Source organism: Anarhichas minor, unplaced genomic scaffold (assembly GCF_050575085.1).
Source record: "Anarhichas minor isolate MPS153535 unplaced genomic scaffold, ASM5057508v1 ptg000030l, whole genome shotgun sequence".
Lineage (NCBI taxonomy): Eukaryota > Metazoa > Chordata > Actinopteri > Perciformes > Anarhichadidae > Anarhichas > Anarhichas minor.
In genome coordinates, this window is record NW_027466476.1 from 9504915 (window position 1) to 9619189 (window position 114275).

Sequence of the window (114275 nt, forward strand, 5' to 3'; positions counted from 1 at the left end):
TGAACAACGAATTCGGTTCTGGGTTTACATATTGTGTTTGGAGATTTCTAGAAAGAGTTGGTGTTTCAAGGACATGCATGCAGCGGTCTAGATCAGCATCCCGTATTGATTGGTTTAGCTCGGGGATCCAATCCGCCTACTCGCCTTTTGATGTTGTGAGCTCCTGGTGTGTTGTAGCACGGATGCCTTGTTGTAATGCGCTGCACATTAAGCACCATGTTTCAGCAACACTTTATACCTATCAGGATCAGGTTCACAGGGCTCTCCTGCCCGCCGGTGTTAAACGCAAGAGGGGAGCATCATCTTTGAAATTTCTGCTTTGTCACAAAGAAAGATTTTTACTTTTTTAATTAATGTTTTTTGAGGGGATGTTTCATGTGAAAATACAGACGTTTGGAGAACTTGTAAAGATTTCAAAGGGGTTCGGAAAAGTTAAGTAAAACGTGAAAACAAACTTGCTGATAATGACTTTTTTATGTTGACTACTTTTCATGTGGAAGTGTGTTTAGAATTTGTAAAGCGTGCACACACACACACACACACACAGCTGTGCAGAATAAAAAGACGAGCTCTTTCATGCAAGGGCGATATTGCATGGTGAGGGCAGGGGAGGGTGACTGTTTTGGAGGTGTGGGAGGGATGAAGGGGGTAATGGGAAGGGGGGGGGGATGTAGGGTCTGTAACCAGGGCCACCAATAATTTAGGGGGAGAGAGAGAGAGAGAGAGAGTGGACGGACAAGGGGGTGCGGCGAGGGGGGAGAAGTGGTCGTTGTATGATCAAAGGCTCAGCGAATTGTGTCACAGACAGACGGAGAAGAATGGCGTTGGATGGTGTGACTTGCATTTTGATTTCCTTTGAGAGCTGGGGTGGGGGGGGCGTGGGGGGAGTTTTTAGAAGTAGGGCCCTGTTTTGATCCCATTACCAACTGCTATCAGCTCACTTGTTGGTGGAGAAGAAGACCATAACCGGGAGTGACTGAGTTTCTTTAATGGTTTTTCTCTCGGCTAAACCTAAATTTTACGTTAGTGTTTTATCTGCCAAGTCAAGTTTGGCACCGTTTGTATTTATATGAAAGTCTTTAAAAGAATATGTTGACAAAAATATGAAACATTGGTGCCATGTTAACCTCATGAATAGAGGACGGAAAAATACAACTTTGACATTACAATGTCTCTTTGATTAATTGCGAAAAAACACCTTCACATTATCACAAATGTTTGAGTACCAAGAGGACGGCATCACATTAACAAGCATCCCATATGAGGAGGAACCTTCTCTACAGGTGTGTGTTTTTTGGTGGGGGTTGGCAGTGGGTGTGGCCAGCTTGAGTGACAGGTGGAGTTCAAATCCCCACCAGGATTTCATTGAGAGTGTGGCCTCTGTAACGGGATATTCATGTGAAAGCCCCCCCCCCCCCCCCTCCACCCTCCCAGGGGCAGTGCAGGCAGTGCAGAACAAGAGCCGCCCCCTTGTGGTGCTTCAGGGGCGCCGGATGCCCTTCACCCAGAACCCTGGGTACGGACGAGCAGGGGCAAAGTGGAGCACCGGGGTGTTTCCAGTGGGCTGAGCTTGTGCGATTTGGGGCCTAGCAGGGGAAGCTAGCAGTTGCAACACAAGAGGGGACAGTCTCTGTCATTTCGTGTGTGTGTGTGTGTGTGTGTGTGTGTGTGTGTGTGTGTGTGTGTGTGTGTGTGTGTGTGTGTGTGTGTGTGTGTGTGTGTGTGTGTGTGTGTGTGTGTGTGTGTGTGTGTGTGTGTGTGTGTGTGTGTGTGTGTGTGTGTGTGTGTGTGTGTGAGAAGGCACGTTTGCGAAAGCCTTTTTGCGCTCGCTTCCCTTTTGTGTGCACGGCCCGTAGCTTTGACCCACTTCACTGGATCGACGTCTTTCATCCAAACCAAGCTCCTTTTCCATGTCGCTCCCCATCCCTACATCCATCAAACGCCTACGTCAATATCTGATTACAAAAAAAAGAAGAAGAAAAAAACAATCCCTGTGGTGGAGATAATGGCTCAATGGCCAGCCTCTAAAATAACAACATGGTCCACAACAACAACACTGCCCCATTTGGAGTGCAAGAGCCCCCCGCACAATGGCCCAGTGTTCGGGGACCCAGGGGCGCAGGCGGGGCTCCCCGCTGCCATCCAGGCTGTCGGACAGGCAGGAGAGAGAGGTCACAGTCGCACAGCGAGCAGCACTTCCTGCTCCTGACTGAGGCATCGACAGAGTCAAGAGTAGGAGGGGATCCTAACAGAGGATCGATCCCTCTGTTTCCTCCCCAACAGCATGCTCATAGGGTGTCTCACACGAGATTCCAAATGTTACCTGTTCGGCACGCATGTGAACCGCTGAGTAATTACACAGTTTAACATTAACCATCGCAGTGTGAAATAGGTGGACGTTGGACGGTGGCAAAAAATGTGTATGAAGCCTTGTAGACGATAATCAAACAATAATAGGATCTGTATCTGCCCATATGGATCATCAGTGATCGTACATGAGTATAGGCGGCAACAAGACGTGATCAGGAATCTCTAAAAGTTATATTTACTTTTCTTTTGTTGTGATCTGATCCGTGCGTTTTCTGATCCGCTGCACCACTAGTTGCCTGGGATGTGCGTTATGCGTCAGAGACATTGTTGTGGTTTGTGGGAGGCGCAGGTCAGGATATGCAGGTTGAATGGAAGCCCGGCTTGGTTGTGCTCTTTTATCTTTTGTCGTTCTCTTTCATTTTGGCGTGAGCGGGAGAGCGCGCTCTGAAATGATCATACCAAATGTGTATGTAATGTATACCTCCTACCAGCCCTGGGCCAATATCTATCTCCCACATCCAGAGCTCTCTGCTGTGGGGGGAAAATAGCAGCAAAATGCACTATGAGTCTGTGAAAAGCAGGCGGACATGGTGACTGCATCCAGCGGATTAGTGAATAGCTGTTTTGAGTCAGAGTGGCCTTGCTTCCTGATGACGACGACCTCTTTGGTTTTTCTTTCTCACTTGTGTGACTGATCAGTTTTGATTCGAAGGACACGGGCTGTGATGGAACATTGGAGCTTAATGTTTGATGTTTGTCATGCTCGGTGTATGGGAGGCCTAGATGGTTCAAGGATGAGCATTTTTTTTCTTTGCTTTAACGATGCAATTCGTAATCAAAGAGAGAGTATGTATGTGCTTGTCTTTGGTCTTAAATGTTCTAACTTGGATACCTTGAAAGCGTGTGTTTGTGCTCTACATGCTCCACATTGGCACACGTTGTCCACATTCCTTCCCTATGACTCTTCCATGGTCCACCTGATTTGCGTTTGACCCCCTTACTCTTAGCTCAGTCCCTCGGGTCAGGGGCTTGACCCCTCTCCGCCTTGTGGCACTGAAGTGACGAGGCGCCTCCTGAATATCCCTTCAATTGGCCCGCTGCACGACCAACCTGCTCCCAACGTGATGAAGTGGGGTTCAGAGGTCGGGGGTCGACAGAGGGAGAAGGGTATCTCTGGTCATCAGCGGTGGCCCGGGGGCCGGAGCGGCCGAGGGCCCGGCGCCACAGTGCTGGCTGACTGGGGTGCGGTGGCCGTCGGGTTAATAGGATAAGTGGCCTGCGGGTCAGTGTGGCCCCCGTTCCAACGCTAATACAGGAGCTTGTCTTTGCACTGTTGCCATGGTGAGGAAGGGATCCAGGATATTTGGTACTCCACTTGGTTACAGTTTTAATCCGACCGCGTCTCGATGAAACCGTTCATCCTAGTCGCTTCATCCTACTTTTTGCTTTCATTTAGCTTCGTATGTTTCTGGTGTTTTGATGCGATTGTCGGCGTCATCCGTTAACTTCCCTCATGATACAGACGCCTCTCCGGAGTTCATACTAGCGCATACGCAAGATTGATGATTAGATGACTGTCTCTGGCACTCTCTTGATGTCAAAATGTGGAATACAGATACGGCTGTTTTTAAATTCTCATTCTGTGTTCAGCCCGTCTTGGCTACTCTCAACCTTCTTCACCGTCTTCCCACAAAAAGGAAGTGCTTTGAGATAAATGCTTCTGTTCTTCTTGCCGTTAAGGAGGCTACCATGTCCGTTTTGTTTTCAGGGCTCGGTGTTAGTGATGTCTGCCACCCTGTAGCGTTAGTCTTCTCTACACACATCGTCTCGGCTCTTTTTGGCACAGAGAACTGGGCCAATTTTAGCGGCCTTAGGTATAATGAGAGGACAACTCCAGATAGTCTGATAGACAATAATCCGACTGAATATACGGGCAGATCAAATGGATCCATGTAAGCCCAAACGGCACCAACATTCATCATTCGCAGCAGAACGAGTGGAAGCAGACTTAACGCACCTTTTCTTAAGTAGAAACTCTGTGAGAATGTGCCACGTCAGCGGATCCAATGAAAGCACATAAATCCCAATTTTGCTTATCTGCTGCTGTTCCTCGAGAGGTCTGGAGGGAACGCTGCACTGCCCATTTAGATCCTGCACGATTTTGCCGCACACAGCGAATACTTCAGAGGCGTCTAATGCTCTTAAGCTCTTATGTTTCATTATGGAAAATAGGTGACAAGTGGATTATAAATTGTTGCACTCCCTCAAATGAGGGGGGGAGCAAATCTATAAGCCGCTGATGCCAGGACCCTCTTAAGTCGATGCATCGTGTGGGGCAGCTTTTCATGTTCCCTGGAAACGCTCTGCATGCTTTTTCTTGTTGTGTTTAAATGTGACTTGCGTGACATGTCTTTTCAAAACCAGGAGGCAACTATTTAGAGAAACTGGCAACCGATTCTTGGCCTTTTTGTTTGCCGGCGGTGGCCATCACTTTTTAACATATAAAAAAAGTAGGGACAGCAAAACGTGCACCCCAAAAATAAATTTTTGAACATTTTTAATATTTGTATATCTTTTTAGCCAACGCTGCGTGTGCATTAGTGTGTGGACTCGTGCGTACAGGCATCTCTTTTGGAGATAATGTTGAAGCAAAATAAAAGATGTTTGTGAAAAGTTCAACTAACCCGTCAGCATCACAAACATTACTGCAAACGGATTCAACTGACAATGAACCTGAATGAAACGAACAAAAAGGAAACTCTTGGGAGGTATCTCTGGTCATCAGATAGAAAGTTGGACCACAAAGCGTTTACACGTATACATTTACATTATTAAGCGGACTTATAACTGCATTGTATCTTAATTACCCAAAGTGACTATAAACTGCAGCCATATTTCCTGTTTCTGCAAACAAAAGCTGATATAAATACTCACTTCTGTCTTCTTTCCAGATGCATCCTCTGGGGCTGTGTAATAATAACGACGAGGAGGACCTTTACGAGTACGGCTGGGTCGGAGTGGTGAAGCTGGAGCAACCAGAGCTGGACCCCAGCTGTCTCACCGTGCTGGGAAAGGTAAAGAAACCGCTTCTGTTTCGCCGCTGATATTCAGAAATGACTCTTGGGAAACGCTGCACAGCACAGATAGAGCAACGGATTAAACTCTTCTAAAAAAAAAAAAAATGGCCGTGCGCCACACTCACGAAACGTGACAAAGGGTGCTATATTTCTGCTGCAGGATGACATGATGCATTAGGGTGCGACTGTAGGTGAGTCATGCAATGAAATGAAAGAAGAAAAAAAACATCTTTGCTTTGTTATAAACAAACTGCAGTTTGGACATTTTAACTCCTCCATGCTGTGATTCTGATTGAAGTGCTGCTTCATTCATATCATGTTGACAGGTTGCCCATATTTAAGGTAGAAATACAGGCTATCTTTTCTCACATCTGCAGCCAATTTTCACATGAATACACTGAAGCGATGATAATTGAATTCACAGATCGAAGTACACAACAGCACTATCGGGCGTATTGAATGTTTTGCCATGAGATTTCTGGCTCGTGCAGACGGCGCGGTGATTCGTGTAGTCAGGCGGCCCCGTCCTGCTACTCTCAAGTTAAGGAAACGTCTTCCCCGTGTACTTAATTAAACCCTTTTTAAAAAATAATTAATCTTTGATCTTTTGTAGTCGCAGAGACAATTCACGGAAGGATGATTTGGTTTTATTTAGTTTCTCACTTCCCATCGCTGCGGGAATGAGGCTGAACTGAATCCCCTCCCTTGTCTCTCACCATCTCCCCCCCTGTCCCCATCCTCCCCTCCCTCCCTCCTTCCCAGAACCCGCTGGAGTCTCTGAGTGGTATTTTATCATGCTTTAATTAAGTGTTCCTCTTAATGGAATGTACCAACATTCCCCGGACGATGAGCGGGGGGGGGGTCGGGGGTGGCTATAGTCTCATTTATCCTGTGCATGCCCGGTGACAGAAAGAGAGCAGCCATTCATAATTTAAGGAGCCCTTGTGTCGTATAGACATGCTAATGGTGCACTTTCCTCTGTGAATGGTGTTGCTGCTACCTGGCTCATGCATACTTATGCTGAGACCTGAAAACTGACCTAAAGTTCGGGCACTCAAACTCCTCTTTGACTGTAACTAAGAATACATCACTGTCACGGGCGGCTGCCCTCACTGGTAAATGCTCGTTCGTAATTTGTTGATTACCACTTAACACTACTATGACTGTCATGGGAACAGTTAGTATGCCTGTAGGGCGGCAAGACTGCCGTTGGGGAGAGAAGAAGTGTGTGATTTTTAGGTGGTGAGCGTTTAAAAGGGGAACTCCACCGATTTCACACATCAAAGTGTGTTTACAGTTCCCGGGGAGGGAGTGCCAGTGCATACAGCATGTGGGCAGAAACGTACAAAGCCTTTTGTCCAGAGGGAGCCGTGTGAAGTCTGATAAAGGCTTGAGTTGCATTGTGGGTAATGTAGGCACCATGAAGAAGAATGTGTGGGGTAAAAAAGGAGGATATCTCCGGTTCTGCTACATCGACTACATCGCTAGCCACAGGCATGTAGTGTTAGCACATGCTAAATGTGTTTTATTGGACCGGCGCAAAGATTGGAGAGATTTTGGTGGACGGGCGACATGAATCGGCTACGTGGCATGCGCCTTAGCCAACTGAGCCACGAGGACACCCGGGTACCAGAAACCCATACCTTCCGCTCATTGGAACCAGTCAAAGCACAGCGCTAATGAGCTGGCCATTTTTCTACGTTCTAGTTCGATGTTTTGCTGAGGGACGGCTGTAGTGAGGATGGTAGGAACCTTGACCTCTTGGCCTCCCGCCAGCCTCCCTAACCTCTAGAACCACTCTGTTTCCTCTGTGTTTATTCCGCCAGCACTTTAATTAGAGGAGGGATAGCCCATTGTTGCATCTTGACAGACCCTCGCCCCGGGGCCCGAACACAGCTGGGTGCTTTGCGTTGGCACTGCCGCTTTTTGCCGGGGCCAGACAGTGCAGTGTTTACCCCCTGCCAGTCCGCTTACTCTGCCCTGCCAGCCAGGCCACCATGCCCAGTCCCAGTCCGGATACTATGCCCACTCTTACACACTCACCCCGTCTCGTCTGGCCCCGTGCTCGGCGAGCCCACGCCCCCCCTACCCGACTGGCCCCTGACTGAACCCAAGAGCCCACTCCACTTTGCTGCCACTTTGCCACCAACAGTGTTGGGGTCTTGTCTGGTCAATTTAGATTCCATTCAATTACAGGATCCCGGTGAAACGCACAAAACGGAATTGTAGGGGAGAAAAATGCTGTTTACGCCAATTCATGTCTAAATATAAAGTGTCTGGGAACACAAGGCCCCCAGCTGTGCTCAGGAGCCGGTCAACAAGTAGCAACGGGCATTCCCTCAAGGAAAGGGCTTGCCTTTTTTTAGATTGTCCTAATTGGCTTTTAGAGCAAAACTCGATTGACGAAGCATTTCTGGACAAAAAGGGAACACAAGAGCTAGACTTTCCACAGAGCTGCAAGTTCCTGCAGCTCTTTCCGTACCTTCAGGATTATGTTGACTAGATAAAGTTATTAATGCTTTAATGTTTGCAGTACATTCCCTTTCACGCCATTGATAATATATCTTTATCTAATATAGCTTTTACTAAATTATGCCGCTTAGTGACTCAAGGTTTTTTTTTTTTTTTCGACCGCTCTCGCTGCTCGCAGAGCAAACCAGTAAATATTAGCAGCAGAGGAAGTGGAGGAAGAGAGGTCGGTCATGCCGGGCCTCTGAAGTCCACGTGCAAACCTCACCAAAGTGCTGCTGTGTCACATATATGTACACAGTTTGTTCCTGCACTTCCTGTCTGGTTCCTGTGAGAGCTGCAGGGCTGTTAGACCCTTGACTTCTGTGTGCCACAGCTGTGGCCCCTCCCCCAACAGCAGCAAATCGGTTCCTACTGTAGCCGACTGCGTTTGAGACACTCTTTTGAAGTGGTGAGGCTGTCTGAGGTTGTGGTGTCATATATGAGGATGACACCGCAAGGTGCCCTGGTGCTAGTGGACCAGGACTTGCTTCTCTTTAGTTCCAGTGTCGCCTCCTTTTTTTGCGCGTTTGTAAATCACATCTGCACGCATGTATCCGCTCTCAAGTCGGAACTATTTACCGCGGTCAATAACATATTTTTGGTTGTCATTTCCTCCTTCGCTGCCTGACTGTCTCAGAACCGGGCCCCCCCCCCCCCCCCTCCCTTCTTCTCAACTCTGCCTTTCATACACATACACTGCGATTTTTGGCAGCTCCTCTGGAACATGAAATCATGCCACTGGCTTTCATTGGTGGTGGCCCAGGCTGGTCAGGGTCTTTGTCACCGTGCCAGTGAGATATCTCGTCTTTCAAGTACCCGCCGTGTCAGTGCAATGGCCTCACGGGGCCTTAGCATGCCGGCTTTTCCCCTTTCATCCTCCTCAGGCTCTCATGACATCAGCCCCTAACCCGGGGGGGGGGGGGGGGGGGAGGAGAGTTAGAGGACAGAGGAAAGGGAGTGAGGGTTTGGCTTCTCAAGAAGATGACGAAGGCGAATGGTGCTTTGGTGAGTGGGTGGCTGGGATTTGTGTCTCGCTCGGTACAACTTTTTTTTTTCTTTTTCTGTGCGCACATGAGCATAAAAATGCGACCCATCCTCCCACACACACAGCCCTGCAGCTTGTGTAAAGCAGGCCTCTTGGCTGGCACAGCATGTAAACCTCCCCGGTATGTGCTTGTTGTGTGTGGCCTGGCGCTGCCCTTGACCAGCTCGTCTCTGAACCGCGATCGGTTCCACCTTAAGCACCAGCCAAAGACAACATTTCATCGCAGCGGAGCGCAACCGCTACAAAGCACTCAAAAATAACTAAAGCAACGAGAAAACATCTCAACATCTTTATTGACATACATCCTCCCAGAAATAAAGCATGCTACTTCAAAGTTTTAGCCAGCGGCAGTGTATCCTGGGTGGAAAAGCTCTGTCTTTGACAAATATACAAACACAATCCCAAAAAACCCGCAGTTGCCATGGAACAATGTGAGATGGCAGAGGAGTGCGTCTGTGTGTCTCTTTCTACCGTGGCCCTCAAAAGTTGGCACTGTGGGACGGCAGGCCGGAGCAAACAGCTGTTGCGTCTTAGTGCTAAGTGGCTTTTGGACTCTAACCGTGTCTGGCATCTCAGCCAGAGCTGCAGAGAGGGTGCAGTGTGTGAGAGAGAGAGAGAGAGAGAGAGAGGAATGACGGGGATATTGAAAGTACACGAGGGCTACAAGGACGGTGTGTGCATGTGTGTGTGTGTGTGTGTGTGTGTGTGTGCGCGCGTCTGAAGAAGAGAGAGACCCCTGCATTAAAAGAAAGAAATGGCCACAGGCAGACGAGTGTGATATTGCGGGCGACTGGCTCCGAGCCTGCGGCCAGGTTAGCCGTCCTACACACTCAGGTGTGTGCTCGGGGTCGTCCCGAGGCCACGGCAATGCCAGTAGGGTGTCAAGCCGCAGGGCTTGTTGTAAAGGAGCTTCAATGCCGGACTGAACTGGCTGCATTTTGGCCCCACGTTTTTTCAGACGGCTTCTAACACGGCGTGCCGGCCTTCGCGGGGGAGGAACGCTGTCCGATCAGTGGGCGTATAGTAGTACATCTGCGTGCCAATTAGCTCATCGGCCGTTTATCAGTCTGGATAAGAAGAACTGGTCGGCTGGCTGATCGGCTTGTGTTGTTTTGCAGACTGCTGAGTGACTCACCGTGTCGCTCTCATCACTCTCTTCTCACTTCTTTTTTCCATGCTTTTTCCTTTAACTCCCTCCAAAGGGCCGTAGTGAAGCAGAGAGCCTTGATAAAAAGAAAGAAAATTGCCGTAGTTTTTCACTGCCGAGTCTCCAGAGTGTTTTGTTAAATTGCAGCGAAGCCACAATGGTGATTGATTTATAACGGTGGCTTTTGTTCGATACAGATGAAGCTTGTTTTTTTCTTTGCTTTTGCCCCGAGAGTTTTTAACAGAAATCTTTTCATAGCGGAGCCGTGGAGATGCAGGATATCGATAAGGCCGTTGCTCCCTATGCTCGTGCTGGAAATGATCGGGCTTACTTCCTTTCAGTTGAGAGCGGCAAATTGAAAGTCAATTTTGGGTTGTTTAAATGGAGGCGGCGAACATTGGCAGCTGTAGCGTGAAGTATAATGGAGGCTGTTGATGCTGATAATGTGCTCTGCCTTGTGAGATGCAGAAGTGTTCGCTTCACTTTCACTTAACTTCCCTTCTTCTATGAATGTCCTTCTCTGCCATTAAAAGACGCTTTCGTAACTTCAAATGCTTCCAGAAAGTATTTCTATCGCACATTTTGTTTTTCTTACCATGAAAACATTCAAAAAAGTTTATGGCGTTCAAAGTTCTCACATAGATTTCACGTGATTGAAATTGCATCCACACACTCAACAAAGTATCGCATGTCGATTGCATTCACAGCTTTTTTTTGTTAAAACTAAATATATTGACGTTGCAGGATCGAAAACCAACCTGCACAAGCTCACTCTTCAGCTTCCTCTCCACCTGCCCCATGCCCCAAACACCCGGAACAAACACTTTGAAATGTGGAGGGAGGAATAAAAAAAAAAAAAAAAAAGAGAGAGACGGAGCAGCAGGGAGAGGAGAAAAAAATAGAGGGGGGGGGGGGGGGAGCACTCAGGGGCCTGCCTCTCGGGCTCTCCTTTCATGTTTGTGTACGCCTAAACTTGCTGATATTATCTTGACCGCTCTTCCTGGCGGGGTGTCGGGAGAGGTTTCCACTGTGACCAGGCAGGGGCCTCTCTCTCTCTCTCTCTCTCTCTCTCTCTCTCTCTCCCTCAACCCCCCTCTCTCAGGCGGTGTTGGAACCCTCACCCACCTTCCTACCCCCCCCCCCCCCCCTAAAAAGTCCCTCTCTTAAATCACCGCTTCACCACGTTTCACGGCGCTTGGAGGCACCCGGGATCCCACTGCGCTGGTTTCCATGGTCACTGGGAAGCTCCTTGTGTCATGTGGCTCAAAGTGAGCCGTCCCTGGGCCGAATTACCCAGCTTTCAATGGGAGTCCAAATGACCATTATTAGACTTCACAGCTCAGGCCCCTATTTAAAGAGAGAAGAAAGGAGCCCCGGGGATTTAAGATGAGAGATGGAGGGAGGGAGAGAGAGAGAGAGAGAGAGACGGAGGGTGAGAAAATACAAGAGAGGAGGGGAAATGAGAGGGAAGTTGGAGTCGTTTCTTTTTCCATTTTTTCCCCACTTTCTTGCATTGATTTAATATTTTTTTGTTGTTCTTAATCACAATTATTTAAAAAGTCAGACACCAGCCACCACTAAAGCTCTCCTGTCCGTCGAACCGCACCCGGAAAAGACGGGGCAGCGCCAGGATCAGAAGATGAGCCGTGGAAAAAAAAAACTGTAAATTTCAGTAAAAGATGGGACCAGACGTCCTCCCACGTCAACCAAAGCCCGTCTCTCCTCCCTTCTTCTCCGTCTAAGCCCGTTGCTTTGTAGGGGAATGTGCCGGTGTGCATGAGAATCCTCGTGTCCCCCGCCGTGTCTGTCTTTAACGGTCCCGGGCCCACGGCCTGGCACAGAAGCTGGAAACTGAAGCCCCTCCCTCCCCCCGGTCGCCCCACACCGCTAATCTGATGCCTCTTTCCCGCTACAGACAATTCCTCCACTGGAAAGGGTTAGCGGGGGTGAAAATGTCATCCTGCTCTTGTGGTTTGAACTTTCTTTTATGCTCTGCCAGGAAGGCAAGGTTTGTGCCCAGCACAAGGAGATGGAGAAGTGGCAGTGTGTTGGGGGGGGGGGGACGACATCGGAGCTGCCCATTGCTCTGAGACAGTGAGGTAATGGAAGAAGAGAAAGATGGAGAGGGGGGGTGAATGATGGGAACGCACCTGGCAAAACCGGGGAGAGACATCGGCGTCGATAAAAATATAACGATGGAATGAGACATCTGATAGTCTTTTGTTATATAGACTTAAAAATATCTTTATTCATTCTTTGCATTAGAGAAATGTTTTAATGTTTCTTAGAAAAAGCTTGATCTTCAAAGTAAGTGGCTGTCGGATCAATGTAGGAGTCAAATGTACACTATTTCTATTACACCCAAATCTCTGTAGGAGGTCGGGTTGCATTCTGGGTAATGTAGGTGCCAGGTTTTGACAAGGAAGAAGAACTCATGGACATTTTTGGTTCTGCTGCATCGATTTTTTAAAAACCTGTCCACAAAAGGGCGGTGCTTAAACTTTTCTACTTACTTTTGCTCCAAGTTCATTCTGTCATCAAAAGGCAAAACATTTGCGCTCTATACTCCGGCTCTGACAGCGATGGGTGCTTTCAAAGGTGTGACACTCGGTCTGAAGGAGAGTTCCTCCTCCTTTCAAAGAGATAACGGACCCAGTCAGCTTCTCCTCCACAACTTCTGCTCATCCGCCCAAATGAAATGAGCAGCCAGATGTGAAGTCGGCCTCCTCTGCTGCCTCAATGCTAGTAAGACCGTACAGCGGGAGGAGAGAGGGCTGGAGGGCCGAGCCCCGACCCGCTCGGCCTGGTTTGTCCACGGAAAGACGGCAGCAACAACAGCAACAGCAACAGCCCTCCACCAGCAGCAGGATGGAGTATTACAAGAGAGAGAGAGGCAGCAACAGCAACTTCTCTTTCCATGCAAGCAGGGACACGGTCTCCGAAAGCAGCTTCGAGGCAGAGAGAGATTAGAGAAGAAAAAAAAAAACGTCTGACTGCAGACGAATTAAGGGAAGGAGAGAAGTGGCCGTTTACGGAGACGCCTCGGCTCCACTACATTTGGATTACAGTGCATGTTCACGCTGCAGCATCCTGGGTAAAAGGAGCCACAAATCCTGCTGTGCAACCGCATATTTATATACCTCTTTCATGTTGGAGTAGTTTTTATTTCACATTCAGAGATGTCAGTTAAACCCTTAATCGGGGTTAAATCTGTTATTTGTGGTTGAGGCTTCTGAAAGTGATGTTGATCAACATGCACGTAGATATGGATTCATTCAATCTGTCCGTCATGTCCGCTGTCGATGGCAGGTGCAGCTGTGTGTTTGGGTGTAGCGGGTGGAGGTGGAACTAGCTGGGGGTGTTTTTCAGTACATTTATCTACAGGCTGTGTAACTGCTTGCGTTTCATTCCTGCTGTACACAAATAACCGCTGCCTGAAGCTAATCTGTATCCTTTATAAGTCTATTTTTTTCTTTTCATGCTCTTAACTATACGGCCGTTGCGTGTTGGGCTCTTGCTGGCAAAACCGCCTGCGACCGACACGCTGTACTGCGCGTGAACGCACCGTGTGTAGACAACAGTACCTGACATTGAAGCCACAAAGGAAAGAAATATAAAAATACAAAATTCAAAATAAAGCAAACTGTAAGATTCAAAATGAGACGGCTTTTGTGTAAAACTCTCTCAAACAGCTCGACGTCTCTCAAACCTGCCTGACCGACTGTTGAAGAGAAACACTTAGGATTTGATCTGGGATGTGCCAGGAGACCTGCAGCCGGCATGAATCTAGTTTCACTCGTCTTCACGTTATTGTCTTCCTCCTCTTCGTCTTGACAGCTCTCATCTGATGGAAGATATGGTAATTTAGACTTTTTTCAATACCAGGAAAAGTTTATTTCACCTTCGGGTGATCCTCGGAGAGACGGGAAGCAAAAAAATGACATAAAAATTTCAGATTTTCCTTCTTAGTTTGAAAAAAAATGTTATATAGAAAAATATTTCTAAGCTCAATGCTGTTCTTTGAAACCGATTCACAGAGAAAACATGAGGGGCTTTGAGACTGACAGTAGATAATCGTATTAATTGATATTAGTGTTTTACGCACAATAATAATAATAACAATAATAATAATTGGACATGTTATCACTAATCATTTCTAACCAAGACTTCCCATCTCTTTCAACCAAACACCAGTTGAGAAGAAGCACTTAAAAAGTAGTATTCTTGTCTCTAGCCGGAAAGTTTGTTTGTTTTCCTGTGAATCACAAAGGGCCCGACGGTAAGAAAACAACATGGGAGGGGCGGGGAGGAAAAGTGGAGGAAATTGAATTAGCGGTTGTCCATTCCTCCGGCCCCGGTGTTTGGTCTCGCCAGGGCAGAGCAGTGGGGCGGCGGAGAGGCGAGAGGAACCAAAAGGCTTCTTCATTAGCGGCGGGCCGAGTCAATACGTTTGCGTCCGTGTTTGTGTCAGCGTGGCACAAAGACATAAGAACGTGGGGATGGGGACAGGAAGTGCTGCACGGCGAGCGAGACAAACGTGAAAGGAAGATTGGGACGATGTACAAATAGAAACGGCAGTGTTTCCTCAGAACCCCTCCTTTACGGCCGCATGACAAGCCTTTAAATGTTTCAGAAAAAGCTCAAGTAACATCATTTAAATGCATTTTTCAATCTCAATGTTTCCACTCAAACAGCGTTTGTATTGTCTGAAACTCTTCGATACCAGAGTCAAAACCGGTGCCAGAGTTTTAGCCCTGATATCGATACTGAAATATCAACATGTTTTGCAGTAAGAACATTATATACTACACTGTACAGATGTTCTTTGGGAGCATCAGTTCAGTGTGCAGTGCCCTTTTCCTTCATACTATTTAGTTCTCATTACCTGTCTTGTGATGGAAATGCAGGATACCATCTCATGAAAGAATAAGTAAAGAAGAGCATGAACCTGACATTCACTCGCAATTTTGGGTACTCTGTGCAAAGGACACATTTGCAGTTTTCTGTGAGTTTACAGTGAATATCGGGTCAGGATTCGGTAAAGTGCAGGAATTGGATAAAAAAAGGGAGACATTAGGGGTCTTCTGATGAGGGAGAGCTCCCCAGTACACCTCAGTCTCTCTCGAGCCTTTAATGGGGCCGGCTTTTTGCCAAGGTCCACTGACAGGCCCCCTCAGAGGTGCCCCCTCACACACACACACACACACACACACACATTTTGATAGCACAATTCTCTTGTATAATTCTGGTTATGCAATGGTGGGTGAATGGCCACCCCACATTGTGCGCTGAGGCAGAGACAGAATTGGAGGTGGGAGGGGGTCGCTGGTGGTTTCCTGGTTGGGAAAGATGAAGTGAAGAAGAGGAAAAGAAGGCCCAGTTGTCAGAAATACACGGACACATTGAGAGATTTTTTTAGCTTCAAAGAGACGTTCGATGGCGGTAGAAGCATCTTTGTGAAAAACCTCAGGCTTCCTCTCTGATCTGATGTGTTTGTCCTCCAGAGAGCTCTGGTTTTTCACTCCAAAGCCGACATTTACATCTTTTTTTATTTTTTTTAAAAGAGGCTTTTCGCACCAATCCGGAAGATGGCTTCTTGGTAAAAAAAAAACATCTCCCTCGTTAAGTAGAAATAGATCCAAAGGGGACCGGAGCTGTGGGCTTGTCATCGTTTTCTGTGTTTGCTCCACAACTCTGTCTCCCATTTGGGGATTTAAACTGGTGGAAAGATGATACTTCACCCATGGCAACTGATTTTCCCTCAGGTGTGTGTGTGTGTGTGTGTGTGTGTGTGTGTGTGTGTGTGTGTGTGTGTGTGTGTGTGTGTGTGTGTGTGTGTGTGTGTGTGTGTGTGTGTGTGTGTGTGTGTGTGTGTGTGTGTGTGTGTGTGTGTGTGTGTGTGTGTGTGTGTGTGTGTGTGTGTGTGTGTGTGTGTGTACACTGGCTGGTCATGTACATGATGTGTAGCGGCTAGAACGAAACAAAAACTATCCGTATCGGCCAACATGGCTCACCGATATTCACTTCCTTGATTTTTTTTTAAACTGATTCTGACACAAAACCGTAATACAACCTGAATCATGAGCTTTGTGTTCCCCTCTTAAGAGCCAGATCTTTTTTTTCAGGCATGGTGGAGACCAAAACGAAGCTAAAAGAAGAGTGAGCTTGGGTCAGAATCGCGGCTCCAAATTAATGCCAATGTTGCACCGCTGGATGTACCGACCGGCAGCTGTTTGCTAACACGTTAGCCTAAACGACATTATAAGCCTGTGGCTTGTGGTGGCTGTGTATCTGTGAGCATGTGTTCATGTTTGTCTGCCCGCTAGAGGTCAAAAAATCACTGAAAGCAGCTTCGACTTAAAGATGATCGCCTCACTGAACGCATGTTATCTCATAAAACGGAACTCCATAAACAGGTCTGCGTTCACTTCCTGACCCAACAGTTTGATATTAATGACGGTCACTGAGCTCGCTGAGAGCTTCAAGTGATTCCTTCCCCTGTGTGTTTATATGAAGGTGGCTCGAGGAGCTCCCCCGTCCTCCGCCGGTGTGACACACAAGTGGATTTTTTTATGTGCTTCGTAAACATGTTTTACTGCAGCTTGAGAAATGTCCCGGGACTTGTGTAAAAACGCTCCAGCCGGGGGGCTCAGCAGCGTTCAAATTAGTATTAAACAGGAATAAGGGAGAGTTCAAAAGTTTGGGAAGGTGGAGGGAAAAACTGAGCAATGACGAGGCATGTTTTCACTTTTCTTTACCTCGTTTTAATCTGCCATTTAGGTGTGGAATTTCTTGGCTGGGACTCAAAACATTGAATATGAGTGGAAAGGGATTCGTGAAGAGAAGTTATTAGCAGAATTAAGCTCAGCGAGGTTATTGGAGTTCACACTAAGTGTTTTTTGGGATGGTGTTCATGGGGGAACCGGAAAATCCTTATTCTGCAGTTGTCGAGACATAGCAGGTAGCAGATCCAGCACGACGAGGGCGTCAAACCAGTTGATTATAAGTCACACAGCCCATGCAGAGTATCTCAAGTATCTGCAAACACAATAAAGTGTTATAACAGATTAACCGTCTGTCAGTGAAGTGTTAACATCAAACAGAAGGACTTCGGGAAGGCGGTGAGTAATGCGCCTCGTGAAATGACTAAATCCTGAAACGTCAAGATAGCACAGACGACTTAATGTGCACGTACAGGAGAGTAAACGAGGCGGAGTCGCTTCCAACATAGTTTTCATTTCTTCCTCCCGCGGCTGCACGAGCTTGCAATGGGATGACGCACAGCCACGTCGAAAAAGTTCGCTTTTATTTTTGTTGAATGTAAATAATGTCTTGGCACACATGCCTGCTCTGAGAGGGAGCGAGAAAGGAGAGAAGAAGAAGGGGGGGGGGTGCGACCACATATAAGGAAAATCCATGGGAGAAAAGTATGCCTTTATCTTTTAATAAACCGTAAAGCCAGGAGGCAACATGAAATTACAGCATAATAGCAGTGGAGTCTTCTGAAGACTTAATTGCCTTAATTATGGCAGTGCAGAGAGAGAGAGAGAGAGAGAGAGAGAGAGAGAGAGAGAAAGCATGAAGTGGAGGAGGAGGAGGAGAAGGAAAGAGAGACAAAGGAAGCAACCAGAGGAGAAGAAAGTAGGACAGAAAGAGGGAGCGATGCGATAGAGGAGCAAGCGAGTAAACCGGATGTTGCAGGTGTAATCCAGGTGTGCGTGTGTCTGCAGGTGTAATCCAGGTGTGTGCGTGTGGCCTGCAGGTGTGTGCGTGTGTCTGCAGGTGTAATCCAGGTGTGTGCGTGTGTCTGCAGGTGTAATCCAGGTGTGCGTGTGTCTGCAGGTGTAATCCAGGTGTGCGTGTGTCTGCAGGTGTAATCCAGGTGTGCGTGTGTCTGCAGGTGTAATCCAGGTGTGTGTGTGTGCATGTGAGCACCCGACTCTCTGCTTCCCATGCATATGTGCATATTTCTGAACGTGAGCACACATCGCTACATGCATGGTGTTGAGCCGGTGTGCTAATATGAGAATCCTCAGTGAGTGATGAAAGGGAGCGCTATGCGCTGAGAAAAGTCTCTTTTCCAGACGAGTGAGAATTTCTCTCCCTCAGATCTCGGGAGCTGGCAGGCTGACTTGGGGATGCTAAACATAGCTTTCATTTTCCTCTGTGTCTAGACTGACTTCTCTCCGTGCTTTCTGCTGTGGGTTTCTTTTTTCGTTCACTCAGGGAAGATTGTACCCTGATTGTCATGCCTCCGAGCCAGCGGGAAATTTGTTTAGCCAGCAGTATTGTGAAGTACCTGTGACACAGTACCCCCCCCCCCCCCCCCCTTGTCTTTGCGACTGGACTACTAATTAAGCACAACGCATGGGGATGTTTCAACTGTGAGGAAAATATTTTGTGCACTTTTTGTAGAATTTCTAGTTGTTGATTAACCCTTCTTCCTATTCGTCCTCAATGGAGGAGCGTCAGATCCTTTTAGGTAGACGCGCACTGACACAAGAATGTAAAAAATCCTGTAACCAAAGCGGGTTTCTAAATGCAGAAGTATTATCAGCAAAATGTACTAAAAGTACTTATTCTGCAGTACAATGGCCACATACGTTATGATGAATTTGCATGTAGCTTTTTACCATTGTAGCTGGTCGAGGAGGAGCTGGTTTTGACTAAATTAAGTTGATTCCAGTGGTTCCAAACCCTGGGGTCACAAGATAAATCCGGCTAGGAAAGAACAAACAAAAGAACTACGCACATCTGTAGTCGTCCTTTAGACTTTTCTCAAATCTTTGCTGTTGTGTGAAATATTTGATTATTAAAATTTTTTGTGCTTCAAAATTTGGAACTTGAGTGCAAAGACTTGTGACTTGCAAAACCATGACTTGGTCCCACCTCTGGTGACAGGTGTGCTGTATGAAGCTCAAATCTTCTACACTGCTAGTAGCCTACTTTTCACTCCGACGGCTGAAAAAGTAACATTTTGAAATATTGGATTTCTAATAAGAAGATGACAAATGTCTTCTCGCATCGACTTCACCCCCTACGAGCTTAATGAACAAGGCGCTCTTGAAATTCCTGTTCGGTCCCAATGGAACTGGTATGAATGAAAGATTACATGTCCAGCGTGTTGGACCCTTACTTTACTTTATTTGAAAAGTTGCAGCTGAGCTCTGCCACTTGGCGTTGTAAAGCCAGAGTCGGTGAAGTAAACAGTGTTTCCTCACCCGAGTGTTAAAGTCTTTAGCAACATGACAAAGTCTCAAGAAGAAGAAAAAAAAAACATTAGTCACAAAACAAGATCCGAGGTTGTAGTTTTTCTTTTTCGACGGGGTTGGGAGGGAGATGTGTCATGCTTCTTAAGAGAGACAGTTTGCCTGTGGCTGCATTTTTGTTGTCGTCAGGCAAGTCCCTGCACTGCAGCGCAGGCCTGCCCGAGTGGAGATTCTTTAGGAGGGAGATCTCTTTCTTCTCAAAGCTTCTTACCGAGAGCTATTAATTATTAACTGGGAGAGCTAACATCAAAGGAGCAGACTAGCGCTGAATTAAATGGGGGGAGGCTGGAGCCTGGCAGCGTGGAGCAGAGAGAGAGAGAACTGGGTGAGAGGGAAAAGCCCAGAGAGATTTTCGCTCCGCTCGCTTTTGAACTTTCCAAGTACAGAAAAAAAAAAAAAAAAGTGAGAGAAGAAAGAAAAAAGCGCGATGTTAGTTTATGTAAAGGAGGCAGGACGAAAGAGAGAGAGTTGGACAAGCTTTTGAATGTGTCCGTGTTTGACAAGGCTTTCTCACACACACACACACACACACACACACACACACACACACACACTCTCGGGGAAAGATCGAATCAGTTTGCAGGGTTAATTAGCCTTTGATGAGCTATGAAAGTCAGATTCATAAACATTTTGTCCGTGGATTAAACCGAGGGGGAAATCTAATTGAGACGTAGGCTCGCGCGCACACTTCAGAGTCGAGATGTGTTTACGTTTGCCTGAAGCTGACTTAAAGTGGGATTCACAGAGTGGTGCATCTGCCACCCCCTTATATCAAAGGCCTTCTGTTAGTTTGCTTCCATGTTCCTCTTGCTGCGACTTGTCCGCGCAGCAGCAGTCCCACCAAAGGTACCTGCAGTCAGGAAGACCCACGCACGTGTGTTTGCATATTCTATCTTTAGTATGATTCATGACTTTGATTCGGGAGAGTGCAGATACCTCTGGTTCTGAATGACTTTAGCTACACATGCTACTTCTTGGACAGAGTTTAATCATTAACCTCTTTCTAAAGACTCGCGGTGCACACGGGGAGTACTAGCTGCTAGCTGCTGTAAAGTGGCAGAAACATCTGTACCGGAAGTGCAGGTGAATGAGTAAAAAAAAAAAACAATTTCAAAATAAAACTTTAAAATAATTGAATACATCAGGTCTTCTTGCTTAACGAACTGCTTTGACTAAGACGGGAGTAGTGCTGAAAGAAGTCCATTTACAGAAAAGTAGTAATTAACAAATTGGTCTTTTTCTTCAGTCGACGTCACAAACATTTGTTGTTTTTCTATCATTATGACTTGGAAAGTTAATGACTGTTGGTCAGTCCAAACAAGACCTCACTTTGGCCTCACAGGACCGGTGGTGGTCCTTCTATAGACCCAAACATCGGGAGAAATGATCGACAGATTACTGAATAATTGAGACAACCATTAGCTGCAGCTCTCGTCGCATATTAAAAGTAAATCACAAGGTTATGACAGACAGTGTATATATATATATATATATGTATATATATGAATATTAAGTAGACAAACATAAGACACAGAGGATTTCAAACCGGAGACGAGCAGTCGATGAACGGTTCGATAAGTATGAAAATGATGTCAATCATGTGCAGAAGTGTCTTGAAGCTGCATTCTCTCTAATGGCCATCAGGGGGCGACTCCAGAAGTCAGATTGTATAGAAGTCTATGAGAAAATGACTCTACTTCTCTCTTGATTTATTACCTCAGTGAACATTGTAAACATGAGTTTATGGTCTCAATCTCTATTTTCAAGTCTTCTTCAATACAGCATGATGTTCATTTAGTAAATGATGGTTTAATTTAGAGTCAAATAGACCATAAAGTAGGGTATGCTTTAGGGCGGGGCTACCTTGTGATTGACAGGTCGCTACCAGAGCAGTATACGGCGTCTCTACGTCACTCGCCCGCAGTCCTAATACGCTCACTTCTGTTCACCGGTTGCAAAAAGCCTGAATGGCAAACTCGAGGCTTCCCAAATGTCATCCACCAACCAATGGATGACATCACGATGATGACGTCCACTTCTCATAGATGGTCTATGGGCGCATCATTGTTTGCCACGTGTTTGCAGTGCTCTCTCTCTCTCTCTCTCTCTCTCTCTCTCTCTCTCTCTCTCTCTCTCTCTCTCTCTCTCTCTCTCTCTCTCTCTCTCTCTCTCTCTCTCTCTCTGTCCTCTGTAAGGGCCTGCTGACTGGAGCGATGACACTCTGGAGCCACTTGGCAACAGAGTCACAGCACTGTACATTGTCACTTTGATCTCCCCCACACACCCCACACCGCCCCTCTTCTCCCTCCAGTTATGATGAGCGCTGGCAAGAACCCAAGGGCACTCGATAATACCAGGATATGATTCCAGCAGCGCTATTTTAGATCATGTAGCGCCGACATCAAAACGTTGTCTAAATAGGGCGCCGTGAATCAAGCGGGGTGAGAACGGGTTGTAGGGGAAAGCAGCAGCTAAGATAAAGGAACTTTTCTTTTTCTTTTTCCCAGACGAGGGGAAGCCAATTTGGATTCTGCGAGGAGATACTTGTGCTTCTGCAGATCCAAGCGTTTCCTTTATCTCTTGCCTTTAGCAGAAGTCTTCAAAAGACCTCTGTGCTGTGACTCTCCCTGCTCTCAGATGAAAGAAGCTCACATTTTTTTAGCAGTTGGAAATCCACCGCAACTTTATTCAACTTTCCTGAGCGTGCGCAGCCGAATTCAACACCATGTCGTTGCAGAGTTGCAGCACATGCACACATTATTGGTTGTTGACACATTTATGCAAATGTAATGCTGTTGGCGTAACGCGGTGCAGGTTTACTTCCATTGACATGATGACTGCAGAGAAAGGGAGGCATGGGCCACATGTGCGCCCGAGCAAGTGACATCAACGGCTTGTTTACCTCTTTTCTTTCTCATTTGCTCATTCCAGAGGATCTGCACGTTTCACTCGGGCAGAGAACTCCCTCTAGTGGCCTGAATCTGAATGTGAAAACTCGCGGTTGACATTGTGATCACACATTCCCCAAACTCTTTGTTCACTCGTGCTGGATATAGCTAACGATTTCTTTGTCTTTCTTTTTTTTGTCTTGTGTTTTGCAGGCAAAGAGAGCAGTGCAGCGGGGAGCCACAGCCGTCATCTTTGATGTGTCGGAGAATCCGGATGCCATCGACCAGGTTTGTGCAGACCTAAAAAAAATGACCCAGGCGTTCACACACTCGCGTTTCAGCAACACCGAAAAGCTCTAATCTGTCTCGATCCGTCTATGAAAGACACTCGGCAGCATGCCCTTCTGACTGGCTGGCTGTGTGTGTGTGTGTGTGTGTGTGTGTGTGTGTGTGCTGTTTGTGCAAACAATGCTCTTTCTATCTTAAGTTCAGCTCAAAAGCTTGTTGGATCAGCCCGGCGTACTCCACCATTCTGGGCCTTTTGAGCTCAGCTTGTGTTTGGAGGAGTGCACTGCACCTCTTACAGGACTGCAAATGGATCTCCAGGTTCAGCTTTCACTAGACCATGACCAAACTCTGTTAAGCTCATAATTGCACAGGTAGCACACATTACCTCATCCCCTGAGACTCTGTGGATGTGTCTGTGGGTGCACATTTTTCGGGCAGCGCACACGGGCCTCGGTAAGAACAAAGTGCGTTTCTTGTCGCACACATCCGGACATTCCTCCTTCTTTCTTCCACTCTTTCTTGTGCTTGAGTCTTATGCTGTTAAGAGGTATAATACACAAGTTGCGCCTTTGTCGCAAGAATTCTCCTGTGGTATTCATCCTCGCCACGCCAGGTCTGGACTTGCAGGTTTTGTTTTTTTTCCCTCGCCTCCTCTTCTCTGCCGCTGGGTCGTAAAGCTCCTAGCTCAGAGATAAAAGGGATTGCGCACACACCACATGAAAGGCAGCGCTGGGCGGCTGTGTTAAATTCCCCCGAGAGGCTTTTCCAGTCTGAGCGGCCCGATCAGCAGAGACAGGACCCACAAGGCCGAGGGGCAGGGAGGAGGAGCTTAGCGAGAATTAAGGTCCCGGAGCTGAAATTAAGAGAGAAGCTTTATGAAGTTATGTACTCGACCGCCTTTTTCCTCTATTTATACTTTGTGCTGATTGTGGCTGAAACACTTCTGTTTTGTTTGTAACTTTCTTTAAACAGTAACACACACGTTTTTCTTTAATGGACTGATAGGTGTGCTTTTTCTTTAATGGACTGATAGGTGTGCTTTTTCTTTAATGGACTGATAGGTGTGCTTTTTCTTTAATGGTGAATTGTTTGTCGGAGGCCAAGCTGCTGCAGTCTTGGTGGAGTCATTTCTCAGATTCAAGCGAGAGATCAAACGTTTCAAAGTCTGTACTTTTGAACCGGAACACACAGTATTTCACTGGAGAACATGACGGCAGCAGAAGAAATAGAAATATGAATATCCTCGGTATTTCCCTTTTGGGCTTTTCAAATTACAGATTCCAAGCAGCAGACGAGAGGAGGAGTGAAGGAGGATGTCAACTGACTCAAAAGCCAGAGCATACTCTTCATTGACTGCTTCCCCCGGCTCCCTCTGGCAAACTGCGACCACAGTTTCCATGTCTGAAAGTTCCTTTTCTCTAGTTGGTAGAAGAGTTCATGGTCTTTGACTCCAACTTTGTTGATTGAGTGTGACTGTAAAAGACACACCACATATTTAAATCTTTAAAGGTACAGGGTGTAGCATTTAGGAAGGATCTATTGGCAGAGCTGGAATATAATATTACTGAGTATGTTTTTCTTTAGTGTGTAATCCCCTACAACCAAGAATCGTGTGTGTTTTCGTTAGCTTAGAATGAGCCGTTGACGTCTACATACGAAGCGGTTCCTCTGCACGGAGCCGGCTGCGGTGTTTCTACGGTAGCCCAGAACGGACAAACCAAACACGGGTTCTAAAGAGAGCCGTTTGTGTTTTTCTGTAGTTCTCCAACACGCTTGGCACACGGGGAGTTTCAGTTGGTTACAATCTGCAACCTCCCCGCTAGATGCCGGTTAATCTTTCACACTAGACGTTTATGTCTGAATGTTGAATTTTAAAGAGATACGCCACTGATTTAGTATTGCACATCCATAAAGTTGGGGGACTCACAAGCGCCATATATTTAAAAAAAGAATGGTCAAGCAGCTGAGATATTCTGACTTTTAATCTCCAGGATGAATGAAGCTCAAAAAACACAAGATCCTACATTTCCCATAATGCCACTTGAGACATTATACGACAGTTTTACCAGATAAACCAGATCTATCTTTGTGATACATTAGTGCGTCTGACTGTGTTTGATATCGTTTTCTCTCTGCTCTCCTCAGCTCAACCAGGTTGCCGAGGATCCTCTGAAGCGGCCGGTGGTTTACGTGAAGGGCAACGACGCCATCAAGCTGATGAACATCGTCAACAAGCAGAAAGTGGCTCGCGCTCGGATACAACACAGACCACCGAGGGTAAGCGCGCATGCCAAAACCTCAAACCGCGCTCCGTGTAGATGACGTGCGCGTCTGTGTGCGTGTGTGTGACACTAAACTGAGGCACATGGGAGGAACATGAGGAAGAGGTGAACATGTTTGTGAGGCCCACGTACCAAACGGCGCTGAGTTTTCAGATGTGAAGACAAACGAAAATTCCAGCTGTGAAATCTGACCCTTTTCCTTTCTTCTCCGCTCTCCGCGCACCCGAGGCCGAGCAACTGTTTGTTCTTCTTCTTTTTTTTTCCGCAGCACTGTGGGAGATTAATATCAGCCATTCAAAGAGCTGTTTGTTTGCTCTGAATATTCGATAAGAGGAGCGGCACACTTTGAGGTCAAATAACTTGACATAATGAAAGCCCGAGAGAAAGGACTGTCCGATAACAGACGTTTCTCCGATGAAGAATAAAACAATCTGTTCTCAGTGAGTTGTGAGCCGTGGTTTGGGTGCTGAATTCATTGGAAGTCATCACCCCCTTAAAGGGTAGTTCGGGTGTTGTGAATAGGGTTGTATCAGGTACTTCATAATCAGTGTACTACTACAGCAGATGAAGGTCGGCACGCCCCCTTGTTCAGATATTTAGAACATTTTCAGACGTGGAAGTGAACTGAAAGTGAAACCCATCTATGCTGTTTTTGAGTCTTGGTGCTCTGAGGAGAGCATAGATAAGTTTCACTGTCGGAGAAGTCTGTCTGCCGGCAAGATGAAGCGGTGAAAATATTCCAAGTGTAGCGTACACTTAAACGGATATTGATGTGTTTCTTTCATATGTGGCCACCATAAGTATTTCTGCTGCCCTCTTCCAACAGCATTACACAGCTTTACTCTCGTGTCAATACTCCTGCCCGTCATCTACTGTAGGTGATACAATGACTGTGGATAAGTACCTCTTACAACCCCACTTCCAAAACACCCCAATTATCCCTTTAAGTCTCCATCAAACATCAAATCTTCTCTTTTTCTTTGAAATCTGCAGTCGGGCCGCAACAAGTTATTTTCTCTGGTCCTCTGAGCGACTAACACAGCTAATGTCCCGAGTGAAAAATACCACCGTTATCCTTTTAATAGCCTTTTTTTAACAAATTGTATGTGACTATTATTTGACAAATTTGTGTTTGTGTTGCCCTCCTTCTCCACAGCAGCCCACGGAATACTTTGACATGGGCATCTTCCTGGCTTTCTTCGTGGTTGTGTCGCTGGTTTGCCTCATTCTGCTCGTCAAGATCAAACTCAAGCAAAGGAGAAGCCAGGTTAGTGTCTGCTCATCCAGAACAGAAACAACACGAGAGACTTTATTTATGAACCCCAGTTTGAGTCACATGGGACCCAAAGGGATGTGGGCCTCTTACACCAAAACACACGACGCCGCGCCTCGTGTTTTTTTTCCCGGTCGACGCGACTTGTTGTTCCAGGCGTTGGGTTAGGCGACGGTAGCGCTGCTGTTGATTGATTCCTCTCGCGTGTCGACAAAAAGCTCTCTGTGGAGGCTTATGTCGGGGCGCGTGAGTCAGGATTAGCATTTAAATAAGAGACACAGAGGTGTCATGACAGGGCAGAAAACCGGCAGCGGCATGCGTTAAAACAGGTGTAATCCTGCCTGCACACGCGCGTGTGTGTGTTTCTCTGTGTGTGTGTGTGTGTCTCTCTCTCTGTGTGTGTGTGTGTGTGTCTCTCTCTTTCTCTCTCTGTGTGTGTGTGTCTCTCTCTTTCTCGCTCTCTGTGTGTGTGTGTGTGTGTGTGTGTGTGTGTGTGTGTGAAGACTTCACACTTTTTCTTGTGTGTGTGTGTGTGTGTGTGTGTGTGTGTGTGTGTGTGTGTGTGTGTGTGTGTGTGTGTGTGTGTGTGTGTGTGTGTGTGTGTGTGTCACAACAGCGGGTGACTTGGTCGTGACTTCCTTTGCTGGTTAATTAAGAGAGCCGCTCGCAGCTGGGGCACATTTGTCAAATGTAACAAACCTCTCCTTCCTGATATGTGAAACATTAATGAACAACTTGTGGATTAGATATTGTTAACACAGTGTTAACGTTTCCTATCCAGTTCAACTGTAAACAGCAGGATGCTTTTGGGTTTAGTGACGGGTTCACAAGACTACAGTTAATTACACACTGAAAATGCAGATTTTTAAATTGTCGTGTTTCATGTCTTGTCAACCCTGTGATGAGAAATGACTTTCATGCCAAAGTTCCTTGCTCTCTTGCTGACCAGGATTATCCTTAAAAAAGTCTTCAATTATCTAGCTGTGAGGCAACACAAAGGAAGAAACGCCCCCTTTTTTGGAGTTAAGCCTGAGCATAAATAACTGGTTTACGTCAGGGCTGCAGCAGCAGTTCATGCAGCGACTGCTATAAATCCCAATGTCTGCTACACATGTGAATCATTGAGTTTAATCCCAATAAGTGGTTCTGCATGTGTCAACTTATATATCACCATTTCTTTTAATAAGTAACATTTTTCGGGGAAGCACGAAACAAATTAGAGATAAAAAGAGGCCAGAGAGAGTTACTAATGCATCAGTCAAACATTGCAACATGATGTACTGTGTCAAAGGGGGATAGTCTCAACACATGGCAACATCAGACCTCGTTTATTAACGAGCGTAAAGAGGAACACGGATCAAACGCTGCTGACGTGTAGGACATTAAACAGGATGTAAATGTTAGTTATGTCGTCTTAAAGTCATAATTTGTCGGTTTTGTTGGCTTTCATGTTGAATTCTACAGAGCTGTAGAGATATTCCCTGCTGACCCTGTCCCCACCTTCCTCCCCGCCACAGAGCTCGATGAACAGAATGGCCATCCAAGCGTTGGAGAAGATGGAGACGAGAAAGTTCAAGGCCAAAGGAAAGGGCCAGCGCGAGAGCAGCTGTGGCGTCTCCGATTCACTGAGCAGCAGCTCCACCTCCGACTGCGCCATCTGTCTGGAAAAGTACATCGACGGCGAGGTAAGAAGTGACACTTTGTCTTTTTATTTTTATTTGAATAAATGACTTTGTCTGCTTTGGGGACTTTCAACAATCGCCATCAAGTGTGCTGTTCTCTCCCAGTGAATACAAAGGTAGACACGTCTTGTTTTTATGTTCATATGTATGGAAACTACTTTGTACTTTGAAAATAAAACGTCTCAAGCGTCATCGCTGTGCTTACCTGTATTGAATCAATCGGGCTCTCGAGGGTTCATGAGGAGAAAAGGAATGTTTCTGCTTTTATTCTGAAATTCAAAAGCTAAGAGGATGTTGGTTAGAAAAAAATACAAAAATCCAGGTAAGATTAAACTATAAAAAATTACTATTAGCATCCAAGCAGTCCCCTTTTTTAATGTATAATTTAATTTAATAGTATATTTGTCCAAAAAAACCACCAATAACTATTATAAAAACAAAATAAGAGAAGTTTATGATACAAATGCATCAACCGTGGAGCATTTCAAGCAACAATTCTCCCAAGACACAAACACAGAAATAACAAAACAGCTTTTTCTCCAAACTCCACACTGTGTGCGTAAGGGGACCATGTGGGAGCCAAACTTCTAAACGGGCAGTGTGCTCATCTACCCACTGAGTTTGTTTTCTTTTCATTACACATTCTGTAGACATGAAACATAATGCAGTTCTGTGGACAATAGAATGGAAGTTCCCCTGATGTGCTCGGGGGACCGCAGGCCCGCGGTCTTCGGTGACGTTCTTTTCCGGCGCCTTTTTAGATGTTTAGTTCAGTCTTTTGAGAGCACCTGGAGAGATAACGGTACCCAGAGTGCACTGGGTTGGGATTACGCTTCCTGTTTTCCCACTGTGGCCTTCTTTAATCCTTAAAGGACTCATTGTCGAAATATGTATCCTGATGTTGGACTTTGAGGGTTTACTGTAAGAGCGTTGCTCATCCTCAACACATGGGTGCTGCAGGGACAAACCCCCCAGTGGGACATAGCTGGTGCATGTGTGTTTTTGTGGTTATGTCCTCTCGGTAAGTAGGAGAAGAAAACACAACAAAGCGTGGCGCCAGCATTGCACAGAGGAAGTGGCGGTATAAAAGGCTGAATGGCATCAAAGTGCTGTCTGAGCAGTGAACCAAGCAACAAAAGCTCGGGTGAAAAAAAAGAAAGTTGAGTCACATTAAGCCATAGAGTAACGTATTTATGGCAGTGAAAGAGCTCTCACTGGAGAATAATATTATAATTCATATTCCTAGCGCTCCTGCTGTTGTGTCTTGGAATTCCTCCATCTGAATACAAAGTGTCGCATTCTTTTCATATCAACCCACAAGTGTAAGCCTCCTGTTTGTTTTGTTCCAGAAAGTTTCGACGTTGTGTTCGTACTGTGGTGTGGCTTCTCTGTTGAGGAGTGTGTTTGTGGCGCGATGTAACGTTGGCTTCTTCTCAGGGGTAAAAAAACGTGACTTAAGATTCAACGACATCGCCACGACAGCTTTGCTGCCACCTTCTGGACATTCAGCCGCTCCCAACCACATATTTATTCACCATCTGAGAATCTTTTTGCTTTTGTTTGCATTGATTTACTTCAGTAAAAGTTCAATTCAAAACCTTTTAAAGACCCGTTTTAACTCCCTTTCCATACATTTTTTGAGTTCTTAGCGACACACTTTATCTTACATTTACGTGACATTGATTGTAAGAAAGCACAACTAAACAGTCCTCATTTGTGATAACTCCTTGGACCACTGTATCATTGCAGCATGAATTAAATAGACGAAGTGGGAACGAAGCACAAGAGAATGAATTGAGTGACTAAACGCGATGCGAGGTTTATTACAAAGAGTAATAACGGTGATACACACGAGCTAGAAACACAATCTTGTTACTGAAAACACACACAGACAGTATAGCATGATAAAAGGGTCATAATATAATGTCATAAAGATTGTCAACAAAAACGGACCATTAAAAAGAATCATAGTATAGGATGTTATAAACATGTCATTAAAGTTATTATAACAAAAACGTCCTCGTAAAATATGCCCTCAAATTTAATTAGTAAAATCATGGTATGGTATAGATATAATTTGTCATAAAAATGATAAAAGTCATAGTATAGAATGTTATAAAAATGAAATTAAAAAAGCACAGAAAGCCATAAAAACGTGTACAGATGTAGTGAACAGGCTCTACTTCTTGCCTTTAAAGTGCTACCAGGCGAATCAAAGATCCGTCATTTAACAAATAATACTTACAACATTTGACACACATATGACAGCCATCTCATTCTGTTTGTCTTCACAGTATTTGCTGCTATTTGTCAGTGACAGAACAGGTAGAGTCTGACCATTGAGTATTCCCCCCCCCCCCCCCCCACAGGAGCTGCGAGTTATCCCCTGTGCTCACAGATTTCACAAGAAATGCGTCGACCCCTGGCTGCTCCAGCACCACACCTGTCCCCACTGTAGACACAACATCATCGGTGAGTTGGTGCACAGCCTCTGATATCTACTCTGGTTATAAGAGAGACGCTCATGAGGTTACTCTTCATTTGGGGGATTCTCAACGTTACCTTCTTTCTTTTCTCAGAGCAAAAGAAGGGAAATCCAGGACCAGCATGCATGGACCCTGGCAACCCAGTCCACGGCCGGCAGCGGGTGGTGCTGCCGGTCCATTATCCCGGCAGGGTGCACCGTGCTGGCCAGGTGACCGCCTATCCGACCAGAACCAGCATGGACCCCCACGGCAACCCCATCACCATGCTCACTGCGGACCAGCACACTGATCCACAAGGTCTGTACCCACCCCAATCGACATCTGCCTTTCTCCGGAGCTACCACCCGGCCCTCCACCTGGACCACTCGCTCAACCCCCACCACTGCGGATTGGAGCACCGCGGACCCCCCGCCTACCCAGCACAGCCGCATCACGCGGCTTTCAAGCGGCCCAAGTTCCACGGCCGCAACTTTTCCCGCGCAGCCTGCTTCTCGCAGTACGAGACAATGTACCAGCACTACTATTTTCAGGGGTTGACTTTCCCTCAACAGCCTGAGGGTGGCCAGGGGCCCGCCATGGCAGGGCAGCTTGGTGCAGGAGGAGGAGGAGGGGCCCACAAGGGCCACCACAGCAGGGCCTTTCAGCAGGGGCTGTTATACCCCACAGTGGTACACATGGCGCCCGCCTCTTCTTCGAGGATCGGTGACACCGGCAGCACTTCTGGCCTGAGCTGTTACCACGGCCACCGCTCGGTGTGCAGCGGCTACCTTGCCGACTGCCCCGGCAGTGACAGCAGCAGCAGCAGCTCGGGCCAGTGTCACTGTTCCTCCAGCGACTCCATGTTGGACTGTACCGAGGTCAGCAACCAGGGCGTGTACGGTAGTTGCTCTACCTTCCGCAGCTCGCTGAGCAGTGACTACGACCCCTACGTCTACCGGAGTAAGAGTCCGTGTAGGGGCTCCGTTGGGGAGGCGGGGGCTGCGTCTTGCACCGCAGCTCCCGCCGAGGATTCGTCATCCCCACTTCCCTTGGGACACGACTGCCTCCAGCTCCCTCCTGGAGCTTCGGGGTATAGCTCGGGGGACCACCTCTCCAACTGCAGTTTGGAGCCCAACTACAGCAGTCGCTCATCACTGGAACCCAGGGAGAACGGCAACACTAGCACTACCTCAGCCGCGGCGCCGGAGGCTGCCGGAGCAGACAGGGGGAAAGGGGCGCTGGAGGAGTCGGGGGAGCTCGGGGCTGCGGCCTGTAGCTGCTGCTTTGAGGTGCTTCCTCCCAACGTGGAGTGCAAAGGGCAGGGCTCGGACCAAGCGGGGCCTCTGGCCACAGGACGCTTTCACAGGGGGCTTGACTTTCAGAGCTCAGCCTCCAAGAACTACTTTGCCCCCGAGCACATGTGCCCTTCCTCGGAGCAGGTGAGCTACGAAGGGCTGCCTTGCTGCTTCTACAAAGAGATGAAGGTGCACAGGGCCGCTGCGGGCCGCTACACCGAGGACTACGCTGTCAATGTGCAGTATGCTCATGCAGACTCGGAGGCCTGCTCTGGACAGGGCTGCTGCGAACTCAACCAGAGGATACCCATAATTCCCGAGGACACAGATTGTGAATTGGGCACAGGGGCAGAGACCCAGAGCAGTTTACTGCCCGTTGGTGTCGCGGTGGAGGCTGATGTGCGGACAGGGGAGCGACACGAGCTCAGGGAGGGTTACTTCACCTCGGGACAGTTAAGAGGTCAGCCGCACCCTCAGGAGGAGGAGGCCAGGGCTTTGTTTCACCCTCAGCTCTCTGCAAGCCCCACTGCATTGGGAAGCAGTACTTCAACAAGCAAGGACGGTCTGGGTATATGAACTTGAGCCCCGGCGAGAAGGGACTCAGTCAAAAGTATGTATTTGGTACCGAGTCAGTCAGTCAATCGTTAAAAACCCTCAGCTGCCTTGTTCTAACCTTGAATGTTATCATCTTCGATTGTGTGGATTTCTACTGAAGTAGGCTGTCGTTTCTAGACGGCGTATCAAGTTCATTCCTGTGGCCGCGAATGTCTCGGCACCAAACTGTGTTAGCGCGGCGCTGAGACAGAGCGATGCTACCGATATGGACGGAGGTGAACTGAAACTAGAAGTAGGTTGGGATGGGCATCTATTTACAGACTGTCTGCTGCCACCGAGGGTTAGGCCCCTACAGCGCTAAGCAATCCGGGCCCAGTTCTTGTGAGATTTCTTTTTCAAGAAAAAGAAATCTAGACTCCCATCTTTTGAGATTTTCTTTTCTCTACAAAAAAAAAGTACCTTCTTAATTCACAAACATCTACATGTATATGTGCACACATGAACACTGACTGCCTATAAAGCTTCAACCACCAACTCAAATAGGTTGTACGGACATAGCTAAACCAAAACAGAAAGACATGATTGTTTTTTGTTTTCTTTTCTTTTAACTTTTTTTTTTAAACAAAAGCAGGGAAATGGGTCTTTCTAGGTGTCTGTGACCCACACATTTCTCTGAGGAGAAGAAGCTATATATATATATATATATATATATATATATATATATATATATATATATATATATATATATATATATATATATAAATATATATATATATATATATATATATATATATATATATATATATATATATATATATATATATTTATATATATATATATATATATATATTTATATATATATATATATATATATTTATATATATATATATATATATATATATATATATATTTATATATATATATATATATATATATTTATATATATATATATATATATATATTTATATATATTTATATATATATATATATATATATATTACAGAACAAAATGCATAGAAATGTGAATGCAAGGCGGACACTGGTCTCTATTCAATACAATACAGAATTTGTTTTATGCATTGCATTTCTGTCCAGTCGTGGCCTGCCTGTGTGAGATGTGCCAGAGCGACATGAAAGCCTTACGCTGGTAACGCTGTTTGTAGCAATATCTAAAAGACACTGCACCGCTTTTAGTCCAACGCCAGTGCGACGTGACGGTGTCTCGGGTCAGTAGATTTCTTCAGAGGTAGAGTGTAGCACTCTTACCTCTCGTTTGGAAGCCCTTCAAAGTTTATTTTGTTTTTGCTGTCATATACCCAATTTCCTCAATGAGGCATGCTCTAATAGATATCTATAAAAAGGTTGAAGCGTGTATCAAAAGGCCAAAGGAAAGTAGCTGGAAAAGACTCATATTTCATAAGAGTTTTCTTATTGTACTGTGACTTTTTAAAATTATTTTTTTTTAACGATGCAGTTATACATACCACAGTGTATCCGTTTGAATCGTATCGTGCCATGCATAATACATACTCGCGATATCAATGCATTTCATTCATGCCTTTCTGTTTGTCCTGCAGACTGTTTTTATACTGTTTCTATGAAATATACACATTCTCTACACAGAGGAGAACCTTCTGAAATAACCCTATTTATAAGTTAACCCCGTGCTGTAATCAAGAGAGAATCTAATCTTGCCTTTTGCATAGAGATATGTACCTACTGCAAATATAACATTTTGGGGTACTTGAGTCACTATTTAATTTTTTTTGTTATTGTTTCTAGCACTTAAGATTAAAATGTGTACAAAAATTAATATTTTTTAATTTTTTAAGAATAGAATTATTTTCTGTCATTACCATTACAAATGTTTAAAAAAAGGCTAGAAATCGATCCGTGTATATTTCTGTACCTGTATAGCAAACACATTTCATGAATGGAAATATGTTCTCTGAATATTTATTTACTAATATATTTATCTTTAAGCCATGTCTTATGTTCAGAGTGTATGAACGTTTGAGTTATTTGGTTGCTTTTTATTTTGAGAAAAATCACTAACATGAGACTTTGTATATACATGGTAATTGCACACAAGACGATTAAATCTTCTCTGACCAAAAAACTGATTTTAAAACTTTAGTACCATACAGTTTTGTAATTAAAGTGTACAAAGATCTGTAAAATATACAGTTTTATTCAAGTAACTCATGTTGTGGTCTCCTCTTTTTCATTATCTGCCTACAGAAGAGCAGAGTCTTTATGTTCTATATTAGTCATGAGTGCATCTCGCCTCATAGTGCTCGACATACTATCTCAAGACAGTTTTAGAAAAACTAGACTATTACTTTTTTCTACATGCTTTACTATGACTTTATGACTTTTTTTCAACACACTTACTTTTATGGAAATACTATACTATGACTTTTAAAAAATACTTTTTTCAACATACTATACTATGGCTTTTCATTACTTTTTTTAAACTCTTTGACATGTTATACTGACTTTTTTTGACATGCTTTATTCCGACATACCATAGTATGACTTTTTATGGACTTTTTTCAACATACAATACTATAACCTTTTTTTAAAAGGTTTTTCAACATGTTCTACGACTTTTTGAAAAGAATTCCAACACAATAATAATACATTTTATTTATAGAGCACTTTACAAACATTAAAATCATCATAAAAAGCTCTACACTAAAAACACAGAACACACAACATTCATCACACAATAGAAGCAGTTCTGAAAAGGTGAGTTTTGATTTGAACATGGAGAGTGCGGCGCAGTCTCGGATGTGTTTGGGGAGGGAGTTCCAGAGGGAGGGGGCAGCTATGGGGGAAGGCTCTGTCGCCCCATGTCCGGTGCTTGGTCCTGAGTGGAAGAGACAGGAGGTTGGCTTCAGAGGAGCGGAGGCGACGGGATGGAGTGTGGTGGTGAGGTAGGAGGGGGCCTGATTGTGGGAGGGCATACTTTGGCTTTTTTCCACAGACTATACTGTGTCCTGTGACGACCCCTCCCTTCCACTAGGGGTCTGTGTCCTGTTTGCCGTCTATTCTGTCTTTCAGGATGTTGATCGGCAGCTGATGAGCCTCACCTGAGCCTGGTGTAGTGATAAAGACACACCATCTGAACATGGATTGGCTTCTCTTCTTTGGCTGACACGGCTTTTTGTTGTCTCTCGTCTCTCTTTATGTTGCAGCCTTTGAGGCAGGTTGTAACGGTCCTTTTTACACATGCTATACTTTGTTTTACACACACACACACACACACACACAGTGTTTGCCTTTTGTAGCTTTGAGAATAATCAGTTCAGATACTGAGATCAACTTTTCTCAACAAGTTTTATTATTTGTTGCCAAATTGTATTGAAAAAAATATTGAAAACTAAACAAAATAATTACTCACTTCCCAATAGATTGTTTTTTTACATCATATAAACCAACATTAGTCCAGTCATTGAGCAGAGACATCAGCAGAGGAGCTCTGGGACTTCATGCTCAACATATGTGAGAACTCTGCAGACAGACTGTCATGCAGGCAGAAAGGCCTGCAGTACAGAGGTCAAAGTGCATCTCACAGCTTGAAACCAGAGTGCAGAGCCACAACTCCACCGGTGAGGTTGTAGTACTTCACACAGTAGAAACCTGCGTCCTCAATCATATGTTTAAACTCCTCCTGCAGAAGAAGAAGAGCACAGGAAATGACTCGCCAACATTGAATCCACAGCGTAACATTACTACATAGTAAAACATCTCACGAGTTGAAGAAATGTAAATTGCCGATGTGGCAAATAGCCCTAAAAAAAATGTGTTCACCAATTAGTCAATCCACTAAACATGAATCAGCAGAGATTTAGATAGTTGATTAATCATTCACGTCATTTATCACATTAGAAAAAAAACAATTATGGTTCAAGTTTCTGACTGATGATTTTCCGCTTCTCTCTGAATAAATCAATTATTAAATGAATAGTATAAACTACTGCCGACCAGACAAAACAGTTGAAGACATCTCGGACTCTTGGTGGACTGTTTTTATGAATCAATAATTCAAAAGAAAAGTCAATAGAATCATTTATTGGTCATTAGTTACAGTCCCTGAATAAGTCCTGGGCGACTGTGGCTAAGTTGTGGCGGTTCGATCCCTGTCGCATGTCGTTGTGTCCTTGAGCAAGACACTTAACCCTAAAATTGCTCCCGTTGCTGCTGCTGTTAGATGGCCTGATAGGTGGCAGTGAATGTAAGTCAAGAGTGTTGCTGATGTAACCGGTTGGATCTCAAAGTGGTGATGAGGTTTTAAAGCATATGGTAAGGGTCTTAAAAATGTTTAAATAACGTAAGGATCGCTGCATATACCCGGAATAAGATCTGTACAATCAAAAGGAATAAAACATTTAACATAGCCCTAACCTGAGGTGAATAATATCAAAAGATTGAGAGTGGCAATGTATACAAAAGTATAAATGATTGTCTCACCTGGTCCGGGAACTTGCGGATGCTTTCTACCAGATACTGGTACGACTTCCAGTCTCCAGCAATCACCTCTCCCAAAACCGGGATCATGTTGAAACTGTATGCGTCATAAAGCCTGAAAACCAGAACGGAACACGATGACGCCAACAGCTGCTTTCTCACAACTCAAACCTGCTGCCATCTTTCAAACAACGAACAAAGTCTACGTTTGTTATGTGCTCCAAAGAACGGCTTGTTTACAAAGAGTAGGGGCCCGATCAGACGGAGGGCGTTTGTAATGGTTTTCAATGAGAGCGAAGCGTTTTGCATTGCTTAGCGCCTCGAGTTGAAAAAGCTTCAACTCAGAGCTGAAAGCATCCTGAACACTGCACTTTGTTTTAAGAAATGCCTATTTGTTCATCAGGTCAAACATCTGCAGGGAGTTGGATGTGACTGAATGGCCCTTTAAAAACCATGACATCTATAAAACATGTGGAGTTATTAGACGATCACCTAAAAGACTCATCAAGCCTCCACAGCAGAGTTAGTTAACCATGAGCCACAACAGTTTGCAGGTTTGAATTCTGATGATCTACAGGCGATCGTCCTCTTGATTCCTCCCTCTCCTCTTGAAGGAGTGAGGATCCACAGACTGGTGGCCCTCCGCGCAGCCATTAAACAGCCAGTCTGCTGAAGTGCTTTGACGTACAAAACCAGAAGAGGGCGCTGTTGGGCCAAAGCAAACATTTGCCGAGTTTCTAAAATTTGAAGATTATGGTAGGATACAAAATCCATTCAGACACATATATATATTTTAACATTTGTGTTTAGTAAAGCCAAGCATTTAGGGTAAATGTCTCAAAATAGTAGGATATCTGTTACAAGATTAAAAAAACACTGCTTCTAGAATGTGGTGAGACTGTAACACTCTTATTTTGTGCCGTTATGTATTCATATTTAAGACGGCTTGTCCGTGAGCAACAACAAGCTGCAGCAGCTGAGATGTGCCGTTGGGTTTTGTGACGGCAGTAATGGATCTCTGGAGACCCTCTGAGGTTCACACGGTTGAGTCATATTCACACCGAGTCCTCTGTCACCAGTGAGCGCTGCTTCCTCACCTCGATAAAACAGGATTTGTCACTTTGCTGAACTCTAAGCACATGAATCTGCCACCAGGCTTCAGAACCCGCAGAGCCTCCTGCAGCGCCTTAAAAAAGAAAAGACATGATTAACACCCATTTGAATTATCATTTAATCATAATCAAGTCTGCTGTTAAGTTAAATATGTGTTGGTTACAGCTTCTTAAATGTGAAGATCTGCTGCTTTTCCGTGTTCAGTCACGAAAAATTGAGTATCCTTGGATTTAGGACAATTTAAAAGACATCTTCTTGGAATTTTTTTCAGATTTCTGATATTATATACATTGAAAAATGAATCGGTTGAATAAAAAAATTAATGAAAAGTATAATCAACAATAAAAGCAACTGTTTACATTTAGCAATTGAACAGACAAGTTGAACCGGGTCCCCTGAATGCATGTGCAAGAGGTGGAAATGTAGCCATAAGTGTCACATAAAATGTAACCTAAAATAACGTTGTTTTTAAAGCACGTGAATCAAGGTAATGCATACGGATTCGTTGCACAATGTCTCTCTCTGCATATTGTAACATTGTTTCTCAAACAGATGCCAGCTGACAGAGCTGCTGTCCATGGAGCAGGCAGCAGCTCAGAGGCCCTTTAGTCGACCCTGTTCTACCAACAGTCTTCATGGGATCCTCCGTGCATTAGAGAAAAGCCGTAGTCGCGTCCGGGTCCGTTACCTGATCTATATGGGTGACGTTTCGAATGCCGAAGGCGATGGTATAAATATCGAACCGGTCGTCATCAAAGGGAAGCTCCTCCGCGTCCCCCGCCACCCACGACAGACCTGATGCACAGAGAGGCGAAGACACTCGGGTTAAAAACAAACCGTCTACGCTTCGACCTCGCTCTCTCTACAGCTGCAACTCCAGCTTGTTGACTTGCGACAGCTTTTACACCAACAGTTCCGTTTCCTAATCCTGCAACAGTTCCGTCCTCGTGTTCAGGTCACGCACACTTCTAATGAAACTGTTCTGTGAATGTGAACCCACTGTAGCTTGTTGCTGCCTGGATTACTTTGCTAAATGTTGAGGGTTTGTTTCCCCCCCAATTCAGAGCCAGTGGGTGAAGACACCAGTCCATTCTGAGTGATGTCAGGTTGTAACTCTTATTAAAAAAAATCATCAATGTTTACAAACTGACGACATCATCAAATGCTCCTGGACAGATTCATGGAAATGATCTTGAGTTTCATTACTGGTACCAAAACAATACTTTTTCACATCTTTCTGTAAATAATATAAACAAAACATTTTTTTCAATTACGCTAAATAAGCTTAACTTCTGGAATCTGAGCATGCTCGTTATTTTGTCTTAATATGAAACAGTCACACAAGAACTTTGCCCAAATAATACACGGTCTGAAATTAGCAACGTTATTATTTAAATCTAAATTTATCTAATCAAATATTAACAAAACAAGAAGAAAAAAACGTACAACACTGGACAGTATTTGTTACTTTGTGTTATTATGAACACATTTTGGTCGGTTCTCCAGAAAGGGTTGAGGTTTGATGCCCGGCCCTGCAGACTTATCAGAAACATGGATCTCTACATGCACAGTAACGTGAACGGGCTATCCTAAAGAACCTGGCCTGTGTGCACGCTCACGACTCCCTGTTGAGGGAAAACAACATGGATCAGACGTCACTTCAAGCAGTTTTACGGTCAACAGCGTACCAGCACTGACGCCCATGCGGTCGGCTTTCTGCTTGCCCACTCTCAGCATCTCCTTGTTGATGTCACAGACCACGGCCCTGGATTCCTGGGGGCTGACCTCGTCCTCTGAGGAGTAGTTGCTGGAGATGTCCCGCCACGACGGCGTCTGCACGGACCGCGCCGCCCGCCGCGTCTGCCGCTCTTGCTGGGAGCGAACGTAGTCCAGGAAACGGAAGGAGATGTCACCTGCATGGTGGATAATCATCACAAATTAAAAACAGAAGTGTGACGCTGCTTGCTTTTTTTTTTTTTATCAGTTTGATGTTTTGCAGAGGTGCACATTTACCCGTTCCGCCCGCCACGTCCAAGAGTTGCGCCCCGGGCTGCGGGTGCATGACGTGCAGCAGTACGTCCTTCCACAGGCGATGAACTCCCAGACTCATGGCATCGTTCATGGTGTCATACTTCTGCGCCACATTCTCAAACACCTTGTACACTGAAAGGGACAAGAGGAAGAGAGAGAGATCCTCTCACCGGAAGCTGACTCAGATATTCTACTGCACTATTCATGCACCAATATATTTTGGATGTTTTACGTTTTGTCACTTTTGACACATGAACTTGAAGTCAGTGAATATGTTCTCTCTGTACTATACTTTAGGAATATAAAAGTTTCTTATAATGGTGTAGACACATCTGTAACCTCTGTAAATCATGCACACATTTACATTTAGACAAATTACTGCATACTACTTTTAAATGAGGCATGCTCACAGCCTTAGAGCACACTCCTTGTGGGTCAGGGTTGCAAAGCAGAGGGAATCCCGTTCACAACAGTTCAGAGGAGTCACTTCATGGATACACTGTATGCCGAATTGTCCAGCAAAAAGTCACGATCCCAAAACCATCTAAAGTCCCGCTTGCTAGACTTTTCAATGAAGTTTCGTAACGCTACACAACCGATCCGAGAATAGCTTTTCTGTGGCTCACCTTTCTTCGCCTTCTCAGTCTCGGGCACCGTTTCAAAGCCAAAATGTGTGCTTCTGTCTCCGGCATCATCGCTGGAACACCGACAGGTCGACGGCCCCCAACAGCAACCGGACCGACCCGCAGCTCCAGCGGCGGTAACGTTAATATCTCTGTGAGAGTAACGGATCACTCTCCGCAGCAGCAGTCTCATGGATGCGGCCATGTTGGCTGATTATGCGACAGACTGTCGTCATTCACATGCGACGGGCTCCTTTGTTGACGCTTTGTAGGAGTCCTGTGGGTGGTTGAAAATCTTGGGTCCCATATGTAGGCATTCAAAATAATTAAAACACGCGAGTAAAAATTATAATCTAACACAAAAGTAATGCAAAAAGTAAAAATACAGGGACAAAATAAAACATTTAGCCTATAAAATATAAAAGTTCAAATCAAATAATATAAGTATATTTGTGATAAACAGTTGTAGTTTACAGCCTAATTGCTGAGTATATATATATATATATATATATATATATATCAATCATTGTTTTATAGGCTACATGTTGTATTTTATCCCTATATTTATCCATATATATATATATATTTAGTTAATATTTTGGAGGTGTATTTTGAACATATTTGAATATTCTTCAGTATATTCAGTTTTTTTTCACAACGATGTGGAGAACATCTGGACAAGACGACGCGCGGCACGGAGGAGGACGAGGAGGAGGAGATAAGTGGGTGCTGTGTATTATTTGTGGACAATAAATAATGAAACATTATTTAAAAGTTTTCTGAATCTCTTTTCATTTACAGAATTAGATTTTACAGGACAAACAATATGTCCAGACGAAGGCTGTGATATGTGTAAATGTGACGCACACAAAATGTATGGTCATATTTTTGTTTATTTGATTAATATTTGATAAAACGAATATCTGTGATTTTGGTAATCCTAATAAAACTTCCTCAGAAGTGTATTTCTATCTATGCACAGTAGGTGGCAGTGCAGCGCTGTGGTTTCGCCTCGCGACCCTGGACTTGTATGTGCACGTGCAGCGATGAAAGAAGCCACACGTTTGCCTGCCTCGTCATTTTTCTCAGACACACATCTGTCTCTTTCAAACAGAGACCTGTAACAAACAATAACATAATTATTCAACTACAGCAAATCTTGTCTTTATGCTTTTGGCCGTTATCTGTAGTTATAGTAATGATCCAAAAAGATGTATGATTGCATACCAAACCTGGTATCTAGGAGCTTTTATTCACTGTAGAAATTCAGAACGTGTCTTTATCCTGCTGCATCATATGTACAAATATCCTGAGTGGGTCTCTTTACAAATACTTTTATTAATCAGCAGTTATCAAATAAAAACAGAGACTACAGTTAATTGTCATGTTAAATATTTAAGTTCATGAACCAGATGAGTATTAATTGGGTGATGTGAAGGAACCGAGATGGCTCACTCCTTAGCTACTTCCATCATCAGCTCAAAAAAACTGTTTGTGTCATTATTTTTTAACACTCACGCAATCAAGTGAGTTGCTAGATTTAGGAGCCTAACGTGGCATTTTACTTTTACTCACATCTTTTCTTTTTTCAGTTAGTTACATTTTAAATATTGTTTTCAGTCTGTAAATAACTACACAAAACAATGATAAAAGAAGATGAAAACACAACAACCATATATAGTGGACCATTGTTGTGGAAAGAATTCCTATACCCGCTTTGTGTGAGTCTTTTCATAATGAAATACATAATACCAAAACCCAGGTTGTCTTTTTAAGTATTTATTCTCTGCGCAGAGAAGGTTCAATCATCACAACAGAATGCGTACAGTCTCAGTGAGGAAGAACCAAGAAAAAAAGTGAACAAGCTTTCTTCATACGGAATGAGCAAAGCTGGGGGCCGATGGCCAATGTTACAGACATTTCGGTCTCAGACTGATTGGAACAACAATGAAAAACAAACGGTCAGCAACCAAAACAAGCGGCCCAAAGGCCTTGGCGCTGGAACATTCTCATACAACACAGTTAGTTATCTTTGTGAACAGAGAGGGAGAACTTTTCTTCTGCACAACAGAGACACGGTGAAGTTCAACAAAGTTCAGAGCAAAATGACTTATGCATGAATACCATATACTGAGTAGAAATATATACTACGTAAAAAATTACCATTACATTCCTCTCCTTGATCATTACATTAGATCACTACAATAGTATATATTCACCGCTAGAAGTGAGAACATAAGTCAATAACATTTCATAACGATTTTAATTAAGGACATCATTAACCCCTCGTGTAGGAAAGTGTTGACAGGCTGTTTTTGTGTGGTGAGAACACCGAGCCTGTGGAGGAAACAAAACCTTTACACACTCGCCTCGTCCTGTCGCTAAAGTCTGTCAGGGATGAGTTTGTATCATAGTTGGAAAAAGTGTCTAATGGGGCAGTCAGAGTGCTCAGAGGAATACAGGAGGAGTTGATGGGACACTAATTTGTGTCTTGTCAATGTCTTGTCATTTAAACAAATGCAGATTAAGTCCAGGACTATAATTTTCCTTGTTAGAGATAAAAACATACATTTTCATTGTTAATATCATATATTTAATTGCGTTACATTTACATCTTCTCATAATCACTTTTATCAGTGTAGTTCAGTTATTCACAGCCTGCCTAAGATGAAGCTGAGGGGTCACAACGTTATTAAAAAGATAGGAAGGGACTAAACCAAACTAACTCACATTCACGCCCATTGATACATCCATTCATACAGCGATGGCGGGAGCCATTTGGGGTTTAAGTGTCTTGGCCACATCGACATGGACTGGAGGGCCCGGGGATCAAACCCTAATCTTCCAACAACCCGCTCTACCTCTGAGGCCGAGGAAAACAGGAAAAGTCTGCATCTCATGGAGAAAAAAAACACATTATACTCATACATGCAGGCAACGCTGGGTGAACTGTGACCTCATCTGGTGAAAATCATGCAGAACAGTGAAGAGTATTTCCAGCAGTTTACAGAAAACATTGAGTGACATGAGGACATCTCAGCATCTTCCACTGGGCATTGTTTGTTTTGTCCGATGGGAAACTGATGCAAAATGGGATCCGCATCATGCAAACTGATAATCCGTTCATATCAACATGTATTTGGCAATTTGTTGTTCTTTAGATATAACTTGTATCGCTTAACCCTGAACATATGCAGACGAGATAATGTGCATATATACTCTGTTAAAGCTTTTCTCGTGGTTAGACCTCCAAACCACAGGTGGGGAAAGAGCTCTATCCATTCAGCTGAATTGTTCTATTATTATTATTAGTAGTAGAACATCTTAATGGTTTTTAATTATTATTCAGCACTACTCAACTGTCCTGAATACAGTATATAAACAACTCTCAGCAGCACAAAGCTACAATAATAGAAGGGAAATCTCGAGCATCAAACAGGCCAATGCATGTTCTCAAAACCACTGAAGGGCATGAGAGTGCCTTAATTGCACCAGGGTCACAGACGATATTGCAGAGCGAGGCAGATCAAAACAGACAAGTTCCTGCACAGCCAGTAAGCCTCTTTCACACAGTTCTACAATGTACAAATCCATCAAGGACAGTCTCTCTCCTAATCTACCTGACTTCAGTACCCTGAGTGCAGAAAGTGGCAGATATTGTCTTCCATTCTTCTCACTTTCTCGTTCTGACAGTAACCAGACACGGCCATGTATTGTCCCTTTGTTGCCTTAATTACTGGTCGACTCGGGTTCAAAGGGATCAGTTTACATCGCTCTTTTCCTCGGCTATGGGAGGAGAATGGGCCAAGGCTTTTTTCACATGCACCGAGAGGAGTGATGATAAGTCTCAAGAGTCTAGCTACTGGATTAATGTTACAGCTTCACAATTGCCTTTGAGAAAAAAACAAAACACTTTTTGAGGTCAATGGGAGGGAGCGCAGAAGGCCACAAAGATTTGATGTCTTACTGCGGCCGTGTGGATAACAGAACAGGACATTCATTCAGATTTTTTAGAAACATTTAATAAAAAAATTTAATAATTTGATTACTCTTGCAAGCAAAAATGAATACCATTGGCACAGAGTGTCATTATTGAGGTACTTTTGAATAAATGTACTCAAACATCATGTCACCAGTAGAGAGAGTGAGAGGATCGTTTACACTTTTCTGCTTCTAGTTTCCTGTACTGGAATGTGTGTGTTTCCAAGAGGAGATGAAACAATCTCAAAGTGACCTGAGGCCAATAGCAGGTTTATGTTGGGGCTTGCCCCCCTCTGGTGCCCTCATCCAAAAGAACAAGAAAAAACGCAGCTAAAGTGCCCTCTTGGATGCCCCTATGGTAGAGGAAATATGATAAAGGTCCCGCTGGTGCTCTCCTAGAACAGAAAACATGATGCAGAGTCACATAGAACCACTCACAACGTTTGTCTAGAAAACAATGTTACGTCCATACGATTTTACGAGGAACGACGGAGACATACTCTCCACTGAAGAGCAATAAGACTGATCTAAAAAGCATGTCTGATGCGTTCATACCTCATTAATGACAACACTTTCACTAACGTTAAGTCGGAGACCTCATTTACCTGTTGGGCCACAGACCAAATAAAATGAATGCTTGTGTTTACCCATAATTAGCAGTTAGTCTGACCGGCAATGAGATGTCGCTGTTGGGTAGAATTTGTTTTAATATAAGACGCTAGCAAAGCAACATGGTATGTAGAATAAGCACAGCAGAAACGTCATGTTACAGTTACAGCTGAATATGACAAACAATTATAAATATCCCGCTCAAGTCAATGGACAGTTGTTTACTCAGAAATGGTTGTTATCACCACAGTGATTCTGTCTTTAGGATGGCCTACACATGCATCATGACTTTCTGCGTATTAGTGCCACCGCATGCATTTGGTGCCCTTTTAATATTTTTGGCCCCTGCCCCTCAAACAGCCTGAGTCCACCACTGTTTGGGTCTAAAACAAGTCTTTGCTGTTTGTGAGACGGAGAAACTAGTTTCGTGTAGTCTTGCACAGCCAGATCTATATCCTTAGAGCTAAAGAAAGGTCTGGCTCCACACATTATCATTCTGCTATAGGGGGAAAAAAACTCTCTGGCTTTTTTGTATTTCTTTAATACAATCACAATCGTCTTGGGCAGGAGTCAGCACCAACGCCCTTGCGAAATAGATAGCGGAAGAGGAGGAGAATGCCGCGTGAGATACACGATCAATGCCAGGCTTATGTCCACAGTCTACATCTGGTGAGTTAGATCATTTGTTTTGTGGCTGCAAAACAGTTTTGCTAATATTTATGTGATGGATAAACTGACAATACAGCCTGTCCTGCTCTTCCCGAAGCTCTCTGATTTCTGAATGACTTTTTGAGGTCGCATCAATAGGATTATCAAAATATTAAAGAAGTCCTGCGCCCAGGGTTTTTGCTGTAGAATGTGGCTCAGTTCAGAAGCATCAGAGGTTCATGGGTAACTTGATTTGGGATTTTTGGAAGCCTTACAGCCAAGACATCCTGGGAACCTCGACAGTTTCTACTTCAAGTGTTTGACAAATTGTGAGGCCTCGTTATTGCACATGCACTTCCGTACGAGCATGTCTGGACTGCGAACTTTTTAGAGAATAGTTTTTGCTTCTGCGCGGAGTTGCAGTTGTCTTGCCAACAAATAGCGAAAACACGTTTCAGAGTGAACACTTGATGAATGCAACACAGAAACATGTTTCACGAATTAAGAAATCATCTTGGCAAACATCTCAAGTGTTCCAGCTTATCACACGTCACTCCATGTTTGTTGTTTTTTTTCACGGTGTTTCAGTTGTAAAACCGAACTCCTGCTGTTTCCCCTTAAAATGTGCAGGTTGCATGCTTGACCTCATCCCGGAGGGGAACCAATGGGTTACACATGGCACACCAAATCCTCTCTCCGTGTGTGTGCATCTCCAAACAGTCTGGGAGTCATTTCCCTTATCTGATAAGTATTTAGCTCCATAGAAAAAAAAAAAGAAAAGAAAGGAAAAAGGGGTGCAGATGTCCCACCATGCAAACGATGCAGCCTTTCAAATGGAATGGTTCCAAATGGGAAAGTGAATGGTATTAGCTTGATCCGGTCTTTGTGGCACATATGCTTCTTAGCCACTCGGGTTGGTAATATTGATCGTGTGCGATTATGAAATAAAAAGAGGGTGGCACAAAACAAGCACAACACAAGCTTAAGAAACATGCATACAGTGTTTATTTTGCAACCAGGACACATTAAATAAACTACAAAGATACTTCACTTATACAAAAGATAGATTATATCCCATTCACATACAAAATAACAATAATTTACTGTATAAATTAAACATTTCACTATTTTGCTATTTACAATTGCATGAAAACAATGTTTTGGACCCTCTGGATCATTTCCCACAGGGCCTCTGGTGTTTTCACGTCATCGAGCGCTACGGGACATTCACATCAACGAAAAGATCCTTTCCACCGCTCAGAAGACATAGCGTGGATTTTTCCGACTGACTAGAAGACGGGACAGAAAATGGGAGTTTGCATAATTCACCAGGCTATCCAAACAAATATGGCCTTGTTAGATTTTAACTGTCAGATTTCGTTAGTCTGTGTTTTATTTCAACGCACATTAATTTCCCATCGTTCTCACATCTTTGCTTTTTTCCTTCTCCCTCTCTCTACGCATGGGCGGCTCTGAACATCACAGACCAAGGGGCATGTGCGCTTGTCTTGCAATAATTAACATGAGTTACACTCGAGCAGACAAGCAGACTGTAGCACAGTCACATTTTTACAAACTTCTGATTGGGAAAGAAAGGTTCTCCATCATTTTTTTTTTATGCGCCTCAAATTCTGTTCAGATTGTTGGAAAACCATAAATATTTTGACATGAATGTCACTGTGTTGCGGCATCATGTTGTGAAATATGACCTTTTGTCTCAAGTGCTCAGTTTGCTGCACAAAGTACGTTCCTTTTTTTCCCTTCCCACTAAAACCGAATGCGACAGTGAATAAGTACTTTATCATTTTGTCAGTAGAAGCTAATTTAAGTGCGCTGACGTTTCAAACCTCTCTTTTCTTTATCCCGTCCGTGATTGGAAGATTTCTGAGGTGACCATCTGCAGAAACATCCAGTCCCAAGACAGGAAAGGCCAATTACTATTCCATTGGCGAACTAGTGGATTTCGACCTTTCTCAAGTGGTTTAAATGTCACAGCAATGCACAGAAAAGCGTCACAGCTACAAACCTGCTGACAGCTTGTGCATTGTAACAGTGAGTGCTTTTGGTTATATTTCTGTTTGGGTGTATTGCTCGCGCTCAACCTTTTGGCCTGAAATCAAGGTGACAAGTAAAACCTTCTATTTCTGCAGTGTCTTGTAGAATTTAAGCAATTTACTGCTGTCTAAGGGGAGAAAAACAACAACAAAGGCATTCCACCTTTAAGCCAAGTTGACGAGGAAGTACTTTGACGTGTATCTCAAATGCTTTGTCGAGACACCAAATTAAAGAGCGGACATAAATGTCATTCCCACACTGAATTACATAATATACAACACTATTCACCCCCCCCCCCCCCCCTGTAATCAAAAGACAACTTAATGTGAACAATATGTTCAGTAAATGTCCAAGACTACACATAAGAGCACACACAGACATTAGAAACAAAGATTTCATTTAAAGCCTTGTCCGTTACTACATGATGAGTTCTGTCCCAAAAAGGCTTTGTGTTCTTTTTGGAAAACCAAAAAAAAAAGCATCATGTAATAAAAAAAATGTAAAAGATCCAGTCTGGAGAGGTGTTCAGTTGAGTGTACTAAAAAAGACTAATATCTAATGCTTTCAATCGCTGTACAAGATGTGGCATCATTTCTTTTACTTAACATATAATCGGTGGAAATCCTACTATGGAATGAAACACGCTGAGTTTGAAGAAGAGCAGACTCTTGTGAGGGGAGACCCATGAAAGAAACAGATGTGATGCAGCTGAGACAAGAGAACAGGAGATCCTTAAGGCACTTGAACACCATCAAACCGGAAAGACTCCCACCCACAGCCGAGCAGAAAAAGCCCTCAGATCTTCCCAAGCCTCCCTAAATGGCAGTTTTGCTGCAAACTGCACCACCCAACCCCCTCAGTGAACGACGCTGCTTATCTCTCCGCCCGAATCCGCATGAGCGCTGAGTGAACGAGCACGCTCTCTCTCTCTCTCTGTGATCTTTTCAATTTTCAGCAAGTGATTCATCCCCAAAGTGCTCTGATATCTACCTTCTGTGTGACGTTTCCGTGTCCTGTTTCCCTCTCCTCAGACAGCTAGTTGTCAAGTAAAACAAATCAAAAAGAAACATTGGAACTTTTGCATATGGAATCAAAAAGACAAATAAATATATAACTCTTTGGAGGGGGAGGATTCTGGTTTATGGCTGCAAGTGTTCGTCGTCCATATGAGGCAGTTAAAAGAGTTTATACAAAGCTGTGTAACACCATGTGTGTGTATGTGTATCAAAGACTCCATTTCTTCATCCTCTTCTCATGAAGATGCGGTTGCCATTGTGACTCTGAAGCATCAGGAAGGAGGTAAACCTCCCTGTTTCCTAAACTGAACAGTTCCGTTAGCAGGTATCTTGCACCCGGCTTTGTTGTGTTTTCACTGGTGATTCTGCAGTCTGGATGGGTTTTTGGAGGTATGCTGATTGTTAGGGACATCCGAGGGTGACGGAAATGGAGCCTGGCTGAACCGGAGAAGCTTCCCGCATGTTAAAAGCGTCTTTGTTTCTTTGTCAGAGCTGCAGATCGTCCTCCATCTACTCCTTCGCTCTCCTCTCCCACACTGAGGTCACTGACAGCCCTGCCTGTCCCCCCTCCTCTTTGGTGCTGAGCAGGAGGGGAGGGCCCGGCCACGTTGGCACACAGGCCATTAAGCAGCAGTCACTCAGTCAGTTCTCATAAGCCACTCAGTTGTTGGCTTGTTGGCGTAGCGCCTCATATAGTTTCATTGTCCGAGGGCCTGGCGTCTGACGGCCCTTGTACGGAGTAGTTGTGGGTTGGCGGTAGCGTTTGGTCAACGGTGGAGCGCAGCAGTGGCGCTAGTTGCCCACCAGGGGGCTGAGGTCGCCGTGGTGGTTCTTTAGCTTCTTCTTGAAGAGGGAGATGGTGGAGGGTCGGTACAGGATGATCCACGGCTCAGAGGACGCAGTGCTCTGGCTGCAGCTGTCTGAACCGCTGACCGTTGGGATGTTCGGAGACCTGAGAGGGAAAATGAGGAGACGAGAGAAGAGGTGGAGAGAGAAGAGTAAAAGAGAAATAACATCAGAGAGGAATTAGAAAAGAGAATCATGGAAAGATAGGCATTTACAAAGTGTGTCACGCTGCCATCGAAGTCCTGATGTTGCATTCATTCCAAGCCTGGTTTATTATAAACACAAACTAATGGCACTGACAGTGGTGGAAGCTTTTGTAGGCTTTATTATCTTCCACTTCAAAAACTAAATAATTAATTTAATTCCCCTCAAATTAGCAACTTTACCTAAGTTGATAAAATAGTAATCGTAAAAGGAAATATTGAATGTGCCGTTTTAGGAGTAAAAAATGAAGAAAGGGCTTGTTGGACTTTCTTTGTATCGTCATTTAGATGGGGAATAACAAACATTTAAAAACAGAAATAAAGCTGAGGATTTATAAACTTTACTTCATTTTCAAAAAGAAAGAAAGTAATGTTTTACTTAAATAAAAATGATTAGACAATACTAAGAATTTTAAGGTACGAGTCTTCTTTCTCAATTTTCTATTTTTGTGTCGTTGCTACAATGAGGGGAATCTCTGGACTTCCCCTGTGTAGTTGTAACTTCAATTATGAGTCACTGACAGGAGAAAGCCAGCCTCCCTCAGCATTTCTTCTATGTGGGATCATAGGAAGTCCCTCTGGGCCGAAGCTTGGCTGAACGCAACTTGAAGAATTCACAAATTTTCCCAGAGATTGTCTCATTTTGTTCTTTTTTAAGACGCTATTATCGCGCAACAATCCAACAAATGTGTGAATCTCACACTGTTCTTTCCTCTTTTTGACATTTGATGCTTGGTTGATCACGCACACCTCGAACATCATCATACTTACTTGACCGTGATGTGCAGCAGCAGCTTCGCCACCATGGCTATGACCGTCAGAACGAGGAGAGCGGCAAGGGCGTAAATGGTCCACACTACAGAGAGGCAGCAACACAGTAACAAGACATCAGACGCAGAATCACGGTAATGAAAACCAACTGAAGCAAACTGAAAGGATTAGCAAGCGGAGGATTATTCAAGCACTGCTGGCACACCTGTTAGCAGTGTTCAGCCAGCAAATTGTCAAGAAATGGTGATGCATTCTCAGTGCACATCTGCACTCCTCCGGTTGAAGAAATACAACAGATAGCCCTTTGAGGCGGAGCACTCAAGAGTTTGGAAAGAGTGATATTTGAAGAAAGTAGTAAAACGCAGAACACGTCAGTCCGTCCTGCGCAGCTTTGACAAGAGGCCTGATTGTGATCAGCAGGGAGACCCGAAAGTAACTTCAGTTATGAGTCACTGACAGGAAAAAACAAGCGTCAAGTAGAATTACTTCAATGCGACATCGCAGGAAATCACTCTGGGCCAAAACTTCCACAAGCGTCTCATCAAACTAAGATTTGAATACTTCCAGAGAAACCAGGTCATGCACAATGAGAGCTGTAGCTTCTTAAAACCTTCACACAACATGCCTGCAGAGGTAGAGAGAGAGGTGCAGTGTATCGTGGGTGTTAACATACTAGCGCTGTGGCCGGTGGTCTCGCCGCGTCCAGCCCACTGACCTGGCATGTTGTGCTCCGGTTTCCCGGGGCTGGACGTGATCACGTAGAGGATTTGGGAGGAGCGTCCGTTGGAGGTGCTGTTGGATCTCTCGGTGACGCCGCCGGCCAGCTGGGGCCCCGCTGTGCTGGAGACGTCGTCCCCCTCATCCTCCCCATCTCCCTCGGCCTCAATTGTTCTGGTGTCTTGGCTTCCCAGTGCTGGGGAAACAAGAATAAGTGAAGGGATTAGTGTTGGTGTTAGCACTCACTTGGAGTCGAGTTTAGGCCATCAAATCAAATGTGCGACCATTATTCACTCTCATTATAGGTCTGCTTTTGGTCTACGAAAAAATGGAGTAATCAGGTTCTGTAGCAGTTAAAAGCTCCACTCTGTTCTCTAGATCATTTCTAACTCTGTCTGTGTACTGCTTGGTGCCGGGCAGGTAGCACACAGTGAGTCTCTAAAGGCTGTTCTCCTACAACAGCTGCCCACTGTGGCCAGAAACAATGCAGATTTGTTTTTTGTCATTTGTCTTTGTCGTACTTTGTATAATCTCTTTTTTTGCTGTTTATGTGTCCATGTAATTGTCTTCACTTGTTCTGTAATCAACCTTAGTACACAATAAAAGGAAAAAGAAAACAGAGCAGATGAAAGCAGTGAACCAAAACTGCAAAGCTGACGCATTCAAATTCACTAAAACAATTTTATATTTGTCAATAACAACGAAACCAAAAACTGTTGCTAAGCACCATGACATTTACTTACCACCGACAGTCGTGAACAGTGAGACTTTATTTAGCTCTATGCAATTTGCATTTAATTATCCATAAATGGTGGAGCATAAAAGAAAAGAAAAAGGGCGAGGGGGGGACTGCCATTTTCATTATTGAAGGATATATATTATTCATCTTGTGATGTATGAACAGTTCTCAGACTCCAGTAATAAAGTCTTCTTCTTATCAATATTGTTAATATACTTAAGCGCCCAGCCCTAAATGGACTACTGTTCCAGTTCTCTTCAAAGTGACATATCACCTCTTAAGAATGTGACTATTTCTACGTATTGTTTCCCTTCACAGCTCCGAGGGAGAGGAGTGGTGAGCGCTGCGCGCTGTGCCAGAGACACATAAGAGCAAAAGCTCTGCCATGTAATTTCTACAAGCTGAGGACACATATCACTTAACGCCCCTTTAATTATTCCCGTGGGTAAACCAGGCTGTTGCAACAAGCGAGCAGTAATACGATACATCGTGTTGTTGAAAGTATACGGCAGAGTCACGAGCGAATATTCAATATTAACCGCGTTTGTGAAGAAACGGATCGACTTTGCAAAAATCACTCATGCGTGCTGTAAACATGTGGTGTTGAGAGCTGTTCGGTCCGCTCCGCACATCATTCAAAAAGTGTTTTGCAATAAATTCGGTTTGTTTTAACCTGCTCACAGCACCAGATGTGGGAGAGTTTTGCTTCATAAAACAACAGTGCCAGAGAGCGCGGACTATTTCAACTCATTTATGTGTTCCCAGAGGGAAGCAATATCCTAAATAAGATCTAGTCTGCCTTTCATTTACTTCTCCTAAACATAGACGTGATTTATTTAAAATCACTGTGTGATTTTGAGAGTTTTCTTCTTTGCTTCTGAGAAACAGACTTTGCTAACAGACTTTATTCTGACATGTTAATTTGCAGTGAGGTTTTGGTGAAGAGAAACATTTCAGTAATCTATCAGCAATCTGTGATTATAGTCATCTAAAGTAAGTAAGATAAGATTTTCTAATTTGTCCCCAAACACATCTCACAAAGAATGGATTAGTTCATTTCTCTTTCAAGTGAGTACGACAGCAGAAATAATCAAGATATTTCAAATGGGGCCGAATTCACAAAACATCCTAAAGTTGAAAGTTGTTCCTAATTAGCCGAGTTAGGAGACATGCTGGTCCTAACTTTAGGACGCCTACAGTATGCTTTTTGTCAAAGAGTAATTGTTCACTAAAAGCCTTTTAACGCTAAAACTAGACGAGAGAAGTTAAGAGGCACTCCAGAGGACTCACGAGGATCTGCTCAAATATGAGGACAACAAACGTTTTAAAAGCATATTTTGATGTTGGGCGATAACAGTCCAATAACACCAGAGATGACGGTTTACACAAATCTCTGGCAGAATTACTCATCAAACCCAAAATACGCTTTTTGAAAATGTGTTAACTTTACAATAAACTGCCATAAACACACAAATAAAAGTTATTTTTGTGACCATCGCTGGTTTATGCAGTAAAATTATTAATCTATATGAGTTTCTCAAAGCAGCTTTATGAAAATGTCTTATGAAGAAGCTAACAGTCAGAAACTTTTGCGGAATAAAGGAGGACTCCTAGTGGTAAGATGAGTTACTGCACTGCAAACTGAATGGTAAAACCCACCCATCCTGTGTCCCACCTCGGTTAAATCACCCAAAACTAATTCTAGATATTATTTGATCCAGGCCGGTTCCAGTCATCCATGAACGGTGGTTGGATGTTAAAGCAGTGTGGCATTTCTTTTATTTTTTTCACATAACAGTTCAACCTGACTGTGATGTTCCCAGAACTTCCCACATGTTCCCCATTTGCAAACAAAATACCACGCTTCAAACCCGGGCTCAGCTGAAAATGCTCCGATGTCGACCGTCATCTGTGAGCATTTATTCTGAAATTACTGCTTCGACCGCTCAGCGTGCCACAGAGGAGATATAAGATGCATTTAGTGCCGCTACCTCTACTTTAACTTTGTTTGAATGTTGTCTTTCTGTTTCTGTTCCTATTATTTATCTCCACACCCAAGCGACTGTGTATTTTTCTCTCTATCTTTCGGGAAGAAAAAACAACCTATTACTTCAGGAGGTGACCTTTCTCATATCATGTGGCAGATTCCATTTCTTGGCTACATGATGGCTCACGTAAAACAAGAACCAAGACGTGAGCAGAAAGGATCGTGCCTGTCCAGAGGTCAGGGGATTATGACCTTCTGATATTGTTTTTTTACTATAACGCCAGCGGTGACAAAAATGACAGGGGATTACAAATGGAGGCAGAGAGAGGGAGGAGCGAGGACAGATTGCCTCACAGTGTAGCGAGCTGTGAGCTTGAATGTCACCTACACTATCATGCCTCCAGAAATTTATCTATTACATTTTATTTTGGTGCATTCAGACTATTCAGGCAGGGACTCTGCATCAGAGAACGTACAGTAATATAAAAACAAGCTCTTCTTTTTCCACATTAGTCTTTCTACATTTTCCACATTAGTCCGGAGAGAGATAAAAACACATTTGCTGTGAGGTCTTCAACTCCCTGTGAGCTATAGTTCCCCAGCTGTATGTCTGCTCTACAGTGAAAATCATGATCAGAGGGTGCGATGCATCACAGTGTTTTGTATGTCGGTGGCATAAAAACTCGTTGTGCAATTCACCAAGGAGCACTCTGAAGCACAGCAGCCTGCTGCAGCTTGATAAGAGAGCGAGTTCCTAGAAAAACAAAACATGATTTAAATATGCAGTATCACCCGGGGCTGTGAGACATTGACTAGCAAATGAAAAGAGAAAAGGGCCTGCCAGTGGCGTGACAACTGCCTCACCACAGCTAACAGGCGTTAGTCCACGAAACCAGAGCTGCCATGCAAAACTCCATCATGGAGCCAGCACGCACCTGATTATGCAAATGTGGCTCTCGGTGGTTTTGAGGGTACTGTAGTTCAGGATGTTTGCTAGAACTCAAACCAAACATAATCATTCTTTGTCATACACCCTTTTGTAAGGGTTCTTCATAAGACTAAGAGTTCCATTAACAACCCATTTCATCCAAAGAACCCTTTTTGGAAGAAAGACTTTCTCAAGGATTGTTGAAAGCATGTGTGTTATAAAAACCTCCCAGCTCACACTCCCAAAAACTCTGATTGTGAACTTTGATTGTTGTAGGATGCACCACATCAGCCCCAGCCCTTTAGGAGCCTAATGAGGAATCCTGGGTAGGTTCTTGGAATATAAAAGGGTTCTCGGGAAGAACCCCCAAGGTGGGTTCTTGATAAAACCCTTGGAATTTAAAGGGTTTAAACGCCCTGGGTGGGTTGTTGTTAGAAGAAAAAGATTCTGGATAGCACCTCCAGAGAGGGTTCTGGGTGAAAACCATTACACCATAGAAAGGTTCTCTGTGGAACCTTTCAAAGGAGGCTTTGGGTAGAACTTTTTTAAAGATAGTTGTAGATATTTCCCTTTATGTTGGGTTCTGGGTAGAACCCTCTGAAAGGGTTTCAGGTGGAACCTTTATAAAAGATCCTACCAGGAACCAAATAGGGTTCTCCTATGGGGATAAGCCAACGAACTCTTTATGGTTCTAGTTAGTACCCTTATTTCCAAGAGTGTAGGCTTTGACACATTTTACAAACCCGTTCTTCATTGTACATAACCTTTCTCAGCAGAAACACTGAACAGCAAGTGAAGTCCTACCTTGGTAAAGCAGAGCAAATCCCTGGGCCTGGTTGGTGCGGTCTGAGTAGAAGTACAGTATGACGTAGTCGCCTGTGACGTTCACCAGCTCCCTCGGAGGGCTACGCCAGTCGAAGCGAGCCACCACGTGGTTGGTGTAGCCGTCCAGGAGCTCCACCATGTCCGTCTGGTCGGAGATCTCAAAGAAGGTGAAGTTGAAGAGGATGGCGTAGGATCCGGGGACGTGCACAGTCCAGTAGCAAACACGGCCAGCCCCGTACTTGTCGGGGAAGTCCGGGGAGTAGATCACCCCGGACGGAGAGGAGTAGTTTCCACCGCAGGCCCCAACTCGAGCTGGAAGAAAGAGCACAAACAAAGAGAGGACAATAGTCAGCGATGCTTTGAAAGCTTAGAAGCTGTTGAGACTGATGATAACTGGGTTATCTTTGGTCTCATGAGTTCCCTGGTAAGAGTGGCTGAGGTATATGAGCCATGAAGTGATTGATCCACATTAAACACAGTTTCTTTGAGTTAAGCATTCAGAATAGGTATTAGGAGAGAAAGCGATGGATAGTTCTTTAAACTTTTAAAACTTCAGTTAGACAATCTCAAACTAACGAGCTGTTTAGTGCAGCTCTAAGACCAACAGGCAATAATTATGTCAAATATTATATAACATAATAAATGCTGATGTGCATTAATGTTGAAGGTTGTAGGTATGATCCCAGTTATGGCGAGGGAAGGAGGGCTTCTGTGCCTTCTGGAGGTTTGTTGAAGCCTTGTTCAACAAAACATTGGGGGAAAACCCGCTTTAAAAAGACTCAATAGACTCCTTTCCCATTGCAAGTATGCCTACCCTGGCCATTCTGCTTCTATTTTTCTTACTGTGTCACATTCAACGAATAGGATGCGTTGTCCGGGCCCAGAAGAAGGGTTAGTAAACTGCAAAAACATTATGGTGGGTTCTTTCTTTTAAAAAAATAATATCTGTTACTTATTCAGTCTCTCTTTCGAACTCTCAAACCAGATTTTGGTGATTGTTGGAACAGTGCAAAGACTAACAAACACGATTTTGATGAGTTTTATTCTGTTTCTGTCAAGTGTTTCGATGATCAGCGAGGTAAAATGACTGTTGTCTCACTGGAGTCCGGTGGCTTTAAGGAGAGCGTATTAATTGTAAGTTTTGTACGTTAATAGATTATGATAGTTGTAAAAATCCCTGTTGATTTTATTTATTCCATATTCATAGCATTGCACCGGAACTGATAAATCCCTGTAACTACCGCAGAGTCATTTTCCTGAAGGCCAAAGTCAGATGTTAGTGGGTTCTAGTGTTTCTTTTTGGTCCAGTGGGACAGGGGCTCAAGAGCCCTAATGGTTATTACCACAGATACAGATGTATTTGAACAATTGATTTACCTTTCATTACTTTTGGAAACCCTACAATTAAAGTTTGTTGCATTTTCCCAGCACAATTCATACTAACTCGCAGCACAGATGTGAAAAGATCACAGAGTCAGACCCACAGCGATACTAGTTAACACTCACTGTCAAAGATGATGACCCAGCCGTCTCCACCGCAGGGCTGGGTGTGGTCGCCGAAGCAAACATGGTTACACTCCATGCTGGGCGACTCGCCGTGGTCACGCTGGTCCACTTCGTTGCCACAGAAACAGGCATATCCTGACTCCATGCCGGCGAGCTGCAAAAAGAACAAAAGGAGTTATGCAAATCACTGCATCAGCAATTCAAAACAAACTTTGGGTAACACTTCCCATAATGCCATTCATGGTAAATTCATTTGGCATGGTTGCCGGCGAGAAAAAAAGCCAACGACTGAGAGACGGAACTTTGTGAATGAAACATGAAGATTTTAGATATTCCCTCTAAAAACATTCAAAATGGAATTTTTCTCCATAAAACTATACATGATTACATAACAACTTTGCATAAAAATAAAATAAGTTTGCAAATACACAACACATTCAAATAAAAGTACTTTTATGGGTTGTTTGTCTCATATCAGCAGAATGTGTGTTAACACTTAGTAAACATTTCACTGCATGCAGCTCCTTCTCTCTTTGAAATTAAAGCGACTTGAGTCTAAAATGCCCTAATTGCTCTTTCTCTCATGATTACAAGATGCTGTAATCCGAGTCTGGAAAACCACAACCTCTCAGCTGATTAGAAGCCTTCTTTCAAACACACAGCTGCACACAGGGTGTAGGAAATAAACCTCACAGAAATAGCACCCATCTATCTTTCAAATCAAAACCGTTAGTAAACCGTTCCCGAAAGCGTCGGAGCGGGAATGCCAAACGTCAAAAAACCTTCACACGTCTTGACCTCGCCACCACTGGCTGCTTGTTCTCAAAAGAGCTATTGTCCTTCTTTCAAAAAGGACACCATTGTCCCACATTCAGGCCCTAAATGAATTCACACAACCGAAGGTACTGCATCATTTCCCACTCCGCGTCTTTTGTCATGGAATCGGAATTTATGAAGCCCTCTGCTCGCACCAAGACGTATCAAGCTACGTCCTTGTTGCATTATTCTATCTGATGAAGTAACACCAACGTGAATACTTCTGGCAGAAGCAAACAAGCGATGGATTGCTGTCTAACTCATCAGGCATGCTCTTTGTCAGAACGTCACAAGGGATGCGTGCTTTCCGAGGCGCCGATGTCTCACATGCGCATTAAGGACGAGTGACGGTCCAAGGGTAGGCAGGCGATGCCAGTCTGCCGCCACATCCTGTAACATCTGCTGAATTGTGAGGGGGGGGTTCTGTCAGTATCTGTCAATGCAGACAGAGATGAACCGGATCTACTGAGACAGAAAATTAACACCTGGCAATGTTTATAGCTGGGACAATGGCATGCCAGATACAGAGATGAGAAAACGCACTGAAGAGGAGGTGCCCAGTGGGCTAATAACCGTTCATTTCCAGCTGTCAGCATTGATTGCTGTGATGATTTGTCATCCGCTGGTTGGTTTGAAACAGAACGTTTGATGGCTGAATAAAGAGGGTATAGACTAAACTTGGCACCGCGGCGATAACTGTCAGGAAATTGCCTGTAAATGCAGATGATTTACATAAAAGCTTGACTATTGCTCTGGCCAGCTCGTGTCTATTTTAGGCAAGACACTGGCAACTGACTGGGGACTTTTTTTTCGTCCAATTAGGGGACATGTTCGGACTTTTCAGTACGATCGCCGGGACGAAGGAGTCAATAGTTTGTAATGTTTTGAATGTTTTCTCCGACAGAAGCTGCCAGCTTTAATCGGAGTTAAGATATAATGCTGAACATCTCTTGGGTTACAGGTTTATACGTTTATACGTTCAAATCTCACCTTGTATCTCTGCTTCCTACAGAAGCTGATACAGTTCTGGATGGTGAGTTTGTTGGAGGTCTCGCTGGTGCCGGACAGGGTCGGTGGGTCACCGCTGTCTTTGAAGCAGCCCAAGTTCCCAGGCACTGTAGGGAGACAAGAGGGGGGGGGATAAATTGAGTTACACACAAACTATTTAGATGCAATCTGCCTTCATATGCTGGTCATCAGCATTTCCTGCGTAAATAAAAACGTGTTTTTGCCAATTGCAGGTTTCTCCATAGATTCATTGCAGGGATGCAAGCATGCCTTCAGCCCTCATGTGCCTCATGTCTAAGTTGCTCTCAAGTTTTATAATCAAGTTTGTGATTAACACTTTGTTGTTTTGGGAGTGGGTCTATGAGGCAATCTATGGTGACAAACTCAAAAAGTATTCAGGCCTCTGTTGAATGTTTTGGTGTGAATTTGCCCACAGCCAAGTCAACAATTTTGTCCCTGAAGAAAAGAGGAGGAGGAGGAGGAGGAGGAGGAGGGTGAAGTGGATGTTTGAGTCATAGCGAGAGAGAGAGAAATAGAGAGAGAGAGAGAGAACTGGAATCTAGAAAATGTACCCTGTCAGATGTGAGCGCAAGTCGCATTAGATTAGGAACATAACGTGTTCTACATGTGTGACTGTGTGTGTGTGTGTGTGTGAGAGTTTGATGTGCCAATAAACGGAGAAAAAAAAGAAAAAAGCACCTTTTTCAGACGGCATTGGACAAATAAGAACATCTGGAGGGAGGCCAAGTCCAACACCTTAGGTCTTCATTAAAGGCAGGTTTAATTTTAACCCATCAAGAGCACAGTGACGTTAGAGCAGTTCTGGAATGCTACCTGAGAAAAACTTTGGCCGCGCTTTCATAAAACAATAAAAGCAGCAACTACATCCTTCCACAGCTCAGGTTTACTTTTTTTTTTGATACCCGCTTGGTTTTGACAGTTGTTGCAGCCCGTCACATCAATAAGTACTGAACATGAAAATGTTTGTTAGGTGAGACCTGGGGACGCGTGACACAAATAGGCCAACAATCGCAGCTGGATCACAGATCATACAGATGGAAGAAGGATGTTGACACCCTTCACATCATATTCATGTCAGACGTATTCGTCCCTTAATCCGCTGTGTGTCTATCGAATACTATGCAATCTTTCAAAATCCAGCGCAGTGATTTAACACTCCAAAGCCTTTAAATTCAAGGTAATAGCTCCAACCGGTGCCAACCGAGCCTCCAGCAGCCTATTGCCCATTTGTGATTTGTTTGTCATTGCGATTTCGAACAAGCTTATTTTTGTTTCATTTCCATGTTTTGAGGTGAAACGGATTTGACAAACAGAAGTAAATGCACAATCCGTAAGTCATTTTCACTGCAAGTACGAAAAATCTGCCCCCCAAAGCTCTTCAGTCTAACTGGACTTTGTGTCATCTGACCGTAGGGCACAAACATGCTCATTAGGAAAAGACAGAAAAGAGAAGAGGGGGAAAAAAGACTGTGTCCAAAATAGTTGTGAATGCTCCGAGGAACAACGTGAATGCAAAAATCACAAGCATGTGACATTACAAAACAGCCTTGTTCTTTATCAAGCGTCTTCGATTTCATGTGTGCATGTGCAAGTTAACTGACGCACAAACCAACTTTAATACGGAGCTCAAACTGACTGATGCTTCCAGTTTTAAATCTAATTTCTTGCAGGCTTTTTGAGATTTCCTGAGCTTGAAATTAAAACACTACAGAAACAGGTCAAGTCAGATAATAAAATCATTTTTGCAACGTTAAACCTATCAAATTTAGAACAAAGATGGTGAATTTCTCCGAGTAGGCCCGGGACAGGAGAGCTAATCCTATTTTGAGAAATTCAAACATGAATGCAAATGCAATTTAGCAGAGGACTCGGCAATGCCGTTTCCTCACATATGTGTAAAGGACATTTGATCATAAGTTGGATATTACACAAGGGCATGTCCTGTCTATTTGTCTGCAACAGCAGTCCTGCTTTGTGGAAGCTCGTCTGACAACAGTGGAGCTGTTTGTCCCCTGATTCTGTACCAAAACACCAACACTGTCCTAGAACTGAACATCTCTGGAGCGGCCCAGTTGTCTTCTTTCCTCACACATTTGCATATTGAAAGCTGCTCCGTCTGATGACAGCAAGTTCCACCAGTGAACAACTGGAACAACAGTTTTTTTGGCAGAAAGAAATAGAAAAACACTCGAATTTACACGCTTGTCATTATTACACTTGGGAATATATATTGTCATTCTGCAAAAGAAAAAGAAAAAAAAAGGATTAGCATGCAATTTGAATATGTATAACATCAATGTAGAGGGGTTTCTCTCAAAACTGCCTTCATGAACTGAAGTAACCTTGATAAAGACCACACACGTGAATTGTTTTTGGGGTGCCAGTTGTTGCCAATGTTAACTATTTGTGGCTGGCACGAAAGCTCCTCTGCATGCGCAACAGATGCTGCAGATTCTTGTTGTTTATGTAAGAATGAGGCACAAAGGCTTTTGGGAGAAAATGTTTTAGATTCCCCAACAATGTCCACCACGGACTGGAAACGTGAAGGAGGGGAGAGGGGGGACATGGAGAGGCGGAGAGAGGGCCGCTCCGCCGCGCTTCACCCACGTTTGCTGACCATAAAGTAACCGGAGGAGATTTTAGCTGCAGCTGCAGATTTGCTGCTGAACTGTGTTTGACAGATTACTTGAAGAAGACAAAGTCCTCAGACCAGCAATAAATCATGTGAAATATTCCTTTTTTTTTTTTTTTTTTTACAGCCACAAGCATGCCAAAGCTTTATAAATGGATTAAAATGGTTGTTTGAATCATTTAGCAAGACTTTACGCCGCACACTTGCAGAATTAAGGGCTGGATTATATGTCGGGTTAAAGGCAAACATGACAGTAATAAGAATCTTCATATTTCACGGTGAGACGGAACAGTGCTGACAGCAGTTTCTTTTATATCCGTGCCTTAAGTATACACTGGATTAAGCCGAGTGAAGTGTGCAGGAGGGGGAGATGAGAAGAGAGCAGCGATAAACACCTGGTTGGGAACCAGCAACCTCCCTCAGAGCAAGGCAGGCAGCCAGGTACCACTTCGACGGAGCTTTTTGAAAAGCGGAGGAGAACATGCCACTGCAGGGCTCAACAGCAAGATTAAAGGCACAGTGCTCCTTTTTCATTTGGCTGTGACAGGAAGATTTCGGGCGAATCAATGTATCAGTCTTTGTCCTCTTCCCGTCCCAGGGGCTGTGAAGCGCTGCCTGAAGAGCGGCAGGTGGTGGGATCGTATCACACCAGAGCACCGGAGGTTTTTATGGAACTGGAGACGAAGAAGGTGTCAGCCTCTGCCTGCACTGCACTTTCTCTGCATGCAGTGTTTATCAAAAAAAAAAAAAAATCAGTGTAAAATTGTCTGAAAACTCCAGAGCAAAGTGTTGTTGCTTAAAAACATCTGCTTTGCAGGCGCAACAAGTGCAAATATCACCGCGTACAATAAAAGAAAAGAAAACCACACAAACACATTCAACACACTTCAAAGCTGTCGGTGGAATTTAGACTTTAACAAGCCAGAGGGGAGAAATAGAGGAAACACAAGGTGCACAAATGCTCCAGTCAGCCCAGACCAGACCTCTGAAAACCTCAGGAGATCACAGCGGGAGGGGAGTGAGAAAAAAACAGACACAGAGAACTAAACAAGGCTCGACTTCAAGCCAGATTCATCACAAGCCTGGCAGCCTGCTGCCTTAGCTCGGAGAAGAGCAGTTAGTTAGCCTTCCCACAATGCATCACAGTGGCAGACAGGAGGCGGCCGGCGAAACAACAACGTTCTTGGGTGTCTGTCTCGCAGGGAAAATGAGACACCTCTGTTGACGCAGCAGACACAACAACAGCGCCGACCCAAAACACATCAGAGGAAAGAAGAACACAGAGGGATATAACAAACGGCGGTTTAAAGGAAACATAATTATGGTTATAAATGTTGATGATATCTAGAGGGGAAAGAGCAAAATGAAGCCAATAAATTAATTAGAAAGAAATGGAGGTAGAGAGAGAGAGAGTTAAAGAAATGTTTTCTTTTTAATGGGACTTTAATATGTCTCTCTTGCCCGTATCCACCCAACACAGCGTGCCACATATTTTCACTTAAAAGATGAGGTGAGACACAGAGAGAGAGAGAGAATATGAAGCCTGAAGGAGCAATGGACCTTTAACGTCTCTGCTTTATAATCACAGTTGAAACACTGGAGGATTTCAGTAGAAAAGCTATTTTCACAGTCGGTCCTAATCCTAAAATCTCCAAGGGAAGCCATGATGACACTGAACAAATGTAGATACAAGCGCCTGAGAGCTTGAAAAAACATTTAATAAACCACCAGAATTAAGGCAGTGTATTAAACATCAATACTTTTTCCCAACAAACTGAAATATGTCCGTAGCAGAGAGTACAGCTGGGATTGAATGTGTCATCATTCTCATCATTTTGTGTGTTTTTTTTTTTTTTTTATACCAATTTCACAAAATATTTACCACTTGAGAACTTTGGCTTTCTATAATCCTTAATGTAAGGCATTAAAACTTCTACAAACAAACTTCTAATTATACCAAACTCTTACAAAAGCTAAAAAGGTGCACTCAGAAGAGTGCAGATCTCAACCAGGTGTGTCTGAAACGTCCACGGCTGTAATGTTTGATAGAACGAATACAATGGGCCGTAAAGCTTCGTCAAGCAGACTTCATTCAAACTCGAAACGTGCGGCGATGTATGGAAGCAATCGGCTCGAAGTCGTCATGTAAGACCCTTAAAACTATTTTTCCAAAAGCAGAATTAAACTCACCAAACTGTCGGCCTGCTTTGCAGCGGATGAGGTACAGCAGTGTGTGTGCCGGTAGTTCTGTTAGCTGTTATTATTAGGTTATTAGGTATTAATACCTTGCCTTTATAAAGACCAGATATTACAGGTAAGACTCCTGGGGAGTAACTTGACTTGACTTCACCAAGAGAAGAACTTGCTTGAGACTTGGAGCAAATGATTTGAGTCACATGACCGACAATTAGGCTGAACAAAAACTCTGACCTTTTTCCTTCCTTCCTTCTTTTCCCCCTTCACCTACATACATTTAAATTAATTCATATTTATCATTTGGGCTGGTAGAAGTGACTCTTGTCAGCAGGTGATTTCGTTTTCTTTAGTTGTTTGTTTGAACCCTGAATGGGCTGTCAGTTATCGCCTGATGAATTCAGGATGTGGGAGCATGAAAGGTCAGTTTCAAAGCGGCTGACTGATCGTAAACGACATCACCACTGTGATGACTCCTTCATTGTGTTGGTGATAATGGAGTGGGGTTTCCGTAATGGATGATTACAGTCATGTTGCCCTTTTCCCAGAATTTCTTCCTCTTTTCTTGACAAATTTTTTCATAAATTGATCCCAGTGCAGCTGGAAAACTGTCACCTCCTCTTTCACTGTTTACATTTTGATCCACTATCACATGCTTTGTCTTCTGACGGCGTTGTGAACGCATTAACAGTTAAATGTTTTTCTTTTCATGCCGCATTACCCTCGAAGCTTTTTTGTAGACAGGGATCTCTTTCATGGATTATTTTCTCGCATTCAGTTTGACATCTCAAGAGATTTAGTTTTGATATCACTCATGAGTTATAGGAAAGTTGAATCTACAGTAGAGATATCAATCTCTGATAGAAGCGAGAGAGAACTCAAACTGAATTTATTTGAGGAAACACTGGAAAGAAATGAACCTCAACATTCACTGTGGCCAAAATCCTGCCTTTAAGCAGCACCGCTGCTTCATTACAATCCAATTACAGTCATCAGTGCTTCCACATTAGAGAGGTGGTGTTACAGCAGTGAGGTCAACGAGGTGAAGCAGTACTTTGTAAGCACAGTGCTAGAAGCCTTGAAACACAGGTATGTTGAAGCCTTGGAAACACTCCCACTGACCCATTACTGCACCGCCGACAGGTTAACAATTCAGATCTGATGCGCGCACACACACACACACACACACACACACACACACACACACACACACACACACACACACACACACACACACTCTTGGAACATAGACTGCCTTTCCAGGAATGCTAAGTGCAACAAATCAAGGAAACCAACAACACTTATCACAGTCGGTGTTTATGTGATCGCCCCCCCCCCCCCCCTCTCCTCCATCACATTCTGTCTCTCTGTCATTGTGTCTCAGCTCCATTTATTACCCCTTTTGTAGTACAGTACATTCAATACATAAACAAATACAGCTGCAGCGTTTCATCTAGCCTGTGATTAGTCTTGTCGCCTGCACCACAGCGCTGCCAGAACACAAGAGAAACGGAGGAATATGCCACTAACTCCCCCAGGACGAGCATTTCTGGAAACTGTGTATTGTTTGTGAGGAGGTGGGAGTCGCTATTCTGTTTCTGTTGGGGTTCATGCTTTGCTTTTCTATGGAGATCATAAATTATCCAGCCTGTAAATGGGAACAGTTTGCATTGGACAATAAGGAGCTTATTATTGGACAGAATGAGAGAAGTATTTGTCTCCGGCAGACTGACTTTGCTAGTGGGATGTTCAAAACACGCTGCTGGGCTGCGAGTGTGTGTGAGAGCGAGAGAGAGAGCCTCCACTGTTTCTTGTTTATCACGTGCATGTTTACTGTATCTGTATGTCCTCTTTTATACCATTTAAATATGTCTGTGTGTGTGTGTGTGTGTGTGTGTGTGTGTGTGTGTGTGTGTGTGGTGGAGGCTGTGTTACAACAAGATTGAGATGGAGGAGATCAATGACCCAGCCCGGGGCCCTGGGAGAGTGACTAACCATCTAATTAGAGGGAAGAGCCGGCGCTTTAAATGAATAATTAGTGCCTCCTCGGGGACCAGGCAGAACAATAAGGGGAAGAGATGAAAAATGGCCGCCACACTGCGTCACTGACAAACCAAATAGTCAGAGTCCCGAGGAGTCCCAGGGGACTTGATACCGAAGCGACTGGGAGATGAAAAGACGAGCAGACACTTTAGGACCACCTCGGGCGTTAGATACGTACAGCGGTGCACCTCCATTTATCTTCATTCACTTTCAAAGAGATCGACTTATTGTTTGTCCACTGTGGCAGGTTGTCCTGGTTATCTGGATGTCGTTGATGAAAAAAAAGCAATGTTCCAGACACTGTTGAGTGTAGGTAACACAAGACCAACTGCTTAAAACGCCAGTAATGACAATGAAAGTAATGACCAATAGCACGCTGATTGTTTTCTCGAGTCTAATCAGCCCTAAAACTAAACATGTAGCTTTTTGTTCTGGGGATGGAGCAGAGAAAAAGGCATGCAGTCATTAATCAAAGGGCCTTATTAAGAAATAATGCGCTTTGTAAATTATATACTACATCTTGTGAGTTGACATTTTGACAATAATTAATGGAGTGATTAAATCAGATATCCCGAAAACATTCATGCTCTGGAGAGCATGAATGCGGTCAGCAAATGTCATGAGACTCTACTTTTGTTGACCAAATAGAGCGCGGATGGGAATAGTCCGAGATGCCTCTGTGGTGTGCTGTTCCACGCTGAGGAAACTAAGGAAGCTAGCTGTTGCCCAAATCCTTTCATGGATTTCTCAGTTCCATTGAACAGCAATTGCATAAACTATTACTACTGGAAAATCATTCATCAAAACATTTATCCTATTTTGACCATGAATATCCATAACATATTTCATGAAACCCTGCCGATACTTTTAAGATATCAAGAGCCACAATGTTGGTCAATGGAAAACCATAATAAAGAATAATGAAGACCACGAATAGTACATTTTATTTCAATCTTGACAGGAGTTGCCATCTGGCTCTGGACCACGCTGTGGGTCATACCAACAACCATCACTTTCAGCCACGCTAGCACCGTGGCTCTAGGGATGGTCAGTCAGTCCAACCTCAGGGTCTGATAAGTGAGGCCAATGCGGAAGTGCCTTAAACTTGAATTCTTTCTAATAGCCATCAGAGGGCGACTCCTTTTTTTTTTTTTTACCTCAGTAAACATTGTAAACATGAGTTTATGGTCTCGATCGCTAGTTTTAAGTCTTCTTCAATACAGCATGATGTTCATTTAGTAAATGATGGTCCATTTAGAGGGAAATACAATACAAAGCAGGGCATGCTTTAGGGCGTGACACCTTGTGATTGACAGCTTGCTCCCACGGCATCTCACGCCACCAGCAGACTAATATTTGTCTGGTATTAGTAAATGATCTCAACAAATAATAGATGGATTGTCATGAAAATTGGTACACAAATTCATACCTCCATCAAAACAGCAAGATGTTTGCATGCTAAACTCTAGATGGTGAACATATTATAAACATTATAGCTGCTAAAGTTCAGCATTTTAACATTGTTGCTGTGATCATGCAAGCACGCCGATGTTAGCATTTAGCTCAAAGCGCTGCTCTTCCTAAGAACAGCCTCACAGAGCTGCTAGCATGGCTGTAGAGGTTGCTTTATCACCGTCTCACCTTCCGCAATTACAAACTAAATTAACTATGCTAAGACATTTTTATCAAAACGGGCAAAAGGCCACAACACACACATCATACACTGTGAACATGAATTAGACTAGCTTAACAATATCCAATAATAAAATGACATTTATTGCACCTGCTCAGAACAATGCTGGTCTGCATTTGGCTTCAAGCCTTCATTCCTGAGTGCTAAATTGGGTGACCCTCTATTCGTCTCCTCCTCTTTCCTAAGACAAGCACTAAACAATGGCCATCTACTTGTTCTCATTAGCAAACATTCTACACAACAGGCTTGCCTCGTAATCAATACCTTTAATTCCCTAATGGCCCAGGCTGATTTAACCCCAGGCATGTTGAGAGAAGGAAGGAGCCAGAGAGAGAGAGAGAGGCTAGAGAGAGATTAAATCCACCTGACGTCCTGTGGCTTGTTTTTGTGAGAGTTTCTACTCTCTAATTTCCGTCTGAGAGTTTCCTCACATCACTGCAGGCAGGTATTTCCCCTAAGGGCAGGTGTGGGTGGAGCTATGAGGAGGTCAGGGGTCAGAGCAAAATAACAATGAGTGTGTTCAAGGCTCTCCAGTAAGGACAGGCCTGATACAGGTGAAAGGGGACGCCTCAAGCTGACACATACGCAAAAATTAGCACACGGCAAGCGCCACATAACCATACAAAATGTGCAGGATCTTCATTTTTAGAGAACTCAAAATGTAGTAAAAATATGGCTTTGTCACAGGCTCCTGATTCGCTGCTCTAAATCTGTAGTGGCTAAACATCTCTCCTGTTTCTCCACTGTGTAGATGGTTAACATGACATGATAAGCAGAAAGTGAACTTCATACCCATGTGGAGGCCATGTAAAAGATCAAGACAAAAACTTCCATTGTACGAGTGCGCAGGTTTTAAGTTAAACCTCTGAATTTACTAATTAATTTGGTTGGAAGGAAATAATCTTGCCGGGTAATTTCTTTATTTACAAGCCTGGGGCGGTGCGGCTGATTTTGGACACTGGTTGCATGCGAGTACACACAAATATTGTTTTCATTAGCTCTTTATGAACGAGGCTGTTTTATGGGGAGCGGCATGATAAGCTTTTGTTCTTGCTCTCTGGGATCATCTGTTAGAAATCTGTCTTTGAGTTTTAACAAGTTCCTATTTTGCCGAGTTGTTTTAAACTTCCTTTTCCATTTTTTAAATGTGCGTGACAAAAAAAAAACACAACAGTACGACGGCCTTGCCAAGACTTAACCATCAGCACAACATGACTGACCTCACTCCAACCTTATTCCTCATCATTTTTAGCCTCTTTTAAAGGCAAGGAATGGTTCACTTTTAATGTCCTCACCTTGAAAGTCGAAATCTCTGAAGCACAGGAACAAACACACACACAGACACACACACAGCCCTCTCGACTCAGTGATGCCTGAACCTGCCTCAGTGTGCTGGTTGGGCGGGTTGATTGTGGTGAAAGCTGGTACAAGACCACCTAGGGGAAATAGTCTGCCTCTGAAAACAATGACAGTTGAGATAAATACTGCAATAACAGAACCTGAAAGCATCCCTGGTTCAGGCTACCACAACAGCCACGAGGCAGGGCTGTGGTGCTTCAGTCTGGTCTCGGTTTCCAGACCACATGTCCGACATGTTCGGCTCGTCTCGGCCTTTTGTTTATTTCGACTCGCAATTGTTCTCGTCTCAAGCAACCGTTTCACTTTTCCTGCCCATTATAAATTATTTAAAAAATGCTTTTTTCCCCATCAACCTGGTCCACGTTCTCTTATTTTGGATGCACCTAGTTGGTGCGGAGACAGGTACACCTCGTCTGGGGTACCTGGCTCAATCTTTTTACATGCCATGACTTACTTATTTCCCATTTTGGTCTTGAACATTCATTGATTTTGCTGTGCTTCTGTCTGGTCTTGACACCTCTCAGAACCCTTCTTTTCTCCAAATCCACTTTGCATTTCCCTGGAACTGATCCGGACTCGCCTAACACGGTCTTGACTTACTCTGGATATAAATTTTGTGTCTGTGAACTTCCATACATCCAGTAGATGTGGAGGAATTTCACTGGATAAGTGATAACTTTGATCAGCAGGTAGAAGAAAACTCAGGGGATCACATTGGGATTCATCCTCTGGGGACCATAAATGATGTTTGTACCAAATCAGATAAATAGTTCTGGAAGCATTTAACTAGAAATCCAAAATGTAAACTTCATGGTGGCGCTGAAAATCAGGGGATCACCTTAGTCACTACCAACCAACTGACGATCCATCCAGAGAAATAATCCAACCAATAAAGGAAATAATCCTTAATCGCAGCCCTATTTCACAGCTCTGCTACCTGATATGTCTCACTGTTTCTGTTTCAAGTGTTCATACTTTGACCCAGCAAGAATCTGCACACTGCAAAGAAGGGGTGGTGTTTTTTTTTTACTTCATAAAACTGTAAATTTAACAGCTTGTGCTTGAGCAAAAAAGATGGACATTTACAGCAATTGAGCCAGAGTGAAATAAAAAAAAAAAGACCTGTAAACCCATTGACTGCTCAGTTTCATCCAAAAACATTGAGCACAAGCAACTTGGACGTGGATATCTGGTCAGATTCATTCAAGCTGGCGGCCTTCTCAAGTGTCTCACAACTTCAAAGTGCCATTTAGCGGCTTCATAAATCACTCTTAATGAAGGCAATATCTCATCACAGCATATTTTCGTCAGCGTTCCGTAATAAAACCTTGGGCCAAACACATAACTACTTTGTTCTAATGTCTTCAAGGTGTGGCTGGTTAGCTTGCCAGATGGATGTGGTGCCTCCGGTATTAAGACTATTGTTGCACGTTGACAGACAAGGTTAATCAGATGTTCCCTGAATTGTTAAAGTATAGCCTACTTTAAGTGAGGAATTCAAGTCATCAAGTATCTTAAAAGTTCAGGTGCTAACACATTGATGGTTTTATAACAAAGAAAGATCATAAAATACCATAAAGTAGCTTACGGGAATTTATTTCCATATAATGAGACTTAATGAGACCCAACACAGCAGGTATTGTACGCCAAAATAATGATAATTACTTTATTGATAGAACATTATTTAGAGAAAATATATTACTTAAGGAAAATGTTTATTAGTCCATCCTGTTAACAGGTCCTATCTTCATTATGAAAAAGTCCTGCATAAGTTACTGTGCTGAACTTTTTGAACTGGTTCTGAAACAATGTAATCATGATGACTCTATATGACCTACATATGTAAACAAGACCATCAGTTATTTCTACATAGTTATTGTTCATACTTGTCATCGGTACCAGCGAGTCAGATTCCTCACAAAATCAAACTTGATTCCTGCAAGCTGAAAGGTGGAAGACGGCGGAGTTTAGATGTGTTTCTAAAAGGGCATTGTCCCATTAATGGAAAGCCTCGCAGCTGCTGCAAGTCTCTTTTCTGCAGCAAAAGACAGTGGAACAACAAGTTTTTCTTGGTTATACAGTATGCTGTTCAGAGATGAGCGCCGGTCATGCAGATCAAAGCGTCTTTGTCTCGGCAAACGCTCGAGGCCTTAACCTGTACAGTTCCACTCCGCGTCAATGAAATTCAACCGAGGCACACTGTGAAGCAAATGCTCGACAGCCTAAAGGAGCCACACCAAAAGAAAATATCCTTCCAGTAAGAAACAGAAAAACAGGAACTATCACATTGTCAAAGGTCAAGTTAACAATCATTTTGACATCTGCAGATGTCACAACAGTTAAACACACAGTACAGTTATGCTTGAAATTTGTAACCACAGCTTTAAAAATGTTTTAGAAAAACCTGTTTTGAAAAACAGGATTTTCTTCAAAATCTCAACAGCAAATCCTTTGCTATTTAGTCAATCAGTAATATGAATGGATATCACAAGTGAGTAAAACGGAGCTCATTTTAGAGGGACTGACCTCAAGAAACCAGATTTTTCTCTCGGCCTTCAGGAAAGGACATCTGAACTTCTGAACTTCTGTATAACTAACTAACGCTATTTTTTTTATCTCGTGAACCGACTGGTTTGTAGAATCAGAGTAGTTATTTCCAGCACAATGACCCTGATGAAGACCACAAGTCGAAATACAATAAAGTTGTTCCATACACTGCAAGTGCTGCTGGAGTTTTACCTCTTTGAACCTACTAGTTTGGCCAGAGGCTCCACCAATAAACCCCTCATACCTCATAAGAATCCTTCTCCGCCTTACGGACTGAGGTTTGATGTAAATAAATCAGTAAGGAACTGACCTACAGCACAGAGGAAACGGAATTTCACACAAGAAAAGTCATGCATCGCTGAGCATTTAGTGGCCTGGGAAGCGAGAAGGGCCTCAAAACCAGCGTCCACCGTGACACACCGTGGAAATTTCAATTTGTATAGTTGTCGATGTGCTTTGACAGCGCGCCTTTTTGAAGTGTTTAGATAATTCCACCACATGATAGCTGCTGCCACGAGGGATTACTAGGATCAACAATGGTCGTGACCCACGCTATAATCCACCCTGTCCAACTATGTGTTTCTGACCTCATCTGACCTGCCTGGCAGTGCACACTCCAGCAGGGTGTGTCCCCATCACCAGGGTGGCATGACCCCAGATGACAGGGAACCCAGCTGGATAACAGACCGACCGCTGGCAGGCTCCAGGTGCCTCAGCGAGTGGCCACCGACTACCGACCACGCGACATCAAACGTAAGCAAAAAAAAAAAAAAAAGCAGACAAAACAAAAGCCAGACGAAATGAAAACAAAGAGCCCTGTTGCTCTTTCTCTGACACACCGCTGTGTCTTTCAGCCTTTTGTTGCCCGGCGCGGATTGACAACACCGAGAGAGCATCGGCATTCTCTCACTTGGCAGCTGAATCTTTCAAACAGGAACAGAGCAGGAACCGCCGGAAGGTGAGGCACCAGCGTTCGTTTCTGAAAGCTCCCCGGTATCCCTGCAGGGAGAAACCGTCTCCACTGAGCAGGCAATGTTTTCACGGCTCACAGCAGACCTCATCTCCTTTTCTTACATTACGGGGCGCTGGACTTTAAATGTCCACACAGAAAGAGGGACGCTCATGTATGACATGCATTTGATACGGGCGAAGCTCTCTGCTGTTTGGAAATGGGCCGCACGTCGCAAAGGATGAGTTACACGCTGCACAGTACTGGGTCCTTGACAAAAACAAGGCTGAACCAGCACATGGCAAACCCATCTGGAACAAAAGATGGCCTAATTTCACCGACGATAAGAGACGAGCCCGACTCCTCGCAGAGACCTTGTGGGCTGCTCTCCTCTCTCCTCCCCAAACCACAAAGGTTCGGGATATCGGCCTAGAAAAAAAACGAGCTAAATGGACAGTTGTCTGAAATAGGTCAGTCAAAAGTCTAATGGGATACACACAAGCTCCTATACACATGAACACGCAAGCCATTCAAACAGCGGGCTTCAGTCAAGCATGCTACTCAGACTGGAAAATGGTGGGATAGCTAGAGGGGTCCCGATGTTCTACCTACTGCAGTGAAAACTCACAACATCTCTCAGTCTCAGCTTTGCTCTTCCACCGTCTGATCACAAAGTTCAAACACATGCTGCACCTTATCTTTTGGGCTTGAAGGGGAGGCTTTTATCTGTTGTATTATAACAAAATTCCTTCAACGCATAAAATACATTTAAAAAAAATGCAAGAGTCAGGCGGAGATATACCAGAGGTGTTTGGAAAAGAAATAGAATTGTAGATAGATAAAGACGAGTGTTTAACCTTCTAACCTGCAATTCACGATTGAACAGGTAAATTCAATGTTTATTTTAGATAAACAGAATATTTCAGTTCTGCTTGGCTAAAGTTCAGCAGCCACCTCTATTTATCTTTTAAATTGTGTTCAGTCACCAGATTCTTTTCGTTACACAAAGTACGCAGTGACACTTCTGACCTAATCTGCCATGCAAAGTCAAGAACATGTGGGAACTGTTGATACAACATCACATTGCCTTGGAAATATCATCATGTGTGACAGATACTTTGAGAAACGCTCGCAGCAAATCGCTATATTTGAGCCTCTGCAGGAATTCCGATCTTTGGCATCCAAAACTGTGTAGGTTGATCCACCTGAGTCGGCTTTCAACGGCAGCGGTTAAAAAGGTGCAGCGAATGAAAGTAATGGGATTAAAGCCAGGCAGCTCTTTGTAAGTGTGTGCCAAACCGGTAGAGAAGACAGAAGCACAAACTCTCACACATTGATCCAGGAAATACTGGACGTGGACACTCTCACACTCACATAGAGATGTAGCCACAAACAGGTAGATGCACATAAGCACTCACATTTAAAAAAGAACTTGTCAAAACAAGCTACAAAGCCAGAGGGGACACCTACAAACACACACACACACACACACACACGCACACACACAAAAACACAAACACACAAAAACAAAAACACAGAGGCAGTGATTGACAGCTCACATTAAAGTAAGGGCAGGCCCGGGCATGGCTGGAGGAGGGGTGACGGGAGGCAATTAGAGACGTTTTTTAGATGATAATAGCTGTGAACATGCCAAACAGTCTATAAAAGCTATTCAAGGCAGGCGAGCAGATGAGCATAGCGATCAAAACGGCTGGTCCGCATGCCCTTGATACGGTCCTAAGGGCTCGGAAGGGCAGAACAAAGGGCAGGAGAGACCGAAAGAAAGACAAAGGCAGTCCCTTACTCTGGCATGTAGGGATGTTGCAGTATCTCCAGTAGATCCCGTCTTCATGATCTGCGATGTAGCACCACGGCTGAACGTCCCCATCAGGATTCCTGCAGACATAGAGGGGTAGAAGTTAGACCATGTCCACGCTAAGCTGGTTAAACTTGATAATATATCTTGTTCCTCTCCATTTTGGCTTCCGGTTGAGACTAAGCCGAGTTTGTTTCGGACCCAAATATTCAGCTTTTCATAAACCTTCTCCAGATAGGATACAACCAACGACGTATCCTTCTGTCTGGACTTTTGCGATGCCCTTTTCTCTTGCCTTAGCCAAACTGACGTGGCACTTCTGGCACAGGTGAGAATCTGCAGAGTGAAGGGGTTGTGTTTATATCATTCTTTACCAGATGTTGGCTGTGATGTACATTTACAAATATACCGTGAAAAACACAGTGTGGATGCACATCAGCATTTTCAGATCCGTCTGCCTCAGTGTGGAAGCAGAGGTGGGCAGGGGACGTAGGATGAGTGAAAAGAGACGGGGGAGAAGGGAGGGAGGAAGGGGTGATGGCAGAGATATGAGGGACAAAAAAAACACAAAGACCAACAGACGACTCCGCTGCAGAGGGCTGAATACTCAATATTGTTCAGAGGGAGATGATCTTGGCTGTGTCAATCATCCCCAGTAGCACCCCTTGGCGCTTGTTAGTTTAGCCTCTTCCTCTGAGGGGTTTGACTACGAATGTCAGTCAAAGGCCAGACCAATGGGTCTTTGATGGGCGGAGATGGTTGGAGGTCGGGGGGGGGGGGGGGGGGGTAAGGCCCTTTGTTCCGGGGCCAGACAGACCTGAAAAAGCGATGGGTGATGGGGCAATGCCTTTGTCTGAGGCTCTGGCCTCTTTTGAACATCATCAAGGCACTTTTAACCCATCATAATGAGGCCAACAGGCCCCCTCGGTGCTTTTTGCATTTCGGTTTCACTGACAAAAAGCAATGAGAAGTGGGATTGACGATAAAAAAGCCTCAAAAGCTTTGTGCAGTGCTTCATATCTCCAGGGTGATCATGCGACTTTGTACATCATGACCCTCATGGCAACATCTAAATTGCTGATAAATGATAGCAAAGCAGCAAGTATGCACAGGGAGCTCATCTTGGTGCCGTTTCAGCGCCTTAAACTCTATTTCAGGATTAGTGTGAACTGTAAGAATAGATACCCTGTCGACTAAAAAAGCCCTGTGAGATGACTTTGCTCTTTTTTTTTCCAGACCTGACTGTAATTGCCAGAGACCTCTTCTCTTCTCTTCTGACACACCTCATTGTAGCATCTTGAAAAAGCCCCGCAGCGCCGCACGATCCCGTTACGCCTTTTGTGAGCAAAGTTGTGAAGGGCGTTTCCATTTCTTTTCTTCACCTATCAAAAACACGATCCTGAGTTTCCTCCTCTCTTTTCACACTCAGAATGAGGAATTGACAAAGATGTCGGTGCAAAGACTTTTTTTTAGGGTTGAACTCAAGTTTAAGTGCCTCAAAGCTTTTTACTCACTTTCTATATCCTTCTCTCTCTAGCAGCCTGTCGTCAAGTGGAATGTGCAAAGAAAGAGCTCATCTCGTCACATTGTTATTCGTTCTTTATTCTAGCATTCTGCCGTCGAAAACAACCCAGAACTTCTTTCAGTCTCAAACGTCCACATGTTCACATAACCTTGTTTTCCGGTAAATCATGGTCCCAGATCTGTTTGTTGCTCCACCCAGTTTGGAGGCAGACACCTGTTTGTTTGGCCTGAGGCTACTCCTAGGTGGATTATATACCCTTTCTCTATTTCTATCTCCCCTTCTCTTTTTCATGCCTGTCAACGAGTAATAGCCCTATTTGAAATAAGAGTCCCAAGACCTCATCTATAGCCACTTAATGTAATTTACTGCACTTTCCTAATCACACCCTAAGGAGGCTGACATGAATTACAACCATCAGCAACAAAAACATCCTCGGTAGACCACCCATCCCATGTCGGACCCGCCGGCATCTTTGATCAGTAAATGACGTGGTGTGCCCCTCCAAGCTCTCGCTCCAAAACCCCTCGTCCCCAAATGTGTTTCATCCTTCTCTTCCATACACACCTGCGCACACACACACACACACTCACACATACCTGCACACACCCTTTTAACAGAAGCATGGGAACATCATCCACAGGGCTACGGTGAATAGGCCAGCCCACATGACAGAGAAACATAATCAATCCTGCCCCGAGGTGCCAGTGTGTGTGTGTGTGTGTGTGTGTGTGTGTGTGTGTGTGTGTGTGTGTGTGTGTGAGGGGAGGGAGGGTGGGAAGCAGACAGTGTCAGAATAGCCGAGGTGCAACAGTGCAGATAAGAGCAGACCTCGATAGACGGAAATCCATTAGTTTAACCCGACAGCACAGAGAAAGACATCAGTCCATGTGGTGACACTCTGATAAAAGTTGCTGCCAGTGTGTGTGTGTGTGTGTGTGTTACGTTTCTTTTTTTGGGATGGGGGGGGTTGCATTCACATCCATGTGCGTCAGAGATGGCCTGCCAATTGGCTCTGAGTAAAGAAGCTTGTTGAAACACTCCCATACCCAGAGGTAGATCACAGAAGATGTTTGGACACTTAATTGGCACAATTACGCTGATTGACTCATTGTGCTCGGAGTGAGCCACACACTTTGGTACGGAGCCAATTATAGCCACAGTGTGTTTTGCCTCACAGGCTCTATATACGGTCCTGCACTTGAAGGCAAGAGTGGCTTGTATCTGAACACAGAGGAAAAACAGCTGTTCTTGGCTGGCTGCTGTTCAAAAGGTTTCTTTTAATAACTATTTTCCACGCACCTTAATCGGAAAATTTATGGTCAATTTTAAAATGCCTGGCACTGAGAAACTACACATAAAAATCTCAAAAATAATTTACATCAAACTATGTGTGCAAAGGCTGGGAATAACATGCTGCTAGTTGTTTTTGTTAAGTAACCTTAAGTGAGATTTTAGAGGGACTTTTGTTTAGTTAAAAGCTAACTTTGGTATTTTTCAACCTGGACCTTGTTTCCCCATGTTTTTGTGTCTAAGTGACTAACACGGACAACAATTTTTGAAATTGGTCGAGTATTAAGCGAGAGAGCCGCAGACACTACAGGCGCTGCGCTGTCAATGTACTAAAAGTGCTTTTTTTTTTACCACTTAGTTCTGACAACATTATGGAAAAGCCTACAGTGAAATAAAAGATTTTTCTTACCTCTCTCTTTATGTTTGTTATTGTGTCATGTGACATGTTGCCGAAAGACAACGGTGGAAACATGAGTGAGAGCTGGAGAGATGAGGGCCAGTGTTTCAGTTTGTTGAAGTACAGAAACCTTAGAAAAGATTTTTTAATGTCATGGCTAAATATTTAGCTGATTTTCGACAATGTGTATGCGACACGAGATTAAAGAACGAGACTTCTCATACACGGATGAAGCGAAAGTTATAACATCTCTCTGTAGGGTCCTTTCCATAATGTCGTCAGACACTTGTCAGAACAATCCGAGCCTGTCGGCGGCTTTTAGTGGACGGGCATTGACCGTGCGGAGTTGCCCCGAGCGATTACATCGCAGCCTGTTTAGCAGCTGCAGCGTTCTTCCTCAATACTGGACCAGTTCTGAAATCGTTGTCCCCATTAGTCACTTAGATACAAAAACATGTGTAGAAAAATACCGACGTTACAAGTAGTAAAAGTAAAGCATGACGAAAGCTGATTTTGCACAATTGGACAGAGGAGAAATGTTGATTGGAAAGTGGTGGTGAAAGGCTCGTCTGGATTGGGATTTGAGGTCAACAGCAGATCAGAGTCTGGCAACTTACTGCCTGAGAGAAGAGTCTTTAATTGACTTGGATGATTTAGCATGCAAACTGCTGCCTGCTGCTGTGCTGCATGAATGCATGTATTGAAGAAGAGGGCTTGTTGGTCGTGGGACGATATGTATAGTCTACTGTTGTTCTCTCACGGTCCACTTCTGCTAAATACGAGGTTGTGATGTTACGCGATGTGTCATGTGTGGCTGGTAGGCGCGTCACTAAGTTTCTTGACTAATGGCTTTAGAGGATCAATACCCCTAAGTTGCATAGGAAACATGTTCTCACCTACCTCTAATGGAATCTAGCCATGTAGATAATATTTTGTTTTGTTTTGCCCAGGATGTATGGTATGTACCGCAGTTCAATGGAGATGAATGGAATTTCATTCTTAGTGCTCACAGGATTGAGGAATTATCCCACTTCGTCGACAGTTTTCTTAGAAACTATTTCTTCAGCAGAAAGTAGGTCCAATGAAAACTGTCTGCATTCAGGCCTGAAGATGATCCGCAGTAACATGTATACTGTACTGTTTATTGGATGAGAAGAGAAGATGACATTGACTTTTCTGAGCACCAAAAGTTAAATGGGAGGAGCTATTTTGGGCACACCTGATTCCGGAAGTAAAAGTCACGTTCATTTTTCCCAAAGACAAAGTTACGTGACTCACAGTTGGAGCGCTTCTACCACTTTGATCGGCATGAGACTCTACAGGTTAGATCATCAGTACAAAACTCTGGTTCTCTGATAACATTGAGGTAGAAATAAACTACGACTACGAAGGTGAATTTCCTGCGAGAAACAATCACAAAGCTTAAAATTCAGGGACGTGCACTGCTAACAGCGGACGAAAACTAAAGATTGTACTGTTAAAAAAACATATTCATAAATCTGAAGCTTAAACAAATTGACTTTTGGATTCTGGGTCAATTTGGATTTATTTGAAATGTGCTGCAGCTCTGATTCACACCTCTGACACGCTTCTACTCTACAGCAACAGCGGCTGAGGCTCATGGGTGTTGTAGTATTTTGAGCTATACGCCACAACAAACTGACGAACAAAACAGGATTCATCAGAAACAAAGTTGAAATAATTAAAACTGGTGGTTGAAGCGTACATCTGTACGATTTTTACATTATTCGGGAGACTAATTGCCAAAACCAAACAAAAAAAACAAGTTTGAAAACCTGTTTGTTTGTAATTTGGGTGAACTGACCCTTCAAAGACAAACGTACAAACATATAAAGGGTACATTTTAATGCATGAAATTGGTCCCTACTCCAATTCTGAGATTACTATAATGTTGATGGCTGATGCTTTAGCTCCACACAGTACATCTTCTCGCGGGACACTTCTATTAACTTCCTCAATTTAACAAAGCTGCGCACTGGTACCGGAATAAAGTCATACAAACGGTGGACAACTTGGCCTGACCTCAGCGTTGCACCTGACATCATGGAGATTCAATTACAATCAACTTGGGGAACACTATTCACTCTGGCATTTCCATTATCTCATCTATGTAAGGGAAAAGCGTTAGAAACCATAGTGGACGCTCATAAATTGTACAGTACACACACACACCTGCATATAAATAGCTGAGAAATGGCTGGCAAAGCTATTCAACCGCCCACTGAACCGTCATGCACTTCACACCCTCGTACTAATGCACCGGGGGGAGTCTGATATCAGCCTGTAGGAGCAGTAGGTTGGTTGGAACAATAAACAGAATATATACCAGTACTTCAACTTGTGTGATGTTCTTCTTATGAATGTCATGAAGTATTTAGAAAAAGGTCAAAAAGGTACTTAAGAAGTGAAAAAAGCTTCTTGTTTAAGTGTAGAATTGCAGAACGACTGCAACGCAACGTCCAATCTCAATACCAGACTTAAGAACGGATCATTTACTTTCCACTCTATGATGTGCACTGAATTCTAAAATCGAACCACGCTGATGATAAGTAGTGTGATATTCACTGTCGAAATGAGTCTCCCTAAGTCTCAGCTTAGACACGAGAGCTGTTGTCCTTTTCCTGAAGCTTTGTGCTCCTTTTTTTTGCAGGGGAACAATGTGACATTTCCCCTCTGCCCAGTTCCTCCCTACTTTCACTGGGCTTTTTTTTTATAGCAGGCTATAAAGATGAAATATGGGGGCTGTTCGGGCTCTTTCTCCAGCACCACTATGGTGCCCTCTCGACTAAATCACCACCGGGAATACGGCAGCGATGGGACAAGAAGTGAGTTTAGTCCTCCGCTTCTCAACGTCTGATACGTGCTTAGAGCCGTGTTAAAGCTAAGGCATGCAGCTTCACATTATCCACCTGTGCTTTGGCCTCAGCTCTCATCTCATAAAACCCCAATTTGCCTCAGGGTCAGACATGCCAAAACTGCACTGGCTCTCCTTTTTTTTTATCCCTCCTCATTTTCATTTTACTATACCATCTCCCTCCCTTTGTCTAAGAGTTACCACCTATTGTGTTCTAGCCAGGAATGTCCGCAAAAATGTAAGCCTAACATGAAAGACGGACAGAGCGCGGGCAGGAGGATGAGAAAGAGCTTCAAGGTTAAAGAAGAGAGTTTGAACAGCAAATTGCACTTCATGCAAATATAGAGATTTGCAATCCAAATTGAGCAACAACGTCCCGAGACGTCTCACTTCCTGTGACAAAACAAATCACACATTACACATCCTGCTTTGCGGTGGGATGAACCCTCTCCTCTGCAGGGACGTACATGTTGAGTGCACGCACCAACGATGCACACGTGGGTGTACGCGCGCACAGATACTTGACCCCTGGAGCAGACATACCATAAATGCCATCCCTCATCTTTTCACAATGAAGTGGCCACTTTGGTCCCCATAGCCCCGCCGATGGGTGACTCTTTACAAGGAGGATGTCTGAGAGGGGACTGAGAGTGGTTGCAGCCACAGTGACAGAAATCCCTCTGTCAGGAAGAAACAAAGCTATGAGCTGTCATTGAGTTGGAAAAGCTGCTAACTGCATCGGTGGCCAAGAAAACAGCCAAATCCAAACAATGAAGTTGTCCATTTTGGATCGCCTGTTGGACATGATACACTCTTAATGTGCAGGGAAAGCCTTCCGTGATGCTCTGCATGTATCCTACTCATAAATCTTCAGAATTCCCATCCAGTTCAAGTAAAAACAAATCCGTCCAGTTCCACTTCAAAGCATTGCTGCGTTATGAGTTTACAACCATGACTTAGAGAAATGTTTCAGAGGCTTTGGGCCGAGGAGAGGAAGGGAGTAGGGGGGGTGTTCTGTTTCTTACGGCGATCCGGGCCAAGCCACTGTTCTGGATGTCTCGGTGAATTTGAACTGACTCATGAAAGAGAGTGGTTCCCTGCAAATACACAGTCGTGCACACATCGCCGACAGTCGTACTTGGAGTGTGACAGACGGATAGAAAGGGTATTCTAGACACCCAAAGCCACCGTGTCTCTTCACATTCCAGGGATGAGGCACGGAGATTAGTTGACACAAACTCTTCGAGCGTGTGTTTTGATGTCCTTGTGATGACAGGGCTAAACGTTCTGTTTGGGAACCACCGGCAAAATATTCAGTGGCGAACGTCTGAGCAGGTCCCCTGTGCTCAAACCCTTTGCAAAGAAACGACTGCGACCTGGTTCTAAATTATTCAGAGAGCCGAGTGCTTTGTCTAGGAAGTTCAAAGCTCTGTTTTAAAGGTGCTACTCGCAGCATTTTGACATCAATAACATCAATCAGAATTGTCATAACTGCGAATAAGATTGTCAGCCTTACACTGTGAGCCACTGCTGCTTGATGGATATCCAGCACAAAAGAAGATTGCTTTATATAATAACAACAATAAAAAAAAACCGAGAGGGAACAGTTATTCTTCCAGGGCAGAGAGATAACACTACTTTAAATGAAGGGTGATGAAACGAGTGAAAAGCTTACAGAATAATATCTTTCTAAACTTTTACCTTAAGCTTCATCTGCAGCCTAGTAGGACGGTATCATTTGCTTTCAGCAATCATACCAACACAGTCTAATCCTGGGGTGGCCAAACTATGCCCGTATTATACAAATAAACTACAATATGGCTTGATATATCTAATAAATTACACTGTATGTACATTGCACATTCTAGTTTGAACACTAGATGTCAAGTTAAATATTTTACTATTTCTGCCTGTTTTGTTTGTTTCACCTTAATTTCAAATTTACATCTTTACATCTTATATCTACATTTGCATCGTAATCTTTTAAGTGGGCCCTTAGACCATGAACAGAAAACAGTATTTGGCTATTTCTGTCTGTTTTAACTTTTTGGCCACCCCTGGTGTAATCCATTAATAATAAATGCAACAGATGATGCTACATGTGAATCATTAAGATGAGTGGGACCTCCAAAGACAACAAATCTGATGCTGATTTGCCATCATTTTTACAGACAGACTGAAATACTGGGTAGTTGTACCTCTAAAGGCCTCCAACAAGTTGGCCCAACTTTGCAATAAAGTGTCACACGATTGGGAAACACCGCTTTACAGGGATCTGCCCTTAATTTCACCCATCACCTCGAGACAATGTTGTCTTTGTCCCTCAACCCTGCGTCCCAATAACTTATTGCACCATCATTTTTCAATAAGTAAACACATTTCAGTAGAAGGGACTCGCCTGCAGTAGTTGTGGCTGCCCAAACCACCCTCTCCATTGGGGTATTTGAGGGTGTTGTAAGGGTGCTGGAAGGTCTCATTCCAGAAGAGGCAGGGTTTACCACCATGCAGGCTGGTCTGGTTCTGGAAGCCCCTGTAGTCCTCTCCGTTGGCGGTGTAACACTCTGAAAAGAGAGCAATGAGATGGAGAAGGTGAGAGAAATCCCTGCAGTAAGGGATTAGAAGTCCATTGCGATGGAAATCAAAAGCTTGGCGAGGGCTTTCAAACATGCTCGTATAAAAGGCAGCCCCATCTGTGATCTGCTTTGTTGACAATCTGGATTCAGTGAAATACCCTTGTGCTTATTCAAATGTTTTAATGTGTTTTGGAATGATCATAGACGTTTCGTTTGGAATAATTGTATTCTTTGCCCAGGTTCAATTCATTACAGATCTGGCGAAACGAGGTAAAGCGAGATCAATCACTGTATTGTTTTAATTATTGTCAACGCGGGAGCACGGAGAAGAAAAAAAATAAATGGCCCACAGATATAAAACAAAATCAAACATGGCTCCAATTTCCAGGAAGTGTATGACAACCATGTGGCCAAGTCAGAGAGAGAGATTTTGTTTCCCCGAGGCAAAGCAATGGCTGGTGGAAGGTTTTTTCTTCCCTGAAAGAGGGAAGTCAAACAAACAATGGCTGTTGGGAGCATTATGAGCCATCAACGCTCATCGCTCTCAGCCTCGAGGGGGTGGGAGGGAGGAGGGAGGGGGGGATTCCCATCAAGTGAGTTTTAACAGCAACAACTGAATTCCTCTTTTGATTGCATTAGGATGGAAAATATGAATTTATTATGCGACTGTTATGATTACTCATACTGCAGGTGCTCACAATTGCAACTTCGGTGTAGTAAACAGCTTCTATATATGCAGCATTTATTCATGAAGTCGCACACAGAGCAGATGCAAGGGCAACAGTGTGAAGTTCTGATCTTCAGTATACATTAACACTTTATATAGCCTTGACTTATCTGCTTTTCAAAATGTCAAGCGAGAGCACATGAAACTATTTGCCTGTCAATCACACATCACTAAGATAAAACAATACTCGCTTGTTTGGCTCGTCTCCATGGGGTCTTGTTGCTATGTATGCGGTTCGTCAATGACCGGCTCCTTTCATCAAGTCGAGCTGTCTGGGCTACGAGTATGAGCTAATGCGTTGCAATATGACAGTCATTACACCCCTTGGTGAGCCAGCTGTGCTCCAAGGCTCTTTCTCATTCTCTATTGACGCCAACGTTTCCCAACTTCCTCTTTCTTTCTCTTGCATCCCATCGTCTGTTCTCCTCTCTTACCGCTTTCTTTTCTCCTCTGCTGCTTCTGCCTTCTTCTGTCTTTCCCTTTCAACTCATATACAGACAAACATTTCTTTGGGGATCCTTCTAATGCAACATTCGGACTCTGTTGCCATCCACCGTTAGATGGCAACCTCTAGATGCCATTTCACAGGTCTGGAGGAGTTGGGTAGCGTCAATAACGACTTCAATAAAAGACTTTATTCTTTTATTTGTTGGAGAAAGTGTATAATGTAGAAAGTGTATAATGTAGAATAAGCAGGGGGCCTTGACAAGAAAAAAATGTTGTGAAAGTTCCGTGTGTTTAGTATAGCTTTGCAATATTTACAGCAGTTAGCTTGCACGCAAACATGCATTCCAGTCTCCTGCAACCCCCGTAAAAGTACTGCACTTCATTTTAGAGTAAATCAAAGGCCCCAGCTGTTCTCAGTGTGTCAGCCGAAGTTGCTTTTAATGAAAGTTGTTTCGGCTTTGTTGTTCAGTCAAGCTTGTCAGCCATCCATCGCCTGGCTGACCGGAGTTCAACAGCAGCAAGGAGCTGCAGGGTGTCGGGTTCCTGCTATCACGATGCCACTCTGTTGTCTCTAAATTGCTCCCTTAGTGAACTAATACCACCTCGGCATGCAAGGATATCAACCACCGGATCGTAAATCCAGTTCAGGGTGTCTGAGGCCGAACTCCATGAAATTAGAAAAGCAGCCTAATGGTGCTGCAACAGTGCTTTTGCTACCTTTACACGAGGAAAGCGATGAGAGTGGCGGAGGACACTTTCGTTTTTGGGCTTACACACACACACAGAGGGCAGGCGAGGTGTGTTGAATAAGGCACTTTGAGAAGGTCTCAATTGTTGCTTGTGCAAAGGATGCAGGTGATCAGCATGGACCAGCGTTCAACCTGAAGAAGACTTTGGAGATAAGCGGCTGTTCTGATATCAACATTAATGTTCGCTACCCTGGTATAGGTCAAGAATGAAGGCATATGGATATGCATTGTTTAATATGATATTTACAGAAGAGATATGATGCATTTTTATTGCATTTACTATTTTTCTGGATTCCAGCAGCCGCGGCATGAGAAAGAAAGCGAAGGAAACACAGCTATTGAGCGTTTGGCAGCGGTACACGCACAATCATGAGTCACTGCTCCCCAAAAGCAATCACGACTCTTACTGCCCCAGTCACAGAGGATACCATCAGGCAGGGACGGGGCAGCCGGCTGCATCCCGAATGAGTTCACGTCCTTCAAATATCTTCTCCTCGAAAAAAAGCAGGTATTAAAATGACTGAGCTTGGCTGCTCAACACACTGTATCAAAAAAAAGAAGAAAAAAAAAGAGCCAAATGACTTTGTAAATATCTCCCCTCCTCCTTCAGGAAACTTTCCTCTGGAGTTTCAGGATGAAGCAGAGCTCGTCTGCACATGGTCCGCTTGGAACGAGCTGCTGCTGGCAACCGTCCCGCCCTTCTGCGGCCAAGTTAGCTTTCCAGGACGAGATGGTAAATATGGCAGCGCTTTTTGCCACCGGGAGGGAGATGGGGAGGCGGGTGTTCCAGGTGGTTTCAAGGCACCATTTGCTTGCGGTGGGGATGGGAAGCAGCAGATCTGCAAAGGACTCAGAGATAAGTGAGGCCGTCGTTAAAGACGAATGGTCCTTTTAAGAGTCCTGCGGACGACCACACATCTATCAAGCTAAAGGGAAAAGGACAATTTTACTTTGGAGCAGTGTGGCCGTGAGCATTTCATCCTTGTCCTTGTTTTCATCCATCTGCTGATTGGACCGTCACCACTCCAGGCCCACTCCCCACGTCACACCCCTTTCCTTGTCACCAAGCAACTGTTGCGCTCTCGTCACATTGGCCTTGGCTTTCTTGTGGTTTCATCAGAGGCCGTGATGGGAAACAGAACCACCACCGCATGAAAGACGGAGAGAAGGGGGGGAGGGGGGGGGGGGGGGGGGGGTGGGCTCCTATAAAATACATGCAGATCTACAAATAGAAAAAGTCCGGGAAATGGAAGAAGAGGACTCGCCCTTGACCAAGCCCTGCGCTCACAGATTACTGCACCACCCCGGCGACGACAGAAGAAGAAGAAAAAAGGAAAACAGCCGAGGATCACTGGGAAAGAGCTAATCGCCCTGTTATTATATTGGTTGGGATTTGTGGCTAATGACTTCCACATTGCAACTTCAAATGCACTTGATGCTCCGAAAAACGAGAGGGGGGGAGAGAGAGAGAGAGAGAGAGAGAGAGAGAGAGAGAGGAGTACGGGGCTTTGGTCATGTGATCTCAAGAACACAAACAAACAAGCTTACAAACAAATGGTTTCTCTGTGACGCGTTGCCGGGTCACACAAGAGCACTTATTTGTTGCTACGAGGGATGAAAAGCAGCAATAATTACAGACGGCTGCTTCCTCACCGAGGGCTGACATAAAGAACTTCCTTCCATCTTTATTATATGCTTGGAGCTCTCGGGACAGCAAAACAGGCTTAGTGCATGAGCAACATTTCCACTATGATAAAATTACACAGAAAGAGTCGATGATAGAAACATGCAGGTACAGAGTTGTGGAGAAGAAAAAGGCACTAACACCACCAGAAAGTGGAGGCTGCACATTGAGTATTCAGAGAGCTTCCAAAGTCTACAAACAAAGATGACAGAAACTCCAGATTATTAATGCACAACCTGCCACAATATGTTTCCCCTCCACTGTGTCCTGGTAGCCATTACTGTTGTGGGGCTCATTAACGTCAGTGTAGTACGAACACAGCCAGGGCCAGGCCAGATGTAGCGGGTTACAGTTTTCTTTTCTAGGGGTGGGGGGGGTGGGGGCACAGCTGGCTGCAACACAAATCTGGTTCCCCTTTTCCCCGGCAGCATCCAATTCCACATCAATACCGCATCAGACTTCAGAGGAATCGCAGGAGTACTGCTTCCCATTTAGTATCCAGGTTTCACAGATAGTCACAGATTCAGTGAGGCTCTTTTAATGAAGTCGGATGTTGCTGAGGAGAAGTCAGTGAATTCTCAGAGGGGACACTCGGCAGTTACTGGGCCACACTTCGCCTCCCTGCTTTTCTGATCTTTCTGCTCCAGTATCAGGTTTTTTAAAAGTGCCCTCATGCAAGAGGGTTAATGAATGTGCCTCTCAAGTGTTGAGAACAGATGCCTCTAACTAGTTCAATCTGCAGACGCTGACTTCTCAATGGGGTTTTACAGTCCTCCTTTTCATGTGATGCTTTTGTCATAGGTTGTAGCCCCAGATAACTAGGCCTTAAACCAAGACCTCGTTCAGTCCCAAAATAGCCTCCAACACCGCCATTCTTCCTCTGCAAAAACCCTCCGCTGCACCACCTCCTGAGTTCACCACAGGAGCCACAGACCCACAGGACTCCCTGCCAAAGTTGCTGGGTAGCACCTATAAAACATGGCCCTATCTAGTTCTAGTGCGGCCCCTATTATTTAGCTCTGTAATGGAAAGAGTCTAATCTGCTGGAGCCAGTGGTGGGCACTGCCAAAAAAACGCACTGCCAAAAAAAAAACTCCGTTTGAAGTTGAATATCGCAAAAAAAATGGAAAGCTTTAAAGTTTTTTTGGCTGCAAGCTGCTCTCTGGTCCTAAATCTAAGTGTTATGTCTCGAAGGATTTAGAAAAATCAATCAGGAAATATGCAGAAGCAGATAAGACATCCACCTTTGTAGGATTTCCCGTAGTGGCCGGGATCTCTGACAGAACACAGCAGGGACCGACCAAGGGTTGGCTCTGTGAGTGGACCACGATGGAACAAGCAGGGACAATTTTGAGTTTTAGTTGGCAGACGTTCACGGAGTGACTGATGGGCTGCAGACAATGACGTAAAGGACATTCAGGGACTTCCTGAAACCCTGGGAAGAAAAAAAACCGACATCCGAGACCGGTCAGCCAACCTGACATGAGGGCGGACGATGTGTCACGTTCAATTACCTCCCTCTGGCAATTCCTCACCATTTCCTCAAGTCATAATCCACATCTGTGAGAAAAAAAGTGGCCATATTTCCAAACATGATCAAAAGCTTCTTCACCTCTAAAGCTGTCCTTGATTTTCTTTCCTGTAGTTTCTAACACACCAACACATCCATGTGATCACACGGCTCGCCAGACGATAAGACGACAGGGGTTACGGGGTTAAACAAACCGGCACCAAACCTATTCTGACACCAGAGTAAACAAGACTTTCTCAGCCAGGGGAAAGCGGGAACTATATATAAGTAGAGAAGCACGGGCTGAGGGTGTTCGGTTCAGAGCTTTTAAAAAGTTGAACAATTAGTGTGTCTGCGATCGATCCATCCTAAATTAAACCAAACTGCAAATTAGAGCGTAGCATTAAGACTGAAGGCAGCTGAGGTGGCAGGGGAAGCAACATTAAGCAGAAAAGAAAGAAGAGAGAAACACAGAGTGAGTCAGGGTGGGACAAAGACTGTTTTTATTCTTTTTTTTTATGATCCCACAGATTGTTAACCCAGGCTCTAATTTTCTCGCTCTTGTTCGTAGCGCCAGCGAAGTGAACACTGTTTTTTTACTTTTCCAATTTCCCCATGTTATAGACGAGGCACACAAAGACCAACGCTTGTAAAATTAACAGCAAACACAGAGTTAGCGTCTCCAACACCAGTGGTCCGTCCGAGCATGAAGGTACAAATCTCACTGCAGAGGAGCTCTGCGGCACAGCTGTGTGCTGGGGCCTTTTAGAGGCGACCAAACAACCGACGCAGGGCTGAAGGGAGCGGGAACGTCTTCTGTGGAGAAAATAACACAACCCCATGTGGGTTCCTCATCGCATGCAGGCTTTGATAACCAGAGGATCTACGGCTTGTGATACAAGTCATGATGGCTCACTGTTGCTAATGGCCGTGCGCGTCTTGCATGAGGGTGTTTTACGCTTGCGCTCCTTTTTTTTTGTTTTTGCCTGTACATGGATGGTAAAATGATCTCTCAGTCAACTTGCACTGTCAGATGCCCCGATAAACGCATGCAGTGACAAAACATGAGTTAATCTGCACTACCCACATCATTCCAGCTCCCCCCCAGATGCACTTACAGTGAGAATGAAAGGGAGCAATTTTCATCAGTGGAGCAGCCGCAGTATTTTAAGATGGGTGCGATGTGGAGGGAAAGGAGGACACCCACATAAACATGCACACAGGCCCCTTTGTTCCCTCAGTGGTAGGGCCGGTGTCATTGTGGCGATGCCATTCTCACTCCCCTCACTGTAGAAATTGCCCACTGAGTGGATGTTTGTGTGTTTGAATGCACATGTCTGTCAATTCCCTAATTCCTCTCCTTACAATGGGCCAGCCTCTTAAAGGCAGTAATCAACATGGTGTAATCGGTGCGGCGAGTACGGCTTCGGCCGGCCTCGCGTCCGCTCTCTCGTAGGATGCTTTTCACGTTTCTCCGACGATAGCCTTTTTGATTCGTGCACAATGATGGACCTCTGATCCATAAGTGGGCCCTTTGCCCCGCATGTTAAGCCCCTTTCAGCTCCAACATACCAGCCAGATAGCAACTCAAAGAACGCCGAACCATGAAAGAAAAGGTTGTCGCTCAAACACACCTGCTTTCGATCGTCCTGTTTATGCTCATGTTAGCTGCTATCTGAGGAATGTAAATTATATGTGGTTTGGGCTGAAGCTCTGTCAGTGCTGTTGCAAGGGGATTGAGTGCAACCATTACAGCACACACACACACACACACCACCTCCATCTCTTCTTTACTGACGTCCTGTGTGAATACAGGGTTGTGGGGAAGATGAGGTCTGACTTGGATAAATAAAGGCCTCGGGTGGAGGGGGAGGGAGCGATGCGACCTGCCCTGCTAATGCAAACAACAACAAAAAGCACACTGCTGCACCAGATCAAAAGCTCAGCTTATTTTCTTGTTTATTCTTAGCAGATATCATTATTAAAACAAGACATGACTCGAGGCAAGAGAAGATGAGGCCATTGTGTAAAGCAGCAGGAGAGATTTAACGGATCTGATATTGTAAGTGCTTTTGCAGATGGTAGTTTGTCGTTTGGTTTTGAGGATATAAACATTCAGTAAACCTTCCACTACACCATGTTCATGTTCATGGCGCTGCAGGTAAATCCTTTTAGAGGAACTTTCAAACACTGTCCAACTTCCTTGTTTCACCGTTGCTGCTGTTTTTCAGATTTTGATTAGTTATTTCCTGTTGTGGAGATTTCCTGACAGCTGTCATACGTGACACCATAATAGTATAATTTGGGGAATGAGAACATTTGTGGCATGTGGGAGTGAGGCTTAGAGCCATGCGTTGTGATTAAATGTAACTAAAGCAGACGAATGGTAAGAACAGTTAATGGATGAATATTGAATGCTGCGGTTAACTTAACTTTTTAACTTTTTTATTTTGCAGTGGTGGAGGAACAGGCCCAGTGTGTGGAGCGCAAACATGCTCCAATCTGCATCTGATGAATCTCCAGCGTGCTCGCTTGGAGAGCGTGGCAAACCCATCAAAATAAAGAAAAAGGCACCAGCGTGTTTGTCTTGTCTAACTTTGTAAATTATGGATGGAGACATTGGTCTGTTCCCTCAGCATTCCTTGGCTTGTTTGGAGTTTTTTAGATTTTAAAATTCTTGTACGCTGTGGAAAAAATCTCCTCTGCATTTAGACATTTGGCCTTAATCTCTGGCTACGCCGAAGCGCCTTGTGACTGTTGTCGGCTTTATAACAATCAGCAATCATTATCACCAAATGCACATCTCATGTTCAAATCTTTAGTTTTGAATTATCTTGTGTGACTGACCTGGTCAGAGCATGAACGGAGCATGCATTTCCACTGTATCAAATCACAAAAGGTTGTCAAACAAACCGCAACAGAGTGCACCTCAAAGGACACAATAACAACGGCACAATAGGCCGCCGCGGAGGGGACCAACATTCAGACCCTTTTAACTAGCCATGTCTCCAGTTCCTGATCTTGATTGTGAAAGCGATCCTTTTTCACTGTGGCTTGTGAGGGCTGTGGGAAGAGCAGGAGTACTGGGAACCAGATGGCTCTGGTAAAAGACAGGGGGGCATCCCACCGGCCTCCCTGAGAAGGGGATCCATTACGGAGGATCCATTGAGGGCCGGCAGATTCTGTTTCACGGCATCGGCCGAGTGTGACCACCCCTCGGTTGGCGTTGGTCATGGGCTGGTGTCACGTAGGCTGCCGCAGACCCAGCCCTTTTTGTGTTCACCTTGGGGAGCTGTATTCACCTTCGATGCAGGACAGACAACTAAATCAGGGCCTCTTGGCAACTCGGGTTTCACCCCTTTTGAGTTCAAGCCTCTTTCAAAGGGCCTCACATTGCAAGGGGATATCACTGGCTCCGTAGCTTGAGGGACAATAGCTGTTTGTGAAAAACGGTTGACTGAGATGTTGGTGTCTGTATAGTAGGGTCCGAGAACCGTTTAAGCCCAGTTAACTGTCGCCGGGGTATCTCAATTTAATGGACGTTTATTTCCATATTCTTTCAAAAACGACCACACTGAAACATGTGCTTGCGCTCTGATCCACTGCACATTTCCCTGTCACGGCTTCTTAGCTCTGCCCGCTACTGGCTTTGTTCCGTTGTTTGCTGTCCACTTAGCTACGTCGGCACCCTTCACTTGTCCAAATGTTTCCTCCGTCCACTTAGCCGTGTCCACTTGCTCGGCCATGTCAAATCGGTGCCGTCTGTGGGCGTTTCCTGCATGGAGGAAAGGCGACAATTTGCCTCTTCGGCCACAAACTGCTGCAGCTGGACACAAACCAGACCCCGGGGCTCAGCAGCAAAATTACTCTCCATTTATTTAAAGTGGTTGCCATTACTCTACCGCAGTAGAGCGCAGACCTAAGTGGCCCCGGCCCAAGCATAACTGCAGTATAAAAAGAACTTTAGGTTCGCCGGACAGGTCATGTCTCACACAGTAGCAATTCAATATCCTCCCGTTATGTTCTTGGTTACGCTTCTCAAAACTCAGAATTGAATGTGACACCACAAAAATACATGGTTGCTTTGAAACTCAGTCTGTGGAGATTCTTGCAAAAACACCCAACCAATCACTGGCGAGATGTTTGGAACATGTTACACGTTTGAATCAAAGAAAGAATAACAGCTAATTTGCCTTGATCATACTATGTCTGAAGCGTTATTAATAGCATGTTCAAAAAGAGAAATACAGAGACAGGAAGGAAGAAAGGGTTTGAGCTTGTACCAAAACAAATCAAACCAAAGTCTAATCGTTTTTTCCAGTCTCCTTCAAATGCAGAAACCTATTAGCGGTGTTCGGAAATTGCAAAGTTGCGCTTCCTTTTATCAACACGCCCAGAGCTGATAACGCTTTATTTGGATTTCACGTTAGCACACAACTCCAGCGTTGAGGACGAAAGTTATAATTCATGTAATGTTTTCATGCATCAGCCACTTCCTGCCCGGGGCCTTAAAACCTTTAAAATTCCATTCTCCGTGAATTAAATTGAGTTTTGATAATGACAACCATTGTTTGTCTGAGAGTTAATAGAATTCATAGAAGAACATGAGGCTCTGTGATATTTCATTACTGTTCTCTCACTATTTGATTTACCCCCTCGCCCTGGAGTGTGTTCCAGTTGATGGGCTGAGACTGCTGCAGAGAGCACCAGCAAAGCTGAGAGAGAATGTCATCTGGCATTGAGCGGAGTGGGTCTCCTCATGCATACGCAAATGCCAAGGTACACGGAGAGGCCAGGGAACACAGCTCATACATAATGGTATTAAAATGTGCAAACGAGGGAAAGGGAAGAGAGGTGAATCGGTTGCAAAACAGAGGGAGGGAGAAAACTTGAGATGAAAGGAGTCGTGGAAGAATAGGAGAAGAGGTTACATTGCTTCATCCAAAACCAACAAGTCACAGCTCATTCACAAAAAATACTGTGACTGGTCTTGACTGACCTTCGAGCAGCAAAACCTCACAAACCACCATTCTGGCCACATGAGCGCACTCTCCCACCTCAACATTGTTTATCTCTTTCGAGCCTGACAGTTGTGTACAGCCAGCAGCGGCTTTGACAGCTTAATTCCATGTTGTCACACGGGACCGCCTCCGTGGATCAGGGACCGGAGTGACACGCTCAACCTCGCAACACTTCGCTTGGGGTTCCTGTTTCTCTCGCCGCACTGCAGCTTTCGCGTCCGTCACGCCTCGTCACCTCTGAGGGGTGCAATCCATTCCGCCACCATAGATCCTGAAGATGGAACTGGCGACGCCCGATACAACAGCCTGAGCAGGTGTCGATTTGCACAAGGTGAGAGAGAGAAAAAATGACAGAGTTGCACTCAGCGGAAGTTCAAACGGAGACACGGAGAGAGCCGGGCAGGACAGAGAGAGAGAGGCACTTTGATAAAACGAATGTAAGCCTTTGAACACAACAGGACGTGAATCCCAGTGGCACGATAATAAGCATGATTGTGTTTATAATAACTGGGTCTGTTTCTCCGTCTTAGTGGTTGGTGGTTTTGTGGGCGGTCCAATCCCTTGGCATGGAAGAACAAGGGCGTTGCCCGCAACTTGACCCTCGCAGGGCACCACCCTGAGGTCATCAGGAAGTAAATGGGCACCAGCTTGACACAGAAGCACACATTTCTGACCTGGAGCTTTTTTTTTCCTTCTCTTCTTCTGCGGCCAACTGTGAGCCAGATGCAACTTTACTTTCGGCCAAGTAAATGAGGGAATTCTTCAAAAACTTTGGCCTGTCCTCACAAGTCAAAACATGTGGAGTACCATGAGTGTTGGGATGCAAAAAAAAAGGAAAATGCTCTGCTCTATTTTCTCTCATTTCAGACTTCCTACACTCTATGTCTGGTTTCTCAATGAGTGGAACTCTCTCTGTCTCCGCATCCATCACTAGCTACTGTGAGCTGGTATTACTGTCACTGGAGTGTTACCTGGAGGTTTGTATAATCAGCTATGGCTTAGTTTATAATCTACCTTCTTGTCAATGAAGTACCATACACATGTACAACACTATTGGGTGATGCTCAGAGGAAGAGTTTCTTCCTGGCCTGTTATTCCTGAAAAATGGTCATCTCCATTTGCTTGTTTTGTCCAACCAACAATCCTAAACCTAAACATATTTAATTTTTAACGATATAAACAAGCAGAGAGGCTGGGACCAGCATTTTTGCTTGATAGAATAATGACTCAATTGGCGAAATAACTGCAATACATTCTCTGTCTCAGCAGCAGTGTTGGGTAACATCACTTTTCAAAGTAACTTGTTACTTTGCAGCGTTACCTACTGAGAAATGTAACTCGTTAAGAGTACTTCTTACCAAAAATGAAAACTTTTGTCGACCGCTGTCGATGACCTTGCAGTCGCAGCGTCGGTTGAAGTCGATATGCGTAGTTGGTTTTTGTTGGTGTGTTTTTTTTATTTGTCTTGCTAAAGAGTCATGAGGGCTCCATGTGGGCTTGTGCGGAGCTGGTTGTGCGTGACACAAAGAGGAGACAGGCTGACTGGGTTTGCTGTGAAAACAACCATGACATATTGTCTGAACCTGTGTGCAACCTATAGGACATTTAAAGGAGCATAACGTTTAACTGAGTGTACAAAAAGTTTTAGGGAGATAAGCCCATTTGTCAACCTTCTCATGATTACAATGAGCGATGAGACAATAGGCAGTAAAAGCAACCATGTGTCCCCGGCAGATTGTTCTGTGGTCCTGTGATTGATGCAGACACTTTGCGTGCCCTTGAATGAAAGGCAAGGGACTTACATCTCAAAAGTCAGAAGAAGAGAACAGCTACAAAACTGATGTTTCCTCTTACTCTTTAAAAAAATAAAAAATGTATCCCTCTACAAGCCAACTGAAAAGCACTATCATGTGGTTAACTGTCTAACGCTAGGATATTACTAAAATGTCAGCCTTTCTAATACAATAGTTACTCACCCAAGTGTACAGAAGTGTGAAGCACTGCAACTGCAGGCAAATCAATATTTTTTTTATCATAAGCAGATTAACCTTTATGCTTATTGTGTGAATGCTTATTTATTTTATTTAATTGCTATTTATTTACCAGCGACAGGGCACGTTAATGGAGTTAGCTAGAGTGCTAAAAAGAGAGTTATAAAATAAGGTTGATCGTAGTTTACAAACGCTTTCCCTGTGCTGCCTCTTGAATTACTGTCAACATTGAATCCTAAATTAAAACCTAACTCTAAAGACCTGAGTCTGAATTCAACATAAACCTAAACCCAGGAAGAAGTCAGGACCAAAGTTAACCTACTTTACAAAAATGTCCAATACTCATTTTTACTGAATAGGGCTTGAACGCACCATAATGTAACTCAATGTGACCTCCGTACATTAGCAGTTAGCTCCATGATTTAGCCAAGCAGGACTGTGCTGCCCACAGCTAGCGTTAAGTAGCTCTCCCCCTGCCAATTTCAACACAGATTTGTTGTTTACAATGTAGCATTATCCTGGAAATGTTTATTGTCCCCAGGACGAGGTGACGCCCTGATCCCGAGTACCTGCAGTACTTTAGAAAAACAAGTATCATCACGTTTTCTGAATTTTGGCTTTCACTTCGTAGCAAAGTATTGGTTCTCTTGGCATCCCTACCTGACTTATTATCATAGTTACTTGGTTAGCACAGCATGCCCACACACACACACAGACCAATATACCTCCAGCGGTTTGACTAAACTTGTGTCTGCAGCACAGAAGCTCACCAGGAGGGGAGAGGTTTCCATCTCCATCTCTGAACCGGAAAAGCTGAAGGGACCGCATGGCCCACATCTGAGACCCAGACCCCATGCGCCTTCTTCCCATAATCCCCTCTGAAATTCCCCACGCTGAGCAGAGAGGGTTCACTCGCACACCAAAAGCCCTTATGTTAAACCATTTAAGAACCCGCTGTCTCCCCTCAAACCAACGCTCCTGATCACCTCTGCCAACACAAGCTCGTGTTTCCTCAGATCGTGGCTGAAGATGGTCTGTTATTATCTTCTGAGACAGACGATTCGCAGCACCTCTCACACACACACACACTCACAAAGATCCCTCTGTCTCAGGGGTTGATGGCGGCCAGTAATAAACTGCACTGTGTGGACTACTTTTACAAGTTGAGAGATGATTAAGTCGAGACACATATGGTGATTGGCTGTGTGAGGGAGAGTAGTGTGTTGGGCAAAGACAGACAGTTGTTTGTGTGTATGTGTGTTTGTATGTGGGATGAGGGACATCAGATAGAGGATGTGAGACCTCTTAGTTTGGCACTTGATGTGGCCGCTTAAAAAACAAAAGCAGGAATGTTTATTGACGCTCGAGATGGCAACAGCTGGCTCACACTTGAACCTTCACTCAAAAACTTATTAGCAGATTAATTGATTACTCATGTGTCGTAAAGTAAATCAGCAATTTTTAAAAGGCAAAATGTCAAACGTTTGTTGTTTTCAGCAGTAAAGGTACAGAAGCAGAAATACACACACCAAAATAATCCCTACATGGGAATGCTGAAAAGCTTCTGGCATCCTTTTCCCAGCTTTTCCCAGACAGGTAAGCACACGCGCGCACACACACACACACACACACACACACACACACACACACACACACACACACACACGCACAAACACACACAGTCAACGCACTCTGACTTGACGTTAAGGCCAACATCTGAAAATAACAACTCATGTACTGTAGACTCCTATCAATCACACGTCAACTAGTGAACACAGAAGCCGCACGACTGTTGCCAGCATCAAAAACTACAATCCAAACCTCTGCGTGAGCTACTGTTCAGGAGGTCGTGCAGCATTTTAAACCTACTGCGCTGCACAGCGACTCCCGGTACCGTCTGCGGCCGAGTGCGCTGATTCTCACAGAGTCCAGGCCAACATCAAGCCCTGCTGGACAGCGATCAGACAGGGAGCAGGAAAGAGAGTGGGGTTGCCAGATAAAACAGAGGATTGCCAGTTTGTGCAGCAGCTTATATGCATGTCAAGCTACAAAGAAGAAATCATAACATGTGCATGAGAGTAAAAAGCTTAAACATCTGGTCCGGAATTAATCGAGCTGATTTACCTGTGGAAAGTTGGTTTTGATAAGATACCTCACTGCACAGAGTGCAGCCTTTGCACATCCTCCCACTGTGGCCTTACAAGTTATTTCATGCATGTCTAGTTAAGTAGAGAGAGACTTGGCAAACAGCACATGAAAAGAAAGCCCATAAAGCACATCTTGCCTCTTCCGATCAGTGCAAGATGCAGTTGGTCGAGCGCAGCCTGATGTTCACCTGATGTTTTTCTTCATTTGGACTTATTTCTGACAGCTCTGTCTTCTGTGATCACATAATGAGAGTGCATTCCACGTTGCCGAAATGTCACAGCGTGCACTTTTCAAGCCTCAGCTCGACACAACCAAAGCTAACAGTTGTCCTTTAAAAGGTAATGGAAAGAAAGTCTGGTGCTACACCGGATTAATGTTGCTATTATTCACAAGCGCAAAACGTGGGATCAGACTGATCAATGGTTGCTGACCTTCCAGCGACACTTCACAGCTTCTAGAAAAAAGGCTGCCTCAACCTGAATAAGACGACGCATCATTAACATGAACTAAAGACATACTGTACGTGTAGGTGCACTCTGGGACTCTCACCACCGGCCCCGATTGTCAACCTGCCAGTGAGGCCGGTCTCGGACACCAGGAACATCAAGCACAAAACAACTCCCCCGCTGATTAACAAGCTCGAGCTTCTTCACGACAACAACACCGTCAGCTACATCATTACCGGCTTACAAAGCAACTCAATTACGCCTCATCTTGACAGCTCTGACAGGGTTCGGCTTCCACTTGTGTGTACGTTAGTGTGAAGGGTCTACGCAGCTGCCAAGTGAGCAACGGTGGGCCGCAGTCAGACAAAGTGAGCATGCGGGAGTCTGGATGGGTTTCTTTATAAAGCCTCCGAGTTCAGGTGAAGAGGAAATCGCACACATTAAAGACAAGAGTCTGTGTTAGCCAACGCTCTATACTGGGAGCGTGAAGTGTGCTGTATGGAAGAAGAGCCCATTAAGGCACTTAGCTGCTCCAGCCAACACATCTCTAACCCACTACATTTTCACTCTTTTCTTCTCTGTGTGTGTGTGTGTGTGTGTGTGTGTGTGCGCACTGGTATCACTCAGCGCGGTATCTCTTTAAGAATTCATATTTTTCACACGCCCGGGATTCTTCTGATGAGAGTTCACATTCATAAAATGTATCTGGACGATGCTAAACCACAAGAATGACGTGGTGCATAATTCAACTAGTCCTACAGATGGAGGAGTTATTCTGCAGCGCCGTGTGTTTCAGTGCGTCCACTTTCCCTCCACCTGCATCATCTATTTCCCCTCTCACCAATCAACCATGAACTTAATCTCCTCTGATTGGGTCCCTCCTGTTGAACATGAGCACAGAACTACACGTCTGGCAAGAAGCCCCGACTCTTTGATTCTGAGACTAAAAGTTTTCTGCTTTTGAACTCCATCGTAGCTCCAGACATTTAGAAAATAATCGGTGATTATAAGAAACAATAGCTGAACTAACGACGTCTACTAGAAGGGTTTAAGGATGTGTCCTTTAGGTGTTGTTGGGTTAGGGGCAACCGGCACTAGAGGAGTGCCAGAAAATGCACCGGCAGCAATATCTCGTGGAACTGAGTTATGGCCTAAGAATCGTAAAGTTGTGTCATGAAATCATAAAGTAAAAATATTATAAAAGTGGGGAGCGGGCTTACTTCAGGTGTTGTTAGGTTTCACAGTCAGTTTGACCCGCACAGTGCAAACATATTAGGGGAAAACAGAGCAAGGAGAGCATCAAACAGTCTTTGCATTTACAAGAGACTGACTTATTTTAGACGCATGAAATTATTGTTTTATTGTACAGTAAATATGGCACAGCTGACTTAAACTAAAACATAAACTGGGCCTCTTTTTATTCTCCCCAGTGTTATGAGGGGGAACACCATTGCTTTAAATACTTTGTTAATACATAGGTACACATGGGAGTACTTACGCACTAGCCCAGATGGTGGACCCTCTAATTTGAAATCCAAGGGTATAATTAAGAGACAAAAAAATTAAAAAGGAAAGCATGAGGATTTGCTGCTTCGACATGAAATGCGGCACAAATTACAGCAAGGAGAAGCTCGGTTTGTGTGGTCACCGTTATTAGATCTGCACATTCAAACTAAATATTTAAGAATGGGGATCTGGCTGTGACTTTGAAGTACTGCAGATAGACGCACACATATCCCTGCGTATTACTCTGAATTTGACGGTAAATTAAAGGGATGGTATCAGATGACTGAGCTGAGGGTGCTGAGTTCATTATTTCTGGGAGAGGGGGGGGGGGGGGGGGTCTGTATGTTTCCATTAAAAGACACAATAGCCAGTAATGCAGTGCAGTCCACAGTGATAGGCAAAAACATCGTAAAGATGTTCTGCCATGGCTGTTGAAAATGGGACCAATCAAAAAGACTGCTGTGTAAACGATCGGCAGCTGATGCAGAACAGGTAAACACACCGGGAAGAGAAGCGCGGAGCGTGCTGGAGAGTCCGGTGCGTAAAAGCTGCCGGTTTGGGTCACACGCCCGTCGCATATCTGATTATATCAAAAACACAGCCTTCAGAACAACACTACATCGGTTCCAGATGTTTTTGGAGCTCTTTCCAGATTTACTTGGAGCCCTGTTTGGTCTATTTTTTGTCACGGGGACTCTACAGGTCTGAGGACACCTTTGGATGCAGTTTGGAACACACGTGTTTATACCCTGTAGGTGTGGAGGTAACACTGGAACTGTAGTCTTATCGGAACAGTCACTCCGCTCACATTACCTCACTTACATAACAGCCAAACAATTTCTCCCCCCATTTTTTTTGGCCGCCCTTTGTAAACACCACCAAGTAAAGACATCGCGTAGTTTGGGAAATAGTGTCGTGGTGGGATTTGGACCAAGACGATGAACTGTAAATGAAGTTATGCGACATGTTCCATCCCAAATTGAAACATGCTTAACTTACATAACTTAAACATTAAAATCAACGAACTCTCACGTGTGTGTTGGACAATTTCTGACAGGATAATAGCCTGTCCGGTGCGCAAAAGAGCAACTTTGGAGACGCTTTATTCGTCGGAATGCATCCACAGAAAAGGCGAGCGGAAAAGTTTTTACTTACCGGTGTCGAAAACACTAAAAGCCGCAGAAGAAATAGCCCCAGCGAGGAGAAGAGCAGATGTGACTGTCCAGGAATCCATCGTGTGATTAAAGAGTTTGAGCTGGCTCTCAGGTGAAGTGCAGCCAGACGGACGGATGCGCAGACCGGCGAGCTGGTGGACTGACTGACGGACGGACTGACTGACTGACTGACTGTCCGGGTCTGTGCAGGAGTCGCTCTTCGGTCGGCGTTAAAAGTCCCTGAACTTCAAGGCAGGTCCTACAGCCACTACTACACTGACACCACAAAGACGGGAGCAGATAGTAGAAAGCAGGGATCCTATTTCCAACCCATGTGACAGGAAATAGGGGCAATAGATTCAACCTGCAGCGCTGGGGAAGCAGCGGAAAGAACGGAGGAGGAGGGAGGGAGGGAGGGAGAGAGGGTGGCGCTGCTGGGGTTGGAGGCTGGACTCAGTGGTGCGATGAACAGCAGGTTAATAAAGTATAAACTGATTTTGGAATATCATTCCAAACCTATTCCACTGTTAATAACTAACTTCAAGCACCACACAGCCATCGTGCATTTACTATTAGGTCTCTACATTAAAGGTATAGAAGTGATGCTACAGGAGATCAGATCAGAACAGTCCACTGACATGCTATGCAGTACCAGTGACGCACAATAAATCCCGTCTGGTGGCAGAGGCGTAAATATAGACAGGGTCGGCAGTGCAGTTGCACTGGGGCCCTGGGGTGGAGGGGCCTATAGAGAGAGTAGGCTCTCCAAAAATGTATTGAACTGGATGGAGAAAGGGCCCAGATTGCCCCCTCGCAGATATGCAAAAGTGTGTGTGTGTGTGTGTGTGTGTGTGTGTGTGTGTGTGTGTGTGTGTGTGTGTGTGTGTGCGTGCGTGGGGGGGGGGGTTAGTTGGTAGAAATCTATAACATATGCTCATATCTAAATATTTTTTGGTATGCAATTATGATTTCTGGGTAATACGTATGTTGATGTTGTCCAAATGTTTAGTTTAGGCACAAAATCTGTCAAGACTGACAAGCTGAGCACATCTGCAAGCCGAGTCCGCAGTCATGCCTCACAAACATAAAAGAGGCATGTAAGGAAAGACAGCAGTGAAGCTCCGTAAATTACATTCTTTGGGCTTTTTTTTTTATAAACAGTTGCCAGCCCACGCTGTGTGTGTGCTTCACAACTATCTAGCGTGCAGTAGGGCCCGTCGTAAACAGCCGTACGCCACTGTCGGCTGTATATGGGAGTATTGTCTTGGTTTTTATGATGTTGGGGTCTAAATCTAATTGGGGGTCCATTACATTTGGAGACCCCTGGGCTACGACATACAGTACTCAATTCTAGAATGCACACAAAGGCAAGTCAAAGGCAGTACGTCATTTTAATTGCTATATTATGGAACAGGGGGGAGTGGTGAGGGAGAAGGATTTGCACATGATCTGGTAGAGAGGACAGTAGGTAGCCCTGTGGCTTAATAAAGAAAAGATGAATTAAGACGTGGATGAGGTTGGGGAAATTACTCTACTTTTTTTATGTATTTCAAGACCAAATTATTTTTTTTACTTTTTTATTCCTGCGGCTGGAGTTGTGATCAAAGAAACTTGTGATCACAAAACATTTAAGTGTTTTTTATTTGTATTTGTCTGCCTAACATTAAATCAATAGAAGCGAGTCCCTGGGCATAATTTGGGGGAATCACAAGACTTTTTTATGGTGAGATTTTTAGTTGTTGATGTCCACAGTTATGAGATCATTCTAATCCACAGTAATGGGTGAGGTGTTATATTTTAAACTAAAACAAACAAGCAGATTATGTTAAAATGTCTGGTATATAATGAATGTCATGTTCTTTCTTAAGGAAACTCAATCAATTAGAAAATAAAACCAGAATAGGGAAAAAAAATACTAATTGTACTCCTTGGATGATTTTTTTCCTTCCTAATGTGTCCATTAAAGCTTTTTTAATCGTACTCACTGGCTAGAAACAGGAGCACCGTGTGTGTGTGTGTGTGTGTGTGTGTGTGTGTGTGTGTGTGTGTGTGTGTGTGTGTGTAAGCCCACTGATGGTGCTTCTCAACTCTTTGCCATTTCACACTGGCAGTCTCATCTTCAGTGTGAAACAGCGCCCTCGTGTGTTTCCCTGCGAGCATCATGCAGCACCATTGAGAAGAGTCCACAGCATCAAACGCAGCCAGTTGGCCTAAAAATAGACGATCCAGTATGAGCTCACCACTCTTGAGGAAAAGGAGGCCCAACATGTATTTTGCCAAAACCGACGGGGTTGAGATGAGGAGCACTGGGAAAGTAATCTAGCATGACGTGTGCCCTTTACAGAGACGTAACTGTGTGGCTTAGAGATGCTGGATGGTAAAAAAACTGCACTTACATTACAGCGAAAGATGGTTTGGGAGAAAAAGTTTTATTATAATTGAACCATACTGACAGTTTACTCAGATGTTTAACCTTTTCTGAAACTAGCTGTCAGTCTAAAGTGACTCTGACATTTTATGCATTACATATCCCATTGCATTTCCCATCAATAACTAAGTATACTTACTTAATTACTGTACTTAAGTATCATTTTGAGGTAGTTTCTTATTCTGTACTTTATATTTCTGCACCACTACGTTTGAGAGGGGATATTTTGTAGCTATAGTACTCACAAAACTTAATACCTTTAGAAAATATGATGCATTTTTAAATATTAAACTACATCTCAGTATAAGTAGTTTAAATGAATGTGGATAAGCTACGACAATAATATGTTTTCGACACGTTTGTGCATCAGTATACTGTGATACTATGATCTAATATAGAACATTTGGCTGATCAATCTTTCTATCTGTCTGTGAAGGGCTGCAACTGACACTTGTTTTTATTATCAATTAATTATTTTAACAACTGTTCTTGATAAAGTTCCCAGAGCTGATAGTGATGTTTTCATATGTTTTGTTTCAACAGTGCAAAACTAAAACACATTCAGTTCACTATCATAGAAAACACGAATATTAACACATTGTTGAGAAGCTGGAACCAGCGATTTTCTACTATTTTTGCTTAAGGGGAGACACAATAGGTGAATATACTGTATGCTAATTTCCATACATTATTTGAACATTGGATGAGGCCATGTTCAAAATTAATGTTTCATTGTGTTGACATATTAGAGTCAAAGGTTTTTTACAGAGAGGATCTCTTTATTTTAGAAAATACTTTCAACAGCCATCGAGCCATTTGAGGTAATGCTACTTTTAACTGAACTAAGGACCTGAATACTTCATCCACCGCAGTAGCCCATGCATTGCTATCATTATTTAGCATGTGACATGTTATGAGTGGGTGCTCACACAAAGCAGTCTCAGTGCCCTCAGACTATTAACTATATGATCATTAACCTGAATCAGAGTCCTGTCATTGCCTCCCATCTTCCCGGAATGCTATCAGTCTGTGATGCTGTGCAGTTGTGGTAGCAAGACCTCCTTTGTCTTCTTTGTCTGTGTGTGCGTGTGTGTGTGTGTGTGTGTGTGTGCGTGCGTGTGTGTGTGAGATCACATGTTGGACATGTCTACACACGCTGGCCACATTCCTTGTGGTCTGCTGGAGTTACTGTAATTCTGCTCTGTCTTTTTTTGCTCTCTCCAGATAAAACTCACCACTTCCACACATGACATTCACACTTAATTCTTTTCGGGCACTTCGCCTTTCAGACTGCTCGGCTGTTTTTCATTGGGTTGAGAACATCGGATAACGAGTATCCAGAGTTCCTCCTCCATGTGCGTACATTTCTAGCACGGGTGGATGCGGCAGCGAGAGCCGGAGTGTCCTCCCTGCTTTGTTATGCAAGACGGCGGATGGAGGTCACGGCAAGAATAATCCACCGAGATGTATTGGAAAGTAGTCTGGCATCCCTGACCTTCCTGCCAATGGGATGTTATGCGTAGCTGAATTAGAAGTTGGCCCAGATGCTTTGAATTCACAAATTTAGGAGCCAAGACTATGTCATGTCCTTGTATTCTCTTGGGTAAACATGAGCGCCTGGCCCTGAATTTTAATGCCACATTTTTCTACTTCCCTGGACAAAACTACGTCTCCCTCTGTGCTTTGCTTTCTTGGCATCCGAGAGAATCTTTGGTTGCATTGAACCTGAAGCTGTCAAATCTTTTGACACGCCATTTCATTTCGATCTCATCTGAGAGAGAGGTACAAAATTGAAAGGGTCTATTCACACAGATTACAAAAGAAAAACACTTTCCTGTAGTGGAATCAAACCATGCAGATAGTTTTTGTGTTTCTTATTCCAGGATTGGAGTCTTTGACATTTCTACCAGCACTTCAATACAATAAAAGGTGAACGGGAATTCATTTGTGGTGCTCACAGCATTAAAAGTGACATTTAAAAGCTCAACAGCAGCGTGCCTGTTCAGAGGCAGTTTCCTGATTATTCGGGATAACTCACAGACTTGACTGTGAGCAGTGTATGCAACTGCTTTCAATTTGATTAAGTTACACACTTGAGTACTCAAATGTGAAGAATTGATGCTTTTCTTTCTTAGATGATAGCAGACCGAATATCTTTGGGTTTTCTACTGTTGGTCGGACGAAAACAACGGCGTGAATAACTGAATTTGGGCTCTGACAAATTGTGGTCTCACTACTTTCTGACATGTTACAGACAAAACAATAACTCAAACAATCAAGAAAATAAATCTTTGATAAATTGGGTGAATCGATCCTTTAAAACTAGTATGATGGAAATTCGCTTCTGAGGCTAAATTTAGTTGGGTTGGGGACATGTGCACCCTGAAGAACCTGACAAGAAGAAGGAGGCAGATTTCTTTTCTCCGTCTATGACATCACCACGGTGTCCGGATCATTCTCCTCAGTGCCGAAACAATCTCTGCGGTCGCTTGGCTTATTACATTAATTAAAAACAAAACACGCCGGCACACACATTGACGCACAACTTCCCGAAGTCTACTCCTATGGGGGGGACACAGTGAGTCAACGCGATTACTCAACCAAAGCATCAACGCACATTATGGTGTCACTCTCTGACCCCGGCAAAGCTTTGTTGAGGTGGGCTCCCCTTGACAAATGACTGCCTCTGGCCCTATCTGCAGCAGTAACAACCCCCCAACCACCATCTTCTCTTAACTCCTATCCCCTACACACACACACACACACACACACACACACACACACCTGTGCAGGCCCCTGAGCTTACCCGTGTTCAAAGCCAAGATAAAAGCTAACGTTTACATCCAGCCACCTGCACGTAACCAGCAGCCCCCAGCAGCACCACAAACCCTGCTCCGCCTCTCTTCGCTGACACACACAGCAGTCATCCGTCTTGCTCGGCCTCCCGGGTCTCTAATTAGGCTCCGGGTGGGTGACACCCTCTGGAATGTTTATTGTAACATTGCTCCGCCATTATCTCCTTAAAAAAGGACACAAGAAGAGAAGAAGAAATAATAGAAAGCAGGCAGAGAAAGCATGAGAGGTGGATGGATTGTTTTTGTTATCAGGACTAAATTGCTGTAAATAAGTTCATTACAACTTGGGTGTCATGCGTATTTTCTATCAGTTATGGTAACATTGTACCCTCCAAAGTAATTGCAGGTTAATATGGAGGTTATCTAGTTGGTGATAAAACTAAAAATGTGTCTATAAAAATCTCACATCACACAGTGCGCACATCTATGGGACTATAAGTACGTTCATAGGTTAAAAGTTGAACCTCAAAGTCTTGCCTGTAAACTGTGATGAATGTTTACCACTGAGAGTTTAAGTAGTAAGTTTACTGTTTGCCTGTGTTATGTCTTCCTGGCTAACCTGGGGGTTTGTTCAAAACATGTCTGACTGCCTTGTGTATCTTGTCCCGTCAGATTTGTATCTAAGAGGTTAACTCTGTGCGTAGAAATCATAGATTGTATAAGAAATAGACGCAGTCGTGATGTCACCCGTTGGTTTGTAGACTGCGGTTTTGAAGCCTTGAGTTTGGCATTTTTGGCGATCGCCATCTTGGAATTTTTGCAACCAACGAACGGTAGTGACTATGGAAGAGTGACGCCGTGGTAGAGACGTTGTATACGGCTCTGGTAGCGAACTGTCAATCACAAGGTATCCACGCCCTACAACATACTCTGCTTTATGTTCTATTTTACTCTAAATACCATAATATACTAAATTAACTTCATGCTGTATTGAAGAAAACTTGAAACTAGAGATTGAGACCATAAACACATGTTTACAATGATTACTGAGGTAACAAATCAAGTGAGAAGTAGAGTCATTTTCTCATAGACTTCTATACAATCTGAGTTATTTTTCAACCAGAGGAGTCGCCCCCTGCTGGCCATTAGAAAGAATTCAAGTTTAGGGCACTTCTGCATTGGCTTTACTGATGATGCCATGATGACGATGGCCAATAAGTCTTTAACGATTAATTCTATTGACTATAACTGTATTATCCTTTTATACCAGCACAGATGAGCCCATTGATATATAATGAAGAAACAGAAACATGTAAACTGTTCTCCTTTAAGATGACAGCCTGCGTGGGTTGATGTGATTACTTTGCATCGGTTGTTTTGTTCCTCCAGTTTGAACAGAGGAGGAGACTCTTGAGCACAAGATGAGAATGGCTGGTAAAACATCAACTCAGTAGCCAACTTTTAACTACAGTGGATGCCAGCCATTCATGTTTCTCGCACCTAGGCCACCAGCCTCAAAAGGGCAAAAATACCGAAAGGCCTCAAAAGTTCCAAAACCAAACCAAAAGCCAAACTTGAAGCATCTCGGCCCTTTTAAACCAGAGCCTGGTCCCTGCATAAGTGATCATTCCATTTTTGGGAAATCCTATAAACGTAACTGATTTATTGGGTGATGCAGTAAAATGTATTTGAAGCAGGGTGGCAGCAACAGCAGTGGTGCTGAGAAACTGCAGAAAAACAATGGAAAGAATACACATTGGCTGTGATTTAATCAATTAGCTTTAATTTTGAATAACATATTTAAACTAAAATGGGGTATTCCACTAAGAAGCAATATCACATACGAAAACAACAACAAACGTGACCTATCACACTGGAAAATGTAGTCTGCGGTGTTTTTACCGATCCATTCTTCACTGACTCGACGACTGTATAACTCAACTTTCCTGATGCTTGAGATTGATGTAATACAAAAAATAAGAAATTGCCCTTTAATGACAGCCATAAGGACATCATGGCTGACATCATCACCATCAACCTTCTTCCAAGTCAGAAATATCTTCGCAGTAACTCATCACAGCTCAGGAAAAGAGCCAGAAGCCAGAGAACTGCTTCCCAGCACATCCCGCCATGAAACAATGTCCCCACACAGTGGGAATCATCCCGAGACGGATATTAGTTGTAGTGCGACAATAACAGCACATTTGACTCACACTTAAAAATGAGCTGCCAATGGCAAAGGAGCATCAGAGCTATTTCGTGTTGGAGAATGACATGGAGCAAAAAGGTCAAATGAGAGCCTCTAAACAACAACAAGTTTTCTCTGTTGGGCTGAAATGATGTATTCTGAAAATCTACTTGTGAATGGATGGCTCTGGAAAATTCTGGGAAACCTTGTTTTGCTGAAACACAACAAATAAAATTTGAATTTACATTCGCAAGTGGTGCGTTTCTTTTGAGAGTCTTCTGAGCCTCGTCTTCAAAGAGTTGAAGAAAGTGGTCACCACACTGAGTCAACTGCAATCCAAATGGTGTTTTTTTTGTGCACAAACAACTCCAGGCGGTTCTAGCTTTGTGGCGGAATATTGAGGCCAGACTTGTTTTTACACCCCCCCCCACCCCACCCCCACCCCACCATGTCAAACTCGACAACATTGCAAACATCCTCTGATGGGCGTCTTTTTCGCAATGTGAGAACCACAGCCCACCATATGCAAAGTGTAAACTGCTGATGGGAAACACACTTTGGGATGCAAACTTTGGTATGGCTACATTGTTTACAAGAGCTGAACAAAAAGATGAAAAGCGCCCTGACGTCATGTTTCATTTCAGCAGCTAAGCAGTTCCATAGTGTCGCATATCGCCGGTAACTAAATCCATGAGCCGAGTTTCAGGCCACAGGATCCAGGAACAAAATGCATGTTTGCAGGTTTATGGTTTCAAGCTGTGAACAAGGCGATCCCCTGCACAGTCGCTGCTAATACACCATGTTGGGCTGATGTCTGGCACGTCTCCCACTACATCTCAATCCCAATGATGACATGAAACTAGTCACGGGAAGCTGTGTCCTCCATGCAATTTTCTCAAACTCTATTCAGAAAGCATGACAAATCCTTGGCTGCAAATCATACTGAAACTGAAGGAAAAGCAAGTTGGAAGATTTCAGTTCGCATCCAGAGGATTACCTTGCGCTGCACAGTCAGACACTACGCAGGAGTAGCAGCAAGAGATTACTGCAGACTGTATCTGAATTGCTTAAATTAGACTTTGTTACATTCGTAATCAGTGAACTTCAGAAATGTATATCGGCTTAGACAAACGAGTTGAAACTAGGTGAAACTATGAAAAATGAAGTATTGCACAGTACATATATATATATAATATAAAAGTTCAAGCTACTGAATTAGAAACTATGCCATACAGTTCACATGGATGGAATAAAGTACGATGAATCTTTTCTTCATTAATCGATTAATAATTTGGTCTACAAAATGTCAAAAATATGGTGAAAAAATGCTTTTCACAATTTCTTAGAGGCCAAGGTGGCTTCTTTAAATTCCTTGTTTTGTCGGTCTAGCAATCCACAAGACAAAAGCATCAAATCCCCACATTTGAGAAACTGGAACCAACAAATGTTGAAATGATCAATTGTTTAAAATATTTGCCTATTCATTTTCTGTTGATCGACGAATCAAGTAATTGTTTAAACTCTAGTAATATTGATACCAATCTAGTAGCCTCCTTCATTCGATAGGAAGCTGTGTGTGTGTCACTGGCTAGCTGATCTCCGCCGCACTGCACAGCTCTCATACAGCTTCCCCCGACCCTCGGTTGCGGTCAGCACCGTCACCGTTGATAGCGCTGTCCGCGCTGTTAGAACCGTTAGCTGCCAGCTCAGACAGCTCCGTGTTCAGAGCTGTTTGCAGGCAGGCTGTAGCTGCTGCGGTTGTGGGCAAAAACAGGATCGATTTCAGGTATCGTTTGACTGGAAAAGTTTCTATACTTGGTAGGCCTACTGGGTTATTTCGGTCGATACCTTAAAACGTATTAGGATTAGTGAGCAAAGAAAAATGCATATTAAATACAGAGTACAGTGATGTATGTATAGCATGTTGACAATTTGTAGTAAATACTGCATGAGCACTGTCAAAACCACTAACCAGTGACTGTCCAGCAGTTCAGAAGCCAGTCTGGATGAGAGGACTGAAACAAAGTGAAACTCGTCTTCCCTTCCGCATGAATATCAAGAACAAGAAATTAACCTGATGCTGCTGTGTCTTCTCAATTAGCGCAGGGCTGAGCGGGGACGGGGATATGCATACTTATGAGATCTTCAACCTTGTGGGTTCAGACGTGCTGAGGAAGAGACAACAGATGATGAATCACGGCATTGAGAATTCATAATAAGCCCGAGAGAGAAAAATAAAGGACCTTCAACGCTCCTGCGATATGAAACGCTCATCCAGAAGCAGGAATATGCACGGGCACACACTGAGAAGAACACACAGAGATACCACGAGCAAGTGTGTCTAGACAGTAAACAATACCTGCCTCAAGGGCCAAAGAATGTGGGCTAACTAGATACAAAACTGAGTGCAGAAGTCTCGAAAGTGAGCAAATGTCTACAAATAAATAAATAGGATGTAAACTGAGCAGACTACCACTCGCACCGAATGATCGCAAAAAAAGCACTGCATGTTGCAATGACTGAATATTAAGATGTTCTTCATTAAGACACTAATGTCAGTAAAAATAACTCCGGGCTTGTATCACCTGATATGAATTCATTTGAAAAGCTGTCACTACCACTGCAGGGTTTCAGACAGTATGCACACCCACGCGCTGACTACCACAAACAGATCCATATATGAAACTCCACGTACACAGAGCAGAGATTTAATTCCTTTTTTATCATATCTGTGCATCGGACAAGTTCCACAGTGCATGATAAGGAGAACAAGGGGGGAGGGGGGGGGGGGGCAAACCAAGCGTAGATGAAAATGTGCCTTTTGAAGTTGCCTCTTTCTTCTTAGAGCTGGCTTTGGCGTAACGCAGCAAGTTAAGAAGATCATCAAGCGTAATGGTTGGGGAGGATTGCAGAGCTTTATCTCTGATGGCAAGAACAAAGTGCTTGATGATCTGGGGGGATTCTGGGGCTGGATTTGATGGGAATTCCCATGCCTGCTGGGGCAGTTCACTTGTGCTAATAGACAGGTGCTATCATAAATCTAGAGTCAGCGAATTACTCACTCAGCTTTAACTACTGAGACTTAAGGTATATGGGGATAAAGTTTTCCTTTGACAGATTACATCTAGTAATAGGAGGTTCTCCTTTGGATAGACGCCATGGAAATGTCTGGCAGTGATGTGACAATGAATTAACGACGTGGGGAAACGCATATCAAACTAGAAAGGTGCACTTAGAGTGTAGATCTCCGCAGGTGTGTCTGCAACGACCACTGCTGTATTGTGTGATTGAATTAATAAAACCCACAACTGGCTAACCTCTTGTCTAGACACCATTGTGCTGTAAGGCGTCGTTAAACACATTTAATTAAAACTCAAAAGCAAGCGGTGATGTGTGCCAGCAATCGGCTCAAAGTCAACGTATAAGCCACTTCATACAATCAAAAACTAAATTCTAAATTCACCAAGCTGTCTGCCCACTCAGCGGCGAGTGAGGTGTGGGAAGGTACAGCAGTGTGTGTGTACTGGTAGTTGCCTTAGCTGTTAGCCAAACCCACCGTCCATTCTGTTAGCTGTTAGCCAGGCACCACAGTCAATGGCAGTATAAAACAGGCATTAAAGGATGTTTTGAGAAAGTGTGAGTCACCGCAACCATGAGAGGTCCTTGAGCATGCATCCATAACTGGGCACCGACATGTCTTTTGCAGCTTGCTGCAGCAGAATGCGAGATTAGCCGTGGACAGACACAGGGTTGTGCGCTCACTGATAGAGGCAAGCGACTTTTTTATTTTTTATTCTTTTAAACCTGTTGCTATGAATTCAAGAGATGTCAAATCCTAAAACGTCTATTACCTTTGCCATCTCAGTATTGAGTAAATAAAAGACCACACAACAATAAAAGATGTGGCTTCAAATGGGATCTGACTGAAGCAGATGAAACTAAATCACAAGAGCTGCATGTTGCGGTGAAAAAAAACAACAATCAAAAAAAGGACTAAGGAGAGCAGTGAAGCAGGGTCACAGGAAGCTGTGTTTGTCAGGAATTAACTCCTTCAAAGGGAAACAAACAACCACGACAGAGCAAAAAAAAAACTATATCTTTGCATGCTGAGAAGAAGTGCCATGGTGCACCTCCTTATTCATGAGGACACTTGATCTGTGCATAAAAAGCTTTTGAAAATGGTTTTGTATTCTTTTCAGTTGGAAAATCAGAGGGGAACGTTGTTTGAGGATTATCGCCACTAAAATGATTTCTCAGGACGAGGATGAGCTTTGAAAATATTTCCCCTCCAGGCAAATAAAAGGCGAACGCTAACAATTCTTTATTTATTTTCTCCTCTCACTTCGCTTTTGTCTGTGCCCTCCACTGATTTGCATTTTTGAATCACTCCGAATCGGGAAAATCGCTTCCACCCAGTTGTCGTGTTTATGAAAACACAAGTTTCCAAGAGCCTGCAGTGAATTTATATTTGGTACAAGCTACGTAGTGCGTCTCACTCCCCCTGGCAACGTGCCCCTCCACAAGCTTTCCATGGAGGTTTGTCTCCCCAGTTTCCACACTGCCGACTGATTGATTTGCTCTTTAATGGCTTCCTGTGTTGGGCATGGTCTAGGACGAACATCTGTAAGGGTGGATTGGGCATGCTGGGGCTGTTTTGCTCTGCTACGCTCATCTGTGGTGTAGTAAAGTGAGGTATCTGCCTTTTCTGTGGCCTGGGAGAATGACGTGCTCCATTATAAAAAGAACTGACTCCAATGAAAAATGAGCCTTGGGTCCTAACGGCCGCTGGTCGCTGAGTGGATTACATTCCCTCAGGGGATGAAGTTCAGCCTCTGATGTTGATGACTGAAACGGGGGAACACTAGTAGCTGGCCTGTGTTAAAGTTATACTGTGTTTTTATGTCAAGAGCGGTTAGTGTTTGAAGGGAAACTTCAATGAGTCCTCAAACAAGCTGAGGTTCAGCTTTGGGTCGCACAGCGGACTTCACTGCTCAGTCTGCGTGCTTGGTTGGAGCCAGACTCAACAGTGACCGCGCACTTTTTGAACGGCACCGGTCCCGGTAGTGAATTTCCCGTCCATTTGATACATTGACGTTTTAGAAATTCCAAATATAAAGAGTTTAATCATTGAACCAAGCCAACCAACTACGAGATGAATCGTGACCATAAAATGTATGTGTACATGAATATTTTAAAAGTGAGGGAACTACTCATCCCATAAACCATCGTGAATGGCGGCTTGCCACATCTAAAAACTCCCAAAAATATTTTTAAACTAACCGTTGTCAATCTAAGATGAAGACAGATTCCGCAGCAGCATTGCTTATTTATCGCCTTAAAATGTTTTCAGAAGAGAATTTCGTGAATTAAGAGAAAGTTTCCAAACGAGCCGCCATGTTGGTTCGGTTTGAAATCGGGGAGCCAGAGCCTCGTCAATGCAGTGCTGAAAAAGTCCCAATTTTGTTTTGCGGCCCGTTGTGGCGGGTATCGTTTGTAGCTTCATGTCACCCGGCCATTGAAAATGACTCGTAGCCTGTTGCGGTGTCACTCATAGTGTAAACACAGCGCTAGCCGTTTGTGGTAAACATTTCCATCATGGGTCGTACTCCATGACATTGATATCATACTGATTTGTGGTTTCTACAGGAGCATCGTTTCTAATGGAACAGCTCTTAAACTAAGCTTTAGAATATTTAGAATACGTAGAATTATTCTTTAATTGAGCTTTTTATTTTAGGATTGTCCTATGTTTGTAAAGCAGAAAACAAAACATTTTGACAAAAAAATAAATAAAACAATCTTGTGTTTTTATCAACCTTAGAAATAGCTGACTTTGCTCAAATAGTCTCCTCAGCATTAAGTGTTAAGTGTTGCCAGAAACAAACTCAAACACAAAACTCTGTTTGGGCAAACAACTTAATCCTGAAAGCCATCTTTATTTCAACCTACGCCTTAAAATTAGGAGTTAACATCAGAAGGCAATGCTGAACCATGAGGTATTAGGAGGTAAGCTGGAGCTGACATAAATTACAAAAAATAAATAAAACACACCCAAAACAAAAGCCACTTCAGAAGCCTTTCTTCATAATCCAGGGATGTGGAGCAGATCTGAGGAACGGGAAAAGTCCCACTTGAAAGCAACAGGCTTCCACAGAACACATCAGTATTTACTCGTGTTTGAATTTGATCGAACCAATTATGCCGGGTTGTTGGGATGCCAAGCGAGCGTAAACATTCGGGGTTAGAACAGGCCCCCACAGGGAAACGAAAACCCTCTACTTTCATCCTTTTGCAATTAATCAGCATCCAACTCTGCAAACAGACGCAGCGGCTTGCTCCATTGCCTCTCTCATAAGCTTTGACTGACACATGAAAGCAGGGAAACCTGCACCCAGTTAGGAGATTATACAGTGAGTGAGTCAAATCCGAGCGGATACTGTAGAAAGACGTCAGACAGCGGCACACAGGGAGGGCTTTAGTCGTCCTTTGTGAGGGTATCAGGACCCGTTTCACTACACATGTCAAGTGGGTGCACGTGTACTTATTTACGCTCGTAAAAGGACATTAATGTGTTTTTAAGTGAAAA

The 114275-nt window shown here is 44.0% G+C and overlaps 3 protein-coding genes across 3 annotated transcripts; 1 reads left to right on the forward strand and 2 right to left on the reverse strand.

The window, feature by feature from the left end:
* The first annotated feature begins 5261 nt into the window (after nt 1-5261).
* Nucleotides 5262-32763, forward strand: znrf3 (zinc and ring finger 3). Its single transcript, XM_076104701.1, has 7 exons — nt 5262-5384; nt 22461-22535; nt 24681-24812; nt 25974-26084; nt 27608-27775; nt 30142-30244; nt 30352-32763. The coding sequence occupies exons 1-7, from the start codon at nt 5262-5264 to the stop codon at nt 32106-32108; spliced, it is 2469 nt and encodes an 822-aa protein (XP_075960816.1). The 3' UTR covers nt 32109-32763.
* Nucleotides 32764-35412: 2649 nt separating this feature from the next.
* On the reverse strand, nt 35413-40544 carry coq5 (coenzyme Q5, methyltransferase). The gene is made up of 7 exons (XM_076104761.1): nt 40331-40544; nt 39687-39836; nt 39362-39586; nt 38362-38468; nt 37658-37746; nt 36564-36675; nt 35413-35763 (listed from the first exon to the last, which is right to left on the reverse strand). Exons 1-7 carry the CDS (start codon nt 40530-40532, stop codon nt 35662-35664), a joined length of 987 nt encoding a protein of 328 aa, XP_075960876.1. The 5' UTR covers nt 40533-40544; the 3' UTR covers nt 35413-35661.
* A 7428-nt stretch (nt 40545-47972) lies between these two features.
* kremen1 (kringle containing transmembrane protein 1) lies at nt 47973-100503 on the reverse strand. Its single transcript, XM_076104785.1, has 9 exons — nt 100280-100503; nt 82721-82883; nt 74224-74315; nt 58965-59089; nt 57159-57312; nt 55632-55964; nt 51130-51369; nt 50457-50541; nt 47973-49588 (listed from the first exon to the last, which is right to left on the reverse strand). The coding sequence occupies exons 1-9, from the start codon at nt 100356-100358 to the stop codon at nt 49429-49431; spliced, it is 1431 nt and encodes a 476-aa protein (XP_075960900.1). The 5' UTR covers nt 100359-100503; the 3' UTR covers nt 47973-49428.
* Nucleotides 100504-114275: the final 13772 nt, after the last annotated feature.

Bases quoted from the DNA above. Each gene is read 5' to 3' on its own strand.
- coq5 (XM_076104761.1), bottom strand. From the start codon at position 40,532: ATGGCCGCATCCATGAGACTGCTGCTGCGGAGAGTGATCCGTTACTCT. The intron at 39,837-40,330 runs GTGAGCCACAGA...TGTCCCTTTCAG, and splicing joins GACTGAGAAGGCGAAGAAAG to TGTACAAGGTGTTTGAGAAT. The intron at 36,676-37,657 runs GTGAGGAAGCAG...TCTGGTTTTCAG, and splicing joins ACAAATCCTGTTTTATCGAG to GCTTTATGACGCATACAGTT.
- znrf3 (XM_076104701.1), top strand. From the start codon at position 5,262: ATGCATCCTCTGGGGCTGTGTAATAATAACGACGAGGAGGACCTTTAC. The intron at 27,776-30,141 runs GTAAGAAGTGAC...CCCCCCCCACAG, and splicing joins AAAAGTACATCGACGGCGAG to GAGCTGCGAGTTATCCCCTG. The intron at 30,245-30,351 runs GTGAGTTGGTGC...TTCTTTTCTCAG, and splicing joins CTGTAGACACAACATCATCG to AGCAAAAGAAGGGAAATCCA.
- kremen1 (XM_076104785.1), bottom strand. From the start codon at position 100,358: ATGGATTCCTGGACAGTCACATCTGCTCTTCTCCTCGCTGGGGCTATT. The intron at 74,316-82,720 runs GCGAGTCCCTTC...CTATGTCTGCAG, and splicing joins GGCAGCCACAACTACTGCAG to GAATCCTGATGGGGACGTTC. The intron at 50,542-51,129 runs GTATGTTAACAC...GCCTCTCTGTAG, and splicing joins GACCACCGGCCACAGCGCTA to TGTGGACCATTTACGCCCTT.